This window comes from Rhineura floridana, chromosome 12, assembly GCF_030035675.1.
Source record: "Rhineura floridana isolate rRhiFlo1 chromosome 12, rRhiFlo1.hap2, whole genome shotgun sequence".
In the NCBI taxonomy this organism is placed as follows: Eukaryota; Metazoa; Chordata; class Lepidosauria; order Squamata; family Rhineuridae; genus Rhineura; species Rhineura floridana.
The window spans coordinates 10,377,954-10,499,849 of NC_084491.1; the positions used below are offsets into that span (position 1 = coordinate 10,377,954).

At 43.2% G+C, this 121,896-nt stretch overlaps 1 protein-coding gene and 1 pseudogene across 4 annotated transcripts; one reads left to right on the forward strand and one right to left on the reverse strand.

Annotated features, from left to right (window-relative positions):
* Nucleotides 1-7,470: 7,470 nt before the first annotated feature.
* ADAM9 (ADAM metallopeptidase domain 9) lies at nucleotides 7,471-121,118 on the forward strand. 4 transcript variants are annotated; one of them, XM_061592350.1, is made up of 22 exons: nucleotides 7,471-7,711; nucleotides 32,634-32,731; nucleotides 33,983-34,047; nucleotides 36,564-36,642; nucleotides 47,608-47,684; nucleotides 49,454-49,643; nucleotides 50,499-50,564; nucleotides 51,238-51,309; nucleotides 52,976-53,121; nucleotides 72,627-72,708; nucleotides 74,125-74,258; nucleotides 81,178-81,349; nucleotides 83,621-83,713; nucleotides 87,089-87,284; nucleotides 88,480-88,585; nucleotides 90,627-90,810; nucleotides 91,025-91,105; nucleotides 101,115-101,220; nucleotides 104,684-104,822; nucleotides 108,015-108,111; nucleotides 112,819-112,958; nucleotides 118,216-121,118. In XM_061592350.1, exons 1-22 carry the CDS (start codon nucleotides 7,597-7,599, stop codon nucleotides 118,295-118,297), a joined length of 2,520 nt encoding a protein of 839 aa, XP_061448334.1. In that variant the 5' UTR covers nucleotides 7,471-7,596; the 3' UTR covers nucleotides 118,298-121,118. The 4 variants fall into 4 exon arrangements, with proteins under 4 accessions (XP_061448334.1, XP_061448333.1, XP_061448335.1 ...); XM_061592349.1 differs by having other exon boundaries at nucleotides 7,479-7,711; nucleotides 52,976-53,145; XM_061592351.1 differs by having other exon boundaries at nucleotides 7,481-7,669; nucleotides 52,976-53,145.
* On the reverse strand, nucleotides 62,820-64,421 carry LOC133368297 (DNA polymerase epsilon subunit 2-like; annotated as a pseudogene).
* Nucleotides 121,119-121,896: the final 778 nt, after the last annotated feature.

Here is a 121,896-nt window from a genome sequence, read left to right on the forward strand (position 1 = left end):
CTGGGGGAGACCCTGGCCTGAAACCCTGGAGAGCTAACGCCAGTCAGTGTTGACCATACTGACCAGTTGGACCAATGGCCTGACTCAATATAAGGCAACTTCCTGTGCCCTGGCTTTGGAAGTTCTTCTAAAATTGTCATGGTTCATAACTACAGATAATATCGTCTAAGAACGTGTCTTTCACAAAGCCATCTAAGGGAGTAGCTATTGCCAGATCTTGCAGCTGAGAATTCCATGCATTAATTACGTCTTGTGTGCCTTGTGCATGGTGGTTTCGGCACAGCATCACAAGTATGACTTATCTGCCTACCAGGCAGAAGTCATGGATGTGTTCTCATGCAATTAGCTCTTGGCTCTTAGGAACATATCAGTTCCCTTGAGGCAGCTTCCAGGTTTGAGGGGACTCAGCAATGTGCCAACTATTTGCCCCTGATATATGTGTGGTCCTCGTAAGGTTTTTGTTTTGGGGGGGCTTGTCATGTAGCAGGTCGGTGGTGGGTTTTTTTCTTTTTTAATGAATACAAAGAGAAGAAACCTCCCAGTTGCATTGTGGGGAGAACAAAATGGCAACTGCCCCACAAAACATTGGTGGCCCCCGTTTGTGGCTGCCACTTATTGACCCTGCAATGCCAGACTAATGCAACATCCAGGACATTGGGAGGAGGGCCGGAAAACGTAGCCACAAGCTGAATTACAGCTGCGGGAGTTCAATCCTCCTTCAGGCCGGGGCAGTCAGATGTCACCACAACAAGAGGGTCCCAATAGGTGCCCAAGCATCCTGCATGCTGGTGCCAGCCCTACTTGGAGTCTAAAAGTGGCTGACCTGAAGAAGCTGAGAGAATCAAAGAGGTTACGCAGGCAAGACCGTCAGGGACACAGTCACGAGAAGTCCAACTTCCGTGTTGAAAGCTCCTTTACTGGTATGGAGAGTGAAGGCCTTGGGGCAGAAGGCCATTGTACTGTGGAAGGAACCAGTGGTGGCTAGTGGCTCCATGTCAGTGGGGCAAGTAGTGGAATCTGCTCTGGGTTTTAGTCCAAGCTTTCAAGGAGCTGTCCAAGGTGTTGAACCTTGGACTAAAACCCAGAGCGGATTCCACTGACCCACTGACATGGAGCCACCAGCCGCCACTAGAAGGGAGCCATTTCTCTGGTGACAAGCTGGTGCCACCCCTTGGGGGGGGTCTGGTAATGGGGAATATCAGGCTAAGGGGCCAAATATGGCCGTCCAAGTATCTCTGTTAGACCTTTGAGACACTCCCAGGCCATGCTTTTGCCTGGCTGGCATGTGTCTTTGAACTGTGATCATGGCTGCGTACCCACCATACCCTTTAAAGCACATTCCCCTTGCCCCCAAAGCACCCTGGGAAGTGTAGTGTACCCCTTACAGAGCTCTAATTCCCAGCACCCTGAAAAAGCTCCAATTCTCAGGACTCTTTGGGGGAAGTCGTGTGCTTTAAATATATGGTGTGTATGCAGCCAATGCCTCTAGCTTGCCTGGGCTAAGGACAGAAATGTGGATGGGTGTAAAAACCTCCGACTTTTGGGTAGCTGGAAGGCAGCCTACCTTACATAGGTAAGAATCAGATTGGTTGCTCCTTTTGCCTCTGGACCCACCCACTGCTGACATGCAGCCCCAGGAAAGTGTCTCTCACATGGGAACGTGGCCCTCAGTCCCATGTGGTAGTGACAGAATAGCCTGGATCAGTAGGAACATAGAGAGATGGATTTCTGATGGATGTGTTGACCACAGAGGAACTTTTCTGCTTGATACTAAGGCTGTGTACACAGGCCTGGCACCAGTAGGGGGCCAGGATGGGCCCTAGCTGAGGGCCCTGTGGCCCTGAGGGGCCCCTCCTTAGGGTAGGAGGGTGGAGCTCCCACTCTGCAATCCATGGCAGAGTCAAATTACACAACCTGATGCTGCTGTGGATCTCACAGCCAGAGCTGCCAGGCACACCCCCCCCAATACAGGTGGTGTAGGCTTAAGTAAGCCTGCCTGCCCGACCTACCTGTTGCATCAGCATGCCAGTGCACATGCCTACCATCCTCCTCTTTTGCAAGTGCAAGCCACCACTGCCACCTGTGCACATCTCAGCCTAACCGGCACAGCAGTGGCTTCACAGGAGGCGGGCCATAGACTTTCCCACAGGCGGCCAAGCTTTGAAACTGACTTGGGGAAAGCCAATAGGGCTCATCCCTAAGACGGGATGGAAGGATCTACTGTTTCTCATTTTTCTATTCTTAAGTTATATTCTCCACATTTCCACAGCAATGGAAATTCTCCAGTATTTTAGGGTGAATTTATCCTAATAAGCATATTTTTGTAAGCCATTTTGACTCACATACACACTTTTCGCAAGCAAGTGTAGCGGCACCTACCCTGTGGAATTCCTTAGAATTCCTTATTAGACAGCCGCCTTCTCTGTTATCTTTTTGGCGCCTATTGAAGACCTTCCTCTTTCAACAAGCCTTTTAAGTTGAGACCTATCCCAGTCTGTGTCTGTGTTGGAAACTGCTTTTTAATATGTTCTCAAACCTTCTTTTTTAAAAATGTTTTTAATCTTAAGACGATGTTTTGAAAGCTTTTTTTAGGAAACATTTTTTAAAGCTGTCTTGTTTTACTGTGTTTTAAAGTTTGTTTTTATAATTTTTTAAAGTTTTTAGTACTTTTGTTTGCCACCCTGAGCTCCTGCTGGGAGGAAGGGCAGGATATAGATCAAATAAATAAATAAATTTCTCCTAATACAATTTTCACAAATCTATTCATTTTTCTCCATGTTTCCCCCTATTATATGCATTCTTGCAAAACATGGTTTGGTTGGAGAACTGCACCGCAAGCTTCAGAGAAGTGCGCATTGTGAAGGATGCCTGTGCTCTCATTCTCATATTGTTTCAGAACATGCACATTTGATAGATTCGACTTTAAATGCGAAGTGAACAGAATTTCTTCCCCATCCTTGAGTGAAGAGGATTTCGGGTTCTCAGAGTGGGGACAGGGAGGTAGGGCTTGGCACTGAGCACACCTAAATAAATGATAGCTGTCAGCAGGAACTGAAAGAGACACAGGAGGAATTATGCATGCAAAGGCACCTGGAGAAGGATGCAATGCATTGATCAGGAATGGGCAGCCTTTTCCCCCCCTGTTGAGGGCCACATTCCCTGAGGATTAATCAGTTGGGAACCAGTGGGTGAGGCTGGGGCTAAAGTTTGGTGGTGCCACCCCCTTCTTCCCTTCTCTCTCCCCCTTTTCTAAATCTTTTCCCACCCAAATGAAACTAAGCCAAGAGCTGCAGGTTGCCTTCAGATCAGTACAGTGGCAAATTCAGAAGAGCAGGGTCCATTCATGTTAGTTACAGCCACACACACCACTCCTTTTTGCAGCAGGGTTGAGAATGAGATTCTTGTTAATGCCTTCTCCCACAACAACAGAGGTCCCTAGGAGCCAATAAGCATTAAAGAGGAGAGTGTTAGAACAGGTTTTCTCAGTGGCTGACTCACCTCCTTTCACTCTGATTGGCTCCAATCAGCAGGAAAGGACAAGGAAGCATGGTAGAAGACTCTTCTGAATGGCTAGCACACTCCCCTTTCATGCTGATTGACTTGTAGGATGCTGGAGATATAGGGACCCTGCTCCCAAAAAAGTAAGGGGTCTAAGACCCCTTGAGATCCTGTACGACTATACCTCAGCTTCAGATATATATGTACTTACTTATCCCCCCACCTAGGATGCACACCTTAACGTGGTGAGGGGGTTTGAGAGTGTTGAAGATGCTGAAAGCAAGGCTGTGAGGAGTCTAGACCAAGAGGCTAGACTCCTCGCAGGGGCACCCAATGGAATGGTCAAGGCTGAGACACCAAACCAAAATGCATCCAAATTCAGAGGAAGAAAATGGTAAACCACCTCTGAATATATCTTACCATGAAAACCCTATGAACACAGTATCTGATGCGCACAGATGTGAAAAGAGAGTCTGGAGTTGTACGACACACACAATAGAAACATGGAATGTGAGAAGCATGAACCAGGAAAAGTTAGAAATTGTCAAGCAAGAAGTGGAATGCATCAACATTACAATACCTGGTGTGAGTGAATTAAAATGGACGGGAATGGGACATTTTCAGTCAGGCAACTACAAATATTTTATGCAGGAAATGAGAAATTAAGAAGAAATGGGGTTGCTTTAATAGTAAGAAGTGATGTAGCAAACGGAATTAGGAGCTATAATGCAAGGTCTGAGCAAGTGATATCAATGAGATTAAACGGGAAACCTATTAACCATCATCCAAGGCTATGCTCCAACAGCAAACGCAGAAGAGGAATTGGAGAGATTTTATGCAGAAGTACAGGCAGAAATTGATCACACACCTAAACAAGATGTGCTGATAAACATGGGGGACTGGAATGCAAAAGTAGAGAACAGAGAAGAACTAGGAATTGTGGGGAAATGGGGCTTAGGAGACAGGAGAAAGACTTATTGAATTCTGTGAAGCCAATAATTTATTTCTTGCAAACACATTTTTTGAGCAACCGAAAAGACGACTGTACACATGGACAATACCAAATGGTCAATATAGGAATCAAATTGATTATATAATTGGTAGCAGAAGATGGAGAAGTTCCATACTTTCTGCGAAAACAAGACCAGGAGCAGACTGCGGTACAGATCATGAACTGGTCATATCAAAAATCAGAGTAAAGCTAAAGAACAGCAAAGTAATCATAATGCCAAACTACAATTTAAATAACATCCCAGAAGAATATAAAGATCGAATAAGGAACAGGTTTGAGGCTTTCAACTTAGTTGACAGAGAACCAGAAGAACTATGGAATGAAGTCAGAGACATTATCAGGAAAGAATGCAAAAAGACAATACCTCTAGTTAAAAAGAGAGAAAGACCTCAATGGATGATTGAAGAAACTCTTAAAATGGTTAAAGAGAGAAGGAAAGCAAAAGAAAAAGGAGATAGAAACAAAGTCAGAACCCTAAATGCAACAATACAGCGACTAGTATGTAGGGACAAAGAGAACTATTACAATAGTAATTGTATAGAAATAGGACAACAAAAAGGGAAGAACAAGAGCCCTATTCCAAAATATTAGAGAAATTAAAGGGAAATTTAAACCAAGAGTAGCGATGTTGAATAATCAACAGGAGAACACACTGACTGACTGAGATGAAATAAAGGGAAGATGGAAGCAACACACTGAAGAATTCTATAAAAGAGATGCAAGGATGACAGATTCATTCATGGAGGAACCGTATGATGAAGAACCAGAAATGTTAAAATGTGAGGTGAAAGCTGCTCTTAAAATACTTAGAAGAAACAAATCACCAGGAACAGATGGCATACCAACAGAGTTGCTACAAGCTACTGAGACTGAATCTGTCCAAATTTTGACAAAAATGTGTCAAGAAATATGGAAAACTAAACAATGGCCCACAGACTGGAAGCTTTCCATATACATCCCAATTCCAAAGAAAGGGGATCCCAGGGAATGCAGTAACTATTGAACTGTTGCCTTAATATCCCATGCAAGTAGAGTAATGCTCAAGATTCTACAACAAAGGCTCTTACCATATATGGAGCGAGAAATGCCAGACGTCCAAGCTGGATTTAGAAAGGGAAGAGGCACCAGAGATCATATCGCAAACATGCGTTGGATAATGGAACGGACCAAGGAATTTCAGAAGAAAATCACCCTGTGCTTTATAGATTACAGCAAAGCCTTTGACTGTGTAGATCATGAAAAACTATGGAATGCTTTAAAAGAAATGGGGGTTGCCACAGCATCTGATTGTCCTGATGCTCAACCTATACTCTGGACAAGAGGCTACTGTAAGGACAGAATATGGAGAAACCTATTGGTTCCCAATCGGAAAGGGTGTCGGAAAGACCAAGATGAAGCAGGTGTGAAAACTGGAAGGAGACATATCAGTAATTTAAGATATGCAGACGATACCATACTACTAGCAGAAACCAGTAATGATTTGAAACAAATGTTCATGAAAGTTAAAGAGGAAAGTACAAAAACAGGACTACAGCTGAACGTCAAACAGATTTATGTAACTTTAAAGTTGACAATGAGGACATTGAACTTGTCAAGGATTATCAATGCCTTGGCACAGTCATTAACCAAAATGGAGACAATAGTCAAGAAATCAGAAGAAGGCTAGGACTGGGGAGGGCAGCTGTGGGAGAACTAGAAAAGGTCCTCAAATGCAAAGATGTATCACTGAACACTAAAGTCAGGATCATTCAAACCATGGTATTCCCAATCTCTATGTATGGATGTGAAAGTTGGACAGTGAAGAAAGCTGATGAGAGAAAAATCAACTCATTTGAAATGTGGTGTTGGAGGAGAGCTTTGCGGATACCATGGACTGCGAAAAAGACAAATACAGTAATTGGGTGTTAGAACAAATTAAAAGATCCTCCGTGGAGCAGAGTGGTAAGCTGCAGTAACGCAGCCGAAACTCTGCTCATGGCCGGAGTTCGATTCCAACAGAAGGAGGAAGTCGAATCTCCAGTAAAAGGGGTCGAGGTCCACTCAGCCTTCCATCCATCTGTGGTCGGTAAAATGAGTACCTGGCATATGCTGGGGGGTAAAGAAAGACCGGGGAAGGAACTAGCAATCCCACCCCATATATACGGTCTGCCTTGTAAACATCGCAAGACGTCACCCTAAGAGTCGGAAACGACACGCACTATAAGTGCAGGGACACCTTTACCTTTTTTAGAACAAATTAAACCAGAACTATCACTAGAAGCTAAAATGATGAAACTGAGGTTATCATACTTTGAACACATCATGAGAAGACATGATTCACTGGAAAAGATAATAATGCTGAGAAAAACAGAAGGGAGTAGAAAAAGAGGAAGGCCAAACAAGCAATGGATTGATTCCATAAAGGAAGCCACAGATCTGCACTTACAAGGTCTGAACAAGGTGGTTCATGTCAGATGCTCTTGGAGGTCGCTGATTCATAGGGTCGCCATTAGTCGCGGTTGACTTGAAGGCACATAACAACAAACTTATTTTAAAAAAAATGGACGGAAGCCATCGCAAAGGAATTCTTTTTCTCTGAGGGTCCAGGCATATTCCAAACCCCCAAATGATTCAGGAAATGGTCTTAGACGACCCAGCAAAGCCTCTTCAAACAATACGGCACCTAAATGAACGGAGAGTTTCCCCCATTCAAAGCGTACGCGTGTTTGGAGCGTCTGAGAACACCTGGAGAGCGAGGCAAAGGCGCGTCTTCTCCAGGGCCTTCCAAATCGACCCCTGGACCCCGTTGCCGATCCAGCCAGAGGACCACGAGGACCCTCCTCCCTCCCGGCGCAGATCCTCGCCGTTTCTCGGGCTCCCCCTTCCTTCCTTCCTTCCCGGCTCGTACGAGGGCCAGAGGGAAGGCGCTTGGCCTCTCTTTCTGCCCAGCCCCACAAGCCCAGTCCCTGACGCCGGCGAGCGGGGAGGAGCAGGCCCTCCCCCGGGGTGGTCCCTGGACTGGGAGGCTGCGCCGTGCAGGCTCCATAACCGGAGCAGGCTCCATAAGCGGAGCGACCGCTTCCCTAACCCCCCTTCCGGGCGCGGGGATGGCTCGGGTCGCGCGGAGCGGCTTCTTCCTCCTCTTCTTCGGGGCGCTGAGTTGGCAGGCCGACCGGCCGGGTGAGTCCGGGCTGAAGCGGGGAGCAAGCTGTTGTTTGCACGGTGGGGACCCCCTCTTTCCTACGCTCCTAAGCTTTGGATCGCCACCTCCCCCCTTTGGACCCCCTTGATCCCCACTGTTTGCAAGCGACCCCCCTCTTTCGAGCCCACCAGCCGGGGACTTCTTAGGAGCGTCATTGGAGGAGTCATATTCGTTCCCTCTCCCCTCCCCACCCCCCGAGCAGGGACTCCTCGCTCCTTCCCAGCAGACCCCTCGGACCGGGGCTTGGAAGGTGGAGACCTCTTGGAAGCGCCACTCCTTTCCGCTCAGGGAGGCTCGAAAGGAAGGAGGGATCCCGCTCCCGCCTCCTCCTGTCTGTCAAAGCGACCCTGCCGGACTCTCGCGGCAACTTTAGGGGCAGCTTGGAGAATCGGACGGAGAAGCCATCGGTTTTATGACAGAGAATCTGCACGCCTGCGGGGGGGATGGGGTGGAGAGACTCCTCTTCCCACGCTTCCTTGGTTTAGGATCTGGCAATTGGGGGACGACGACTCAGCATTCTGATGGTTAACCCCCGACACACACATAGAGCCCAGCACCCTGTAAGCATCCACGGTACTTGAACGTAAGCAAGCCTGGGACTGGTCCCTGCGTGAGAACTGTATCCACGCTGCTTTGACTTCTGTGGAAGAGGGGCGGGGGGGAGGGAGAAGTTGTAGTAAATAAATACAAAAAAGCAAACTCAGGCCAAGCCTCCTGTTGCTCCCCAAATCCTTGATGATTTATTTCTTTTCATCTAGGAATCCCTTCTCCCATCGCATCCCCGAGTGATTTACAATATAATCATGTAACAGTTATATAGATAAAAAGTCCAGGGCTGTGGAGTCGGAGTCGTAGAGTTGGGAGCAATTTTGGGTGGAGTCGGAGTCGGTAGAAATGTACCGACTCCGACTTTGACTCCTTCATAAATGTCAAATGTATATTAACTAGTAATAACAAATTTACTGTAGTAAAATGGTAGCACAAGGCATTTCATCACCACCACGTGAATCCAGAGCTTGGAAAAGTTACTTTCTTGAACTTCAACTCCCACGAGCCCAATCCCTGGGGCTGATGGGAGTTGTAGTTTTAAAAAGTAACTTTTCCACAGCCCTGATAAAAACTGGTTAAAATGCAATTGCATATTGCTTTTTTTTAAAAAAAAAATCACAGATATTAAAAATAGTTAACAATAACAGTGTGTACACAAAATTAATTCGAATCCAATATAGATACCAACTGGGAATCGTTGTCTCCATTTAGAGGGCTTGTTAAAAGAGGAACGTCTTTAGCAAGTGCCGAAAAGACAACAGAGCAGGCGCCTGTCTGATATGCAATGGGAGGGAGTTCCAAAGGGTAGGCGATGCCGCACTAAAGACCCACTTCCAACATCTGATAGGATGGGATCTGCAGGATGCCCTCTACTGCAGAAGACAGTGATTGGCTGGATATGTAGGGGATGGGACTTTTTGGTTTCCTAGTCCCAAGCTGTGTATTAGGATGTACTGAAATTGCGGCTATAAGATGAGCCCTGCTGGATCAGACCAAAGGACCATTTAGCTGAGCACCCTGTTTTCCACAGTGGCCAATCAGATGCTTAGAGGAAGCCCAGAAGCAGGGCACGAATGGAACAGCCCTCTTTGGTTGTTGCTTCAAAGCAACTAGTACTCATAGAGATTGCTGCGGTTTCTGGTCATGGTGGGGCTTACCCTGCAGTGATGAGTCCCTTTGACGTCTCATAGGAAGCTGCCTTCTACTGATTAAGACCACTGGCCCATTTAGGTCAGTACTGCCTACCCTGACTGGCAGCAGCTCTGCAGGGTTTCAAGCAGGGGTCTCTCCCAGCCCTCCCTGGAGATGCTGGGGATTAAAACTGGGGTCTTCTGCATGCAAAGCAGATGTTCTGCCACTGAGCTGTACAATTGCTGGGGGCTGCTTCCCACATTACATTGCTTAGGTGCCCATCTACCAAAGATTTCTGGACCTAAAAAGTTAAAGGATGGATGCAATAAACATAAGCATCGTGCAGGTATGCTTGTCAAGATCGGGGTTTGATTGCTGCTCCTTATTGAGACTGGGTCTACATTTGGTGACAAACCTGAGTTTACAGCTAAGCCAACCTCTACGGTGAAGAATGTAGGAAGAGACCTGCTGGACCAGGCCAATGGTCCATCTAGTCAAGCCTTTCCCAACTAGTGGGCCACCAGATGTTGTTGGACCACAACTCCCATCAGCCTCAGCCAGCATTGCCAATGGTCACGAAAGATGGGAGTTTTGGTCCAACAACATCTGGAGGCCCACTGGTTGGGAAAGGCTGCTGTAAGAGAATGTTTAAAGGCCAACTCTCTGGTTCATGGTTAGGGATGGATGAATCTGTCAATTGTGGTTTCTCTCATTTTCTCAATTTTCCAGTCTTAAGTTCAGTTCTCTACACTTTCCACATCAGTTTGTGGTGGGGTTTTTTTGCTTTTATTTGTTTTTTCACAACCAGAACCACAGTTTTTCATTAAATAAAATAGAATGTTAATCCTAGCAAGAGTAAGCAATGAAAATATAATTGCTTAATTAATCCAAAAACAAAAATTGTGATAACCCAACAGAAGGATATTTGAACATTCTTACCAATATTATTCCCACGTTAACACATAAGAAGCACAATTTTATTAATTTCACAAGCATTTTCAGACATAAGGAAGTATATCTATTTCTATTTACCATCATACATTATAAAAATTAATACAATGTAAACATTTAAGTCCTGTTTTAAACCATATCTTTTAATATAATGAATGCATTTCTGCCAATTGACTAGTAATTCGGTATTTTGTTTTTTTTACAAGTCCTCATAAAAAATCATTGGCATTTTAATGGAAATTTCTCCTAATATTCAAATTTTTCTATGGTACACATATTTTTGCAAAGCAATTTCCCCTAATATAATGTGTTTTTTATTGTCATGAATATATGCATTTTTGTGCACATTACTTGGCTTGCAAAATTTGGAGAGGTGCCAGTTTTGACGGATGGCTGTGTTTTAGTTTGCGTATCACAGTATTACCTCAGTTAACCAATCCTCCAGCAACAAAGCTCCTTTTAACTAAGGCTTTTTAAAGGTGAAACTGACGAGATATGCTGTGGTATGGATAAATTTTCAAGCCTGTGCCTTTGCTGTAAGGTGAAACTGACCAGCCTGTGTCTTTCCTTTGCTATCAATAAATGCATAAGCCTGTGCCTTTGCTTTGTAGTGAAACTGACAAACCTGCCTGTTTGCTTTGTATGAAAGAGATCTTTTGCTTTCTCCCAGGGCTGGGGAGGGAAGGATTCAATAAAATTCAGAGGGGTAGTGAGTGGGTGTGTGCCAGGTAGGCACCCTTTAAAAGCCCCTACTGAAGATGCCCCCACCATCTATAAGTGGGTGTGGGAACCTATCCCTGTTCTTTCCATGTTATTCCTACCTCTGTTTCTGTTAAAGAAGTAATGTCCAGGAATGCATCTACTTTGTTAACGGAGGTATTACCGTATGCCGGAAAGTGCAGATTGGGTACGTTCACCTTTAAATATGGATTGATTTCCTCTCCCATCCCCATTCACAGTACAGAACAGGAAGCAGGAAAAGCTCCCACGCTAACACCTCCTAGATAGATTTCCAATTGCTTAGATATTTTTACAAATTAAGAACAGAAGAACTACACATCAAAACAAAGAGGGTGCCAGGAACCAAAACAGGCTTAATTAATCTGTTAAGTGAGTTCAAACTCACGGTGTAGACACTTCCTCGGTGGGTATCCTGATCTTAGAACACACAATGTGCAATTAGAGCTCTTTTGGAATGATCAGGATGTAATTTGAGAGCTATTAAGAGCTAGGGGTGTTCAGGGTACATTTTTGGAGAAATCATAAAACAGGGTTACTCATAATAATTATCCAAAAAGCAGCAGGGACTAGTCAAAAAATGTCCTGATTGCGTCAAAAACAATTCTCCCCTATTCTACTTAAGAAGCCAACCAGACTGGCAATTGAATCTTAGGCCATATCCACACCATATATTTAATGCACTATGATATCACTATGGCCACATTAACACCATACATTTATTCTGCTGTTATTCCACTTTAAACTCCCCTCCTGGCTTCCCCCAAAGAATCCTGGGAAGTGTATTTTGTGAAGTGTGCTGAGCTACAAAGGAGGATTGCTTGTTAAACCACTCTGGCAACTGTAGCTCTGTGAGGAGAAAAGGAGCCTCCTAACAACTCTTAGCACCCTTAACAAACCACACCTCCCTCTCTGAAACCTTGGAGAGCTGCTGCCAGTCAGTGTCAACAATATGGAGATGGATGGACCCTTGGTCTGACTCAGTATAAAGGCAACTGCCTATGTTCATATGCTAGTTTGCGACTTTCATTTAGTTTCATAAAGGTCACACACTACCGTTTCTGTTTTAGGTTTTGTTTTCGAATGGATCAGTGTGGCTAAATGTGGGATTTTTTTGGTTTAAGTTTTTTTAAAAGAAATTAAGTTTCTGTCCATGAAATGACAACGGTAAATGGGCTATGTAGAAATATACAATATAGAGACACCAGGTCAGACTATTCATTATTATCTGTTATATTTATTAGTTGCATTTTTGCACTTGGGTGCCTCAAAGTGGCTTAACACAGCAAAATAAAAATAACAAAGACAGTAAAATCAAATAAAGGAGCAATTAAAAAACAGTAAAATACTCATCCAATAAAATATTTCAAAGGAACAAGTCCTACCCATCCCATTCAGCACATATAGGATGCACAGATTATTAGAGACAGTATTGTTATTTTAATATTTTTATTCCATTTTTATTCCTAAGAGCTTGCAACCTGTCCTTTAGTAGTTTTGAAGATAGCAGCAACTTTAAAAAAGACTAATATTGCCTTCTGGGGCTCTGCAGGATTTTCTTTCCTATCACTGCCTCATCTTTTTAACTGGAGATGTGAGGGATTGAACTTGGGATCTTCAGCATGAAAAGTTTGCACTCTGCCACTAAGCTGTAGGCAACAGATGGTGTTGTTTAGATTAATTATTAATTAGAATTGTATCCCATCTTTCTGCCAAGGAGCTCCAGGTGGCATAGACAGTTCCTCCCTCCCCATTTTATCTTAACAACAACCCTGTGAGGTAGGCTAGGCTGAGAGACAGTGATCGATCCAAGGTCACCTGGTGAGCTTCATAGCTGAGGGGGGATTTGAATGCTGCCCCCCCCAACGCAGGGAACTGTAGTTTGTTGAGGGTGCTGAGAGTTGTTAGGAGACCATGATTCCCCTCACAGAGCTACAATTTCCAGAGTTCCCTGAGAAGAGGGATTGATTGTTAAACTATTTTGGGAATTGCAGCTCTGAGGGGGGGATAGGGTCTCCTAACAACTCTTAGTGCCCTTCACAAACTACAGTTCCCAGGATTCTTTGAAGGAGGGCATGGCCGTTTAAAGTGGTATGATACTTCTTTAAATGTATAGTGCAGATGGGGCCTTAGCCAATTAGTTATCGTTTTTGAACATTATTAGCTGTGAGGATAGGTTTTTAAATGCCCTTAATGGTTTTAGATATTTTACATGCTTTTAGATGTTTTAAATGTGTGTTTTTATTTTATTTTTAATTGCCCTGGGCCAGGAGTGTCTGCAGAAATATTTCTGTTGGGCGGGGTAGGTGTAAGGTTATGAATTGTTACTGCAGGTCATTGGCAACCCCTCCATCCACCTTTACATTTAGAATTGGGGGGGGTAAGCACCCCTTGCACACACACCCAAAGACACCCTTGCCCTGGGCTCCTTTGGGAGGAAGAGTGAGACAGAATTTTCATAAATAAATCGGATGCCTTCAGATAGAGGGCAGTCCTGTGTAAAATAGGACACATAACCACCCATGCATCTTATAGCAGGGGGTCAGCAACTAGAGACCCCTGGGCCAAAGCTTGCCTTCCCGGGAGTGCATTCTTGCTAACTAAGAAGCAAAAAAGCTCTGTGGAGGTGGTGTCTTGCAGCAACAGGTTCTGGTATTAGGGCCATCTGAGGGAATGAGAATTTGGGCCTTGAGTCACTGACCCTCCTAATCTCTTCTCAGGATCCATCCAGGAAAGCTAGTTTCTGACCAGGGTCTTGCAGTCCCAGCTGAATGCCACAGTTCCCAAATGTTAGTGCTGGGCTTTGTTGTCTGGATTTGGCCTTTGAACTCCCCAGAGCTTTGCTTGAAATATTTGTTCTCTCCCTGCACCACAGTTTGGCCACCCATGCCCTACAGCAGCCTTCATCAACCAGGTGCCCTCCAGATGTGTGGAATGACGTCTCCCTTCCCCCTGACTATTGGCCAGACTGGCTGAGGCCGATGGTAATTGTAGCCCAAAACATCTGAAGGGAAAGGCTGCCATATAGACTGGCATGGGATTCAAGCAAGACTAGTTTATAAGCAGTAACACAGAACGTAAAAAAAAATCCCACCAGAGTGTAATTCTCAGTGGTGGCCCTCAAATTATGGAATGATTGTTCTGATGAGGTGCTTCTGGCACCAACACTGTTATCTTTTCGGTGCCAGGTTAAGACTTTCCTCTTCTCCCAAGTATTTTAGCATGTGTTCTTAAATTGTTTTAAATTTTTAAATTGTGTTTTAAATTGTTTTTAAAAGATGTGTTTTAAATTTGTATATTTGTTTTTAATGTTTTTAGTTACTGTAAACCGCCCAGAGAGCTTCGGCTATGGGGCAGTATATAAATGCAATAAATAAATAAATAATTGCAAATAATTATTTAAGTTAGTTACAAAATTGGAATAATCATATATGACGGCTTGATGCACAGGGTTGTTTTTGAAAAACAAAATAAAAGGCTGTATTATGACATCACAAAATGTTCCTATGAAAATCCCTTTAATTTGATCCTGCTTAATTTGATGCTTTGCCAAGTAACAGAGCTGAAAAAAAATTCTAAATAATGGCGGAGAGGTTGCCAGTTGCTTGGCATGTTCCCACAAAACCTTCACCAGGAGCCAAATTTAAACAGAACCTCAGTTTAACAGTCTATATAAGTCATCCATACGTCAACTTAATGATTTTACAAAAATGTAATAACTTATGAGAGGACCAGGTAGGACCCATGCAGATTGCAGAGACATGAGAGGATGGGGAAAAAACCTCTTGATTCCCTTTGCATCTCCCTGCCTCTGAATTGCCTCTGGCAAGTTTCTCTTGTGAGCTGCTTCCGTGAGTGATATAGATGAGAACCAGTCAACACCATCTTGGGCATGGCGGAATTAGTGCTTCTCTCCAAATGCTGCCTATGTCACCGTGGCTGCCACTGCTGGGTCCTCCTAGGGCACAGTGCCCAGTGCCAGAGGGACCCCAATAAAACTGGGAAATTGCTTACTTCAGGTAGCTGCTCTTCCTTCAACCAACTAATCTACCTCCACCAACTTTGAATGCCAGTGTAGTGTAGCTGTTAGAGTATCAGACTAGGACCTGGGAGACCAGGGTTCAAATCCCCACTCAGCCATGAGAGGCCAGCTTTGCCTAGCAGCTCCTTCACATACCAATCAGTAACAGTCAGCCATGAAGCTCAATTGCCATGAGCCTTGGGGCGGCCACTGTTTCGCAGCCTAATCTACCTATGGGAAGGGCCGTAGCTCAGTGGTAAAGCAGGTGCCTTGGATGTAGAAGGGCCCAGGTTCAGTCCCCAGCATCTCCAGGTAGGGCTGGGAAGCATTTCCTGCCTGAAACCCTGGAGAGCCTCTGCCAGTCAGTGTGGACAATACAGAACTAGATGGACCAATGATCTGACTTGGTATAAGGCACCTTCCTATGTTCCTGCCTCACAGGGTTGTTGTGAGGATAAAATAGAGAGAGGGAGAACCATATATGTGACCTTGAGATCCTTGGACAAAAGGTGGGATATAAATGTAATGGTAGTAATAACAACTCATGTCTAAAGGCATCACACGCCAAAAATAGGTACTGTAAGTATCAACTCTCTTTCCTCACAAGCAACACTTCTTCCTCTTCATCATCATCATCATCATCATCATTAAATAATAATAATAATAATAATAAGTTGTCTCATACTGAGCGGTATCAGATTGACTTACAACCAAGTTCTCCCCTCCCTGCAAACATTTAAAAGCATCAATAACTGAACATCAAGATAGTATCATCATCTACAAATAATGCAAATTAGCACACAAAAACCTTGTTATGAGTCATTTTTGAGTTTTTATTTTTTTGGAGGGGGGAAGGAAATGGGATTGGTTTGTCTCCCCATTTGTTGTTGCTGCTGCAAGATTTGGGGCTCCTTAACCAGTGGAGCAATAACCGTTTTTGCCGCCCAGTATTCCATACACAGGATCTAAACAGAAATCACCAACAGATGCATCACAACAGAAGTCTAGACAGGATGCAATTAAAAGCACTAAAGCTGATTGCAAAAGGAGGTGAGGTGTGTTTTGGAAATACCTTTGGAAGTGGCTGGAGGTTTCTCCCTACCTCGTGGCCAGGATGCCTCCATGCTGAAATTGTCACAGCCTTGAGACATTTTGTCGCAGCCTTGAGACATTCTGCAAAGTATGAGGGTGGAATTTCAAAAGTCACTGGCAGGACGTTCCTGAGAATGTTTTACTAAGGAGTAAATCTGCCTTGATTAGATGGGACTTACTCCCCATAAGTGTGTACAAGGATACTGATTTTAAAGCTGTGAGATTTGCTCCCTCTGAAGGGCATTACTCTAAGCCCAAACAACAATAGATATTGGCTGAGACTAGGGCCACATTCACACCATACATTTATACCACTATTATTCCACTTTAACAGCCAGGAGAATCCTGGGAAGTGTAGTTAAAAGTTAAGGATACTGAGAGTCGTTAGGACTGAGACTCCTATTCCCCTCACAAACCTGCAATTCCCAGAGTTCACTGAGAAGAGAGATTGATTTTTAAGCCACTCTGGGAATTGTAGCTCTGTGAGGGGCACAGGGGTCTCCTAACGCTCTCAGCACCCTTGACAAATCACAGTTCCCAGGATTCCTTGGAGGCAGCCATGATTGTTAAAGTGGCATGATAGTGGAATGCATGCATATATATAGACTGTGGCCTAGTTACAAATTCCATATTGCACCATCAGACTGAGTTTTTACTATGCAAATTTAGTCCATGCAAATTAGCCTAGTTGGCAAAGGATTCTCCCACCCCCCGAAAGTTTTCCAATATCTGGAGAACCTACATCACTGACTTCAGTTCATCTGTTGTTCTAGGTAGTGCAGATTAGAGCATTAAAATGCAAAGCAAACTGAATTTCTTCCCCAGGACTAGGTATCTCACAGACACAGTACTGACATGGGACATTTTGCTGCTTGAAGCAAAGCCCAAATTGTGCCCCTTCCCTGACAGGAGCCCTCTTGCACCCCTCTTGCATGTGCCATTGCCTTCTTAGGCCAGGCTGGTGGCCTCTTCCCTATTACTACTCAGGGCCAGGATATCTCACGGACACAGTGCCAGCACGGGATATTTTGCTGCTTGAAGCAGAGCCCAAATTATCTGGGGTGGTGCGCTGCATGTGGGTGCCCTGCCCCCAAAGATTATAGCCGACTTATTTGTGTTTGGCAGGCAATTGGAGAAACAACAGCATTCCTCTTTATAAAAGGTTTTGATTGCTGTCGCTATTTAAAGTATTGATTGATGGTGTTGCTCTTTGTGTTGGTTTGTTTTGCTGCTGTTTTAAGAGGGGTGTTTTTTATGTTTTAATGATTGGATCATTGTTGCATTTATGTTTGCTTTTTTCCCCCCTTTGCAGACTGCTCTGAGCAGCTCCTTTTGCAGAGAGGAAAAGTGGGACATAGCTCTTTCAAATAATAAATAAATAGGGCCTTTAACAAAGTCTTGCTGCACCATTTCAAACACAAGTGCCTTTAATTATGGGAACACAAGAAACTACCTCATTCTGAGTGAGGCTATTAGGGAGCTGCTTTATACTGCATTAGTATAAACCTGAGTCCATCTAGCTCAGTATTGTCTACAACGACCCTCAGCGGCTCTCTAGGGATTCAGAGTGGGATCTCTCCCAGCCCTACCTGGAGATGCTGGGGATTAAACCTGGGACCTTCTGCTTGCAAGGCAGATGTTTTATCACTGAGCTATAGCTCTCCAAACCCAGTGTTCACACTGACTGGCAGTGGCCTTCCAGGGTTTCAGAAATGAATCTGTCCCAGCACAACCTGGAGGTGCTGCAAGTTGAACCTGGGACCCTTCTGCACACAAAGCCAGTGCTCTGCTACTGAGCTACAGCCATTCCTCATCTATCCACCCCCTCATGGTGCCACCAGGAGAAGGCTGCTTCACCCTGCTGCATAGGAGGAGAACCTGTGCTCACTTGAACCAGTCCAGTCATTAAGATGTATTGAGGACATTCTGTGGATACCACCAAGGTCAGGCAGGTGGCCACTAAAGAGAGGGGCTTTTCTGTGGTGGCTCGCTGGCTGTGGAACACCTTTCCCAAGTGACACCTCTTTTTGCTAAATTGCATTTCTTGTTCTTACTCTTTATGTAAAATATTAAAATAAATCAGTGATCCCCAGGGTAATTTGCAATTTATTAAAACCTTTATAAATCACTACCCAGCAGCCTTTGTTTCTCTGGCTGCTTTTTAAAAAGCATGCTTTATATGGCTGTGCTTGTAATATGAACACCGAGGTGAGTGTTTTGCTGCTGCTGTTTCATCTGCTGTTTTTATTGATTGGATGAGATTGTAAAGATGTTTTAAAATACTTTTATTGTTCTTATTGTATGCCTCTGACTGGAAGCTGCCTTGGACATTCTTTGAATTGAAGGTGGAGTTCAAAAACTACTCAAAATAAACACACACATGCAGTGGCTCCTGGTGGCTCCATGTCAGTGGGGCAGTGGAATCCACTCCGGGTTTTGGTCTGAAGTTTCAAGGAGCTATCCAAGGTGGTCCAAGAGGAAAGTGGTCCAAGAGACTTGAGTCACAACCACACCATACATTTAAGGCACTCTTACACCAGTGGAACATTCAAGCCCCCCCCACAAATCCTGGGAACTGTAGTTTGTTAAGTGTGCTGCCCTCACAGAGCTACAAGTCCCAGCACCAAAACAAACTACAGTTCCCAGAATTCTCCATGACTGTTAAAGTGGCATAATAGGTCTTTAAATATTATACAGCCTCAACTGTGGCTGTATACTATAGCCAGCATGGATTTTTTACATTCCACAATGTTAAATTGAAAATACCCCCCATGCCATTCTGATGCTTCCCATAAGCTCATTTCAAAACAGAACCTTACAAAACCTATAGTCCTGAACTCAGAAACGCTTGCTTAACAACCCTCTAAATTTTCATGGCAATACACAAAACAGAGAGAATAAAGATTTCAAAGTGTAAAAAGAGAGAGAGAGAAAACAGACCACTGCTGGACTTTTTTCTGTCAGTGTTCTCATAATTAGTTGAAATTAATTTAAAATCAGCCATGTTCACAGAGTTCCTGTAATCCTATTACTGACCTTGCCCCATACTCTGACCTTCATCTTCTGCAGTTTAAAAGTTAAAAAAATGTCTGGCCAATTTTTAATTAATATAAGAAATTTAGCATTGGAGTCAATGATAAACTTGAGCATGCTCAGTAAGAACCAGCTGTCAGAGTTCTAAAAGCGACTCACAGTTGCTTGGCTTGCCTAATCAGGGGGCCACACCCACACCAGACTTTGATTTCACGAGACAGTCCTGGCTTCCCCCAAAGAATCCTGGGAAGTGTAGTTTGTGAAGGGTGCTGAGAGGAAACTCCTATTCCTGTGAAAGAGCTCCAGTGGCCAGAGTAGTTTATTGAAGCTCTGTGAGGGGAACAGAGCTTCTCCTAGCAACTCTCAGCACCCTTCACTAACTACACTTCCCAGGATTCTTTGGGAGAAGCCATGACTGTCTAACATGGAATAAAGGTCTGGTGTGGATGTGGCCTGGGACAGCTTTGGCTTAAATTTGGGTGGGAGGCTACATGTGTCTGCTGTAGAATAAAAAGTTGGGGGAAACCCTGAAAAACAATGATACTGTTCACAGTGTTTTCCTTTTGGAAAGGAAAGGGGCTTCCCCTCTGCCCAGTGCCCACCCACCCAATCTCCTCCTCTCCTCCTTCCTCCCTCCTCCCCTCTCTTTTCCTCCCTGCCCCTCCCACCAGGTTAGTTTCACCTATCCTAAGCATGATTGCACAGAAGTAAATCCCATTGAACTTAAAAAGCATGCAAATGGTCAAACTGGCCCTCCCCTCATCCTCCCTCCTATCCCCTCCCTCTTGACCCTTCCCTTCCTTTCCTTTGCCCCTTCCCTCCCCCTCCCCTTCCAATCCCCTCCTTCCCTCTCCTCCTCCTTCCCCTCCCTCTCCCTCCTCCCCCTCCCCTCTCCCTCCTCCTCTCTGCCATTCCTCTCCTCCCTCATTATCCCCTATCCCTGCCCTCCCCCCTCCTCCCCTCCCCATCCTCTGTGGTCAGTTTCACCTATCCTAAGCATGATTGCAGGGGAGTAAATCTCACTGCACTCAGTAAGCATGGAAATGATCAATCCATTCTCAGCAAACTTGCACAGGATCCCATTTCTTACCTCCCAGATTAAAAAGCAGAGAAATTCACTAATAGGCAAATTGACCTTGTTGTTTAAGAACATACCTATAGCCAACAGATATTTCTATCAACCTTTAAAAAGCAGGGAAATTGGGCAGCTATAGCAAATGCACCAGGGGACCTGACCTCTTCTCTGAGATATTGTACTGCCCTACAAATTGGTCAAAATGCAAACACAATTTGGCTTGGTCTTTCATAGTCCAATCCACTTCCTGTGTAGCTTAGAAGAATTTGGTAATGTGCCTCTGAGCATATGGTGAGTGGTGGCAACACCTGCAACCAGCCCAAATAACAGAAACAAGACACGTGCTGTGCTGATCTTGTTTTAGCAGGGAGGAAGCAACAGTATTAAGGCAGTTGATATAGTTCAGATAGTCACTTTAAATATGTTTTATTTACTTTGCAATTTTAGTGACGTTTCCTATAGTAAATCATTTTCTTTTGCTTCTGTTTCTGTGAATATGTGAAGTGTTAGCTGAAGCTCTCTGGGCGGTTTACAACAATTAAAAACATTAAAAACAAATACACAAATTTAAAAACACATTTTTTAAAAAAAGTGGATATATACCCGGATGGTGGATATATACCCTGTCCTGGATGGGGTTACACTCCCCCTAAAGGAACAGGTGCGTAGTCTGGGAGTCATCTTAGACTCTTCCCTCACACTTGAGGCTCATGTAGCCTCGGTGGCCCGGAATGCGTTCTACCAACTTCGGTTGGTAGCCCAGCTACGTCCCTATCTGAGTAAGGAGGACCTCACATCAGTGGTACATGCTATGGTAACCTCGTGTCTGGACTACTGCAATGCGCTTTACGTAGGGCTACCTTTGAAGATGATTCGGAAGCTACAGCTAGTGCAAAATGCGGCGGCCAGACTGCTAACAAGAACTAAGCGGTCTGAGCATATAACACCTGTGCTAGCCCGTTTGCACTGGCTTCCAATATGCTTCCGGGCCAGATTCAAAGTGTTGGTACTTACCTATAAAGCCTTATACGGCACGGGACCACGATATCTGTCGGAACGCCTCTCCCGATATGAACCGGCCCGTACACTACGGTCTACTACGAAGACCCTCCTCCGGGTTCCGACTCATAGGGAAGCCCGGAGAGTGGTGACAAGATCTAGGGCCTTCTCAGTGGTGGCCCCCGAACTATGGAATGGTCTCTCCGAGGAGGTGCGCCTGGCGCCGACACTATCATCTTTTCGGTGCCAGGTTAAAACCTTTCTCTTCTCTGAGGCATTTTAATTCCTGTTAATTCTAAATTATTATATTTTGATTTTAGACTGTACAGTTTTTTGTACAGTTTTGTATTGTGATATACTGTATTGTGTTATTTTTATTGTATTTTTAATGTTCACTGCCCAGAGAGCTGTTGCTAGTCGGGCGGTATATAAGCTTAATAAAATAAATAAATAAATAAATAAAAGTACAGCAACACTTTGCAACACTAAAAAAACTCCAAAAACAATTGTGGAATAATGGCACTGACTATTCTGCAAAATAGATATGAAGAGTGTCTCAGTTTGCACAAGATAAAACAGTGGGGGGGGGTGAAATATATTCTAGCAAAATTCTAGGTGTGCTCTATGTTTTTAATTGACCATGCCCAACTTTCCTTAAGTGGAATAGTTTAAGCATTGCAGGTTGAAAACAGGCATCTTGGGCAGGCCAAGTTTGTTTTTTTCCAACAGCTAGAGTCATTGCTTAAGTAGAAACATATTGTAATCAGATTCAACTGTTAATGCACCCAAAATAGAAACAGAACACAACCTCCAGTTTGAAACACAAAAGGTTGTCTTCACCATCATATCACATTGACCAATAAAAAGACTTTGAAATTAAAAATAAATTTGACACAGATTTCTACAATGAATAATGAGAAAAATATAATTTTCTAGGTTAGATTCTAGGTTAGAAACAGTATTAACACAGGAAAGAAGCAAAGTAAGAAGACCACCAACAAACATACAAACATGTAATTCTCCATCTTTGGAGATGGCAGGTGTTGCCACCAGGCACATGTTACCAAATTCTTCCAAGCTACACAAAAAGTAGATTGGACTGTGAAAGACCAATACAAATGGTGTTTGGATTTTTACAAATTTTCAGGGCAGTACAAACTCTCAGAGAGGAGGTCAGGTCTCCTGGTCCGCAGGTTCATTCACTATAGCTGCCCAATTTCCCTGCTTTTTAAAGTTTGATAGAAATATCTGTTGGCTTTAGGAACATTCTTAAACCACAAGTTTTTTTTTAATTTACTTTTAGGGTGTGGAAAATGTTTACCAGTTTGAAATTTGGCAGTTTATTACATGTCCAGTAGGAATGGAAAGATGTGTCAGTGTTGGTTCTCTCAGTTTCTCAATTTTGCTATCTTAAATTCGGGTTTCCACATTTCTGCAGCAATTTGCAATTTTTTTTCTAAAAAAATTTCCTCATGAAATTTCTCTAGCATTATTGTGCATTTTCTCCTAAAACTCATTTTTGTAGGCAGTTTTGACTAATGTACTCATTTTAGCAAGCAATTTCTTGTCATATAGAATCGTAGAATCACAGAATCATAGAGTTGGAAGGGGCCTTGTAGGCCATCGAGTCCAACCCCCTGCTCACAGCAGGAAATCCACAGCTAGAGCATCTCCCGCAGATAGCTGTCCAGCCTCTGATTGAAGACATCCAGCGAAGGGGATCCCACCACCTCCCTAGGCAGTCGGTTCCATTGCCGAACTGCCCTTACTGTCAAGAAGTTCCTTCTAATGTCCAATCTGAATCTACGCTCCTGCAACTTAAAATCATTAGACCTAGTCCTACCCTCTGGGGCAGCAGAGAACAAATCTGTACCCTCCTCTATGTGACAGCCCTTCAGGTACTTAAAGAGTGTAATCATGTCACCCCTCAGCCTTCTCTTCACCAGACTGAACATGCCAAGTTCCTTCAACCTTTCCTCATAAGACTTGTTCTCCATACCGGCTATCATCCTTGTCGCCCTCTTCTGAACCCGCTCTAACTTGTCTATATCTTTCTTAAAATGAGGCGCCCAGAACTGAACGCAGTATTCCAGATGAGGCCTGACTAATGCAGAATATAGTGGGACTATTACTTCCCTCGACCTGGAAACTATAGCTCTGTTTATGCAGCCCAAAACCGCGTTTGCCTTTTTTACCACAGCATCACACTGCTGGGTCATGTTCAACTTGTGATCCACTACAATTCCAAAGTCTGTCTCACACGCACTACTGCTAAGCCGGGTATTTCCCATCCTGTACCCATGCATTTTGTTTTTGTGGCCTAAATGCAGAATCCTGCATTTGTCTTTATTGAATGTCATTTTATTAATTTCAGCCCAATTTTCTAGTCTATCCAGGTCCCTTTGGATTTTATTCCTGTCTTCCATTGTGTTAGCTATCCCTCCCAGTTTCGTATCATCGGCAAACTTCATAAGGCTTCCCTCCACCCCATCATCTAAGTCATTGATAAAAATGTTGAAGAGTATCGGCCCCAGGACAGAACCCTGTGGCACTCCACTTGAAACCTCCTTCCAGTCCAAAGCAGAGCCACCAACGACCACTCTTTGAGTACGGTTTTCCAACCAGTTGTGAATCCACCTGACAGTATTTCCATCTAGTCCGCATTTGACGAGTTTGCTAATCAAAAGGTCGTGGGGGACTTTGTCAAACGCTTTGCTGAAATCTAGATAGATGACATCTACAGCATTTCCACCATCTACTAAGCTAGTGACCCGATCAAAAAAAGAGATGAGATTAGTTTGACAGGATTTTTTCTTGATAAACCTATGCTGGCTCCTACTAATCACAGCATTGTCATCTAGATAGTTGCCAATGGACTCTTTTATTATCCGTTCTAATATCTTTCCCGGTATTGAAGTCAGACTGGCCGGCCTGTAATTCCCCGGATCTTCTTTTTTACCCTTTTTAAAGAGCGGGACGACGTTTGCCAGTCTCCAATCCTCCGGCACCTCTCCCGTTCTCCAGGATTTCTCAAAGATGATGGCAAGAGGTTCCGAGAATACATCCGCAAGTTCCTTCAATACTCTGGGATGCAGTTCATCAGGCCCTGGAGATTTGAACTCATTTAGGTTAACTAGGTATTTCCTGACTATGTCCTTATCAATCTCGAACTGCAATCCCGACCCCTTCCTGAGATTGCTACCGATGCAAGGTTGCACACTGTTCCCTTTTTGGGAGAAAACGGAGGCAAAATATGCATTGAGCAGTTCTGCCTTTTCCTTGTTATCTGTCAATATTTTGCCATCCTCATTGAGCAGCAGTCCCACCGTTTCCTTGGTCTTTCTCTTGCTTTGAACATATCTGAAAAACCCCTTTTTGTTGTTCCTCGCTTCCCTCGCCAGCCTCAGCTCATTCTGGGTTTTAGCTTTCCTTACGCTATTCCTGCAAGCCCAAGCTGCTTGTCGGTACTCCTCCTTGGTGATGCGTCCTTCCTTCCATTCTTTATACATGCTCTTTTTTACTTTTACCTCCTCCACCAGTCTTCCGTGTATCTTGTCATTATTGTAGCTATTTTTATTTATATATTCATTTTTATGCACATTTTACCCCAACATATGTATTTTTGTAAACACTGGTTGGCAAACTGCATTGCAAAATTCAAATAAGTGTGAATTTGGAAGGATGGCTGTGTTTTGGTTCTCATATTGTTTCGCAAAGAGCAAATTTGATAGATTCTGCTTGAAATGCGAACTGAATTGAATTTCCCGCCCATCCCTAATGTCCAGCCAGAGGGCCATAAACAGTGTTGGCTGTGAGCAACTCATATAGAAAAGTATGAGTGGATGGCCTACTAAAAATGCTTATGGGCTACTAACCTTTTTGAATATTTCTGCAAGGCTGGCCATTTTGTGCTGCTGTGGTTGCGTGGACTCGTGGAATTCAGTACAGAGCACAGAATTCTGAAAATCTTGCCTTTTAAAAATGTAATTATTAACACCTGTCAAGTGCCTATGGATTTCTATGTGCTGTGTCAGGTGTGTTTTTTTTGGTATAAAAAAATGAGGTGCTGGTCCTCATACCTTGATAAAAGTGCCATGGGTGCCCACACAAAAGGGTCGCTATGGACAGCAAAAAAAGAGGCGTCAGTATTCCATGCCGGCGAGTACTGTCACACCCACCAACCCACAGAAAAAGCCCTGGACGTGTATACCCATTAAAAGAGTAGATAGCCCATTCCTGCAGGATCACCATCTAATAGAATTCAGCAGCTAGATCAGTGGTTCTTAACCTTTTTTGGGTCATGGACCCCTTTGAGAATCTGATGAAAGCTATGGACCCCCAATAAATACATAAATACAATTTATTGTATTATATTGGAAGTAGCTTTTTTTTTTTTGCACCCAGTTCAACCAACCCCCTGAAGCCCATCTGTGGACTCCCTAGGGGTCCATGGGCCACAGGTTCAGAACCTCTGGGCTAGGAAGTAGGAGGTTTGAACATATAACACTGATCCTAGCCTGACTGCATTGGCTGCCAATAACTAGCAATTAATTAATAGGGATAAATAATAAATAATTAATGGGGAAGGGCCATTGCTCAGTGGTAGAGCATCCACTTTGCATGCAGAAGGCCCCAAGTACAATCCCCGGCATCACCAGGTAGGGCCTGGAAAGACTTCTGTCTGAAACTCTGGAGAGCCATTGCTACCAGTCAGTGCAGACAATACTGAGCTAGATGGACCAATGGTCTGACTCAGGATAAGGCAGCTTCCTATGTTCCTAATTAATAGTTTCTGGGTCAATTCAAAGTGCTGGTTTTGACTTTATGGGGCTCAGGACTCCAATACCTTTGGGACCTCCTCTCCCTGCATGAACCTACCCAGACCGTCATTCGTCATCTGAGGGAGGTGTGGAAGACGGCAACTCAACAGTGGCCTTCTCAATGGTGGCTCCCTGACTGTGGAATACTATTTGCAGCAGAGAGGTGCACCTAGCACCATCACTATTAACCTTTAGGTGTCACTCAGGCATTTTGCTCTTAATTGGTGTTCATCCTTTAGTTGAGTGGGGTAGGATGTGTCCTTTTACGTTACTGCAGGATGACCACTCTTTGTTAATTTTGGGGTGGCATTCATCCCAATCCTACTTGGAGTACACCCACTGAAGTTTAATAGACATGACTAACAGGTTCATTAATTTCAAGGTTCATTAATCAAGTATTTGAGCAGCTGCACCTTCACCAGCTGATGGACAGAGCCAGGTTGGTCTACCTCAGTAGTATAGTGTCAAATTCAGAAGTGCAGGGTCCCTACATGTTAGTCATAGCCACACACATACTGCTGAACTGAGAATGAGATACTTGTTAATGCCTCTTCCTACAACAACAAATGTCCCTAGGAGCATGAAATAGGAGAGTGTTAGCTGCTGAGAAGAGACTTCTCAATGGCTGACTCACCTCCTTTCACTCTGATTGGCTCCAATCAGCAGGAAAGGACAAGGAAGCATGTTAGATGACCTTTCCCAGTGGCTAAACTCCCCTTTCATGCTGATTGTCTCATAGGATGCTGAAGACATAGGGACCCTGCTCCCAAAAATGTAAAGGGTCTAAGACCCCCTGAGACCCTGGACAACTACATCCCTGGATGTTCTTCCGGGGAGGCAGGAAATGCAGCCTCCCAGCTGCCCTATGTCTCCTGGCCTGCTGCAGAGGCCCAATTGTGCCTCCCTCTCTCCCAAATAACTGGCAGTTGAAGCAGAGTGCTCTTTCTGCTCCAGGCCAAGGGGAGGAGGGGGCAAAGGAGAGACTCTGGCAGATTTCGAAGGGTGGCTGTGTTTCAGTTCATGTATTGTTTTGGAAAGTGTCAATCAGGTAGGTTTACCTTTAAAAGTGAACTGAAACCAATTTCTCCTCGATACCTACTCTAGAGGAAGTATCCCAGCTATAGCAAATGGCTAGTCTGAAAACATATGCAGGATCCATTCAAAGGCTGCAAGCATGAAGCCAGTTCTGATAGTGTAAGAGACATTGGATTTAAAAGGGCAAACTTCTGAATAAAAGTGCATGAAATTGTGCTGTTAGTATAAGCCTTAGGTAGCTAATGTACCATCCAGGTGTTGTAGAGTACAACTCCTACCTGTGCCAGCCAGCATTGCCAATGGTCAGTGATGATGGGAGTTGTAGTTCCAAACATCTGGAAAGCACCATGTTTGAGCCCAAATAATATAAATGTGGAAAAAGTTAAGTGAGGGCTTAACTGTTTCCCACCTAAAATCAGTGGGACTTAAACATGCCTGAGTTTGGCTGAATCATGTTCTGCATCTGAAACCTTTGGGAAGGGAAGTGCATTGAAACACATTATTAGAATTGGGGGGGGGGAAGAGTTTGCTTCCATGTTGATGAATTAATTGTGAATAAATACCTTGTTGGGTCACAGCTCCTTGGTGAGAGCTTTGCAAGAAATACTTTGTTTTGTTTTGTTACGAAGAGGTTGCGTGGGATTGGCTAGTCTCAACTTGTTTCCAGACTGAATCTTTTAAGAAGAAAGATAGAATTCTTAAGAGTCAGTGTGGGGAGGGTGAGAAACAGGAAAAGTCTATTTCAAGACTCTTAAAAGTTCATGGGAAAACCCATGTTATGCTTTCCTGAAAAGTGTATTACATTTGTTTACACAAAACTATGCGTTGTTTTAGATCAGGAACGAGGAACTTGCAATCCTTTGGACTGCCATTCCCATCTAGGGTTGCCAGGTTCCTGGCCTAAGACTGATCCTGTATCTTTAGAAGAGAATGTCAGCCAAGTGCAGGTGTTCTTGCAACAATGTAATGGGAAAAACCACAAGATGGAATTCTCCCTTCTCCCTGCACAACTTTTAAAGATACAGAAGACCTCTTGGTTGCCAGGCCCAGCCTCCAAGAGGTGTTCTGTATCTTTAAAAGTTGTGCAGGGGGAAGGGAGAATTCCACCTTGTGGTTTTTCCCATTACAGTGTTGCAAGAATACCTGCACTTGGCTGACTTTCTCTTCTCCTAAAGATACAGGATCAGTCTCAGGCCAGGAACCTGGCAACCCTATTCCCATCAGCCCCAGCAAGGCCAGATCTACCATTAGGCAGAGTGAGGCAATTGTCACAAGTGGCAAATACTCAGGGACAGAGGCAGCAGCTCTTCTGTTGGAGGATATTGCTGTATGTTCCACGTGGCCTGTTCTGCATTCTCTAAACTAACCCTCCAGGGTGCTGATAGGATGCTATGCTGTTACTAAGGTTGGGCAGATCTGTCTATTTCTGTTCCTTTCAGTTTTCCAGTCAAAAGTTCAGTTCTCTACAGTTCCACATCAGTGTTTTAATTACACCTCATGACAATTCTCAGCAAATTTCTCCAAATATGCATATGTCGGTGTGCAATTTTGCCTATTTATTTTTGCAAAGCAATTTTCCCTAATGTAATGCATTTTTGTGTGCATTATTTTCACTAACATATGCATTTTAATGCCCACCTTATCCTAGTATATACATCTCATTATTTGGCTGGACAACTGCTTTGAAAAATTTGGAGAAGTGCAAATTTTGACAGATGGCTGCACTTCAGTTTGCTTACTGTTTTGGAAAGTGCAAATTTGGTCGCACAGATTAAAGGTGCTGAGGGGACACAATGCCCAGGACCGTTTTAATGTTATTTGGTTTGATTTCATTTCTTATACAATTGAAGCAGCACGTGGACACTTTTTCCCCCAGTCTATGCTGATGTCTAGAGAGTATAAGGTTTCTCTTCTACTTCATCCTTTATTACCAGAAAAAAATGGAGCAGGTTATCATGTACTTGGTATTATTTGGCTAATCTGGGTTCAGGTTATTGAAATACTGTTTGATTTACTATATTTACTGCTGCTCTGCCTTGTGGTTAATTTGATGATATCAAATTTTGCCAGATTATCCCTGGATGCCTTTGATTTCTGTGCCTCTGTTTTAACTTAACGTCTGCTGGTTTATTCATTATTGAAAACCTAATAAAATTATTATTTTTAAAAAGAAAGTGGAGATTTGGTAGGTTTGCCTTTAAAGGCAAACTGAATCAAATTTCTCTCCCATTGCTACCTATTGCCAATACTGAAGTAAGGTTCAGCTGCCCTGCCAGTCTTCTGCATGTTGAAATGGGGGGCGGGAGGGGACAGATTTCATATACCTGATGTATATACATAGGCCCTCTTCCCCTGCCCCTGTGGTAAGGAAGAGCATAGCCTTGTGACTTAAGAGTCTGAGCTATAAATCTGGAAGTCCCCATTCCAAATCTCATCTTGGCCATCCACTCAGTAGATGGCCTTTCTGCAAGACACTCTTTTTCAGCCTCAGTCCTCCATCTGCAATATGGGAATAATAATAATACTTTACCCTGCACAGTGCCACAGATTTCTTAGGAAAGGTTACTTTAGACTGAGCATTAAAAAACACTGCTGCAAGTGAAACAAATCCTCTGCCTGAAGGACATGTTACATGCATGCTGTACAACTGGTTGCAAAACAGCACCTGCTATGCAGAGCACCAGACAGGCAAACCATAAATCCTCCAACTCCCTTTAATGCCCTTTCTTTCTTGACACTGCCTGTTCCTGGAACCTCCAGTGACGCCTCCATGGCTACAGATCTTTTTTTCCTTTTTCACATCCTTTCTCCACAAAGCATTTGGCTCAACACCCTCACTCTAACTCCATACTGAAACAAATACTAAGTTTTATGGCTGAATCTGCTCAGATTCGAGTCTTTTGAAGAAGGAGAAAGAGGATCTGTAGCCATGGCAGGTGTTATAGGAGTTTCCAGGAACAGATGGTGTCAATGGAGAAAGGGCATGTTGGAGGATTTATAACTGTAGAATTCAGTTTGCATTTAATGGCGAACCTACCAGATTCGCACTTTCTGTAACAATGCGAGAACCAAAACACAGCCATCCTTCAAAATTCACACTTCTTTGAATCTTGCAATGCAGTTCTCCAGCCAAGTAATGTGTACAAAAATGCATATACTAGGGTAAAGTGTGCATATAAGTGTATGTATTAGTGAAAATGACATACAAAAATCCATTACATTAGCGGAAATGGCTTGTCAAAAATGTGTGTGTTTGACAAAATTGCATACAAACATTATGTATTAGTAGAAATTTGCACTAAAACGCTGATGGATTTTCATGAGGACCTTTTTTTTATTTAAAGCAAGCTTATGTGGAACTGTTGAGAACTGAAGACTGAAAAAATGAGAAAACTGTGAAAAACTGAAAGATGTGCCCATCCTTAGTGGTGCTACGCTTTGCTTCTTTGACATCTTCTCAAAACAGATGTGCATTTGAGAAAGAGCAGCACTGTGGGGCAGGGTGGGGAGTGGGGTCTGGGAGAGAAAGCCTATACAGTCAGACATGGAGCACATGATTGCCTTATAAATCAAAAGAGTAAAAGAGTGGATTGGAGTGGGTGTGGCCCAGACTTAATTGGCAAGAGTTGGCCAAGTGAGATGAATCATGTACCAAATCATCTAAAGTGAGGCAATTTCTACTTGTAGTAAGAGAACCACTCCCAGTCTCTGTTGAGCCAAATCTGATAGTGCCAATAAGTAGTTGAATTACACCTCTGCATTTTGTTGGACTCTTCCTCGTTGCCGAGGTTTTCTGTCTGATAGGCGGAATGCCCAGAGAGACTGGAATGCTCCCTAAAGGTTTCCAAGGGCCAAACTAGATGTGACATTAAACTACTTGAATGCAATTAACGCGCAAACATTTTGCAGTGTAGACAATAGGTTCGGGGGCAAGGGGAACATTAGGATGGGGAGTGAGAGTTTGTTCTTCCCCTTGCCTTTGCCATGATCTTGGCAAAAAGTCCTTTACCCTCCCGGCACTGGTGTCAATGGAAGCTTCCCTCCCTCTATAAAGAGCAGTTGTCAGAAGGAGCCATTTTCATCAGGACCACAGCAAGGGTGATAAACAATTCCTCCCCCACCCCCCGTGGCTGCTATTGACATTACAAATGGTTTTTGCGTGTTAATTGCACTCAAGCAATTAATGTCCTGTCTAGTTTGGCTTGGAGTGTTGGTGGACATTCTTCAATTAAACCCTTGCACTAGCGGAATGACGTCAACCAGCGCAAGGGGAATTACCCCCCTCTCGTCCGTCTCACGTGCGCCCTGCACCATCCCCAAATGTGCTCTGAAGGGTTGGGGGAGCCCCCAGAACATATTTACAAGACATGCAAGGGGAGGAGAGGGGGTGAACTTTACGTTGTGCAAGGGAAAATGTGCAAGGATTTTTCTTTGTGCTGATGGAACATTCAACTTAATGCTATGTTGAATGCAACCCACTGTTTCAATATCTGATTTGTGTTTCTTCTCTTGTGTAGAGAAAAAAATAGGCATCCTTCTCTCTTGCTCTCCCCCCCCCCCGGCTCAATTTATGCCACTGCCCAAGTGTAATGTGAAGCCTGGCGCTTAGGAAATTGATTGGGACAGCTTTGGAGAATCTCCAGCCTTCCAACTGCAACCATACTATTTTGTTATTTCCTCATGCCTGTTGTGTACTTAATCTGTACCTAATAAGGAAAAGTATCCTCCAAGGCACCTCGTTAATACCTGCAGACGTCATTTTTTGATACCAATTTCCACCAGCTTTGCGTATGAAAATCCTGGATTTGAAATCCTGGCATGTTTTTGAGTCTTGGATACATGTGATCATAGAATAGAATCATAGAACAGTAGAGTTGGAAGGGGTCTATAAGGCCATTTTTGTGGATGTATGCCTTCGCTTTCCCTTTGAAGGCACATATTCACTATAAATGTTGTTTCAGTTTTATACCAGTTTAACTGTCAAGGCTTCCCTCAAAGCATCCTGGGAATTGTATTCTGGTGAAGATAGGAATATAGGAAGCTGCTTTATACTGAATCAGACCATTGGTCCATCTAGCTCAGTATTGTCTACACTGACTGGCAGTGGCTGTCCTGGGTTCCAGGCAGGGGTCTCTCTCAGCCCTACCTGGAGATGCAGGGGATTGAGCTGGGAACCTTTTGCAAGTAAGGTAGATGTTCTACCATTGTGCCCTTCGCCAAATGGATGCTGGGAATTATGTGTTAAGAGATCCCTATCCGCCTTGCAAAACCATTTCTGAAGGATCCCTGTGGCGAAAGAGTTACTAGTAAGCCAGTGTCAGTCAGTGGTGTCCATGTGTTGATCATAAAGATATCAAATGCATACTCGACTGCTACATTTAAATGTTGATTAGCCCTCTGTGTTGCCCAGTTGTCCTGTGGAGGTGGTGTCTGGTTTTACTGAAAGTATCAATTTGGCTGTGTTTTTAATCCTTTAATATTTCCCTTTGTCATTCTAGGTTTTCAGCCATTATCTCAGCTGTCTTCCTATGAAATTATTGTCCCCAAGAGGATAATGAGAAAACACCGAGAAGTGCCCATTTCCAGAGCGGCAAAGGTATTTCAGAGTGGGATTTCATCATTAATATGCTGATTTCTAAGAGCCAGTGTGATGTCATGGTTAGAGTGTTGGACGGTGACCTGGGAGGCCAGGGTTCGAATCCTCACACAGCCATGAAGCTCACTGGGTGACCTTGGGCCAGTCACGGCCTCTCAGCATCAGAGGAAGGCAATGGTAAACCCCCTCTGCATACCGCTTACCATGAAAACCTTGTTCATAGGGTCACCATGAGTCGGGATTGACTTGAAGGCAGTCCTATGCTGCTTTCTGCATTGGGTGCACATCATTTGGGAGCAACTGCAAAATTACTAATCATGGACATGCTTCCTGAATGGCACAGCTGTCAAGGATTCAGGACAACCTAGTGAGATGACAGACACAACATTTGTAAAGCAGTGGGAATGACCTGACTGTTCAGTGTAAATATGCCTTTCTCTCTACAACTCTCTGTCTCTGTCTGTCTGTCTCTCTTTCTGTATGTGTGTGTGTGTGTGTGTGAGAGAGAGAGAGAGAGAGAGAGTTCTGTAAATTTGTTGCAAAAGCTGGTTGTGTGCAGTGCCTATTGTCTAATGTCTGTGAAATCAACACACAGGGCTAGCCTACGACACTTTACTAATTGACATGGAACACCAAATAGTGTTCCCTCTCCCCACACCATAGCAGCTATGACTGATCAAATTATTTTGGCAAGTGAGGCAGAACATCACACATGTTCCTCTTCCCCTCCCTGTCTGTCAAAATACAACCATAACTAAAAAAAATTATCCCTCATTCATGAAACCTGAAACCAGCTGCCTGAGCTAGCTGCCAGTTTTGCAACCATTTCATTAAAAAACAGAAGTGGCAAAGACTGAACCAACAGAGTGATAAACATAGGTAGGATGAATCTGTGCTATGCAAGAGCAAACAGACTTTCATTGGTCAGACTAAGCTGATTGTAGTGGGAAAAGGGCATTTTCTCTGCTGTGCCTGGCCTTGTCAAATTTGCTGATATTATTTTAATTTGTTTGTTGTATAGCTGACGTTATATGTTTTTATATTGTGCTTTTAATTGATGTGAGCTGCTTTGTGTAATACAAGTGTATTAGAAAGGTGGGGTAAGTCAAGATATGGTGCATTTGCTAGGGTGGGGAAGGGAAAGCCATTTTGCTTGATTGGGAATCTGTGGACCACTGAGGACATGTGAATAATTCATTGATGGTACCTGCAGAAATTGCTGAATAATTCTCTCTTCCTTCTTCTTTTGAGGTCGATTTGACATATGCAATAAACGTGGAAGGAACTAGGTATATACTTCTTCTAGAAAAAAACAAGTACGTGACTCCTTTTCTGTTGTACTGGTCTGTTTTCCTTCTTCCTGGTAATTGTTGGAAGTGGGGCAAGATCAACTGCTGTTTTGTTCTTTTGTTTATGCTCCAGAAGGCAGATAGAGTTAGGGTCCTCCAGATTGATTACCTTTACCTGTGATGCTCTGACTGACTTCCTTCCGTCACTAGACTGATACATCTTAAGGAAAGCTTATCTGCCCCTCCTCCTTCCGCCCTTTCCTCTCTTCTCTTCTTCGACTGTCTGTGCTCGCTCTCTCCTGAGCCATGAGGGCAACTCCCAAGCCTGGGCATTGTGCCTTCAACTTAGTTAGAACTAGGCATGCCTTTCTATCTACTATGTATTGCTATAAATAAATAGCTTTTCTTATTTTACTAAGTCTTAAGTCTCAGTGATCTCAATGCAGGAAAAAGCCTGCTTTCTTAGGTAAATACACACACTGGAACACAGCTTTTCAGACTGTTGATGTTCTCTGCTAACATCTATACAAATTTACACAACAGTTGTTATGGGCTGCCTGAACTTGGCATGTTTGGTCCTTTTTCCTGATCCTGAAAGTGACCTGCAAAGGTGTACAGAACACATGAGAGCCCTCACAAAGAAACAATCAGTTTGATTGAATTTCTTCACCCATCCCCTCTGCTTCCCTCCTAAATGCCAGTGAAGCATTTTTGGCTTTGCTATTGTGATAACAAATATCAGGTCCTCTCTCATACACAGAGCTTGCAGTCAGCTATTTGTGTACAGGGTGGTGCTGTAGCTGAGTGTTGAGAATCTGCTTTGCATGCAGAAGGTCCCAGGCCTTAATCCTCAGTACCTCCAGGGAAGGCTGGAGACATTCCCTGTCTGAAACTTTGAAGAGCCGCTGCCAATCAATGTGGACCTCTGTTCTTCAACCTGGGGTTCCCAGATAATCTTGGACTACAACTCCCATCATCCCCAGACAGCTTAGCTTAGTCAAGGGATCATAGGAGTTGTAGTCCAACAACATCTGGGGACCCAAACTCAAAGAGCACTGACATAGACAGCACTAAGATAGATGGACCAGTACTCTGACTCAATATAAAAATAGCTTTCTATGCCCATATAGATGGGGGGCGGGATTACGGCTATACCGAATAGAATGGGTTGTATTCAACTAAATTCTACTCAGAGTAGATCTATTAAAATTAATGAACCATAGGTAATCATGTCTTTTAACCTCAATGAATCTACTGTGAGTAGAACTAGCATTGAATACCACCCAAAATGTGTATGTACATATGGGGGGGGGTATTCCATACTAGTTCTGCTCAAAGTAAACCCATTGAAGTTAATAGACATGACTAACAGTTTCATTAATTTCAGTGGGTCTGCTCCAAGTAGGCCTTAGCTGAATACAACCCTATGTATACTTGTGTGTGTATTGCTTTTGTTCTTGTAATGTTTTTTTAAAAAACCTAATTTAGAAAATACAGTAATTGCAAGGATATAATTACCAAAAAAAGTTACTGATTTTCCCACTTTTGCCCTCAAGTTTACAAATCTTTTCCAAAGTTCTTCTTTCAAGGCTATTTACATAGAAACATTTTTCTTTCCTTTTTTTAAGGGTTTAAAAATTTCAGTGGTTATTTTTACAATGTCTTGTTTGTTTCAAAAAGTATTCTTTACTAATAATCAAAAGAAAAGAAGGGGGTTTATAACTAATCCTGGATTTAATGTCCCCCATGACTGTTTGTTCTTGATTAACCATGAGGTCTAGGGCAGAGGTTCCCAAAACTGTGGCCCGTGGAGCACCAGTGGTCCGCAAGCATCATTCCAATGGTCCGTGGCATGTCTGCATTAAAGATTCATATTGATTTGGAATTGTGTTTGTATTACTTCCTTTATTTCTTCTATCGTACTTTATTGTATTCTAATTTGAATTCTATGGAATTCAAATTGTAATAAAGCGTTAAGAAAGAAAAGAAGCAATATAAATACAATTAAAGATATCTAAGCACCGCGCATTGTAATTGCTACAACAGGCAGAGAAATCATTAAGTGGTCTGCCAAGACCTTCAGCAATTATCAAGTGGTCCGTGGAGAAAAACATCTGGAAGCCACTGGTCTAGGGACATTTTTAACATTCAAGTTTTTAATTTGGCTTGTTTTTCACCATATTCATTAAATTGATATTGTAGGGTTTTGCTTCTTTTTGAAAGCTGCCTTAGGAGGATTTACCCTGAAAGCTGTGCGTGTGTGTGTGAGAGAGAAAGAATACATATCCAAGATGCAAATCTAAATATCTGTTTCTCTATGGGAGGAGAGTGAGATATGGTATGGGGGTCAGACAGTTTAGCAGTTTGTGGCTTTTTCAGCTTCTTTCCCCCCTCCCATTCTCACTTTGCAACTCAGCATTCTTGGTTCCCCTTTCTTTGGGCCAGATCAATTTTTACCTGATTTTGTTTTTTTTAAAAGCAATTATTTTCTAAAGTGTTTCTCTGTTATACCTCCCCCTCCTCCTGGTCTGAAATTCTTTCAGAGCCCTTGTGCCCAAAGACTTCACAGTTTATACTTACAGTGAAGATGGAACGCTGCATTCTGAAATTCTGAATCTCCAGGTACGTTTTTCTTTCTCCTATATTTTTTGTGAAAATGGGTGTCTTGGAAGACTGCCTCTCTCTCTCTCTCTCTCTCTCTCTCTCTCTCTCTTGCACGAATGGTGTCTTGGGTGCGTGGGGGGAGGGGGCAGTCAGACATCCAGCACAGAAACAAAGATTTCCCTGGGGCTGGTGAGAACCAAGGGGCAAATTATTTCTATTGCCTGAAATGCGGGAATGGGCCTGGGGTTGCTGTGACGCTGTAAGGGTGGTGCTGTATGGTAGAGTTGGAAGGGGCCTACCAGGCCATTGAGTCCAACCCACTGCTCAATGCAGGGATCCAACTTAAAGCATCCCGGACAGGTGGCTGTCCAGCTGCCTCTTGGATACCTCTAGTGTTGGACAGACCACCACCTCCCTAGGTAATCGTTATACTGTTCTGACAGTTAGGGTGTTTTTCCTGATGTTCATTCAAAATCTAGCTTCCTGTATAGGCTGGCGAACTGCATCACAAAATGCAAACCCAGGCAAATTTTGAAGGATAGCTGTGTTTCGGTTCTCATATTGTTTCAGAAAGTGTGAATTTGATAGATTTAGCTTAGAATGTGAAGTGAATTGTAATTCTTGCCCATTCCTATTTTGGACTACAGCTCCTGCACCTGGTGGGCGCCAGGTTGGGGAAGGCCGCCCTAGCATAGAGCTTTCTGTTGCTGCAGCAATTGTAGTGTGTTTGCTTCTACTTTATCCCCACACACCAGCTTTTGCTCCTTTCTTTCATCAGTGGTGCCTGCTTCCACACCATACATTCAAAGCGCATTCCCTCCCTTCTCCAAAGACTTCTGGGAACTGTAGTTTATCCCTCACAGAGCTACAGCTCCCAGGATTCTTTTGGGGCTTAGAGGAGCAAAGTGCTTTAAAGGTATGGTGTGTACGCAGCTGGTGTCTCTTAATGGAAAGAAAACAAGGCATTCTGATCTTATGACTCTCTGAGGAGAGCGTGGGCGGTGGGTTTTGGTTGCTGAGCCGTGGAGTATCCATTCAGTAAATGGCTATATAGGAGAAGGACTCTGGCCCTGGGGGATTATGAGCTTGCTTTAAGTGCTTTTAGGAGGAGGGAGCCAAGGAGTGATTGAGTTTAGTGGACTGAAAATAGAGATGAATTCCCAGAAGAACACCTTGTTTTAGTCAGAGCTTTGACAGCCACGTAGATGGAGGGGAGATTCCTTCCTCAAGCTCTCTAATCCACGGGGTCAGCTTCTGAGAATGGGTTCCCATCTGCGCTATACATTTAAAGCAGTTTTATACCACTTTAAACAGTCCTGGCTTACCCAAAATAATTCTAGGAACTTTAGTTTGTTGAGGGTGCTGAGAGTTCTTAGTAGAGACCCCTATTCCCCTCACAGAGCTACAATACGTAGAGAGTTACCTGGGGGTTGATTGTTAAACTACTTTGGGAATTGTAGCTCTATAAAGTGACCCCAGTGCATACCTCACAACTCTTAGCGACCTTAGCAAACTACAGTTCCCAGGATTCTTTGGGGTAGGCCATGACTATTTAAAGTGGTATAATATTGCTTTAAAAGTATAGTGCAGATAGGGCCTAGGCATGACAGCAGCCATTTTGTCAATATGTTTGCTAGTGGCACAGTCACACTGAGCATTAAAAGCATAAGAAAAGCCCTGCTGGATCAGGCCAAAGGCCTAGCTGGTCCAGCATCCTGTTCTCACATTGGCCAATCAAATGTTCATGGGAATCCGGCAAGTAGAACCTGAGTGTAACAGTACTCTTCCCCATGTTCAGCCAAAGGGCAGGAGGTTGCAGAGGTTCTTTAAAAAAGTTTCAGGTAGGCAATGAAATTTACACCAAATGTGCTTTTATTTATTTATTTATTTATACCCCACCTTTCAGCCAAAGGCCCTCAAGGCGGCTTACAAAGAAAAATAAACACAGGTGTAGAAATACAATAAAAATACAATAAAAACAATACAATTTACAAAAATTAAATTAGATAACAAATAACATTATCATTAACATTATCGGCACTGCCAAGAAAGAAGAGGTGGTGTTAGCGGGGGCGGCAGCTCCGGAGAGACAGAAGGGCGACAGGCATTTGTTGCAGCAAATAATGTATCATAGAATGAGGGCAAAAAGAAGCAAAAGAGCAGATAATACAAACTTCCAGTTTCAGGAGACCTCTCTAGTTGTTATGGCAACAGTTGAATTCCTGGTCATCAATCACGCCTTTCCTCCTATCCTTGCCTTAAGGTATGCACTGGGGTCTCTGAGAGCAAAGGGCTTCTATTACGCTTTATGTATGATTCTGCTACTCTACTATAGCTGAGTAGTTCATTTGTTTACATTCTATTTCTTTGGCCTTTAAGTCTATAGGCTAACTTTAGAGGAGCTTAATTAGCCAGTTAAGGTAACTGAACACTACTGTGCCAGCCTCATGTACTGTGGATGCTATATCTGATGCCCCAAACCCACAAATGCTCCTGCAACAGCTTCTGTCATCATTCATTTTCTTGTAGTTAACTTTAAAAGCTTGGCAAACAGCCACTAAAGATAGCTGGGTGTTCCCATGCTAATCACATCCGCTGCTAATGGCTTTGATCATGTTGGCAAGCAGCCAACATAGACTCCCTTTTAAACACACCCTCTTATGACATCATGTGACATAATGCATTCCCATATAGAATTAACTCCTGAAAGGACACAGCCTAAATGATTCTGCTATTGCAATGGCGCAGCTACATATAAAAGTATACAATTCAGGCCCCAACATAGGCTCCAGCTAGGGCATTAAAGGGGCAATTGCTGGACTCCACCTATCTTCTCGAAATACACCCTTCTTTGAATATTTTCCAATACTTCTCACGTGTTGTTTTACTTTATTTATTTTTACTAGTTTTTTAATTTATTGTAACACATATTACTCTGCATGTTACAGCAAAAAAAAGGCTCCCAAAGTGACTTAAAAATATAAGTAATAAGAAGGTCTCTGCCCTTAGGCTTATAGTCTAAAAGACAAGACACAAAAGGAAAGGAGATTGGAAGGAGGAAGAAAAAAGTCTCTAGTTCACGGATTCTTGACTACAGAGTTGTTGTTTTTTCAATGACCAGATGGACCTGTGTCTGAATACCAGTTGCTGGGAATCACAAGAGGGGAGAGTGATGCTGTTGAGCTCAGGTCCCTCTTTTGCAAACTTCCCAGAGGCATCTGTTTGGCCACTGTGAGAGGAAGATGCTGCACTAGGTGGGCCTTCAACCTGATCCAGCAAAGTTCTTCTTGTGTTCTTAGGAACGTAGAGCAACCATGATATTGCCCCCAAGTACAGCAATTTACAGTAGGGAAAAAAGTTCCCAATTGCACGAATTGCTTTTTAAAAATTAAACACCAGGTGCAGGGTGGAGAAATTTTCACCAGTGTCACGGCTGGGGAGGGAATGAATGCTTAAACCTCCCCTCGCTACTTCTTGCATTCCTGATGACAATTGCTTCCCCACAGCCCCTGATATTTAATTTTTTTAAAGCCCCTGACATGAATCCTAACAGCATAATTCACTTGCAGTTCCCACAGACTCCATGTGAGACAGTTCATAACATCCTGTTTGTATTTCCATACGGCTTGAAGAACATGCTTGCTTGCTCCTAGCTCCAAAAGTCTGTTAGGGTGGGGAACAGAGTACTCCAAATACTGTGCAGCTGTATGGGTGCTTTCCAGATGTCTGCATCTCTGAACTCTGGCTGACAGATGTTGTTATGGGGATGGAAGACAACTTCTATTCTTTTTTTATTAGCAGGCTCTCAGCTTTGCCAATTAATGAGCTCTTGTAAACAAACAACCATTTTGGGGAAGTTTTTTCCTTTCTGTGATTTGTGTGCAGCATAACTCATAAGAAGAGCCCTGCTGGATCAGACCAATGGTCCATCTTGTCCAACCCCCTGCTTCCCATAGTGGTCAACTGAATGCTTCCAGGAAGCTGGGCTTGAAGGCAATAGACTGTCTAGCAACTGGTGTTTAGTGGCATACTGACTCTGAACATGGAGGTTCTACTGAGCTATCATTGTCAAATAGACACAGATAGGCCTCTCTTTCTACATCAGAGATGGGGAACCTATGGCCCTCTGGATGCTTTTGGACTCCCAACTCCCATCAGTTCCATCATGGCTGATTACCATGCTTGATGGATAATTTTAGGCCAGCAACATCTGGTGTGCAACAGGCTCCCCTGCCCAATTCTGCATTAAGTTGTATACAGTAATCACCTTTTAAAAATTAAGCTGGTGGATATCACCACAACTTGTGGCACTGAATTCCACAAATGAATTAATATGCTGGAACACAATTGGTTGAAATTCACCATGTGTGTAGGTCAGCCTTCTCAACAAGGTACCCTCCAGGTGAGGCCTTAGTGGTGCTGCCACTGGGGGCTGTTTGTTTGGCATTGACACTTGACGGGGCCTTTTCAGTGGTGGTTCTCTATTTGTGGAATGCCTCCCTGATGAGGTGCAACTGTCCCCCTCTTTATTATCTTATCCCAGTCTGCACCTATGTTGGAACTGTTTTTAAAGATTTTATTTTAAAAGATGTTTTGTTTTAAAGATATTTTTAAGATGTTTTACAGATGTTTTAAGTGTTTTCCTTGGGCTCCTTCTGAATAATTTATATCCTGCCAGTCCTCCCAAAGGAGCCCAGGGTAGCAAACACAACAACAGTGAAAACATTTTAAAAAGCATTCTAAAAACATGTTTAAAAGCATTCTAAAAACAGTTAAAAACATTCTAAAAACAGTGATCTCATGGTTGCCGGGAACTGTATCTCTGAGCCATCCAATGCCTGGATAAACAGGAATGTTTTTAAATTCCTCCTGAAAGAAGCAGTAGTAGTAGTTGTTTATCATCATCATCATCATCATCGGAAGGCTGGTATAGGTATTTCAGAAGCTAATAGGAATCCAGTAGTTCTGCTACTTATGTTTCTTCCTGGCTTCCTTTGTACCTAATTCTTTTCCTAGAAATTGTTCCAAAAACATTCCTCTGGAGGCAACAACTGTGTGGCAGCTGGCCCACAGGGAGGAACTTCTTGCTGTGGCTCTTCCAACGGCAACAGTAATTAGCTTCCAGGTTAGCCAGAGGCAACAGTTCTGAAACCTTGCTTGGGCAGTGATGAAAATGCATCAGGTGCAATCCTATTACACACTTACCTGGGACTGAGTCATGTTGAACTCAATAGGATTTACTTCTGAGCAGGTGTGTATGGGATTGCACTGTCAAAAGAGGCTTTCAGTTAGCCCACTCATTCATGGAGAGTAGGAATCTTCTCTGGGTAACCAGGCAGGAAGGCATATATAAATGAGAAAAGAGGTAGTTCTTTGCTTTTTAGAAACAAATTTATTTCAGATTATTAATGGTGCCAGAGAGAGCCAGTGTGGCATACTGGTTGGAGTGTTGGACTACGACATGGGAGACCAGGGTTTGAATCCCCACACAGCCATGAAGCTCAGTGGGTGATCTTGGACCAGTCACTGCCTCTCAGCCTCAGAGGGGGGCAATGGTAAACCACCTCTGAATACCACTTACCATGAAAATCCTATTCATAGGGTCACCATAAGTCAGAATTGACTTGAAGACAGTCCATTTCCATTTCATTTCAATGTTGCCAGAAATGACCAACAGAAGCATTAGGCAGGCAGGCTGGCTGGCTGGCTAGTAATACTTTTTGCAGGCTAATACCTTCTGTGGCCTTGTGTACAAGTCTAGGTTATATGTCCTCTTCCCCACCCACCACCCCTCACCCTGAGTTCCCATAATGTTGGGCTGGTATGTAAAGGTTAGACTGTTTTCACCTGGGAAGCTTAAAGCTACTTTGCTTTTAAATCAACTTAGGGCACAAGTGAAAAACCTTCTTTGACTGAAGAGCATGTTCAAATCCTCTTCTGGATTCTCTTCCAGGTTAAGAGCACGTTCACAAAAAAGTGATGCAAAAAGCATGAGAAATGGATGGATGTATATTTTAAGGGAAATGACAATCCTGGGCACGCTTCTTGGGGAGGACCGTGAGCATGTGCTTTGCATGCATCAGGTTCTAGGCTCAATCCCCAGCATCTCCAGGTAGGAACCCAATCTGACACTCTGGAGAGCCACTGCCAGTCAGTGTAGACAAAACTGAGCTAGATGGTCCAACGCAGTATAAGGTAGTTCCCTGTGTTCCATGTCAGTCCCATTGAACATCTGAGCAAAGGTGCATAAAGTTGCACAATTGGTGAAAACTTTTCTTTCCCCCACAACTCTATTATCCTCTTCCCCTCCAACCCTAAATACACAGATACTCTCAGAGGAGACTGGTGGCTCCAATGTCAGCGGGGCAGTGAATCCGCTCCAGGGTTTAGTCCGAACTTTCAAGGAGCTGACAAAAATGGATGCAGTGGAAGAGTGCTGTGGTGTGCAGATTGAGATATCTGTCTATTCCATCCCATTTTGTCTCATCCCAACTGTCTTATCTTGAAATTCACACACTGTCTGTAGTATAAGAGAGCCTTCAGTACAGATTGCAGCACCAGCATCATCAAAAAAAATTTCAAAGTGCCAAAGGTGTGCTAAGCACTGTACTAAATGGTAAGAACATGTCCCTGCCTGCAAGCTTGCAATCTAAGAAAAACATGAAAGAAACAGAGAAGTTAGCTGGAAGAAAAGGACAAAACTTTGCACCAGCTGGGAGAGAGTAAAAGGAGGCCAGATAATTATCTATTGCATGTATAGCCTACCTTCCCTCTAAGAAGCTCAAGGTGGCATACATGGTTCTTCCCCTTTCCATTTTATCCTCACAACAACCCTGCAAGGCTAAGACACAGTGAGTGGCCCAAGGTCACTTTGTGAGTTTCGTGGCTGATGGGGGATTTGAACCCTGGTTGCCCAAGGCCAAGGCTTACACCCTAACCACCATGCTGAGCTGGCTCTTTACAGTGTAGTCATTAAGGGAAAAAACCATCATCCTCATTTTTAAAAAAGGTAACCATACGTAAGACTGCATAAGTAAAGCACTTTACTGTAAAACATAAATAAATCATCAATTGCTTTGTTAAACATTCAGAGCAGCATAACAAAACAATGACAACTGAGAGATTGGTGGCATATTCCAGAGATGTAGCTGTTTTGTTGTATAGCACAAGCAACAAAGAGCAGCCTTCAGCAACCTGGTGCCCTCCAGATGTTTGGGGTTTTAGCTTGTATCAACCGCAGCCAGCACTGCTGCATGATCCTGGGGCTGATGGGACCACAGTCGTGGTGTGTGGGGCTGAAGGGGGTTGTCATCCAAAACATCTGGAGGACACTAGGTTGGTGAAGGCTGATAGAGTGTTGTGACACCTTAAAGACTAACCAGTGCATTATGGCACAGTCTCTCACTGGCCATAGGCTACTTTATTAGGTCCAGGAGGTGTATTCTTGGTGAGGAAAGTCAAGATAATAAAACCAGTTTATCATAGAATCATAGAATAGTAGAGTTGGAAGGGGCCTACAAGGCCATCAAGTCCAACCCCCTGCGCAATGCAGGAATCCAAATCAAAGCATTCCCGACAGATGGCTGTCCAGCTGCCTCTTGAATGCCTCCAGTGTCGGAGAGCCCACTACCTCTCTAGGTAATTGGTCCATTGTCATATGGCTCTAACAGGAAGTTTTTCCTGATGTCCAGTTGAAATCTGGCTTCCTGCAACTTGAGCCCATTATTCAGTGTCCTGTACTCTGGGACGATTGAGAAGAGATCCCGGCCCCAGAGCTGCCCCTAGGCACCAGGAAGTGGAGCAGTTGCCCCGGGCCCTGTGCTTTGGGGGACCCCTGTGCTTGGCAATCTGAGAAGCTGGGCTGCAGCAGGGGTTTTCCTCTTTCTTCAGCCGTGCAGCGGCCATCTCGCCAGCTGTTTCCCGAGCTGATTTTAGGCGGGAAGTTTGAATCCCCTGCCTGCTCTTCCGCTGCGTGACTGAGTCAGTGGCTTCCCTGTGCTACCGCTGCTCATCAACTGTGAAAATCTAGATTTTGACAAGTTGATTAATGATTTTGCAGAAGTGAAAGCAAGGAAAAGAAATCTTTGAGAATAAATATATAGTTTCTTATATTTGTATTATTTTAATTTTAATCTGAAAGTAATTGCCCATCAATAAAGCAGCCAGGCCCAGACATTTACAGAAATGATTACATTCTGTTATCCTCGATATCTAAAACAATGGTTCTGCACAAAGTGTTTTCAATTGTTTAGTTAGGAAGATAAAGATGGGAAAATATGCCTAGAAACAGACTGCCATATCTAGCAGATATCAACAAAGGGAAGACAGATGTCAAAAGACCAGTGGACAAATGGATATGGAACAGGTTGACTAGAGGTCTGTTCCCTGAAGTGAAGGTAATCATATTTGTATTTAATAGGTTGTTAGCCTCATATGTAAATATAATAATTACATATATTCGTAAATAAAATCTCTCTCTCTAAATATATATATATATAGAGAGAGAGAGAATGTGGGGGGAGGGGACAACTATGCTTTTGCCCCAGGCCCCGCACATACTAAGGGTGGGCCTGCCCAGCCCTCCTCTATTTGACAATCTTTCATGTACTTGAAGAGTGCTATCATATCTCCCCTCCGTCTTCTCTTCTCCAGGCTAAACATGCCCAGTTCTTTCATTCTCTCCTCATATCTTCCATTAAGGCTGCAGTCCTAAGGACACATTCCTTGGAGTAAGCCCAACTGAACACAGTGGGACATTATTTCATTTATTTATTTATGTATTAAATGTCTATCCCACCCTTCCTCTCAAAGGAGCCCAGGTCAACATACACACAAATGATAAACAAATGAAAACTTCTTAAAAAACTCCAACACAGATGCAGACTAGGAAAGATCACTGCTTAAATAGCTTGTTGGAAGATGAAGGTCTTCAGGAGGTGCTCTGAAGATAACAGAGACTTAGAAGTTTACAGATCTTCTGTGTTGCCCTTCTTTCAAAGTAGACCCTAGGACGGCTTACACACATTGAATAAACAAACAATAAAACACAATTAAAAATGTAAAGCGCTCAACAAAACAATCAGCATTTCTAAAAACCCTCATCAACAATAAAACAGCAGCAGCACATAATCATCCTGGGTTCTTGGACAATCAAATGAAATTCCACCAAAAGCCTGAGTAAATAGATGTGTCTTAACCTGGTGCTGGAAGCTCAGAAATGTAGCCGTCATCCATGGAAAAGAATTCAATGGTTGGGGTGTCACTACAGAGAAGCCCCTATGACATGTCATCACACATGCCTCTGATGGCCAGTTGCTGGGAATCACTGGTGGGGAGAGGGGTGTTCCACTCAGGTCCTGCTTGTGGGCTTCCGTTTGTGGCATCTGGTTGGCCACTGTGAAAACAGGATGCTGGATATAGAGGGCCTTTGGCCTGATCCAGCAGACATACTTCTTTGTAGGTTTCCTTATGCACTGGATTGTGCAGCACATGTACAGTGTAGATGCAGCCTTAAGTGGTTTCCAAGTGATGTGTTTATTGAGCATTCATTCCAATTTGTTTGCATAAAGTTTGCAGGAAGGCTAGATGATGTCTTCTGTTTACTGAGCATGCATTCTGATTTGTTAGCAGGGAGGTTTTATATGGTGTCGTGGCAAACAATTATTATCCCATGCTTTTAAGTCTATTTTCCTGTCATTCTCCTTACTGCAAAAAGTCTTGGTTTTAATTTTTTTTTGGTTGAAGCACAAGAACGCCAAATTCACTTCGATTGCATAACCTAAATATATAGGTATGCGACTGAGTCCCACCTGCAAAGTACAGTAGCAACTGCCTAAATGCGGGTTTACAGTGTAATCTTAACTATAGGAAGTTGGCATAATTTACACCAGTGTAACTTAAATCAGGTAAGTTGCCCCTATTCCAAACTGTGTTCAGAAACCTCTGGGAAGAGCTACTGCAGGCCAAGGCAATAGATGAGTCTGGACCCGAGTTTTGAGGATTGGGCCCTAGGTCATATGACCAATCTGAATGGGGTTTGAAATAGGTGGAAGTCTCTCCTTGCCTGGACTGCCCTTGCCACACCTCTGGAACACCTGCTTTTTGGGAGTTATGGTGGTGTAAATTATTCTAGCTTATGACAATGAAGACATTGAAGTTGTCAAGGATTATCAATACCTTGGCATAGACATTAACCAAAATGGAGACAATAGTCAAGAAATCAGAAGAAGGCTAGGACTGGGGAGGGCAGCTATGAGAGAACTAGAAACGGTCCTCAAATGCAAAGATGTATCACTGAACTCTAAAGTCAGGATCATTCAGACCATGGTATTCCCGATCTCTATGTGCAGATGTGAAAGTTGGACAGTGAAAAAAGCGGACAAGAGAAAAATAAACTCCTTTGAAATGTGGTATTGGGGAAGAGCTTTGTACATACCATGGACTGCGAAAAAGACAAATAATTGGGTATTAGAAGAAATTAAATCAGAACTATCACTAGAAGCTAAAATGATGAAACAGGTTATCATACTTTGGACACATAATGAGAAGACATGGTTCATTAGAAAAGAAAATAATGCTGGGAAAAACAGAAGGGAGTAGGAAAAGAGGAAGGCCAAACAAGAGATGGATTGATTCCATAAAGGAAGCCACAGACTTGAATTTACAAGATCTGAACAGGGTGGTTTATAACAGATGCTATTGGAGATCACTGACTGATAGGGTCACCATAAGTCATAATCGACTTGAAGTCACATAACAACAACACGTTACAACAGCTGAGCCCTGGCCCAGCTGGGAAAGTCCAAAATTGCTCCATCTGAACCCTGTCATCCTGGCAGATTGTGGGTTTGGATTGCAATGTTAAGTTTCTTGATTCGTGAGACCTGTGTGGTACCAACACTCTGACCCTGAGCAACAGAAATCGCTATGTGCAACTTGGCAACCTTTCCTTCATTTGCTTTCTCCCGCTCTCCTACCCTTTAGGATCACTGCCACTATCTGGGATATGTAAGAGGTGTGACGAATTCCTTGGCTGCTATCAGCACATGCTCTGGACTGAGGTAATTGCAGTGTTCGTGTGCTTTGTTCCGGAGGAGGGGGGAAGTGGCGCAGAGAGAGGAGGCAGAAAAGCTGCCACTCCTGCCTCACCGGCACCTGTCCTGCTTTGCACTTAGCTACCTGTTATTCCTCAGCTGACCTGGGGATCCTCAGGCTGGCCCTCAGGGTGCTCCAGGTCATATCTACTCCTCAGGCCAGATGCCACATTGATGCTGCTCTGTACCCTCCTCAAGTGCTTTGGCCCGTCTCAGATGTGGACTGAGAGAAGCCCTCTTGCTTTCCTGGATGGAGAGATGGTAGGTGGGTGCATAGAAACCCCTGGAGCACATCAGACGAGCCTGGCTGCTGGGTCAGGCTAGTGGCCCATCTAGTCCAGCATCCTGTTCTCACAGTGGCCAGCCAGATGCTGGTGGGAATCCCACAAGCAGGACCTGAGCGCCAAGGGCTGCTCTCCCCTCCTGCAACTGGTATTCAGAGGTAAACTGCCTCAGACTGTGGAGACAAAGCACGTCTTTAGAATACAGCCTCTTTTATAAAGGTTAGAGGCACATTCATTACTCCTCCCCCACTTTTTTCCCCTCTGGACCCACCCGCTACTGGCACTCAGCTCCCAGAAGGCGGCCTGTGAAGGAATGAAGTCCTCGGGCTGTGGAGGATGGGTTGATGAGGGGTAGCAGAGCTGACTTCTCCTTTTCCCTCTTTGCTCCTCAGGATTCTAGACAATCCCTCTGTGCAATGGAGAGAGTGTCTCCATTGAGCCTGTAACTCTGTGTGGCCACAGAATCATAGAATCATAGAACAGTAGAGTTGGAAGGGGCCTACAAGGCCATCAAGTCCAATCCCCTGCTCAATACAGGAATCCAGCTTAAGCATTCCCAACAGGCGACTGTCCAGTTGCCTCTTGAAGGCCTCCAGCGTTGGAGAGCCCACCACCGCCCTAGGTCATTGGTTCCATTGTCGTACCTCTTTAACAGTTTTCCCTGATGTTCAGTTGAAATCTGGCTTCCTGTGAGCTCATTATTGCATGTGCTACACTCTGGAACAATCGAGAAGACATCCTGGCTCTCCTCTGTGTGATCCTTCTCAGTGAAGCCCAAGCCACTTTCATTGATTGATTAATTACGTTATCACCTGGCCTTTCTGCAAAGGAGCTCAAACAGGCATATGTGGGTCTCTTCTCTCTCCGCTATTTTATCTTTACTTCAGCCCTGCAGAGTTGGTTCGGCTGAGAGGTGGCTCAGAGTCATCAAGCCAGTTTCCTGGCTGCATAGGGATTTGAATCTGGGTCTTTTCCTGTCCTGGTCTGACATTCTAAACACTATACAAGACTCTTTCAGTACAAAGACTGTGTTTTATTGACAATTTTATTATGTACAGCACTTGGGGATTTTTTTTTTTCTGATTAAGCGGGCTATACTTTTTTCTAAATAAATGAAATAAATAAATAAAAATGTGCCTAATATCAGGAGAGCATAATAGAGAGCTAACAGCTCAGGGAGAAAACCTTTTCCTGGCATGCTGGATTTTTACATGTGGGGGGGTGTTGATTGGAGTGTGTGTTTTTTAACATGACCCAAATAGACAAACACTCTCCCTGCAGCTTGAAGTGGTACGGTCCAGGAAGGACTGATTAAATGCTGTATTGCACATTTGAATCAGAATCTTACGTTTTCTTTCAACAAAGGTTAGTGCCCTTGTGTAGGCTCTTTGACCCCACCAGCACACACAGTAGCATTAATGATATTGATGCATCAGTTAATGTCATTGTTAGGGGATTACTGCAAATTGGGAATATCACCTATGGAATTGACCCCATGGATCCACCCAGCCCCTCTGGCACCAGATATATCATCTACCGGTTGGAAAACGTGAGAACACCGGCTTTGGGGTGTGAGCTTCCTGAAGGAAGATGGCAGGAGGCGGATCATCAACATCCCCCCAGTGTGACTCAACTGCTGAGAGTGAGTGCCCTTGGACAAGATTCATTGTTCAAAATTTTTGGAAGGTTTGGGCAAATCCTAAGAGGTGGCTTGGATAGCAGTGAGAGAAAGGGTTGCAAGGCACCTTAGGAATGAGAGGGAAGTTTGTAGAGGCAGTAAAGTGCTACCTGTGAGCTCTCTCCATCTCTTTCTAGTCGCTGCCCATGAGACCTAGAAACTTGCTTTTATTTATTTAAAACATGGATAGGGAACCTGTGGCCCTCCATATGTTGTTGGACCCTGGCTGCCATCAGCCACAGCCAGCATGGATCGTGAAGGAGGGAGGCTGTAGTCCAGCAACACCTGGAGGGCATCAAGCCCTCCCCCGATTTAAAATGAAATCCAAAAATGACTTGGATACTGCTTTCCTAAGGCTCCCTTTGAAATGTTGTCTATAAATTTAAAAGTGGGATATAAAATATCTTAAGGAATAAAATTAAATGAGCCTTAAGTGTTTCTTGTCTTCTTGTTTTGTTTGGTTAGATTTGAGTGTTTCATGGCCAAATTTTGATCTAGCAAAAAGAAAAATTGTGTTTTAAATTGTTTTTAAAATATGTGTTTTAAATTGTATATTTGTTTTAATGTTTTTGATTGCTGTAAACCGCCCAGAGAGCTTCGGCTATGGGGCAGTATACAAGTGCAATAAATAAATAAAAGAAAAATAATTTGTTGCCTTTTGTTCGGAATGTTTTGGCATTCTGCATTTTGGGTGTGTTTCCCAATAGCAGTGTGAAGAGAAAGTGGAAACAGAGATTAGAGTGAGATCACTCTGTTTTGATCTTGTGAGTCAGGGGAGAAGATTTCTTCTCTTATAATTTTACCTCTCCTTCCTTGCAGAGAAAAAGAGGTGTCCTTCTACAGACGAGATACGTGGAGCTCTTTATAGTTGTGGACAAAGAAAGGGTATGATTATGCTGCTTTGGGCCTATGTACAACCATCTAAAACATGGCACTCACCCCATTGGCAGAATGTGAACGACTCGTCAGTAAGGTTGGGTCTGAACTAGGGATGTAAAGAGGCATCAGATTTCCATCCTGTCTTGACTTTGTCACAATCAGCACTGTTTCCGTTCTGCTATAGTTCGGTTTCTGCTACAACGTATGTTATTCATTTCACTATCTGCGATGGGTGGAACTAATGTTAATTAATTATGTAATTAATTTCAGTGCATTTCTGTGGAAGAGAAACATCAATGGCAGAAAATAATATAATTATTTATGTAATATTTGTGGGCTAACAAAATGCAACGATAGTCATTCATTCTGGTTCATTTTTTAATCCAAAATTGTATCACAAAATTTGGAGAAATGCAAAATCCGAAGGATAATTATATCCCAATCTGTGTATTAGGTCAGTTTTCTTGAAAATGCAGACCAAAATAAATTCCCCTACTTCAAGCCCCCTTCCAACTTTCTGATTCCATTCTGGAGGTGAGCAGTATCCAAAATCTGTTAAGCACACTTTGGGTTTTAGACACCTTTTAAGCACAAAGCTCTGAAGTAGCTGGCAATGTTGTGCTGGTTTTCTTTATCATCCCATATTCCTTCCATGCATAAGCTTTTTCTTCTTTTGCAGTATCTATTGCTAGGCCACAATAAAACGGCTGTCACAGAAGAGATGGTGCATTTGGCCAACTATCTGGATAGTGTAAGTGAAAGCTTTATGGTATATGCAGAGATTATGAAATTTGCAAAAGTATGCATATGTTTCTACTCTTTTCCCTGCCCAGTTTTTTCAGGGCTGTGTGCATTTTGTACTTGAAACTTACAGCACAATCCAAACACAAGATACTCTTGGGTGAGCAAGTTTGGAATAGGCAGATCTTGGTCCGTCTCAACAAAGCTGGGGCTCTGCAGGGGCAGTGCTGGCATAAGTTCCTCAATCCAGCTTTGTTGGGGCTATGCTGGCTCAATATTTTTTCACTGATCTTTTAATTGACACCAAAGCAACTAATTTAACTGACATTTTTCCAGCAGTGTTAGAGGCATAGCACTATCAGCATCATAATGCTTTAATGTCATTTTTTTAAAAAAAGATTATTAAAAGAAATCCTTTCCATTCACAAAAAAGATTTAAAAACATTTAGCTATTAGAAAGGGTTTTTTTAAATAATTTTAAAAATAAGGTTATAGTATTATCATTTTAAAGTGCCACACTGCTCATTATAGATGTAGAGGGATGTGTGTGCATTAGGGTTGCCAGGCTCAGGGCCTGAGACTGATCCTGTATCTTTAGGAGAACAGGAAGTCAGCCAAGTGCAGGTGTTCTTGCAACACTGTAATGGGAAAAACCACAAGGTGGAATTCTCCCTTCCCCCTGCACAACTTTTAAAGATACAGAAGACCTCTTGGTTGCCAGGCCCAGCCTCCAAGAGGTCTTCTGTATCTTTAAAAGTTGTGCAGGGGGAAGGGAGAATTCCACCTTGTGGTTTTTCCCATTACAGTGTTGCAAGAATACCTGCACTTGGCTGACTTTCTCTTCTCCTAAAGACACAGGATCAGTCTCAGGCCATGTACCTGGCAACCATAGTGTGCGTATGTGTCACCAAATTATGTAATAGCCAAAAAAAGTTTTAGCATTAATTAAACAAGTGATTTTAAAAAAATAGACATCGCAAAGGTTATAACGAGCGTGTGCTGGGCTTTAGTTGGCTCTGGCCACAGCAGCTGAATCTGGGGACGGGCGAATCAGCTTGTCTCCATCCTGTGCCAGTTTTTCCTATATGCAATAATAGGTCTGTGCTGTCCCGTTTATGTCCTAAAAAATCTGCACTGTTCTCCTAAAATAAAAGTAATGCACTTATGAGGCCTTATTTCTTTCTAAACCTTTTGCTGCTGCTTGGAGCAGCTAGTAACATCACTGCATCTGCATGGTAAAAAAAAAGTATTTTAAAATGCTCCTAGAAGTGACTGCACATCATAACGTGCATTCCCTTTCTGCGGAACTGTAAAGATAAAAATAGAGCTGCCCCTTGGAACCTATGGGGGCAGCCATCTTTTCTTCCATACCGCATCCTTGATTATGTCTCTTGCTTGCCTGGGTGCAGGATGGAGAGAGGTGTGTGCATGGGCAGCTGTAGAAGCCTCTGACTTCTGTGAGGCTGGAATTTACCCTACTACTGAATGAAGATGAGTCATATCCGCAGCTGCTCTGTCCTCTTTTGCCTCTGCCCCACCCACTCTTGCCTGTGCACCTGCCCACCATCAGCAGGTAGCCCTCAAAAGTCTGCCCATGAGGGAATGTAGCCCTTGATTGGAAAAGGTTGCTCATTCCCACTTCTCTCCTGTTCGGTTCTTCTCTCTCTGCTTTCCAGATGTACATTGCACTGAACATCCGTGTTGTGTTAGTTGGCTTGGAGATCTGGACACGGGAAAATAAGATCAGCCTAGAAGGAGGCGCAGGGGATGTTCTGGCGAACTTTGTACAATGGCGAGAGCAGGAGCTTGTCCCACGCCAAAGGCATGACAGTGCGCAGTTTGTGTTGTAAGATTTGTGGTTTCTTATTTCTGCCCTTTTCCCTATCTTTTTGAAAGCCCATTCTTATGGTTATGCACCAGTCAGACTGGCTAACAACAATCGAAATCAACAATAAAATACAACAGTGTTCTAGATTAAAGTAATGCCCAGTATGTGGGGCTACCTTTGCATCGGAAGCTGCAACTAGTGCAAAATACAGCTGCTGGGATGCTCAGTAGGGCATCCAGCTTTGCATGCATTACGGCAGTGTTGAAAGAGCTACACTGGCTGCCTATTAGCTTCTGAGCCAAGTTCAAGGATTTGTTGTATTTAAAGCCCTAAAAAGCTTGGGATCAGGATACCTTGCAGACTGTCTCCCTTGGTGCAGATCCAGTCAAGTTCTTACAATGAGACCCTGCTGGTCATTCCATGACGAGCAGATTGTCACTTGGTGACAACATAAAACCAGGCCTTCTTAGTGATAGTACCCACCTTGTGGAATGGCCCTGTTCCTCCCACTTGGGATAGTTTGAGAGGCAGAGACATTAGCCAGCTTTCCTGGACTTTGATTCCTAATTCTTTTTTTTTCCTTTTTGCGTAGCACTCAGTTTTATCTATAATATATTGTTTTGTACTGTTTTTATTTAGCTTTTTTTTTTAAAAAAATTGATAGTTGTGGGTTGTGTCAAGGTCATTTAGAAATATACTTGTTCTGCAGGCAAAATGTTTTGCACCAGCAAAGCATTGTTGTGCAAAACAAGGCAAAAGCAGGAATTGTGCAATTTGTTGCACAATGAATTTCTGCTAGTGCAACTGTTGCACTGGATTTCTCTGTTGCACAACATTAAAATTCACTAATCTGTTACCACAAAATCCCTTGCATTGACAGTCAGGTTTTTTGGATATTACTACTACTACTACTACTACTACTACTACTACTAATAATAATAATAATATACTGAAATATTTCTTTTTAAATTAGGCAGAATATAATTTTTTTAAAGTAAAATATAAAAACAGATTGTAATACAGAAAAAAGAGAAGTGGTAAAAGGAAGGCATCAGACTATTAAAAAAGGACCTGTCTAGAAAAGCCTGCTTAAAGACTCCCCCCCCCCATGGTGAAACACCATTAGAGAGAGGACGAAGTGAGAGAGAGGCAATCCCTAAGGTATTCTGGGCATAGGCTAATGAGAGCTTTAAAGATCCTCACCAACATTTTGTTACCAAACAAATTGGTATTCGGTGCAGACCTTACAGGTCAGGTGTAATGTGACCCGTAAGCCAGCCTTCATCAACCTAGTGCCTCCTCTGGAGGTTTTGGGCCACAGCTCCCATCAGCCGCAGCATCATATTGCTGCGGCTGATAGGGATTATAGCCCCAAACATCTGGAGGATACCAGGCTGGCAAAAGCTATAATAAACTAGTGCCCACCAGCATTCTGACAGGTGTGTCCTGTACCAATTGCAGTTTCTGAAGACTCATTCAAAGGTAGCCCCATGTAGAGTGTGTTGCAGTAGTCCAGACCCGTGCAGCTAAGGCATGCGTCACAGTGGCCAGGTCTGACCTCATCAGAAATCAGCCTAATAAAAATGTGCCACTGTAAAAGCAGCAGAGGTACTTCTCTGCTATGTAAGCGGGTGTATTCTTCTCTTCAAGGGTAGCTCTTTAAAAGAAAAAAATCAAGGTTGCAAAAGATCATTTTTATTTTATTCCATTTTATATTATTGTGATATTTCATGTTAATAATTGTTAAAAGAGGACCAAGCTTTCCTTTTCAACGGGGCATGTTATGATCTGCCAGGGAAATTTGGCATTTTGTTTGTGTTGTAGTTTATTTGGGTCTGGGTTAACTTCTACTGATATCTTGTGCTACTTTCATACTGTTATGAATGGTCTGATGACTAGATACAAATAAATGAATCTGATTTTTTTAAAATCCGGGTCTAAGGGCTTTCAATGCAGTGGAGGTTGAATGTTGCCCTTATTGATCTGTATCACAAAAAACTCCAGCTCGCAATGGTCCAACATGAAATGATATTTATACTGAGCTGATTTCTGTTTTATTAATGGGTATTTGACTGCACCCTTCAGTACTATTGATTGAAACAGGATTGTTTTGAAGATTATGACCACATTTACACTATACATTTATTCTACCATTATTCCACTTTAAACAGTCCTAGCTTCTCCCAAAGAATCCTGGGCAGTGTAATTCATGTAGACCCTGTCAGACCCCCACCTGCGGTCTGGTCTCGTAATGGATCTCTCACATTGGCCCTAGCACAGGTCTCTCACAATCCCACTGTTGTAAAAACTTAGGGGTTCTCTCAGGTAGAGAAAAAAGGCCACCAAGTAGCAACGAGTTCAAAGCGTTTATTCAAAAACTACTGCAGTAGGGCAAAACACATACATTTCACAGCAAAGGATGAAGCATGGGTCGCGCCCCCCTCTTTCTTGCTTTGCCCTTTTATCACCAAAGCTTGCACAGAGAGGCACAGAAAAGCTTATCTAACCAGGCAAGAAGGAATGCATGTAATCAGCAGAACAAGACATACACAGTTGCGTATGTGGTTGTAGCTTTCTAACTCAAGCGTTTGCAAATCTCCTGTTGCCCTGGGATACAGCCTTGGTCTACATTTCTACATTTCTGTTTTTACTACATTCTGTTTTTACTACATTCTCCCCCCTTTTTAACATAATTTTATGTTAAATTTCTTGTTGAATCATCAGCTTCCTTCTTTTGTGAAAGCTCATTTGATTTTTCACGGGTTTTTTTTATCCAGTTTCCACATATGTGAATAAGATTAGGTAGACATTGTAAACAGCAGCAAAACATTATTAGCATTATTATACTACACATAGCATATATAGCAAGCTGTTTTAACCAATGGAGATTCGGCAGCCAGGACTTCAGCCAAGACCAAGGGTCGAGACCTGTCCAAATTTGATTACCAACGTGGGCCACATTTTTTATATCCGTCGCTAGGTCCAGGATTATTTTCCCTCTGGTGTCGATTTGAACACAACTGTCCGAGGAGTTTATTAACCCGCAGAGGCCTCCTCTGGCAGCTAATAAATAATCAGGTCCTAATCGTTGTTGCAAAAGGGCTTGTCTAATCTGCCCCATTTCTTGAGCCATAAGGGCTAGGGCTTCTGATGTATCATTTGCAAGTATTTCAACCACTGCCTGTAGTCTTATTATGGCATTTGTTGTTGATCTAAGTCCCCTTACTCCTAATCTGGACCAAGTGAGGGGCTCATAATATTCTACCAAGTCTCGGGGTGTCCAAATTGTTTGGCCCCACTTTTGCTGACTGTGGTAGTGAGTATTTGCCCTTTTTACTCTTGCATACAGGGGACGGTATATGGTAGAATTAAGAGGGTGGTACCTTATAAGGGGGTCTTAGGACTCCAACATAGCAAGTGCCCCACCAAGCAGCTGGGAGTACTTTCCATGCCCTGTTCCCACAGATGAAATAATGACCTGCCTTTGCTCTTTTTCTTTTTCCTCCAAACGGTCCTTGGTCAAAAGAGATATTTCCTGGTAGGTCTGTTATCGAAGGATTTCTTTAGGGATCATACCATCCACCATGAAAAGGACTAGGGAATATGCAGTGTGTGCAGGTGCTGGTATTATAGTCACATAACATTGCCTCAGTGGGATTATCTATGGTGCTGTTTAGACAAGCTGGGTTATTCTTTTCTTTTTTTTTCAATTAATTTTTATTCAAATTTTCAAAATCAAGACAATAGAAAAAGAAAAACACAAATTAAAACGAATACAATAAAAAAAACTAAAAAAAAACTATTGACTTCCGATTTGTCGTAGTTCAGCTATAGGTTTATAATATATAACAAGCCTGTCTCTTGATAAATTATAAAATCACCTTCCTCCAGCAGTTATCTTAGTTGGTATCAAATCTCATTAACATCATATCATTTTATTCTTCTACAAAAAGTCAAAGAGAAGTTTCCAATCCTTGAGATATATGTCCATCAATTTTTTCTAGATAGACATGTCAATTAATCCAACTCATCAAGTCTACTAAATCCAGTAATTTCAAATCGCTCTTCTTCCATTATCCGTATTGATTCCATCTTCCATCTTTGCGCACCCAATAATCTTGCTGTCATAGTCATATAATAAGAGTCTGATAGGAATTTCCTTCATCACAAATATTTTCTTGCCATCATTTCCGAACGTATCACTGAAGTATTGTTGCAAAACCGCATCTCTGTTCCTCCTTTTTACAGAATGCACTAGCACATCTCTTGAAGGGTTTTTCATTGTCACAAAACAGGAATTAATTCTGTAAACTTTCTCCATTTCAAATTCCATCAAATCCTTCCAGTCCAAGAATTTTTTCGAACCGATGATATCTTTATCTCCAATCTCTTCACCAATTCCTTCAGGGACAGCGCTGAATTCCAAACAGTAATATTTGTCTCCAGGATCCATCACAGCCAGGAAATCCAAATCTTTTTCCAAGACCATATTTAATCCAATCTCCAGGGCTTGAACCTTCCCTTTAATTTTTCTTTCATCCTTTTTTGATTTTCCAGATTTATCTTTGTTCTCCTTTCTCATAGAATCCTGAATTTCTTTCAGCTCCTGTCTCATTTCGCCAAATTCAATTTTCATCACATGTCTGTTATTTCTCAGTTCTTGTTTTGTTAGCTTAATTCCATTCATTATTTTCTGAAACATATCTAAAGAGAAAGTCCCTTCTTGTACATCCATGATCTCAACCACCTTCTTGATTGTCATTCTTAAAACCAAAAAAACAAAACCCCTTCAATTTCCAATGTCCCAAGCAAAGAACAGTTTATTTCTTTATCCAGTTACAAAGGAGTTAATCTTTCAAGCCAGCTGACGTCACCCTCTAGACAGCACGAACTGCCTTATCTCTTGTATGTCCGAAAGTGCAAAAACAACTTTAATTCACAGCCTCCAAATAATTAGTGGCAGGAAGAATGAGCAGATTCATCAAAAAAAAAAAGTAAACCGGAAAAATAGTCCCAGACATATATTACTCAAAAGTCTTATAAATCAATTTTTTTTCTCTTTGAATTAGAAACCCCTCATCCGTTTGTAATCTTTATAATGCTGAATTCCATGCCAGCTTTTTGCAATAAAAATAAAGATAAGCTATTTCTATTTTCTTCCCCTTAGTTCCGTGAATAAAAGCGAAAGTTATGACTCACCCAGGGTTTCTTAATTGCTGGATCTTTGACAAATCTCTTTAGCTATATTGATAACAAAATAATGAGAAAAGACAGGAGAATGCTTGCCTGTTAATCCGTTTTTCTTTGAAGAAAAAAAAAGTCTCACTTAATCAGTTGAGCTGGTTGGAAATCCTAGCTCCATCCGAGCTGCTGGAAGACCTTCTTTCACAGAAAATTCTAATGAATTCCAGCCTCCAACAAACACAACAAAGCTCTGTGGAAAATCTCTACGTTTCTTCCTTATCTGGAAGAAATTTTCCCCAGTCAAAAAGCCCTTCTGACTGGTTTTAAAACTGAAAAAGTTTCATCCAAGACGGGAGCCCGTCTTAGAGGCAGCACAGGCGGACCGATCCTCCTGGGAAGTGACAAGCTGGGTTATTCAATGAATACCATGACCCATTTTCCACCCAGCTTTGCGTGAACCCAGGTATGGCTGTATTATTTTGAAACTTCCATCTTAATTTTCTTCTACGATCCTTATATATATTGGAGGACATATTCGTAGCCACGATAAATGGTTGCTCGAAATCTGGTGCTATCAATACAGGCCCTTGGCACCAGGCTTGCTTTAGCAGGTCAAAAGCCTTTTGACATTCATCCGTCCACACCACACACTCAGCACACCTTTTCCTTGTTAGCTCATGCAAGGGGGTTGCTATTTCCCCAAAATCTTTTATAAATTTACAGTAGAAACCAGCCACACCTAAAAATGCTCTCCATTGTTTCCTGATTTCCTCAAGCACTCTTTCATTCTGACTCACTTGTTTGTGTAATGAGAAAGAAATAATTGGGCTTGGCTCCTTTAAACTACTGGGATGCTTGGGTAAGGTACATGTTATGTTTGCACCATGAGGATTTTTAACCCCATGATCTAGAGTCATTAGGATTTTTACTTCTGTAGACCGACTAGTGAAGAAATCCTTCAAGAACCCCAGGGTATCCTGATCAATATTGAGACGAAGTGGCACTAATGACACTCGTAAACAACACTCTTGTGATCTGCCCGACTCAGGACACACCTGCAATGCTTTGACTGTCAACATATTAGAATGTGCCTTTCTAAACATTTCTTTACCACAGTAAAGGTATAGAAATTTATTCATCTGAGATGTATCCAAACGATCTCCATTCTCAAGATCTTGAACCACAACACTTGACAAGAAACTGGTTGCTTTAACAAGTTGACCTCACATTCTGATTCGCCAGATGGATATACCTCAGGCTTGAATCTCACCCTGCTTAATTGTATTTCCATCAAGAAATCTGGGTTCCTTCCTCTTTCCCTACAGGATGTATTACTCCCATGCCTCGTAGAGAAGGAAAATTCTGAAGACTAATGTAGTTTTTAACCAAAGATGTAGATGGTGCATTTCCAAAGGCCTTCCCCCCATAAAGGTACCAAATGGGTGAGGTTTCTTTCACAACATAGTGCACCAATGGAATAGGAAATCTCAGTGGAGCTTTTGTTTTTACCCCACTTTGTTCCCCTTTATGACATCCCATACTTGATGAACAATATTGTTTGACATCTTCAGAAATGTTTGGCCAATAATAATGTGCAGCCAATCTTTTCTTGGTCTTCTTTATTCCAAGATGCCCTGAACATGGGACATCATGGGCTACCTCTAGCAATCTGGCTCTAAATTTGCTAGGTACCACCAGTTGTTTCACTGGTTTACATTCATTCTCTCTCTCAGCAGGCATCCACAGACTGTACAATATCCCATTCTCACAAACAATTTGATCCCTCAGATTGTCAGTAAAGGGAATCCTTTGTGTAAGGGCTTGATCCTTCATTTGCTTCAAACTTTCATCCTTATCCAGCTCTTCTCTGAAGTGCTCTGCCTGCAGTAGAGTCCATTCGCAACAGTGTGTCTCTCTTAGCAGGTCTGCTAGAGGTTGCTGTGGCGACCTCAATCTCAACCACAGATTCTACCCTGTTTTGTTCAGAGACGGCTAAAATGGCTTCTGCTCCTTTGTTCATTTGGTTTTGGGTCACAACATATATTTTTCCTTGTGCCCTCATAACATCTCTTCCCAGTATCACTGGTTCTTGCTGTTGGGCATTAATACCCACTTTACAGATCTCCTCCTTTCCTCTCCACTTTAATTTTATCAGGGCCATGGGTATGCTTTCTGGTTCACCCCTCACTCCTTGGATTGTCACCGTTTCCTGAGGTAATATTTCCTCAGATTTTATCAAATCTGGCCTCAGTAACGTCTGAGTGGCACCAGTATCCAGCAATGCCCAATAATTTGCCCCTTGCACACTCACTTCTTCCCTCAGACTCGAATCAAAGTCTTGTACATTTGTCCAGTTTATCTGGCAGAACTGAACTTTCTTTGTTTCTAACTCCCTTGGTTCTGTTTTCACTGCCCTTCCCTGAGCAGGATTACCAGTGGGGTTGGCAACCTCACACTGGAAACGTAGGTGCCCCGGTCTACCACATTTATAACATAATTTCTCCTCCCTTTTAGGGTACACAGATCCACTCTGGGGTGTTGTGTGCCCTTCAGATTTTATTGGAGGGCTCACTCGCTGTAGTACCACATCCTTTCTGCCACCATTATATGGTCTGGGTTTAAACTCTCGATGTTTTGCTCACCCAGCCAGTGCTATCTGAGGCAAAGTGATCTGCCAACTCTGCGGCCTCTTGAACAGATTTAGGGGAATGGTCTTTGACAAGGAGCCTTATTTCTGGTGGTAACTGATGGTATAATTGATCCAGTATCATGAGGCTTTTCACCTCTTCTACTGATTGAGCTTTGGCACTTCCCATCCACTTTCCAAATATGTCCACCAGTTTTGCTCCCAGTTCAACAAAAGACCTTCCTGCCTGGATCTGGCAGTTTCGAAATAACTTCCTGAAATAGTCAGGTCCCAGTCTGAATCTTTTGTACACTGCCTCTTTAAACTCGGCATATGTGATGGGCCTATCTGAGGGGAAATATTGGTATACCTCTGCCAATTCCCCTTTGATTAGATTTGATAAATATTGCATATATTTATCCTCCGGTAGCCCCCACATCTGAGCTGCCTTTTCGAAGGTGTTGAGGTAAATTTGTGGATCTGGTCCAGGTTCAAACACCACAAAATCTTTTGGTGTCACCTTTATTTTTGTTTCATTTCTGTCCTTTCTTGTTTCATCAGAATGAAACTTCTCTCTTTCAAATTTTAATTTTTCCACTTGTATCTCAGCATCCAATACTCGTTGCTTCTCCCTCTCCTCAAACTCCATTCTCATCCTCTCTATTTCCAACTCCCGCTGTTTTTCTTTCTCATCAGCCTCCATCCTCAATCTCTCAGTTTCCAACTCCTGCTGTTTTTCTTTCTCCCCCAACTCCATTCTCAATTTCTCAGTTTCCAACTTTAACTTCTCTCTCAAATACTCTATATAAGCGGGATTGCTTGAATACCCTTCTGGGTTCTCTTCTCTGACAGGTTGTTTGAGTTGGATTGATGTGAATGCTATCAATGCTACCCGCAGTTCATCTACCCCTTTACCCTCATGAGGTAAATTGAACATGATGCTCTTCTCCACCAGCTCCTCTCTTTTCATCTTTATATATTCAGCCATGTTTTTAGGAATTCACTCACTCTTTGCCACACACTCTTTGCCAGTCACTCTCACAAGTAATCTTTATTTGTTATTTCTTTTAGCCACACCACCTTTAGGGACTCTCTGTTGTTCGTATCCCACCACTACCACCACATGTGACGTCCTTCCCCAGCACCACCTGTGAAGCTCTCACTTGTGGCTACCAGCAGACAGGAATGTCAGGTTTTCTTCTTACCCTTTACAGCTGTAGCACAGATTTCAACAAATCCCCCTGCTAGGCCTTACTACCCCGCAGTCTGTATCTCTTATAACCTTTAGACTGTGTCTTAGTCCCTGCCAGGCTATCTCGATACCTTGTGTCTATGGGTATAGGTAATTCCCAAACCCCCCTGCAGCCTCTTGCACTGAAGCATACCACCCTGGGTTTCTCTGTGGGACTGGATACACTTTCCTCCGATCCGCCGCTGCCACCATTCGATACAACCTGTTCAGCCTTGGTTACTTTGCTATTCCCCCTGGTATGTGTTTCCCAGCTGAAGGAATCAGGCTCCTGTTTAACCAAGAAATATTTAATTAGTATTAGAACTAACAAGATTACTTAAGGAATGTTTCACAAGTGTATGGTTTCATCTATATTCTGTTATGTACTTTACTTCTCAGAACTCCGACTCACTCTCAACAACAATTTATTTAATTTAATTTAATTTATTGGATTTCTTAGTCGCTCATCTGGCTGGCCATCCAGCCACTCTGGGCGACGTACAAAATGAACAAAATGACACACCAATACAATAACATTAAAATCTAAACGCGATAATGATAAAATCTAACCCACACCAAAGGCTTGCCTGAATACACATATGCAACAACCTTATTCTATTAATTATTTGAAAGTTTATTTACAAGAAGTTCTGTATTAGTTCTAGCATACAATAAAAATCCATGATCCTAGAAGTAGTGCTTCCATAGTATTAAGCTCAGAATATTTGATTTGCTGTACTTGACTGAGAGTCAAAGACCCTGGAGTTTGCTGTCCTCTACTGTTTTGTTAGAGGGGTAGAATACTTTGAATGAAAAGCCACTTCTTGGGAAAGATCCAGGATTTATGCAGAGGCAATCGGTGTTGGTCACGGTGAACGGGTCATATTTGTCGGCAAAGACAATGAGATCTGGCAGAGGGTATGTTCTCAAGGTGTAGTCATAGGCCCAGTAGACAGGGCTAACATTAAGGGGCAATGGAGTCAGATGCCCTTGTGATAAAATTGTCTTTACAAAATGATTAGGAATATCCAAACTGCTACTAGGAAATCCGGCACATCTTGTTTACCATCTTGTTTACCAAGTCTTCTCTGAAGATTATTATTTCCTGAGTGCAGTACACTGCAAGGATTTGTAGTGAAGACTGAAAATGGCACCTGCTGTCGGAACTCCTCTGTAATGTTTTCAGTAAGCGGTGGCCTTGGCAAAATGGAGCCTGGGCCAGGATCTTCAGAGCCGGGAACAAATACAAATCGACTCTTATGGATACTGGGATATTCGCATATTATGTCTGCAAGGGCTTTCAATGAACCTTTCAGTGACTGAATTTGATTTTTTCCATATGGAGCAGAGGAAAAGTTCCCACAGAAGAAGAAGCAAGTTGGAGGCATGGAGGATTAACCTGAAAACATAATGCGAAGCTTCTCCAAAACTTCTGCTTGATCCAACCAAACATCTGAAAGGAACACAAACATGGCATCCTCATTTTCTTCCTCCAGCTGTTTCAGTTTCGCAGAAGATTTTACGGAGGTTGAAGAAGGCCCTCCAAAGAAGTTCGTGTTTCCATAATATGCCCTAGTTGTAATAGAAGGTTCTGTAGGGGGAAATCCAAAAGCATTGACATGAAATATCTCATCTTCATACCAGCCTTCTGTTAAAACAAAACATGACTCTGTATATAAGCCACTGTGGAACTGTGCTTTACTAAGGTCCAGCTGGACAACTCCTGTAGGATCTTCCAAGAAAAACTTTCCCTCTTTCAGCTGGGTTATCATCCCAAGAACAATAACCTCCCTAACTTTATCTGAGTTCCCCAAGAGAGTTTCTATTGTCTTGAGCTGGAATTTACTTCTGCTTTCATCTGGGTGTGAACCAATAGCTGATGGTGTGAACAATTCATGCCGGTGGGTTCTCTGCTGCAAGATGATATAACGCTCACGGAACAATTCTGCTTTATCCCTGGCACGGCCAAATAAATTTGGTGCTGGATGGCTGGTCATTGAGAGGGGTAGAAACTTTTTTCTTTCAAAATTGTAAACATATCGTGGGATATCAAAAGCTCCAATAATGTTGAAAATATGATCCATGGTTTCATCTAAGGACTGGCTGCACTCCAGGACTGCTGCTTCCACCATGGCCCTTTCAATCATGTTACATGACAAAGGCTGTTTTTCAACAGCATCAATTATATTTTCTATCATATCTTCAAGCTCCACTTCATTAACTGTTTGAAGAGCTTCCGTGAGATACTTGGTAGCTTCACAGTGTAGACAAGGTCTGGGTGTTGTGCTTTAATGTGCTGCTCACTGCAAGAAATCCTGGCCTTGCTTCCCAGGTTGCACAATGTTTTTCTGGTGGCTGCTGTGTGGAATGCAAAGGTGGCATGCCAGAATCCTCTGCAACATCACAAGGAATGGTAGTGCGGAGCAGCAAGCCGTGCATCTTGAAGGCAGCGCTCACTTTGCTCCTCAGCTTCTCCGCGGCCATCTTGAACGGTTCGCGCCAACAACAACACCAAACACCATCCACCTCCTCAATTCACCTTACAATTCACCTCCCCACAATTCACCACCTCACTTCACCACCTCCCAATTCACCACCACCTGCCACCTCATTCACCTCCAAACACCCCCCAGATTCAACTGTCATTCTTCCATTTATACTCCCAGCCATTCAAACGCCCAGCCAATCATCCAGCATTCTACTGCTCATGTACTCCCCCTCCTCTTTCACTCCACTTACCATATGTCTTCTATATAACCAGCACTTACCATATTTACAATATAAGCAGGAACATCACAGTCCACTATTACCAATAAGTGCTTGTATCCCCTGCAAGGGGGTAAGTCGGCAAAGTCAATCTGTAAACTTTCAAATGGGATGAAGACCCATGGTCTGCTACCAGGTGGGCCCTTTTGCCCCCCTTTTGGATTTGATTTTAAACATATCTGGCATTTGGATGCTTCTTCTTGTGCTTTAACATGGACAGTAGGGGCAAACCATTGTCGCTTAACGTAATCTGCCATTTTTGAAGCACCCCAGTGTGTCTTTTTATGAATTAATTTAAGGATCAATCCTAAGGCTGCAGGGGGCAACCCAGGGAGTCCTTCTGTAGTTCGAAATACTCCTTCATTATCTTTTTTAACCCTCTTCTCTCCCATAGTTCTTTTACTGCTGCAGGTAGTGAATTATGCCACTTCTGTAATTCTTCTAAACTATAATTCTGATTGGATTGGATTTCCATAGCCAAGACAGGATTTATCTGCAAAATTCTCATTGCTGCTTTTTGTGCAGCTTGATCTGCGAAGTTATTTCCCTTCGCTACATCAGTTATTTCCTGAGAATGTCCTTTGTAATGCATTATGGAAATAATAGATGGCAAATGAATACTCTCGAGAAGTTTTTCTACCAACTGTGCATTCGCAAGTTTTGTTCCTGCTGAAGTTAGAAATCCCTTCTGCTTCCACAGTTGGCCTGTTGCTTGGGTTATTCCGAAGGCATATTTACTGTCAGTGTAAATATTCACTGGTTTATCTTTGACTATTTCACAGGCATGCATCAAAGCATACAATTCTGCTCCTTGTGCACTATAAGTATTAGGGAGAGGTTCAGCCTCCATTATTTCAAAAGGAGAAACCACTGCATATCCAGTTCTCCTACTTCCATTTATGATGCGTGAACTTCCATCACAGAAAAGAATCAGCTCTGGGTTTTGTAATGGTAAATCTGAAAGGTCTCCTCGTGGTTTTTCTTGAATTTTAACTACTTCTAAACAAGAGTGTGGTGTTCCTTCCTCTGGGATTGGAATTAAGGTAGCTGGATTCAGAGTTGTGCATTGGCGTAAAACCACATTGGATTGTTATTGTGTTTTATCATGTTGCTGTAAGTCGCCTAGCGTGTCCGTTAATTCGGACAGATAGGCAACTAACAAATAAATTTATTTATTTATTTATTTATTATCTGGTGTCAGCAACTGGGCTTCATATTTATTCAATCTCTGATTGGTAAAATGTTGGGTTTTTTTTTTATTTAAAAGCAGATGGACTGCATGTGGCACATATACTGTTGTTTCATGTCCCAATGTAAATTCCTGCGCTCTTCCAAGTATTAGAGCAGCAGCAGCCACAGCCCTTAGACAACTAATGGCTCCTTTTGCTACTGGGTCCAACTGGGTGGAGAAATAGGCTACTGGTCTATTATATGTACCAAATGTTTGGGTCAGAACTCCTGAAGCCACCCCCCTTTGTTCATGTACATATAAGGAAAATGGCTTTCGGTAGTCTGGTAGCCCAAGAGCAGGAGCTGAGGAAAGGGCAGTCTTAATTTTTCTGAAATTTATCTCTAGTTCAGAAGTCCAACTAACTTCTTCTGGCTCAGTCTTTGTTGTGGTTTGAATCAGAGATTTTGTCAATTCTCCATATCCTGGGATCCAGGGTTGGCAAAATCCTGCCACTCCCAGGAATCCCCTCTTCTGTCTTTTGGTTTTGGGTTGAGGATAGTTGACAATGACCTGAATCCTTTCATCTGACAGCAGCCTTTCACCCCATTTTAGAATATGCCCCAGGTATTTAACCTCTTTCTGTGCATATTGAATTTTCGAGGGAGATACCTTATGTCCTTTATAGGCTAAGGAAAGGAGCAGCATGTAGGTGTCTCTTTCACACGCTTCTAAGGTTGGGGCACAGAGCAAGAAGTCATCCATGCAAATTAGAAACTGGGAGCCATTTTTTAACTTAATATCTAAAGTTAATATCTAAAGTTTAACTTAATACCTAAAGGTCAGCATGAAGACATTTACTAAATATTGCTGGGGCCTTGACGTAGCCCATTGGCAATCTGCCCCAGGTCAGCTGACCCTGAGGTTCCCAGGTAAAAGCGAACAAATATTGACTGTCTTCGTGCACTGGGATGGAAAAGAAAGCAGAGCACAGGTCTATGACTGTGTAAGTAGTGGTATCAGGTGGAATGGCTGTTAAGATAATATGAGGGTTTGGTAGTACAGGATGTCGAGGAATAACAAAGTCATTAACCCTTCAAAGGTCTTGCACCATCCTATAAACTACGTTTCCCTCCTCATCTAGCTTTGGTTTCTTTACTGGTAATATGGGAGTGTTGCATGGAGATGGCAATGGAACCGACTGCCTAGGGAGGTGGTGGGATCCCCTTCGCTGGATGTCTTCAATCAGAGGCTGGACAGCTATCTGCGGGAGATGCTCTAGCTGTGGATTTCCTGCTGTGAGCAGGGGGTTGGACTCGATGACCTACTCTATGATTCTATGAGATTCACAGGGTACTAGAATTCCTTGTTGTAAATATGAATCAACTAATTTTTGTAGACTTTTACGAGCCTCCCACGAAATGGGATATTGTTTTACACATGGATAAGGAAGATTTTGTTTTATCCATATCTGAACAGGTTTGGCTGATTTTTAATTTCCCTACTTCATCAGTTTTTCGTCCCCATAGCCAGGGAGGCAAGAATCCATTAGAGCCTGTAATTTAAAATCCATGGCTGACGTTGGAACCGAGGCGCTTTCTGCTAGCTCGTTCATGCACTGAAACACTCCTGGCAGATGTAAATATATTCCTTCTGGGGAACACTTAATAGTAGCTTGAAGCTTGCAGAGTAAATCTCGTCCTAACCAGTTCATAGGGCCATCAGCTAACAGAAAACTGTGTTCAACAGTCAAAGGTCCTATTTGTGCTTTTACTTGCGGGGAAACAGGACAGGCTAGGGGCTGTACAGTAACACCAATTATAGTTTTTTTCTCTTTACTGCTGGGGGCAGCTGAAGATGGCAGTGAGGAGAGGGTTGCTCCTGTATCTATTAGGCATTCATAGGTATGATTTCCAATTTTCAATTTGATGGTGGGGCTTTGTGGTGTTAATTCCCATGTGGCAGCTAAAAGGCAGGGGCAAGAGGGACAACAGTCCTCTCCATTTAACTGTCATTCTTCTGAATAGTTGTCAGAAGCGAAATCAACTAATGCAGGAGCCTGTGCAATTGGTCCTGAGTCTGAAAGGGGCTGTTGTTGGGGATTAAATCCTCCTCTCCCTCTACTTCTTCCCCTTCCTCTCACTCCCCCTCTGCCTTTTCCTCGTTCCTTTAAACAGTCCCTTCGAGAATGGCCTTCTTTCCCACATCCATAGCACACGTATTTACTTCTTTCGGGCCCTGGTCATCCCTGCCATGGGGCTCCTTTATCTTGTACTTGTCCTAGGGCTGTCGCAAACATGTGGATGGTCTTTTCCTCCTCCTTCTTTTCCTGCTTACTTTGCCTTTCTCTGTTATTAAAAGCCGTGGTTGCCCAAGTGAGGATCTGGGACATATCAACATGATCATAAGTATCTTTGCTATTTAACATTCTTTTGACATATGGGTCAGTCAGCCCTGCTTTGAACAATCCTCGGAGCAAAGCCGTGTTATTTGGGTCATCGGGGTTCATTCCCCCCCAGATGCGTATTGCTTCTTTAAGCCTTTGGCAATAATCTCCTGGATGTTCTTCTGGTTTCTGCTTCACTTCCCCTCCTTTTTGCAAACCCACTTGTTGTTTCCCTGCTTCTTCCATGCCTTGTAAAAAGGCCTGTTTGTAGTTTTCCAATGCCCAACGGTGATGTGCGTTATTAATGTCCCAGCTGGGATTTTGTGTAAACATAAGATGGGTCAATTCTGGGACTTGTGCAGTGGTTGGGTCACCCTGTCCTCTCACTTGTATTCGGGTTAAAATTGGCCCTGCTTTTCCATTTATTTCTGCTACCTCTGCATCTGTTAAAAGGGCTTTAATCAGAGCTTGAATGTCAGTCCATGAGGGCCTGTGTGTCATGAATATAGTCTCAAAGGTACACTTTACTCCATCAGGGTCATCTCGGAACCTAGGAGTCTGAAATTTCCAGTTTAACAAATCTGAAGTGGAGAAAGGGACATCTCAATCTGCTCTGCTCCATGAACTGGGATTTCCCACAGAGGGAACATTCCTGCTTCTTTAACACCATTAGGAGCTGTTGGGGAGATTGGGGCTCTGGCCACTTCTCTAGAAGCCGGTTGTGAGGGAGGGGTGAGTCCCCATGTTCCCTATCCTTCATACAGAGGATTGCCTGGGGTTGTTGGATGTTTTCGCAAGTTATAAGGAGATCTCTGTCTCTGTCGCTGTTTTTCCTCATATAACGTTACTGTGTTTCCTCCTACCGCACCCTCTAAAGGGGGCACACTCTCGGGTAATCTAGAATATAGTCCCGGAGGCTGGAGTGATGGATCATCTAGGATATCCATCTCACCAGCTTCCTTATAGGGAGGAGGAACGGCTGCAGCCAAGGCCAATTGAGTAGGGGTAGTTTTACATCCTTGGGGCCCATTGTAGAATAAAAACAAATATTGGACTTGTCCTGGAAATTCGTCCTCTAATTGGAGTCTCAATTTTTTCAATTTCTTTTTATCAAAGCTTCCTGCTTCTGGCCACTGATCCTCAGGGGCCCAGAGGCAGTATATATTGGCCATTGATTTTGGCACAACTTTATCAGTTTCTTTTTTGAAAGACCTGCTCCTCCTCCAGGCTTTTGCCAGTTTGCTAAAACACAGGCAAGGGGAGTTTCAGGTTTCAGCTTACTCTTGCTGCTTCCCATGGTTCGGGCTTCTGTTGTGTGTGGGTGTGCAAGCCTTTCTTGCCTTGCCTCACAATGACTTACGCAGGGAGCACTTTCCAGCTATGTGGAGCTTCAACAATCAATCACTCTTCTCACACACCTCCACGTCCCGCCGGTCTGGGAGTAGCTTGCCACGAGGGGCTATGCTACCCACATTGGCAGTCAGACAGGCTCAGACAGACCAGGCATGGTACACTGTGCAAGGGTCAAAAGGTGTTCGCCCTGGCCAGGGATGAGACTCATCTTCCGGCCACAAACACACCATTCACCTTGTCATTCTCACAGCTCCAGAGTTCCCAGACACAGCCCAACCATCTAGTACCCTCCCAGGTGCTTCATTTCTTAACTACAGTCCTGGGACATACTCACCATGTGTTGGAGTCGTGGCTACTCGGCCTTCAGCAGGCTCCTTTATCACCCAGAGGCAAGATCAGCCGCTTGGTCCAGGATCCCGCACAAACAGGGCGGTGAGCTCGTGATCACAGGGCAAGAGACGGAAGTCAGCCCCCAGAACGACCCAGGAGCCCACCCAGGGACGCCAGAACTGTTGTAAAAACTTAGGGGTTCTCTCGGGTAGAGAAAGAAGGCCACCAAGTAGCAATGAGTTCAAAGCATTTATTCAAAAACTACTGCAGTAGGGCAAAACACATACATTTCACAGCAAAGGATGAAGCATGGGTCGCACCCCCCTCTTTCCTGCTTTGCCCTTTTATCACTAAAGCTTACACAGAGAGGCGCAGAAAAGCTTATCTAACCAGGCAAGAAGGAATGCATGTAATCAGCAGAACAAGACATACACAGTTGCGTATGTGGTTGTAGCTTTCTAACTCAAGCGTTTGCAAATCTCCTGTTGCCCTGGGATACAGCCTTGGTCTACATTTCTACATTTATGTTTTTACTACATTCAGTTTTTACTACACCACTGCTAGGCGCCACCACCTGACACTCTGTAATGCAATATTGCCCTGAGACTGTGCCTTAGTCTCCTCCACAGGTTGTTTTGTAGTGTCTGGGTGCACTTCCAGGCCACAACCCACCTGTACCTTCCTGCCTTTAAAGTTGACAGCCCTGGGTTGCTTTGAATACCTGCTGCTGTTACACTATCCCTTCACCGCTGCCACCATTGATACTGTTCCCAGCTTTGGTATTTGCTCTGCCCACCCTTCTCCTCTGTAATATCCCAGCCAAGGATCAGGCATGTTGTTAAACCAAAACTATTTATTTATTAACACAAGGAATAAACATTACTTTATGTTCAGTCAACATGTGTGTGGTTACATATAATAGTTTTCTCTTTATATATCTTAGTCCTAAAACCTGCCTCACTACATGCCTAAATACAAATCCACCCCTCCAAAACCCAGAACCAACAACCAGCTAACCAACCATCATTCTCTCATTAATACCTTTAATCACCCAGATGCTCAGCCAATCACAACTCAGCATTCTTCAACATTCCAACCCATGTACTCCCCCTTCTCATTCACTCTACTTACCACATTTACGCTACAAAACTGACACTTACCACAATTACTGTACAACATTTACAGGGGCATCACAGACACACACACCCAAAATCACACTTTGCGGTATAATTGGGTATTTGAGGTATAATTGACTTTGGGGTATAATCAGACTCCAAACAGATTTTCAGTGGAAGGATGGAGTAACTTTGCCCCCGAAAGAATATTTTTATCTGTGTTGTCAGCACAAGTGTGCTCGACAATAACAAAGGACCTTGAGCCAAATACCACTTATTCAGAGGAGGCAGAATTTTTCTGGGCAGTATACTTTGATCCCTTCTCCGTGAATACTGAGTAAACAATTTCTGGGGTATTATTAGACCTTAGTGTTTCTTGTTTGGTTGGTTGGTTGGTTTTCTGAAGGAAAACAGTAAGTGGTAACTGGCTGAAATTTGGGGATGTTTTATGTTTGACAATCTCCTAGAAGGACAACCCAATAGGTCTACTCATGTGAAAATTACACAATAAAAGGCAGAAATGTGGCCCCAGGGCATTTGCTGAGGTATTTTTAGACCCCAGTGTTGTTGTTTTTTGTGTTTCCAGAAAGAAAATGGTTAAGTGGTAACTCGCTGAAATTTGGGGACAATGTATGGGTGTCAGTTTGTGACAATGTCCTAGAAGGACATCTCTGTAGGTCTATATATCTGTAAATTACACAATGAAGAGTTTACCTGGGGTCCAAAAGTACCCCATAAGTCTGTATGAATGCTATGGGTGCTGAGAATTGTTAGGAGATTCCTGTTCTCTTCACAGACCAGCAATTCTCAGAGTGGCTTGTGAGTCCCACCTCCTTGAGAACTCTTGGAATTGTAGCTCTGTAAGGGGAATAGGGCTGTCCTAACATCTCTCAGCACCCTTCACAAACTACCCTTCCCAGGATTCTTTGGGGGGAACCAGGACTGTTTAAAGTGGAATATATGTATGGTGTGAATGCGACCTTGGTCCTGCTCAAAAACTTGTCTTGCTGTGAATGTTTTAGGTGTGTGTGTTCATTTGTTTTTTGTACTACACACACACACACACACACACACATTTTTTACTGTTCCTAGTTCTGAATATTGTTTACTTGCCTCAACTTTCCATGCCTGCTGCCCCTTCCCCTCCCCAAATTTGGTATTTTTGTTTTAAGATGGGAAACCTGTTATGAAGAGTGTGATTCTCCTTTAAGTTAGTACCCTGATGCTGGAAGTGCCATAACAAACACTCTCGGCTTGCATTATTGCTTGTGATTTTAAATGGCCAATGATAGTTTGCTTCCAGCAGTGGCTACTCATGCTCTCCTGTTTGCGTATTTCAGGAGGAAAGGGTTTGGTGGAACTGCAGGCATGGCCTACGTGGGCACCATCTGCAGCAAGAGCCACGCCGGAGGGATTAATGTGGTAAGTTAGCGTTCAATGCTCCTCCATTAACCTCAGCTCACAGTGATATTTTCGGGGCAAAAGCAGTTGAGGGCAGGGCTGGCTGAGATCCGGGTGCTTCATTATCATTGGCTTTATTCTTTTCAGGCAGTTGATGATTGGCTTTGGGCACGAGCCAAACTCCCCCCTCTTGCTTTACAGTGTGGCGAGTCCACAGCTGCACCTGCCCATGGTGACTGTGGCGTAAGAGGGTGGTCAGGATGATTGAGCCCAGTGCTGTCACACAACAGCAGTGAGACTGATTTGGAATCCAGAGGGTCCGGAGCTGCTTAGCCCCCCTGCTCGGAATGCCCTGTTCCAGGTCCTTCTGCTGGCTCCCGACCGTGGGCAGCCCACCAATGGGACTCCTGTCCTCCTGTTCGGCAGCCAGAGGAAGGCCAGCTCAGCTTGGGTTACTGGGAGGAGGAATACAGAAGAGGATCAGGATCTTTTCTCTATCGTCCCAGGGTGCAGGTCACAGAATAATGGGCTCAAGTTGCAGGAAGTCAGATTTTGGCTGAACATCAGGAAAAAACTTCCTAACTGCCAGAGCAGTACAACAATGGAACCAATTGCCTAGGGAGGTGATGGGCTGTCCAACACTGGAGACCTTCAAGAAGCAGCTGGACAGCGACCTGTTGGGGATGCTTTAAGCTGGATTCCTTTATTGAGCAGGGGGTTGGACTAAATGGCCTCATAGACCCCTTCCAACTCTATGATTCTAGTGCAGACACTCCCCCACCCCAGTGCAGGATCAGGGGGAGTTGGTTTGCTCTACCCATTCCATCTGACCTGGTGTGCTGCTACCTGAATTGCCCAAGGTCTGTCAAAGAGAGTAAAGGCATGTGATGTTTTTTTCCCTAACCAATTGCTTATTTATTTTTTATTTGATTTCTTACCTATCATAAGGTTTCTGGGTGGGTTACACCAAATTAAAATTCAATATTAAGAACAGTTTAAAACAAATTGCAGTCACAGGAACAGAGTGGGTCCTGAAAACATGTATCTCAGGCGTGAAAGCTAACCTTTCGTGTCTTCAGAAATAGTTTCTCTAAGATAGGAACAAAGGAAGCTATTGGGGTCCTGAGCCCCATAAAGTCAAAAACAGCACTTTGAATTGAGCCCAGAAACGTTTAGTTGAGAACATGGGAAGCTGTCTTATACTGAGTCAGACCATCTAGCTCAGTACTGACTACACTGACTGGCAGTGGCTCTCCAGGGTTTCAGGCAGCGAGTCTCTCCCAGCCCTACCTGGAGATGCTGGGAATTGAACTTGGGACCTCTGCATTGCAAGGCAGACACTCTGAGCTAAGGCCCTTCCCCAAGCCAAGCCAGAAAGTGTGGACCTCTTTATATTATATAGGCACACATGTGTATTGTTTTCAAATTATTTTGTAGTTTGGATCAATTAGTGTGCAGCTGTTTGCATCCATCGTCGCGCATGAACTGGGCCATAACCTAGGGATGAACCATGATGATGAAAGGCAGTGTGACTGTGATTCAGAAAGCTGCATTATGAGCTCTGGAGCCTCGTAAGTAACTCCTTGCATTTGCTCTCAGAAGCCCTTTTTGGGTAGAGGAATATAACCACGGGCTACAGGAGAGGAAGAGGGAATGATGCCAACATCTGAACATGGGACCCTCGGAACTCCAACCTTAGAACACAGGAGCCTTTTTGCAGATAGTGCTTGCATACTTTCCAAATGTAGCTATGCGAGCTAGCATCTTACCTTTATAAACAAAAGAAAGCTGGATTCTTTTTTTTTTCCAGATGCAGATGATACCAGTGTGATGCGTCCTTCCCTGGCTCTCCCTGTCAGGTTCCTACCTGCTCGTGGTTACTGCCTGTCTCTAGGCACCACCAGGGACTCCACCAGTCCGGACCGCACTCTCTTATGGTTTACCTATCCGCTCTAGCACAGATCTCAACAGATCCCCCTGCTAGGCAACCACCAGTAACGTCCCAATACTAGTATTCCCAGAGACTCTGAATACTGGTATTGTTACTCTCTTCACCGCTGCCACCATTTGTTACAGTTCCCCTTCAGCCTTGGTCATTACCTTACCCTCCCTTCTGGTCTGTGAAACCCCAGCCAAGGATCAGGCCTTTGGTAAACCAAATTAAGTATTTATTACAGATAACAAAGCTAACAAGATTAACAAGATTTCTTCTTAAGGCACATAAGCATATGGTTTTACTCAATACTAATCCGAACTCCACCTCCCTCCTTCTTCAGTCTCTCCTGGCAAACAACTCTCTCAAACCCCACCAAGCAATCCACTCTTTCTCTTCTCCCCCCTGATTCCACTCTCACTCTTCCTTTTATACATTCAGCCATTTTAAACACTCAGCCAATCCTCTCGCATTCTACTGCCCATTCACTCCCCCTCTTTCACTCCACTTACCGTGTATCTTCTAAACAACAACACTTACCATATATACATTAATATAGGAACATCACATTTCCCCCCCTTAAACAACAGCAGAGTATTATTCCTGTTCCAGGATTTATACGTCGCGTTAACAAATAAAAGTCTCTATGGGGAAAATGTCTTTCTTTGTTCCTCTGTCTGGTCACGTCACTGCAGTCCCAGCCACTTGCCTGGAAAGTCCATCGGCCAGTACATTGTCCTTGCCTTTTATGAACTAGAAGTCCACTTGATAGTCCTGTAGGGCCCAGGACCACCTCTGCAGCATAGTGTTATGGTTTTTCATAGTCTGCAACCATAACAAGGCCCGATGATCCGTAGTCACTGTGAATCTTCGTCCCCACACGTATGGGCGCAACTTATTCAGTCCCCACACGACCGCTAGGCACTCCTTCTGGACCGACAAATAGTTTTTCTCCCTCGGCGTCAGCTTGCGACTCAGGTACGCCACTGGATGTCTGGTGCCTTCTCTCTCCTGTAGCAAGACGACTCCCAGCGCGAGGTCCGACGCATCTGTAGCCACGATGAATGGTTTCTCATAGTCTGGTGCTATTAATATGGGTCCTTGGCACAAGGCTTGCTTCAGTAGATCAAAAGTCTTCTGACATTCATCCGTCCATACCACACGCTCAGAACACTTCTTCTTTGTTAATTCATACAAGGGGGTTGCTATTTCCCCAAAATTTCTCACAAACTTCCTATAAAATCCAGCCACACCCAGAAATGCCCTTACTTGTTTTTTGGTTAAGGGGATCGGCCACGCTTGTATTGCCTCCACCTTGCTCCATAAGGGGGTGATTTTCCCACTCCCCACCTTATGTCCTAAATAGATTACTTCCTTTAGTCCAAACTGGCATTTCTTAGCTTTTATTGTGAGGCCTGCTTTTCTTAAGGCCTCCAATACTGTTGTCAGGTGTTGGACATGCTCAGGCACCGACTTGCTAAAAATGGCCACGTCATCGACATAGGCCACTGCAAAATCTGACATGCCTCGCAACACAGTATTGATTAGCCTCTGAAATGAACTTGGTGAGTTCCTTAGTCCCATGGGTAAGGTCACAAACTCATATAACCCATCTGGTGTACTGAAGGCAGTTTTGGCTCTGGATTGCTCGTCTAGTTCCATTTGCCAAAATCCTTTACAGAGATCTAGTCTAGAGATAATAGTTGCTGCCCCCAATAACTCTAACATAGCGTCTACCCTAGGCATAGGATACGCATCTGGGACAGTAATTTTATTGATTAGCCAATAATCAATGCAAAACCTTGTCGTTCCATCTTTTTTCGGAACCAGGACAATACTTGAGGCCCAGAGACTGATGGATTCCCTGATCACTCCTAATTCCAGCATATCTTCCACCTCCTTTTTGATCTCATTCAAAACTTTCCCATTCGCACGGTACGGAATAGATCTGATTGGGGCATGATCTCCAGTATCAATGGAATGTATAACTATACTGGTTCGGCCAGGTTTGTTGCTAAAGAGATTCCTATAGGTTTTCAAAACTCTCAGAATCTCTTCTTTTACTTCCTTCTTCACCTCCTCTGACCATTCCACTTGATCTACCCCTCCTTTGTCTTTGCTTTCCTGTACCAAATCTGGAAGTTCAGGCCCACTTCCCTCAGGGAATAAGGTAACTTGCAACACCTTTGCATCCCTGGTATGGTAAGGCTTTAACATATTTACATGAACCACTTTGCTTTTGTTTAATTGGTCTGTGGTGATTACATATGTCACTGTGTCAAGCCTTTCTCTGATGGTATATGGTCCTTCCCAGTTAGCCTGTAATTTGTCATGTTTCCTGGGTATGAACGCCATAACCATATCTCCCACATCATACACACGTTCTCTGGCTGTTCTGTCATACCAGTAACTTTGCTTCTGCTGAGCTTGACAGAGATTCTCTTTCACCACTTCCATCATTTGTTTCACTGGTTCACATTCATCCTTTCTCTCAGCGGGCATCCACAGTCTATATAAAATCCCATTCTCACACACAACTTGATTCCTCAGTTTGTCAGTGAAAGGAATCTGTTGGGTCAGCGCTTGTTCCTTTATCTGCTTCAGACTTATATCTTTATGCAGCTCTTCCCTGAATTGATCTGCTTCTTCCCCAGAAACCACTTGATACAGTTTGTCTTCTTCAGCAGGCCTGCTAGTGGTTGCTATGGTGGCCTGAGGCTGGTTAACAGATTCCACCCCGTTTGTTTCAGCCCCCCTTAATATGGCTTCTTTTTCTCTGCCAATTTGCTGTCTGGTCACTACATATATTTTCCCCTGTGCCCCCATAACATCTCTTCCCAGTATTACTGGTTCTTGTTGCTGGGCATTAATACCAACTTTATATTGGCCCTTTCGGCCTCTCCATTCCATTTTCACTAGGGCCACAGGCAAACTCTCTGGTTGACCCCTCACTCCTTGGATAGTCACTGTTTCCTGAGGTAATATTTCTTCAGATTTTATTAAATCTGGCCTCAGTAATGTCTGAGCGGCACCAGTGTCAAGCAATGCCCAATAAGTTGCCCCTTGTACACTCACTTCCTCTCTCAGACTTGAATCCAGGTCTGTTACTTCTGTCCAGTTTATCTGGCAAAACTGAACCTTTTTTGCTGCTTCTAAAGCCTTGGGCTCTGTTTTCACTGCCCTTGTCTGAGCAGGATTACTAATGGGGTTGGCAACCTCACATTGAAAACGTAGGTGTCCCGGTCTACCACATTTGTAGCATAATTTCTCCTCACTTTTAGGGTACACAGATCCACTCTGGGGTGTCCTGTGCCCTTCAGATTTTACTGGAGGACTCACTCGCTGTGGCACCACAGCCTTTCTGCTGCCACTATATGGTCTGGGTTTAAAATCTCTTGATGTTTTCCCCACCCAGCCAGTTCTATTGGAGGCAAAGTGATCCGCCATCTCTGCGGCCTCCTGCACCGATGTAGGGGAACGGTCTTTGACCAGGAGCCTTATTTCTGGTGGTAACTGATGGTATAATTGATCCAGTATCATGAGGCTTTTCACCTCTTCCACTGACTGAGCTTTGGCACTACTCATCCACTTTCCAAATATATCCATCAGCTTTGCTCCCAGTTCAACAAAAGACCTCCCTGCTTGGATCTGACAGTTTCGGAATAACTTTCTAAAATAGTCAGGTCCCAGTCTGAATCTTTTGTAGACTGCCTCTTTAAACTCAGCATAGGTGACGGGCCTGTCTGAGGGGAAATATTGGTATACCTCTGCCAATTCCCCTTTGATCAGGTTTGATAAATACTGCATGTATTTATCTTCAGGTAGCCCCCACAACTGAGCTGCCTTTTCAAAGGTTGTGAGATAAATTTGAGGATCTTGACCAGGCTCATAAACAGCAAAGTCCTTTGGAGTAATTTTTATTTTTGTTTCATTTCTGTCCTTTCTTGTTTCATCAGAATGAAACTTCTCTCTTTCAAATTTTAATTTTTCTACCTGTAATTCAGCATCCACTCTCATTCTCTCAAATTCCAACTCCCTCTGCTTTTCTTTCTCATCCGCCTCAATCCTCAATCTCTCAGTTTCCATCCTCAACTTCTCAGTTTCTAACTCTCGCTGCTTTTCTTTCTCATCCATTTCAAATCCTATAAGTGCTACCCTCAATTCATCTACCCCTTTACCCTCGTGAGGTAAATTGAATGTTATGCACTTCTCCAGCAGCTCCTCTCTTTTCATTTTTATGTATTCAGCCATGGTGTTTGAGTTCACTCACTCTTTGCCACACACTCTTTGCCAGTCACTCTCACAAGAAATCTTGTTTTGTTATTTCTGTTTGCCACACCACTGTTCTGGATTCTCTAGTATTTGTATCTGGATTCTCTGTTGTTTGTATCCCACCGCTACCACCACATGTGATGCGTCCTTCCCTGGCTCTCCCTGTCAGGTTCCTACCTGCTCGTGGTTACTGCCTGTCTCTAGGCACCACCAGGGACTCCACCAGTCCGGACCGCACTCTCTTATGGTTTACCTATCCGCTCTAGCACAGATCTCAACAGATCCCCCTGCTAGGCAACCACCAGTAATGTCCCAATACTAGTATTCCCAGAGACTCTGAATACTGGTATTGTTATTCTCTTCACCGCTGCCACCATTTGTTACAGTTCCCCTTCAGCCTTGGTCATTACCTTACCCTCCCTTCTGGTCTGTGAAACCCCAGCCAAGGATCAGGCCTTTGGTAAACCAAATTAAGTATTTATTACAGATAACAAAGCTAACAAGATTAACAAGATTTCTTCTTAAGGCACATAAGCATATGGTTTTACTCAATACTAATCCGAACTCCACCTCCCTCCTTCTTCAGTCTCTCCTGGCAAACAACTCTCTCAAACCCCACCAAGCAATCCACTCTTTCTCTTCTCCCCCCTGATTCCACTGATTCCACTCTCACTCTTCCTTTTATACATTCAGCCATTTTAAACACTCAGCCAATCCTCTCGCATTCTACTGCCCATTCACTCCCCCTCTTTCACTCCACTTACCGTGTATCTTCTAAACAACAACACTTACCATATATACATTAATATAGGAACATCACAACCAGCTCCTCTGCATAACTTAAGTACCTTCATAATGCTGAAGACAATCCATTATTTATTTACTTAAAACATTGTTTAACCCCCTCATTTGCCAAAAAAGCTTATGGAAAGAGCAGCTTGCCAAAGCTCAGTAGTAAGTCAGTCCCTGTCCTCAGGGTTACCATCTAAAAGACATGATGTACAATGAAAAGGGGATGGGGAGGGAAGAGGGAAATTAAAGCAAGCTCAGGCACCAGTTCTTAAAGTTACAGTTCTTAACACAACCAGCTTGGATGGAAACAGTGCAAGGAAGCCTGATGGAATGGCTGTCGCTAGGTGTCAAGGGAGGGAGTCCATGCTTCTCTGCCATCTTCATTTTCTGTAATTCTTTTTCTGTGATGCCTTTCTGCAGATTTTTTTCAAAATGTTGTCATGTTACAGCTTTCAAGTGGCTTAATAGCCATCTCCTCTCCCCAGGGAATTCTGGGAACTGCAGTTATGTGATGAGAATACAGAGACCTGTTTCAGAATTCTCAGCACCTTGATCAGACTACAGTTCCCAAGATTCTTTGGGGTATGGCGGGAGCTCTGCTCTAAACTGGATATCAGCTTGTCCTAGTGTAGTCCTTTCCAACCATTTTCTTTTTGGCTGAGAAATCCCCTGTGACAGGTATCCTGTGGAACCCCAACACCCTCCCTCCCTCTGCTTCCACAAAGTAAAAAAGGTACTAGTAAAAACTGGTGCAGGAAATTAGATTCATTTTGCATTTAAAGGCGGACATGCCTAATTGATACTTTCCATCCTTCCAAATTCACACTTCCCTGAATTTTGCAGTGCAATTCTCCAGCCATGTACAAAAAAGCATATAGTAGGTTAGTGTGTGCATATAAATGCATTTATTATTAATAAAAATAACATACAAAAATGCATTGTATTTAGGGGAAATGGCTTTGCAAATGAAAATGCTGATGAATTTTCATGAGGACTTTTAAAAACCAATTTGCAAACTGATGTGCAAATGTGGAAAACTTAAGACTGGAAAAATGGGAAACTAAGAAAAACTGAAACTGACATATTCTCCCATTCCTGAAAAAAAAGTAATAAAAATAATTTAACAGTTAAAACTTCAAAGGCTGCATTTTGTGCAAATGAATAGTTATTACCTGGAATATTATTCGAGATCACTTGGCACAAGAGGAGAAAGTGAAGTTCCTGAATTGGAAGGTTGTAAAAGTTTTGTGGAACTCTTTGGGAGACGTTCAGAGAAGCCAAAAGGTTCCGTGGAACCATCTTGGTTGAAAAACGGTACCCTTGGATCAGCCTCCAAGTGTTCAGGACTCCATCAGCCTAACCCAGCAAAACTATGCTGGCTGGGGATGATGGGAAAGAATTGTAGTCCAAAATACCTAGAGGGCACCAAAGCCTGTCTTAATTTGAAGGGGCCTCAATGTAAGGGCTATTTTTTCCATATTCCATGTTTGTAGAGGAGCCAGAGACTTCAGCAGCTGCAGTGCGGAAGACTTTGAAAAACTAACTTTGAACAAGGGTGGAAGCTGCCTCCTCAATATCCCCAGGCCTGATGAAACCTATAGTGTCCCATACTGTGGCAACAAGCTAGTGGACACTGGAGAGGAATGTGATTGTGGGTCCTCGGAGGTTAGTAACTGGTGTGGTGTAGGAGGATCTGTATTTCAGTAGTGGCCCCCGAATTGTGGAACAGTCTCCCCGATGAGGTGCACCTGGCGCCTACTCTTCTATCTTTTCGGCGCCAGGTTAAAACCTTTTTATTCTCCCAGGCATTTTAATTGCTTAATGTTAAGTTAATTTTATATCAAGTTGTTAAATGCTTTAGCTGTTTGTTTTAGGGATTTTATCTGATTTTTTTTACTGTATTGTATTTTATTCCTTGCTGTGAACCACCCAGAGAGCCATTGGCTAGGGGCGGTATAGAAATGGAATGAAATAAATAAATAAATAAATTATCAGTGCAGAATTATTTTGGCAGATTTGAAGTTTGGGTCAAAATGCAGCATAACAAGGGAAGACAAGCTGCCTTCAAAGGGCATGCTCTGCCAGGCAGATCTGGAATAAATGGGAACTGCATGTGGACACTGATGGGTCCTTACTTCACAGTGTGGCTTGCACAGGAGAACTTAGTAGTATGGTGGTGGTGGCTCAGATCTGGTACACCTGCCTTCGGGAGGGATGGGAAGCCACGTTGCTGTTGGGAGCTCACTGTTTGATGGAAATTTACCTGCTTTCTCTAGCTCCTGGTGGTTATGGTTATATTGTTTTGGAGCATTGATTTTGTAGTATTATTGATGATATATTATGGATTTATATTGTGGTCTTATTACTGACATTGATGTTTGTTGATATTTAAGTATCTTAACTGTGATTTGTAGATTGTTCTGTAATTATGTGACTTATTTATTTGTATGCAAACAGCTTTGAGGTCACTCTGGACAAAAGTGGTATATAAGCTCAAATAAATAAATAAAATAGTTATTGAAGTGTTAGAAATATCAACACATTTTTATTACTGCTGCTTTGCATGTATCTGGCAGTCCAGGGCTGAGCTGCATCCCAGGATCCCCATCCCTTCCTTCTAGCCACATGCAAAGAAATGCTTTTCTTGGCGAAGAGAGTCGGGGAACCATTGTGGCTAAAAGATTGAGAGAGCCCTGGTTCACTTGTCACGTTAAACCAGATGGGGAAACTAGATCCAGCTGGCAGGTCAGATCCTTGTTTTTCTACCACCCAGTGGGCCAAGTTTAACAGATGGGCAGGGTTGCCCATTTGTCAATCACCTGACATCCCAACGATGTCTGTAATTGTTAGAAAATGTGTTTTTAAATTTGTATATTTGTTTTTAATGTTTTTAATTGTTGTAAACCGCCCAGAGAGCTTCGGCTATGGGGCGGTATACAAATGAAATAAATAAATAAATAAATAAATAAATAAATAAATAGATGTCACCCCATTGGGGCTTGCAAAGTGTCACATATGGAGCTATTCAAGCCCTGACAATCAGCTGATCATCAGGGCTTGGGTGTTTTGTACAAGGAGCTGTGTCAGACCTGACAAGCAGCTAATTGTAGAGGCTTGCAGAGCTCAGTGTGTGGGGTTTTACAGGTTGGGCTGTGCCTGCAAATCCCCTTTGGCCTAGCCACACCTTTACCCGTAGGTCATGTGGGCATGGCTTAGCCAAAACGGCCTCTCTGGCCAAATGGGGAAGCCTGGCAGGCCTAATTAGGTGCATGGGCCGGAGGTTCCCCACCACTGCGTTAAATCATAGTTAGATGTGGTTTAATGCAAACAGGCAGTGTACTGGTGCACGCAGCTCAAAAACATCCTTTTTGCTCCTCTGAGCTCTAGCCTTTGCCGGGCTGAGGAGGAAACAGACCGGAGCCTGGCTTGTTGTGACATCTGAACTTGGATCAGGCACCCCAGCTATGCCAGCCTGGAGCTGGTGTAGTCAATAGAAGCCAATGGAAGACAAGTTTAAAAATAAAGAAGTGCCAACAGGGAGTGGAACTCCCCTAACCATGTTTTGCGCATTGCAGAAGCAACACTTAACCATAATCAACACAAAGCATAGTTGCAAATCCATTTCAAACTATGGCTTTCATGTACTGTTTTGGGGCCGGTCCTTTACCATGGTATGAACTAGATTTGATGTAGATATTGCTAGACTACAACTCCCATCAACCCCAACCATGGTTTAATGGACTTCCTGTTTCCATCAGCCCCAGCCAGGTTTCCCATCCATGGATGAGGTATCGTTTAAATCAAGGTTGAACATTATGTCCGAATTAGACCAACCTCAGTTTGAGTTTTTTATATTCAAGATGGAGTTGAAAGGTTCTGAGAGTGCCCTCCTTTCTCATCTGCTTTTATTTTTCTCTCTCTCTCCTAACTTTTCAGGAATGTAGATTGGATCCTTGCTGTGAAGCAGGAACTTGTAGACTCCGCTTCGGAGCTGATTGTGGTTATGGAGACTGCTGTCACAACTGCCATGTAAGACCCTCCAGCCCCAAGTTATTGCAAGAAACTGCAGGGCAGGAGGAAATTCCAGTGAGACTTGCATATCTAACAGCACAATTGTATGCATGTTTACTCAGAAGTAAGTCCCATTGAGTTCAGTGGAGCTTGCTCTTAAGTAAGTGAGCTTAGGATAGCATCCTAAGGTGTGATAAAGTGAAATTAGTCTGCAGCCCTAAAAATACTTCTCTTAGAGCATGTTGAGTTGAAATAAAGGGACATGGTGGTTGTTATTAAATATTTCGTTAGAACAAAAATTTGTCTACAAGATCTTAGGAACAAACTTGGCATTTGCTAAATGGCCTGGTTCACACATAATGCTAAGCCAAACCATGAATGTGTGAGAGTGCAAATTCCCACAGTAAAAATTGTGGCCACTTTGTTCCTCTCTGCTGGTGCAATGCCTGGAGGCATCCCAAGCCAAGAACTCCCTTCCATGCATCATTTTTATTGTGCATTCATGATTAATTGTCCTCATGATGGTATTGGGGTAGTTATATGCAGTCCTGCTTTCAGTACTGTTTGCACCTGCAAAAGTTTTGGGGCCAACATACTGCTTCATTTCCAGTTGGTGAATATCCTGTAGCTTCCTGCTGAAATCCTGCAACTTTTTTTACCACACTTGTTCAAGGATTATTATTGTTGTTTCCTGCCCTTACTCGGAAAGGAGCCCAGGGCAGCACTATAGTTCAAGCATTCAGTAGTGTACTGGCAAATTCCGATGTGAAGGGTTCCTTCCTGATGGTCACACCAGGTCCCCTCATCGCCAGGCCCCTTTCTACTTTGTCTTGTCTCCCTTACTCTCTGTGTTGACTCTGAGTCCACATTCCACTACAACAGATGTCCCTAGGTGCCAATCAGCAAGAAAGGGGAGGCTATATGTTAGCTACTGAGAAGAGTCTTCTCCATGGCTGATTTACCTCCTTTCATTCTGCTTGGTTCCAGTCAGCACAAAAGGACAAGGACTCTTCTCACTGGATAACACGTTCCCCTTTCATGCTGATAGGCTCATACATAGGGACCTGGCTGGGACCCTGCTCCCCAAAAAGTAAGGGGTCTATGACTCCCCACATAACCCCGGACGACTACACCCCTGGTGGTGCTATGGTGCAAGAGTGCCCCTCCAAACCTCAGTAACACAAATAACATTGGAGAAACATCACAGAACAACTAAGAAAGCAAAATGATGGATCAGTGGTCCAGTATAAATCCACCACTGGTGCACTACTATTGTGTCAATGACATGTTGCAGGATGCACACACACACACCACACACAAAACAGTCTGGAGGGGCCCCCTAGTCATATCCCTCCTTATTACCTCATCAAATTGTAAACATCCCTCCCCATCCTGAATCTCCTTCCTCTGATCTTCGGGGGGGGGGTTGCCCTCCCTATGGTCCATATGAATGCTGAACTGGGATGGATGTTTGGATCAACCCTAAAATGATAGGGATATAAACCTTATAGAGATTATGTAAGGATTATGGAGATGGAACACAGCATTTCATCTTTTTCCCTTTTTAAAGTTTTTATTGATATAGTCAAAAACAACTCAAACCATACATTATTTATTTATTTTATTTATTTATTTGTTTCATTTATAGACCGCCCATAGCGAATAGCTCTCTGGGCGGTGTACAAAAAGTTAAAATACAGAATATGACAATAAAATCAGGCTACACACAATAACATTATAAACATTTACACATTTAACAGTTAAAATATCTGAGAGTGAGAGGGATACATCATGTGTAAAACAGATTTTCCTGTACTTAAATAATCTATTATTATTATTTAATCAGCTTTATGAAATCCATCAATTCTGAAAAGCTTTGGGCACTTTGTTTTTATTATCTACTGCATTAGTATATGTAATAAAGCTCCACCATTCTGCAAAAAAGATATTTTTGCATTTTTGTCCTTTTGCAATCTTCAGCTTCTGCATCAATTTCTGTATTAATGCTGGTTGCCAAACTTTACTCTACCGCAACAAAATAGAGATACCTTTCCAAAATCATGCCATTAATGCCTGAGCTGCCACCAATAAAAAGCCAATGAATAGTTTACCTTTAAGAGCCTGTTTTTCATTCAAGAATAAACACCATCTCTTCGACGCACAACATGTGATGTATAAATGCTATATTGTTAGGGGGTGAAGTAATGGGGGGTTAAATCTACTTGGCTATACACTTTAGGCTTATTGCCCACAATGGGCATCAAAAAACTGATGATGTAATTAAGATCTCCCCCAGCAGTTGGAGGGTGGGGAAGAGGACTCACCATCATAGCCCTCCCCTGCATTTCCATTTTTGCTGCTGTTAGTCTTCTCCGGAGAAGAGATGAGGGAGCCAGCTGTGAGTCATCTAGCCTGGTGGGAAGACCTCTTCCCCCTCTGGACTCTATTTAAGCCAGGCTGCTGAGATTTCTTGGATGCAATAAGGCCAGCACCAGCAGCTGGAACTTTATAGTGTGTTAACTTTCTTGTTGCTTTGCACTTTATTTAAGTATAGGTTATTTCTTTTGCGATATTGAATTTATTCTGTTACATTATTTATTTTTGTCTTATTTGACTTTATTGCTTGGTTTTGTAAGCTACATTCCAGTCCCCTGATCATCCTCATTGCCCTCCTCTGTATTTTGTATTTTGATAATTAGTGGGTGTTGGTTGTAAGCCACCTTGGACACAGCTCCCTGTGGGAAGGCAGCATATAAATGAACTAAACCAATCCTTACGGTTCATTCTCCAGGACATTTTTTCCGGAATTGTTACTGGGTGTCCATTTTTTCATTTGTGTGCAAGCCCTGATAATTGGATTGAGGCAAGAGTGGAACAAACAAACAAAACCAGGGAGTGAATACAGTCTTGCAAATGCATTTACACAAGTTACTAGCCTAGCAAAATTCTTACTAGCCTGCCCATCTACCAGTAAACACCTGAATTAAAAAGCTAATTAAAATTAAAAACTGCTGCTTATGATCCATGCCATGCTATAGCAGAATAAAGATATAGAATAAAGATACAGAGAACCAGACATCACAGTGTTCAGGGAGAGAATTTGTTGAGAAGTTTTTCAGAAAGATGGGCAATAACCCTAAGAATTACTGTGTAATGTACCCTTATGTTCTACTCTTTCATTTCACTAACATTTCATACTTCTAATCAGTGTTTCAGTAGCTTCCAACCTGGATTTGTAATTTTGGTTCATTGATTAAATGTTATGTGTCTGTCCATTTATGTCCACTGTGTGTCCAGAAACTAAGACTGGGTGGCCATTTGGACACACAACTATTACTTAAAAAATGCCTTGCCATTCTCTCCCCGCTCCCCCACCCCTGGCTGTTTTTCTAGCACCTGTCCAAAGGCACTGAGTGCCGCGAGAGTGCCAGTGAGTGCGACCTCCCAGAGTACTGCAACGGGACTTCGCCATTCTGCCCGCAAGATGTCACCATTCAGAACGGGCATCCTTGCCACAAAGGCGAAGCTTATTGCTACAATGGGCTCTGCCAGTACTATGAGGCACAGTGCCAGGCCATCTTTGGGCCAAGTAAGAAGAACCATTATCTATATTGGGTTACAGTAGGGCCCCACTCATACGGCAGGTTACATTCCGGACCCCCGCTATAAAGGGAAAACCACTGTAAAGTGGAACTCATTAAATAGAATGGCACGTGATGCCCGAAAACCGCAGTAAAAGGGGAACAAGCGCTGTATGAGTGGGGCTTTAGTCTAATTGCGTCTAATTGAGACCGCTGTATTAGCAAATTGCTGTAAAGCAAAGCTCCGTAAAGTGGGGCCCTACTGTATATTACTTGGGCCAAAACAGCCCAAATGTTCAGGCTGTTATCATGTTATCAAGGGATTAGGAACTGCCTCTGGGCTGCACATTTCTGTTGCTTTTGTATGTGAAGGGTTGGTATGATTGGGTATCTGCTGAAGGCCACACCCCACTGGGGGGCAGGCTAACTAGAGGCATTTTGGCCTGAGACATTTTGGTGCCTGAAGCAGAAGATCTAAAGGACACTGTAATCTAGGGAGAGCTAACACCGTGTCCTCCAGATGTCATAAACTATAGCTCCCATCATCCTTGAGTCCATTGGGCATGCTAGTTTGGGCTGATGGGAGTTATAGTGCAAAACATCTGGAGGGTGCCATGTTGTGCCCTAATCCTTATACTAACTAACATGGGGCCCAATCCACTCAGTAGTTCAAGGGAGCTTATGCAGCTCTCCACTTCAGTGAGGTTTGTGTAACAAAGAATTTCATTTTTGTGGATGATGCGCTGTGGATTAGATGAGTCCATCTCCAACTCTGTTGCCTTTATTGGCATCCAGAACATGGCATCTCAAGAAATCACTTTATTTTAGGCCCTTCAGTTTGTCTTTAGGTGGCATTCAGCCACTGGCCAACCCTCTGGGAATCACATGCCAGCAGTGGGTGTGGCCATGAGTGGGTGTGGGCTGTCTGGGACTGGTGGGAGTTGTAGTCCAAAACAGCTGGAAGGCACCATTTGGGGGAAGGCTTATCTAAATGGAAAGGTAGAATATAAATGTTTTAAAATGAAGAGTGAAAATGTTGGTCTCTTTTCTGTACAGAAAAATGTTAGTTTGGGTCACAGGCTTTGGGTCTTCTGTTCCTTTATGCTGCTGGTCTTTACCACAAGATCATAAAGGAGTCTGATAAACATTTCAGCAAAATGGTGGGCTGTCGCTGAGCTTGTTTCCCAAATCTGTATTTTACAGAGGCAAAGTCTGCTCCTGAAATTTGCTTTTCCGAAGTGAATTCCAAAGGCGACAGGTTTGGAAATTGCGGCTACCATGGGCACGACTACAAGAAGTGCTCAAGCTGGTAAGTCGGTCTGATGAGGAAACTCTTGCCTCCAGACTGTCAGAAACTTGCAAGAGGATACTGCATGCCAAAAATAGGTTTGCACAATTAAAGTAGGTTAAAATGCTCTATTGCAACAAATCCCCTTTTTTAAAAACCACACCATTTTTGCAGCTAGGAAAGTGACAGGGAAATGCACTAATAAGGATTAACTATTAATTACTGGGAAGACATCTAACCACCACACAAGCAGATTCAGACGAAACCAGGATGAATGGTCATTATCGTATGTTTGAGCTGAAAAGCAGTATACAAAGAAACTGAAATAATAACAACAACCTCTTCTCCCAGGCATTTTAGCATGTGTTTTATATTGTTTTATATTGTTTTAAATTTCTAAATTGTTTTTTAAAAGATGTATTTTAAATTGTATTTGTTTTTAGTTACTGTAAACCGCCCAGAGAGCTTCGGCTATGGGGCGGTATACAAGTATAATAAATAAATAAATAAACAAACAAACAAACAAACCTGTCATGGGAGATGACTTTGGCTTTCTTTGTTATATTGGAATTTTCATTTGATAGATCATCATCATCATGATGGCTTATTTGTGTGCTGCCTTTCCAGAGCAATCAATGCTTAAGATGTGAAAAAAGTTACATCATTCACTAAATTACAAAACATAATTTAAATAGTCCACTAAATAAAAGAAAATATATCATTAAAAATATACAATAAAATGAAACAATTCCTTTATAACTCATAGTAAAGTATAACAATAACATACAAAAACATAATCCCAAATAACTGGCCTTTAAAGTTTTGGCCCCAACAGAAGCCCCTGAACACACCCCACAGTCAAGAGGGTCTCTGGCACATCCATACAGTTGCAGCTCTTGTAGTTGGACTCAGGAGTCAGGGCCTCACTCTCCCAGGACAGGTGGAAAATAGGCCAGCAAGGCATTCCCCGTCAAGATGGTCATGTCTCCCCCTCCATCTTCTCTTCTTCAGGCTAGGCATACCCATATTCTGTTCTGTGGCCTGGCCAGGGGCAGTGCTGCAGGAATACAGAGCTCTGAAGCAGATTATGGCAGGGGTAGCCTATGTGGCATCCTCCAGATGTTTTGCCTTTCAGTTCCCAGCATCCCTGACCATTGGCCATGCTAAGTGGGACTGATGGAAGCCACAGTACAAAACATCTGGAGGGCACCATGTTGCCTTCCCCTGAATTAGGGCTAGGGGTGTAGTCTTCCAAGGTCTTGTGCAGACTTAGACCCCTTACTTTTTTGGGAGCCAGGTCCCAGCAGGATCCCTATGTCTCCAGTCTCCTATGAACCAATCAGCATGAAAGGGGAGTGTGCCGGCCACTGAGAAGAATCTTCTAACTTGCTTCTTTGTGATTTCCTGCTGACTGGAGCCAATCAGAATGAAGCGAGTTCCTATGAGTTCCTATTTCAAAAAGCCAAGTTGCGGAGAGTGAGAATTCTGTAACTGCAGAAGAAAAGGCAATGAATCGTGATGATAGCATCCCATCTACGTCATTGAGCAGTTTGGTAGCAGCAGGAGATAAACCTGGAGACACTGACTCCAGTAATTCAAGCAATATCTCTGACAGCGAGAAAGGACTGTCAAGGGGTGACAATAATAGAGAAGCAGAAACCAGTATTCAAACCTAGCCAGATTATTCTATCATCTCAGAAGGTTGTATAATTTTAGGAGGGACGTGGCTGTGACTATCATGAAGGGACCCTGCATGTCTGAATTTGCCACTACACAACTGATTAGGGTCATGCATTTCTCTCTCCCCCCCCCCCTTTGTTTGAGGAGCATAACATTTTGCCAGTGGTGGAGATAAATCCGCTCTCTCTGTGATGTGCTTTACGCTGACCTTTGTCTTCTGTTTGATGCCTGAGCCTAGAACTACCACCTGGGAGTATCTATTTCCTTTAATCCCACTAAGGCTCAAAAAGAAGAAGAAGAAGAAGAAGCTATAGTAAGTGAATATTGATCTCTGGATACTTTCAGAAATTAAATGCCAGTGGTTTCAACTATCATACCACAGGAATGCCATGTGTGGAAAATTGCAATGTGAAAATGTGAAAACCCTTCCAGTCTTTGGGATTGAGCCTGCCATTATTCAGTCTCCCATCAAAGGCAACACCTGCTGGGGAGTGGATTTCCAGCTGGGATCAGATGTACCAGATCCAGGGATGGTGAATGAAGGCACCAAATGTGCCCCTGGAAAGGTAAATCAGGAACACGCTGCTCACACAGAACATTTGAGGGTCCTAGGGTTTTGCTTGTTAATTTGAACCATTAATTTGCAAAGGTGGGGATGATTTTAATCTGCGAGGAAATGAAACTTCAGGTTGGGCAGATGCAGCACTTACTCTGGTTGAAAGCTTGCAGGCCCAATCATAATTAATTTGTGTTTTTGTGTATGTGTCTGTTTTATTTCAGATATGTAAACACTACCAGTGTGTTGATGTGTCTGTTTTGGGTTATGACTGTGATATAAAGAATCAATGCAATGGCCAAGGGGTAAGTTACCAAACCATGCACAATTTCTAAGTGGTATTTTCAGTATTTTTTGCTGATTTGATGTTTTTTGGTGTGTCATTTTGTTCTGCAATTAATTGCTAGTTGAGAGAGGCAGCTGGATGGAATCATGTGTCGCTGGTTCTGAAAGTTCTGTACTGGCTGCCACTGAGTTACCAGGTCCAAATCAAGTTGTTAGTACATAAGAAGAGCCTGCTGGGCCAGGCCAACAGCCAATCTAGTCCAGCATCCTGTTCCCACAGTGGCCAACCAATTGGATGCCCATAGGGAGCCCACAAGCATACCACCTCCAACTATGGAGGCAGAGCATAGCCATCATGATTAGTAGCCATTGATAGCCTGATCCTCCATGAATTTGTCTAATACTCTTTCAAATCCATCCAAGTTGGTGGCCATCACTGCCTCTTGTGGGAGCAAATTCCATCATTTAACTATGTTCTGTATGAAGAAATATTTTCTTTTGTCTGTCCTGAATCTTCCAACATTCAGCTTTATTGGATGCCCACAAGTTCTAGTGTTATGAGAGCAGGGGGGAAAACCCTTTCCCTATGCACTTTCTCCATGCCCTGCATAATTTTATACATTTCTGTCATGCCACCTCTGACTCGCCTTTTCTCTAAACCAAAAAGCCCCAAACGCTGCAACCCTTCCTCATAGGGGAGTCGCTCCATCCCCTTGATCACTTTGGTTGCCCTTCTCTGAACTTTTTCCAACTCTGCACTAGCATATAAAGTCTTAAATGGCTTACATACTATGACAAATCATATGGCATCTAGCACCGCGCATTACAGTTGCTACAACAGGCAGAAAAATCATGAAGTGGTCCTCTAAGACCCTCAACAATTTTCAAGTGGTCTGTGCGAAAAAGAAAAGAAAAATGTTTGGGTGCCGTTCCATTACGGTGCATGGGACGCTGCCCCACCCATCTCAGTTTGCTCTCAGAAAGAAAGCTGCAAAGCCTCCAAATTGTTCTTTTTCACTTCCAGCATAATCTTGTTCTAGTAGCTCATTCAGATCTTGTTCTTCACTTAAAGGATCATTCCTTCCTTTTTCAACAAGCCTTTTAAGGGTGATGGCAAGAACAATACGAGGAGCATATTGCTTTGTACACTTGCTCCCTGATCACTCCTATCTGGAGATGTTGAGGATTTGAAGCTGGGACATCTTGTGTGATCATGATAACTCACAAGAGGAAAGCATCTGGATTGGGGGTGGGGAGCCTCAGGCCTCGGGCCAAATGTGGCCTTCCAAGCCTCTCTATCTGGCCCTTGGGACTGTCCCCAGGCTATACCCTGTTGTAGCAAAAATGCTACAAGTTCTCCCAGGTGGAGAATAATAACACACAACGCAGGTAAAATCGAGTTCAAGGCTCCTTATTTATTTACTGCAGTAAAGGCAAACCATACACTTCACACAAGGGGTGAGGCATGAGAGAGCCCCGAGCCCCCCAAAACAGGGATTTTTATGCCCTTTACAAAACAAGCTGGTTAATTTTACACCCATCGTTTATTATGCTCTGCTTAATCAATAGTATAGTTACTCTTTCCTAAGGTCAAACGGTTAATCCTTACTTTTGCAAGTGTATGTTAAACAGTGGGTCACAGTCCACTGACAATGCTTATTTCAAAATGTGAGGCTTAAGCTTTTAAGCAAACAGACAGATACAAGCAGTATTTAGGCAAATAGGCAATACTGTGACCTTTAGATTTTTCAAACTTCACAGTCCCCCCTTTTTAACATTTTTTACATAATGTTAAACCTTTTGATACTCCTTCCTAGGAGATCTCCATTAGGGTTCAGTGCCTCTGTTCTGCTTTTATAGACTCTTTTAAGTTAGCCAGTTCTATGAGAGTGGCAGGAGCATTCTGGGTTTTGCAAAAAGTTCGTAACAGATTTGGAATACATTGAATACAACACCCAATTACTATAATAATTATCACAAAGCCAATAATCCCAACAACCAGCGATCGAAGCCACCTCATGTCAGGCAGCCATGAAGTTAACCAGGACCATAAGGAGCCTTCTTGGAGGTCTTCCTTATTCCTTTCCCATTCCTCTATAGCCTTTTGGGCGGAGTAAATGTGCTGGTTGATATATTGGCTATTATCAGGAATAAAGGTGCAACATTCTTCCCTAATGACAGCACATGCTCCATTTTGGGATGCCAAAATATAGTCAAGTGCTGCTCTGTTTGCATTTGCCTTTGTTCAATACTTGTTGCATTTATGACTTTGAGTGTCTAGTTGGCAAACTTCTCAACAAAGGTGGATAATTTATTACACAGGGTGGCCAGTTTCCCTGTACCATAGTGGGGTAGGAGAATCATGCGAAATCTGTCACCTTCTGATATGACAGAAGGTACTGCTCTGCGGGGCCTTCCAGAAGGCAAAGACTTCATAATTCGGTAAGGGGGGAAAAGCAACGCATAATAACAGGAGCCATACCAGCCTCCAGGAAGCCATTTATATGCAGATCGGCCACATACCCACCAGGAGTCATCAGTCGCTAATGCACTTGCAAGACCTTGGGTCCATTTATTTACAAACTCCAAGGAAAGAGTGATCATCATGGGCTGTGTTGAGGTTGCCATAGTGCCATTTGGATAAATGAGTGGAACAGAAACATTCTGAATGGGTGTCAAGTAATATTCACAAATACTTTCCCCAGCAAACCATTTGGCCTTATTTGTAGAATTTAACGTGAAACAAAGCAGGCCTTTTACCCCACCCCTAAGAAGAATTGGCTTGGGCCTTTCAGAGGGAAAATAAGGATTCCAGGTGTTGTTTCTTAAAACAGAGTTTTCTATTTCTTTAGAGCAATTTTTTTCCCATTCTGTGATGGAGAATTCTTGTTTTTGTCTAAACATCCAGTAGTGGCACAAATCTGAACAATTCCACGTCACCGATCGCCAGGGTAATCCACCGGCATGGTGAGGGATTTGGGAACAGATCCAACAATTTGAAACATTTAGGATATCAGCCAATGAAGCTTTCATGGCTTCGTAGGAGTTAGTTAAGACTCCATGGTCTAATTCTGGGTCTTCCCATGTCCAACTAGATGGTGCTTCCAGCATGGACATAGGAAGTGTGGTCAATATGAGAAACATTCCAGTAATCTTAGACACCATTTTAATCATATGGCAAGGTACGTTCCCAGGGATTCAGCTTTTTCTGTAGAGGACACGGACAATTGAAACACAGAAACACAAGCACAGGAAAATAATTCACAAGAGAAATAACACACTTTTGCTTTTGGTCTAAATGCAAAGAATTTCATTTAAGTCGGATAAATCGTGTCTTTACGCCAAGACCCGGAACGGTCTCTGAGAGCCACTTTTCTTCAGGGGTCTTCTCCTTCCCTTCTCCAGTTGCTAAGGCCTCGGCTGCCTCGCTGTCAGCTGCTTCTCGTCCTGGTTTGCTGTCAGCTGCTTCTCGTCCTGGTCCGCTGTCAGCTTTTTCTGATAATTTATAAGAGACTTGATAATTGTGGAATCTGATATAACATAAGGTGGTACAAAGGGAGTTACAGCATTCCATTGCTGAGATGGCCTCCCAAATAGAAATTCAAACGGATACATTTTTAAAGTTCCCCTTGGCATAGTTCTAATATTGTGAAGTGCCAGGAGCAGTACATCAGGCCATCTCAATTTTGTTTCTAAAGTCAATTTCAAAAGGGCTGACTTCAGGTGAGAGAGAATTTATTCTCTCAACCTGTCCCGAGCTCTGTGGGTGCCAAGGTATGTGTAATTTCCATTCAATTCCCATTGTCTTTGCAACAATTTGAATTATTTCTGCAGTAAAATGAGTTCCTTGATCGGAATCTAAGGCTACTGGAGTGCCATATCTAGGGATAATTTCCTTCAACAAAATCCTAGCCACCTCTAAGGCGGTTGCATGACAGGTAGGAAAAGCCTCCACCCATCCAGTCAATTGGTCAACTATTACAAGGAGATATCTAAATCCCCTACATTTTGGTAATTCAACAAAGTCAATCTGAAGGCTCTCAAAAGGAGTGAAAGCCCAAGGTTTTCCCCCAGGGGGACCTTCCTTGAGTCCTCTTGGATTTGTCCTCTGACAAATGTTACAGCTTGAAACTATTTCTCGGGCTCTTTGATGCACAGTACGAGCAAACCATTGTCTTTGGACTGATTCTACTAATTTTGAGGTTCCCCAGTGCATTTGTTTATGCATTTGTTGCAATAACAAGCGAAGAGGTTCTGGAGGGATGCCTGGTATCCCTTCCTGAGTATGATATATACCCTGACTATCAGGCAACATTCCACTCTGCTCCCACAGAGACTTAACTGGTGGGGGAAGGGTCTCGTGCCACCTCTTTAATTCCAATACAGTGTTTTTTGGTTCTAACTTAACTTCCTCTAGGACTGCTTGAAAAGTCAGAGGTTCTTTTTTTTTATCATTAATTTTTATTCAAATTTTCAAAGACAAAAAACAAAACAAAACAAAAATAATTAAACAATAAAATAAAATGTTGACTTCTGATTTGTCACAGATCAGTTATAGGTCTACAATATATAACAATCCTGTCTCTAAAATTATATTACAAAATCACTTTCCTCCAGTAGCCATCCCAATTAATCATCAAATCTCATAAACATTACTTTATTATTTCCACAAAAAGTCAAAGAGAGGTTTCAATTCCTTGAGAGATATATCTTTCAATTTTTCTCCAAATAAACATGTCGTTTAATCTATCTGATTCAAATCTGTTAGGTCCAATAATTTCAATAGCCACTCTTCCATTATCTATATTAATTCCATCTTCCATCTTCACTAATCTTGTTAAGTCCAGTAATTTCAGTAGTCATTCTTCCATTATCAGTATCCCATAATAATCTTGTTGTCATAGCCATAGTCCAAATAAACATATCGATTAATCCATCTCGTCAAATCTATTAGGTCCAATAATTTCCATAACCATTCTTCCATTATCAATATTAATTCCATCTTCCATCTTCAATAGCCCTGTTAAATCCAGTAGTTTCAGTATCCATTCATCCATTATCAGTATCCCATGATGATCTTGCTGTCATAGCCATAGTCATATAATAACAGTCTGATGGGAATTTCTTTTATCACAAATATTTCCTTGCCATCAATTCTGAATATGTTGCTGAAATATTGTTGTAAAGTCATATCTCTGTTCTTTTTTACAAAATGCACCGGCTCATCTCTTAAGAGTTTTTCCATTGTCACATATCTGTAGTTAATTCCATAGATTTTTTCTATGTCAAGCTCCATCACATCATTCCAGTCAAGAAAATTATCCAAGACATTGATAACTTTATCACTAATATCTTCATTAATTTCTTCAGAGACAACGTTGAATTCCAAACAGTAAACTTTATTTCTAACATCCATAAACTCCAGATCTTTTTCCAATTCCACATTTGTTCCAGTCTCCAGGGCTTGTATCTTCCCTTTAATTTTTCTTTTCTCATCTCTAATCCCATCAAACTCCTCTCTCACAGAATCCCCTATTTCTTTAAACTCCTGCGTCATTTTGCTAAATTCAATTTTCATCTCCTGTCTACCCTGTCTCAGGGTTTGTTTCGTTATCTCAATCTCACTCATTATTTTCTGAAACATAATTTCTTCCATGGTCTCAGTCACTTTCCTGTTTGCCATTCTTAAAACCACAAAAACAAAAAATTATTTCAGCCACAATTGGGTTAATATTCCAGGCTTGCTGACATCAGTGTAGACAGTACAGCCTGCCTTATCTCTTATATGTTCAGGAAAACAAAACAAATTTAGTTCCCAGCTTGAAACAGTTAGTGGCGTCATGAACAAGCAGATTCATCAAAATGAAATAGACCAAAAAAAAAATAGTCCCAGACATATAATACTCCAAAGTTCATAAATCAAATTTATTTATTTTTTTTCCCTCCTCGAAATAGCAATCCCTCTTCCGTTAGTATCTTTAGAATGCACTTCCAGGCCAGCTTTTTGCAATAAAACAAAGATAAGCTTTTTCGATTTCTTTCCTCCTTAATTTCGTGAGTAAAAGAGAAGAGCTATAACTCACCCAGAAGATCTTTATAGCTGATTCATTGACAAATCTCTTTTTGCTGCAACAATTTAAACCAAGTGAAAAAAAAATAGAAAGAAGGATGCTTGCCTGTTAAAGTCCGTTTTTCTTTGAAGAAAAGATAAACGTGTCGCTTAATCAGTAAGAGCTTGATGGAAGTCCGTCCGCATTGCTGGCTGAACTTTCTCTCATAAATTAATGAAATCCAGTCCTCCCAACAAAAACAGGCTTTGTGGTTAATCTCTACGTTTCTCCCTGCCCGGGAGAAAATCTTTACCAGTCAAAAAGAATGTTCTGAAAAAGTCAGAGGTTCTTGTAATGATGCCTTTTGAGCAGCTCTATCTGCTCTATTATTTCCTTTTGCAACATCTGTGACATCCACAGAATGTCCCTTGCAGTGCATGATGGAAATAGCTAAGGGTAGATGTATACTGTCCAAAAGGTTGGAAACCAAATGGGCATTTGCTATTTTTGTTCCTGACGCAGTTAAGAACCCTCTTTGTTTCCATAGCTGACCTGTAGCTTGAGTAATTAGGCATATTTGGAATCTGTGTAAATGTTAACACTCTGACCCTTGGCTAACTGACAGGCTCTTGTTAAGGCATACAGTTCAGCTGCCTGAGCACTGAAGGTAGAAGGCAAAGCATGAGCCTCTTTAAGGATTGGATACTGCTTGACACAGGGATAAGGCAAATCCTTCCTTACCCTAATTTTGATGGGACATTGATTTTAAAAGTCCAACTTCATCATTTTTATGTCCCCACAACCAAGGGGGTAGAGAATCTATAAGCTCTTTAAGATCCTATGAAATTTGATCTTCCTTTTTTTCTGGCATGGTCAATTCGGAGGCATGCTGCAAAATTTTACTACTGGGTATGTCTAAATACAACCCATCTGGTGTGCATTTTATGGTGGCATTTAATTTACACAATAAGTCCTGACCGACGAGATTCATAGGCCCATCTGTCAACAAAAAGATGTGTTCCACAGTCAAAGGTCCAATTTGGGCCATCACTGGCTTTGACAGTGAACAATTTTGAGGTTTTCCAGTTACTCCTACAATAGTCTTTTTTACTTCACGTCTGGGAGCTGCTGTAGTGGGTATAGACGAGAGGGCTGCCCCTGTGTCTATGAGACATTTGTATTGATGATTTCCAGTTCATAAGTCTATTACTGGTTACTTTTGTGGCAGTAGCCAGGAGGCTGCTGAAAAACAGGGACCCTCTCCAAATAGTAGTCAATCTTCTAAAACATCATCGGATGCAAAATCAATCAAGGCTTGTTCTGCTGTATCTGAAACAAACTGAGCTCCTCCATGTCCTGGGGATTTTCCTTTTCCCCGTCCTCTTCCTCTCACTCTCCCTCTAAAACCTCCTCTGGCCTTCTTTGTGGGGCAATCTCTCCAAAAATGTCATTTTTTCCCTGCAGGAAAACATACATAATTCCTATCTGTCCTCTTCCTCTATTGGGCTTTTGGTTTATCTGGCTCAAAGCCACTGCAAACATGTGAATGGCCTCTTCCTTTTTCTTTTCTTGCTTACTCTGGCGCTCTTTATTATTATGGGCTATAGTGGCCCATGTAAGGATCTGAGACATCTCAGAATGGTCATAAGTATCCTTGCTATTTAACATTCTTCTAATGTGAGGGTCCGTGATGCCCACCTTAAAAATGCCCCTCATTAAGGCTAAATTTATAGGATCTTCAGGATCCATGCCACCCCAGACCCATACTGCCTCTTTTAGTCTCTGATAATAATCTCCTGGATGTTCATCGGGTTTTTGCTTTATTTCTCCTACTTTTTGCCAACTGATTTGTCTTTTGCCTGCTTCTTTCATTCCTTCTAAAAAGGCTTATCTGTACTTGTCAAGGGCCCATTTGTGATTCCTATCATTAGTTTCCCAATTAGGATTTCATACGAATGTCTGGGCATTCAGTTCTGGGACGTCTGCCAGGCTTGGGTCTCTTTGATTTCTGTCCTGAATTCGTGCTAGTATAGGTCCTGCTTTACTCACAATTTCTTCTGCTTCAGCATCAGTTAAAAGAGCTTTCACTAAAACTTGAATATCTTCCCATGAAGGTTTGTGGGTCATAAAGATAGTTTCAAAGGTCCTACATGCTCCTTCTGGATCATCTCTGAACCTAGGAGTCTGGCTTTTCCAGTTCATCAAGTCTGATGTAGAAAATGGGACATAAATCACTCGGGTTTCTATTTGATTTGGCCCTTTTACTGGAACAACTCAGAGTGGAAACATTCCATTGGGATCTTGCTCCAGTGGTGTTGGCGCTGAGGGGTTTACTGGTGGAACCAACTCTGCCACTGTCAGTTTTGGCAAGGGGCAGCTCAAGACTTCCCATTGGGATTTGTTGTTAGGTTCTGATGGTGTTATTCCAGCAGTACTTCTTAAATCATATCGCTTTGGAATCTCAGATGGAGACCAGTTAGGTGCAGGTTTACGTCTGATAGTCAGTTTAGGGATTTTCCATTCAACATGTTGAGACACTAAAACAGGAGGCAATTGGGGATACCATCCTACAGATTGGAGAGAGGGATCCTCCAAAATATCCATCTCCTCAACCTCGGAATATGGTGGGGGAATGGCTGCAGCCAATAGGGGAGTCCTTTTTTCCACAAACTCATAAAACAAGTACAAATACACCATTTGCCCAGGATGTTGATCCTCTAGAAAAAGCCTAAGAGCTTTTAATCTTTGGTCCTCAAAGGTACCATCTTTTGGCCATTGATCCTCTGGGGACCATAGGGTGGTATAATTTGGCCAGGCGTTCTGGCATAATTTTACAACTTTTGTTTTTGATAAGCCGGCGCCTCCTCCTGGCTTCAACCAATTTTCTAGAACTCGAGCCAGGGGAGTGTTTGGTTTTACTTTACTAAATGTACTTCCCATGTTCTACCTAGGTGGGATCTCATTGTGTGTGGGTGCGCAAGCCTATACCTGCCTTGCCCTGCAAGGACTTATCAGGGAGCGCTATCCTCTATGTGGAACCTTTACCAACAACCAACCACACTTCTCACGCTTCCATGTCCCGCAGGTCTGGGAGCAGTTTGCTGCTGAGGGGCTATGCTACCCACATTTGCAAAGGACAGGCTCAATCAAGTTCTCCCAGGTGGAGAATAATAACACACAACGCGGGTAAAATCAAGTTCAAGGCTCCTTATTTATTTACTGCAGTAAAGGCAAACCATACACTTCACACAAGGGGTGAGGCATGAGAGAGCCCCGAGCCCCCCAAAACAGGGATTTTTATACCCTTTACAAAACAAGCTGGTTAATTTTACACCCATCGTTTATTATGCTCTGCTTAATCAATAGTATAGTTACTCTTTCCTAAGGTCAAACAGTTAATCCTTACTTTTGCAAGTGTATGTTAAACAGTGGGTCACATTCCACTGCCAATGCTTATTTCAAAATGTGAGCCTTAAGCTTTTAAGCAAACAGACAGATACAAGCAGTGTTTAGGCAAATAGGCAATACTGTGACCTTTAGATTTTTCAAACTTCACAACCCCATCCTCAGCCACATTCTCCTTGAGCGTTTTTGCCTGGCTGGATTGTGTGTCCTGGAATTGTGATCCTGCCACTTGCTTGCCTGGGTAGAGCACAGAGACGATTGTGCAAGGGTGTGTAGAAACTAGCCTACTGTACAAAGGGAAAACCCACATTTGTTGAACTGCCTGCTCTTGCCTTTGACCTCGCTCGCCACTGTCATCCAGCCCCCAGAAGGTTGCCCAGAACCCAATATGGCCCATGGGCTGAAAAAGGTCCCTCACTTCTGATCTAGATAATCCTATTAAATATATATGCTCGTCCTCCCTCCCCTTTAGTTTTTTTTAATTAATTTGAGGAAGATCACAGTTGTGTCATCTCATAAGGCAGAAAAGGGGCTGTGACTCATCATGCTTTCCTTGCTCTTTTTCTTTGAACAGGTGTGCAACAGCAATAAGAACTGCCACTGTCACCCAGGGTGGGCCCCTCCATACTGTGACTCCAAAGGATACGGTGGCAGTGTGGACAGCGGCCCTCCATACAACGGCAAGTACCTCCATGCAATGGAGATGGTAGCAGGTGTGGTGGCCTTCCTATGCTGTGTAACGCATGGAATCCTCCATTTATGAATTTATTTATTTATTTTATTTAATTTATTAGTCGCCCATCCGGCTGGCTGTCCAGCCACTTTGGGTGATGTACAACATAGGCATACAATATGTAGGCATTAAAAAACTAAAAACAATGAAGATAAAATCTAACCCACCCCAAAAGCCTGCCTGAAGAGCCAGGTCTTCAAGGCCCGGCAGAAGCTCATCATAGAAGGGGCATGGTGGAGATCATTTGGGAGGGAGTTCCACAGGGTGGGGGGCACAATTGAAAAAGCCCTCTCTCTAGTCCTCACCAGATTGGCTGTTTTGACTCATGGGATGGAGAGAAGGTCTTTTGAGGCTGATCTTGTTGGGCGGCATAGCTGATGATGCTGGAGGAGCTCCTTTAGATAGACTGGGCCAAAACCTTATAGGGATTTAAAGGTCAAAACCAACACCTTGAATTGGGCCCGGTAAGCAACTGGTAACCAGTGCAACTCTTTTAGCACTGGAGTGATATGATCTCGCTGGCGGCTGCCTTTAATCAGGCGCTCCGCCGCGTTCTGTACCAGTTGCAGCTTCCTGACCATTTTCAAGGGTAACCCCATGTAGAGCGCATTACAGTAGTCTAGGCGAGAGAAGACCAGGGCATGTACTACTGATGAAATTGCAGGACCAAGCTGCTCCAAATAACTAGGCCCCGATTAGCGGTCATGGTGGTGGCTTCCTTTTGTCTGTCAGGTTTTGCTTTCAATGGGAGGAGGAGCTTGGGTTTTGGATCACCAGCCTTTGGAGACTTCCACCCTCTGGATTGGTGGGGAGAATTCTGCAACTTCCAGAACTTCTATTTGTCCTGGGAAGGGCTGGCGCCAGAGGTTAGCCAGGTCGGGACCTGGCCAAAAGGCCCTGGGGCTCAAGGGGCCTCTGAAGGGCCCCTCCTTAGGGTGGGTGGGCAGTGTTCCCTTCCCCAATTTGCGGCAGCATCAGCACCTGTCCCTGCTGCAGATTGCAGAGAAGGCGTTCCCAGGCACCCCCCCACTACCCCGCAGGCCCGCAGTGCCCATCTGCATGCCCCACCTACCTCTCCCTTAAAGTAAATGCTGGCTGCACTGCAGGCACAAGCCTGCCATCAACCAAGATGGTGGCCGAGGTTTCCCTAAGGGGCTCATGCCCCTGCTTCCATCTTGGTTGATGGCAGGTATGCGTGTGCGTAGCACGCATGCGTGCCATCAACCAAGATGGTGGTGGAAGCATCAGCCCCTTAGGGAAGCCTCGGCAGCCATCTTGGTTGATGGCAGGCATGCGCGCAGAGCTCAGGCAGCATTCACTTTGAGGTAGGTAGGTGGGGCATGTGTGCATGCGGGTGCCAGGGCCTGGGGCAGGTTGGTGCCCAAGGGTCCTGGCATGCCTGGCACTGGCTGGTGCTGGGCCAAATTTCTGCAAAAACAGACATACCATGGACTGCCTTCAAGTCGATCCCAAATTATGGCTACCCTATGAATTAGGTTTTCACGGTAAGCGGTATTCAGAGGGGGTTTCCCATTGTCTCCCTCTGAGGCTAGTCCTCCCCAGCTGGCTAGGTCTGCTCAGCTTGCCACAGCTTTCACAAGCCAGCCCCTTCCTTGTCCGCAACTGCCAGCTGGGGGGCAACTGGGCTCCTTGGGACTATGCAGCTCGCCCACAGCTGCACAGGTGGCAGGGCACGTAACCCCTGAGCCACTTGCTGTGGGGGTGATTTTTAGCTGGCCCTTGACACCCAGGAGACACGAGCGGGGATTTGAACAAGCAGACTCTGGACTCCCAGCCAGGCTCTCGGAAGCTTCCTTATACCAAATCAGACAGTTGGTCCATCTAACTGTGTATTGACAACCCTGATGGGCAGCGGCTCTCCAGAATTTCAGACAGAGGTCTCACCCAGCCCTACCTGGAGATGCCACGAATTGAGGCTGGGACCTTCTGCAGGCAAAGCAGGTGCTCTGTCACTGAGCTGCTGCCCTTCCAAATTTGTACACTAGCTTTTTTTTTAATGATTTATTAAGCTTTCGATTCATGCCTGCTTTTTCAGATGCATGAAATGAAATCTTAGTTTGCAGGTGTATGTAGGAGAAAATGGTATGGTGGGAGATGAATGGGAATGGTAAGCAAAAATTATAGTTGGTGCTAAAAAATGTGCACACTACATTTTAGCTGTTTGACTTGCTTATGCCAGCTTCAAAAAATAAAAAATAGAAAGCATAAAAAATGCAATTAAACAGCTACAATAACACCCTTAATCCCAGCCTCTAAAATTGGCCTTGCAAATGAAGTCCACAAAATTATTAGCCAAAAATATCTTTTTTTTACTAGCCCACTTGCTAACGCACAATTAAGGTGTCTGGAACTGTGGGCTTCTAGCCCTGCTGGAATTTTTTATGAGCCTTTTACACATTCAGACATTCAGACACGCTATTCTTACACATGACATAGAGACAACCAAACATAAGCAAAGCCCAAACAGGTTGGGGGGGGAAGAGAGAGAAGCGTGGGGAGAAAAACACCAGATGATAATTAATAAAGCCTTTTAAGATTGCATAAATTTCCACAATATTTCCTGTATTTCTTTATGTCTCTTTTATATTGACATTTATATGCTACTACTTACTTGGCTGCTTCTCTTTTATGTGACAGCACCTGGTTTTTTTAAATGTGGCATTAACATTGCCACTCATCATTTATTATTTGAGCACAGACCTTGCACTGCATGTTGCATTAAATTCAGACAAAAAGGCAACCCCTCCCCAAAAATCTTAAGCTATAGAAGTTGGTCCCAGACACAGTATAAACATCTGTGTGCACCTAGAAACCCAAATTCACACAAAGGTTGCGTATTAAAACAAAACATCTGTCCTGATGTCTTAAAACACAAATGCAGTTGAAAATATAATTAAGAATGAAGCAGAAAGAGGTGCCATGTGATTCATTGGTAGGACCAACGTTCTCTGTCCACTAGCGCAAGGAATCCAATACAACAGTTGTACTAGCAGAAGCTCATGGTTCAATAGATTGCACAGTCTATGGTCTAGTATAGTTACCAACAACCGGCTTTTACTAGTGGAACTATCATGTCACCTCTGACTCACCTTTCCTCTAAATGAAAAAGCCCCAAATGCTGCAACCTTCCCTCAAAGAGGAGTCGCTCCATCCCTTGATCAATGTTTTTAGCTGCTCTAAATGACTGATATTTGTCTTATGTTGTGTCTTATGTACATTTGTGAGCCACTTTGGATTTTGAAGAAAATTGGATCAAGACTGATGGAGTGATCACTTCTTTCCCTCCTAAATGGAGCTGAGGAAGTTTGTTATTCCAAATCCATGGAAGGGAGTGCTGCAGAGATACAACCAATGTTGCCGCTGGAACTAATTTTCTTTCTTTCTTCCAGACACGGATAACACAATGAAAAACTGGCTGCTGGCGTTCTTCTTCCTGATTCTTCCTTTGCTGTTGACTTTGATCTTCTGTTACTATAAAAGGAATCGGCAGCTGTCATGCTTCAGGCTACTGACAGAGACTTGTTGTGGGTAAGTATTTCCTGTCCATCCCCCACGTTGCAGCTCTTGTGCAGAAAATAGACCGAGGATGGTTTTAGCAGAATGACAAGGCCTTTAAAGAAATCACAAGCTCTCTGCGAAGTGATGCTTGCATTCAGCATCTCTGTGGCCATTTTGCACTATGCAGGACTTGGTTTTCCTAAAGTCGACAGAACACCAGCCAAGTTCCTCCCAGTTTGACAGCCCATGCTTTGTACTCTGCACGCTGTTGGAGTACAGTTGGAGAAGCTACAGTCAGACCATTGGTCCAGTTAGCTCAGTAGCTTTCTAGGGTTTTAGGCAGGAGTGTCCCCTGCTTTCCCTGGAGATTCCAGGGATTGGACCTGGCACCTTTTGCATTGAAAGCATGGACTTTGCTATCATTTCTTTATTCATATATTGAATGTATATCCTGCTTTTTCTCAAAGGAACCCAGGGCTGCAAACATCAACAAAACAATTCAACAACAAAAAGAAAAGCATTCTAAACACAGTTATAAAACCTTCTAAAACACAAATACAATTAAAAATCTTCTAATTATAGTTAAAAACATTCTTTCAACCAGTGATCTCTAGGTTGCCAGGAGCAATCCACTTCAGCCATCAAATGCCTGGTTAAACAGGAATGTTTTCAGAGTCCTCCGGAAAGACAATAGTGATGGAGACAGATACACCTCACTGGGGATGGCATTCCACCAATGGTGAACCACCACTGAAAAGGCGCTGCCATGGGTAAACACCAACCAGGGCAGCCCCTAGTGGCAGCACCATCAACAAAGCCTTGCCTGCCAATTGTAGGTTTCCAAGATGGTTGATACTGGGGAAGACGTTCTTTTAGATATGTGAGTCCTAAGCCAGTTAGGGCTTTATATACTAGTATTAGCACCTTATTGGATCTGGTAGCTCTCTGGCAGCCGGGGCAACGTTTTCAGGACAGGTGACATATGGTCCCATTGGGCTGCCCCACTTACCACATTCTGTACTAGCTGCAGCCTCTGGACTGTCTTCAAGGGCAACCCACATACAGCACATTACCGTAGTCACCAGTGCATGGACAACTGAGGCCAGGCAATCCCAGTCCAGGTTACTGAGTGATGGCTCTTCCCTAAACGAGTTCTGGGGTGCAGCTGAATCCCAGAATCATTTTACAAATCTGTGTGTGGAAGCTGGGCCTCCAAGTAAAGTCACTTCTGATTTGTTCTGTTTGCTCAAAAAGCAATTGGAATGTTTCGACATGCCTGAGCCAGCAAAGTGTTCTCTGTAATGCAAGCCTGAGTCATTAGGCCTTTTAGGGCCAAGGGGCACATTTGGAATTTTGAGAAAGTGCTGTGAGTGCCAGTAACAAAATGGCTGCCCTGGGTTTTGTGGCATGACACAAAATGACTGCCGTGAGGATGTGACATAGCACAAAATGACTGCCACATCTAAAAGAGCAGAGAAAGAGATTGGGCCAAAAAACAGGCACCTACATCAGCCACAACTGCGCTTGCTCACAGAAAGAAGCTCTTTGCCCCACTCCTCTTTTCAGGATGGAAGGGACGGTGGCTGTCCAGTCTTCACATTCTATGAAATTTGGGTATGTTTAAGGATGTGGGTTGCATGTAGCACAGGCTAAGCCAGTGCAAACAGGAACTGGGCAGGAGGAGCATACAGTCCCTCATGCATTGTGGATTTTTGACGGGGTATTTACTGAGACCTTTCACAGGCACCAAAGGAGGTAATGGCAAGTACACTGATGCCTGCAGTTGCCTGAGAATTATTCTGTCAGGGTTAGTGCAGGTAAAAGATTAAAAGTCAACTTCTTCAAAGTGATTAGGTATTCCTTGACCATTTGTCTATCAATCTCAAGGTGCAATCCTACCCCTTCATCTTCACATTTCCAAGGAGGGTCATAGATCCTCTTTGGGGAGAAGACTGAGCCAAAATAGGAATTAAGCACTTCCATCTTTTCTTTGTCATCTGTTACCATTTTGCCATCCTCACTGAGTAGCTGTGCCACCATTTCTTTTCTCTGTCTTTTACTATGGACATACCTGAAGAAAGCTTTTTTGTTGGTTTTAGCATCTCTCGCTAACCTCAGCTCATTCTCAGCATTAGCTTTCCTGATGCCATCCCTGCAATTCTGTGCTACCTGCCTGTACTCTTCCTTTGTGGCCTGGCCTTCCTTCCACTTCCTGTATGTGTCCTTTTTTGTTTTCAGGTCATCTCTAAGCTTTCTGTGAAGCCACATTGGTTTCTTCTGCTGTCTTCCCACTTTTTTCCTTGACAAAATTGTTTGCCATTGTGCCTTTAGAATTTCCTCTTTTAGAAACTCCCACCCATCTTGGACTCCTTTTCTCAGTAGAGTTGCTTGCCACAGAACCTTACTTACCGTTGTTCTGAATTTATTAAAATCAGCTTTCCTGGGTAAGCTTATGGCTCAGCTTTTGCTTCCTTTTAAATCAAGAACTCTAATATAGTGTGGTCACTTTACCCCAGAGTTCCTGTAACTGCCACTTGCAAAAGTTTCATCCTCATGTTCTCCTTGATTGGGTGGTTCATAGTAGACTCCAGTTACCATGTTACCTTGCCCCATTTACTTTAATCCAGATACTTTCTGTGGAGCCATCAAGCTCATCCTCCAGTATCTCTGTGCAGGGATATATATTTTTAACATATAGCGTGACTCCACCTCCCTTTCTATTCCTTCTATTCGTTTTGAACAAGTTATATCCTTCAATTGCTGTATTCCAGTTATGGGAGTCATCCCACCAAGTTTCTGTTACACCTATCAAGTCATGCTTAGTCTCTGTATTAAGAGTTCAAGTTCGTCCTGTTTGTTTCCCATACTGTGGGCATTAGTATACAGACATCAAAGACCATGTGATTTACAGCCTGGCTTCCTTCCTACATTTTTATGAAGACTATTACTGGGCCCCATTAGAGCCATTCCCTCAGTTCCTCTTACTGTGCACGAGCCTTTGTTAATCATTACCGCCAAGTTTACGTCTCCCTCCAAACTTGGAATGGAAATTACCAAATGGAAGTTACCAAACTGGGAATGGAAATTCTGCCACAGACAAAACTGCAAATGAGAAACAGCTTAGGCTGTAAGCCTCATCCTTCATTCGAGCAGCTCTGAACATTACAAGGGGTTTACAGGCATGCTCAGCATTTATCCATCTGCCTTGTTTCATTTATTTAGGTATTCTAGAAGATCAGATAACAGGATGCAGGAGCCTGTACACACATCCTTCCCACCGAGCATTCCCTACTCTCCAAAGGATATGTCAACTCAAATGGTAAGAGCTTTCCTGTTATTCCCTGATCTTGATCGTGGGGTGGGGAGAACACGGTGGTGGGCAGGTAGAACCCCACTTGGAATAAACGAGAGCTGTAACTACACATACACACCAGCAACTGGTATGGCTCAGTCTGCCCCTAACCAGCCCCCGCCTGTCAGCTTTCACATCCAGTCCAGAGGATGGCACTGCCTGTCATCTTCCACCTCCTTCATCTCAGTGTTACCCCCTGTAGAACTCAGCGGAGAGGGAAAATGCAGCAATATCTCAGTTAACAAATCCTCCAAGGAAAGAAGCTCCTTTTAACAAAGTCTTTTTTGGGTGCAGGGGGCATGGGGAGGCACATACTCTGGGATAGTCAGAATGTGCCTCCTTGTTTAGTGGATTTCGGCTGCTGCAGGCAGCTCTCTCACACATGGATGGAATGGCGCTCCTCGCCAGAGGCTACAGTTACCTCCACAGTAAACAGTGTGTTGGGTACCCTAGAAGCACTGTTTACTACAGATGCATCTGCTCAAGTGTAGGGGAGGATGGCAGAGAGAAAGAGAGGCCAAGCACAGGGTGGTGGTAGTGGCTGTCTCTTGCCTGCCCACCCAAGTGTATAGAGAGGAGAACTGTGCTCAAAGCTTTAGATTGCTAAAGCAAGTGCTACATGATAAAAGAAAAAAAGGCAAGGCAGGCATCCCTGGATGTATTTTGGAAGAAGCCTTCAAGTGGTCTGTATGCAAGGCTTACCTGACCTGGTTGTTTAATTTCAGACGCGCATATTGTTAGTTTTGAATAAAAAGTTTGCTGCCATATGTTGAACTGCTCTTCTTTTTTGTGGTGTAGGAACCTATGTTATTCCATGTTATTCATACTTTCGGTACCAAAGTTTCTGTTAAAAAATGCATGTACTTCGTTAACTGAGGTATTACTGCATGCAGTAGCATTATGGCAAATTCAGAAGTGCAGAGTCCCTTCATGTTAGTCATAGCCATGCCCCTCCCCCTTTTTTGCTGCAGGGTTGAGAATGAGATCCTTGTTACTGCCTTCTCCCACAACAGACATCCCTAGGAGCCAATCAGCATGAAAGGGGGGGTGTTAGCTACTGAAAAGAGTCTTCTCAGTGGCTGACTTGCCTTCTTTCACTCAGATTGGCTGCAATCAGCAGAAAAGAAGCATGTTAGCAGACTCTTTTCAGTGGCCAACACATTCCCCTTTCATGCTGATTGGCTCATAGGATGCCGGAGACATAGGGACTCTGCTGGGACCTTGCTCCCCAAAAAATAAAGCTTCTAAGACACACACCCCAGATCCTGGACAACTACACCCCTCACTATATGTGGATAAAACTAGAGTGACTTGGCTCTGCCTGCCTTTGGCTCTAGCTCCACTGAAAGTGTGGGGCTCAGGGCCTATGCCAGACATGCCGGGGCCTTTGGGCACCAGCTTGCCCTCGGGTGCGCACGCACACACACATGCGCATGTGTGCCTATCTGTCTCTCGCAGGGAGGGAGCTTCTTCTGCCTGCCTGTTCGCTGGCCTCTTAAGGAAAACATCTTGGTTAATGGCAGTCCTGCACGCGCAGCCATAACCATATTATAGGTGGAGCCAGTGAACTGGTGGGTGGAAGAAGCTCTCTATTGCAGATCATGGAAAAGGAGCGCTACTCCTCCCCCACCCTATTGAGAGGCCCGTCAGGGGCCTCTGTGACTCCAGGGGCCCTTGGCCAGGGCCTGACCTGGCCACCCTTTGGGACCCGCCTGGTGGGGCTCCCTGCTTTCCGCTCTGCCTGTCCCAATGGGCACCAGTTGCCACTGGTGGGGCTCTCTGCCCCCCGGTCCCAAACCTTGGAAACTGTTGTATAGTAAGGGTCTGAAAAAGTTTGCATTGAAAAATCTCTACCTCCCCACTCCCATCCCCAGTTGCAACTCTAGGCTCCTCTGGAAGTATAGGCAGGATACAAATTGAATACATATATACATACACACATACACAAATACATACATTTCCCTTGATTTCCTCGGAAAGGGAATTACCATTAAAACAGTTTTAAGGTCACATCCACACTATGCATTTAGAGCGCATGGCTTACCCCCAAAGATCCTGGGAACTGTTGTTTACTCACAGAGAGAGAGAGAGAGAATTCCCAGCACCCTTTACACACTATAGGATTGTTTGGGGGAAGCCATGTGCTTTAAATATCAATTTAATTAATTAATTAAATGTATATCCCACCCTTCCTCCCAGGTGTGGATGTATCTGTGATGTACAAGACTTGCCTATAGCAGGGATTGGAAACCTGTGGACAGGGACAGTGCCAGGCATGCTGGGGCCCTTCGGCTCCAGCCTGCCCTTGCCCCGGCACCCATCCGCACACCCCATCTACCTTTCTTTTGAAGTAAATGCTGGCTGCATTGCAGGCTCTTGCCTGCCATCAACCAAGATGGCGGCCGAGGCTTCCCTAAGGAGCTGATGCCTCTGCTGCCATCTTGGTTGATGGCACATATGTACAATGTGTACTCAGGCCTGCCATCAACCAAGATGGCGGCAGGGGCATCAGTCCCTTCGGGAAGCCTCGGCCACCATCTTGGTTGATGGCAGGTATGAGCTGGCAGCACAGACAGCATTTTCTTCAAAGGTAGGTGGGGCGTGCAGGCAGGCGTCGTGGGCCTGCACGGTGGAAGGGGGGTGCCTGGGAGCTCCGTCTCTGTGATCCATGGCAGGGTCAGGAGCCAATGCTGCTGCAGATCATGGAAAGAAGTACTACCTGCCCAGCCTAAGGTGGGGCCCTTCAGGCGCCCTCAGCCAGGGCTCGAACTGGCCGTCCTCTGGCACCAGCCCTTCCTGTGGAGATGATGATGTTGTTAGTTATTATTTTTATAACATTTTTACTTATTCCATTGTTTTTCTTTAAATTGAGAGTTGCTCTGTCCTTCTGTTGAAGTGAATGGGCCCTCCTTTGTGGGCAGAGAACTCTGGAACCTACAAGAAAGTGCTGTTGGGATGAAGCTCTGGGGCAGAGATGGGAGCCTTTGGCCCTCCAGATGCCATCCCATGAACCCCGACTGCTGGCCGTGTTGGCTCAGAGCTGATGAGAGTTGTAGTCCAACAATATCTGGAGGGCCACAGATTCCCCAGCCCTGCTCTAAGGACAGTTTCATATGCGACATTCTTTCTACATGGGTTTAAAAAGCATGTTGGAAAAAACCTCATCAAGCTACACGTATCTATGAAAACCACATAAAGTATCTAATATTGTTGCGTATATTTACTTGGGAGTGGAATCGTGCAATGACTTCCAGACAGGTCTGCGTGTGGACAAAACAGACATTCCTGTGATTTGCGAGCATGAGACTGTGCCCATCTTCGCCATTGCTTATAATTGTTTTATATTTATTTAAAATATTTATGTACCACACTTTACTAAAATTGGTTCCTCAGCAGTTGACAAAATCTTAAGTACTGAGAAACAATCAAACCATGTAAAAATGACAACCTGCAATAGATGAAAAGAGACCAGTTAGCAGGCATTTTAAAAAATGCCTAAAATATTTTAAAAGCTGGGAGAATAAAAAGGGTCTCACCTGTTGTCAGGGTAGCCTCCCTGTGGAGGATGCCCTATAGACAAGGAGTTATGCTCAAAATGGCCCCTTCTGTGGTTTTCACTCCCTTTAACTCTAATAAGGAGGGAACAGAGAGAAGGGTCTTGGCTGATGATCTGAGAGTATGGACAGGATGACATGGGAAGAGACCCTCCCTATGGGCCAACCCTTGATAATCTAGTGTGTTTGAGATGCTGTGGACTACAACACCCAACAGCCCCAACCACCACAGCCATGCTGGCTGGGGCTGATGGCCATTGTCGTCCAAAACATCTGGAGGGTGTCTAGTTGGAGAATGGTGGCCTATAGGCAAAATGGCATATGTGAAGCAGCTTTGACTCATCAGCATACTTTGGGGCTGGAGAGTAATTTTACTCCAAACTCAGGGGCTAGAAGCTGGTCTTCCTCTCCCAGTTTTGTCTGCATTGACAAAACAGGGTCCAGACAGGTGTGTTTTCCTGCACATGTTTTCTACCACTGAGCTACTGCTCTTGCTGCTTTTCATTGATGGGCTCTGAAAACAATCTGGGTGACTGCAAGAGGGGAAGTGAGGCTCTTCCTGGGTGCCACCAACTCATGACACTTAATAATAATAATAATAATAATAAATCTTTATTTTTACCCCGCCCTTTTTCCAAAACTGGAACTCAGGGCGGCTTACAAATAAAAACTACACATAGGTAAAAAAAACATACAAAAATATACAATTAAAATAGAATTAAACTATTCGTGACATTAAAACCATGAAACATACACTTAAGATACTAAGACAATTTAAAACATTAAGAATAGGACCATAGAACAATACAACAGAACTTATGAGGCCCTATCTTAAACATCTTCTAGTCCAAAAGCCTGTCGGAATAAAAAAGTCTTTGCCTGCTGACGGAAGGATAGCAAGGAAGGGGCCAGTGGCAGCTATTGACTCCATGTCAGTGGGGCAGTGGAATCCACTCCAGGTTTTAGTCTGAACCTTTGCAGCTCCTTGGAAGTTCAGACTAAAACCCGGAGCAGATTCCACTGCCCCACTGATATGCAGGCCAACTGCCACCGTTTGATGCAATCATCTTTTGTGAATGTCTGTTTCAATAATAACCGTTCCTTACTGGTTTTCTCACAGAGCATGCAAACAAAAAGATACCATGTGCCATCATACACAGCTAATCAGCAATCTCATTCTGAACCTTATCGCTACACTTCTCCCCCTTCTTATGCAACATCCATGGGGCTGTCCGTGGAACAGCACTGCATCCCAACAAGGTTAGTGGCAATGCAGAGAAAGTCACAGGTTGTGGTTCTGACATGAAAACTCTGTTGTTGTACTTTTCTTTTGAATGAGAGCTGATAGCAGTTCAAGTGCTAGGCTTAGGCCAGAGTTTAAATCTCGATTCAGCTTCAAGGCTAATTGTGCTACCCTGGGACAGTCAATTAACCCTCAGCCTAGTCAACCTCACAAGGTTGTGAGGATCAAATGGAACAACCTTGAAAACAATGCAGTGATTACTAGGAGCCAACATGGATTTATGAAGAACAAATTCTGCCAAACTAATCTTATCTCATTGTTTTGATCGGGTAACCTCCCTTGTAGACTGTGGGAATGCTGTGGACATAATATATCTTGACTTCAGCAAAGCTTTTGACAAAGTGCCGCATGATATTCTGATTAGCAAGCTAGCTAAATGTGGGCCGGATGGAACAACTATCAGGTGGATCCACAGTAGGCTCCAGAATTGTACTCAAAGAGTGTTTATCAATGGTTCCTTCTCAAACTGGGTGGAAGTAACGAGTGGGGTACCACAGGGCTCGGTCCTGGGCCTGATGCTCTTCAATATTTTTATTAACTTGGATGAGGAGGTACAGAGCATGCTTATCATATTTGCAGATGATACAAAATTGGGGGGCACAGCTAATACTGTGGAAGACAGAAACAAAATTCAAAGGGACCTTGATAGACTGGAGCATTGGGCTGAAAACAACAGAATGAAATACAACAGGGATAAATGCAAAGTCTTGGAATTGTCATTTATCACAAACTGAATATGAGCCAACAGTGCAATGTGGCTGCAAAAAAGGCAAATGCTGTTTTAGGCTGCATTAACAGAAGTATAGTTTCCAAATTGCATGAAATATTAGTTCCCCTCTATTCAGCACTTTTTAGGCCTCATCTTGAGTACTGCATCCAGTTCTGACCTCCACACTTCAAAAAGGATGCAGAGAAACTGGAACAGGTTCAGAGGAGGGCAACAAGGATGATCACAGGACTGGAAACAAAGCCCTATGCAGAGAAACTGAAAGAAATGGGCATGTTGAGCCTTGAGAAGAAAAGACTGAGGGGGATATGATAGCACTCTTCAAGTACATGAGAGGTTGCCACACAGAGAAGGGCTGGGATCTCTTCTCAATCATCCCAGAGTGCAGGACATGGAATAATGGGCTCAAGTTTCAGGAAGCCAGATTTCGACTGAACATCAAGAAAAGCTTCCTAACTGTTAGAGCCATATGACAATGGAACCAATTACCTAGAGAGGTAGTGGGCTCTCCGACACTGGAGGCATTAAAGAATGCTTTGATTTGGATTCCTGCATTGAGCAAGGGGTTGGACTTGATGGCCTTATAGGCCCCTTCCAGCTCTACTGTTCTGTGATTCTATGAACTCCATATATGCTGCCCAGAGCTCCTTGGAGGAAGAATGCAATACAAATATGATCAATAATAATAAATAGTTTGTTCACATATTGACATTAGGCTGGTTCAAAGGTAATAATCTTGTCCCATGAAATCGCTTGTCTCATGTGTGAAACCACAGTTTCCCCTTATATTCAAATCAGGGAACTGTTGTGTAATTTCAGACCACAACCCAGGATCTGAGAGAAAGGAAAGAGGGAGTACATGGACACAGTGCTCATTCTTATTTTATTTATACAGTATTCAACAAGATTTATATACCACTTGATTGTAATAGAACCTCTACGTGGTTGACAAAAAATATAAAACATTTAACATTATCAGTAAAAGACTGTTCAAAACAGATATTTTAAAAACTTTCAAAAGTTAATTAAAACCAACAGTAAACTAAAAAGACATGGATTTTAATCTATGTGTCTGGATAGGCTTGCCTAAAGAAAAATGTTTTAAGCAGGTGCCAAAAAGAGTAAAGCGAAGGTGCCTGCCTGCTGTCAGAAGGCAGGGAATTCAGCCTTGGTCGCTCTGGTAGATGATATGAGGAGGGCATTAGATAGGGGAGAATTTACCTTCCTTGTCCTCCTCGATCTCTCAGCGGCTTTTGATACTGTCGACCACAGTATCCTTTTATATCGCCTAGAGGGATTGGGAATAGGAGGCACTGTATTACGGTGGTTCCGCTCCTTTCTCTCTGATAGGTACCAACAGGTGGCATTGGGGGAGGAGGTTTCAGACCCTTGGCCTCTCAATTGTGGTGTGCCACAGGGTTCTATCCTCTCTCCCATGCTATTTAACATCTATATGAAGCCGCTGGGGGCAATCATCAGGAGATTTGGGCTGCAGTGTCACCAATATGCGGATGACACTCAGCTCTATCTCTCATTTAAATCTTCACCAGAGTTGGCTGTGGAGACCGTGTCCAAGTGCCTGGAGTCCGTGAGTGGATGGATGGGAAGGAATAGGCTGAAACTGAACCCCGACAAGACCGAGGTACTGCTCGTGGGGGACAAGAGAAGGTTGGGAACCGTTGACCTGAAGTTCAATGGGGTGAATTTACCCCTAAAGGACCAGGTCCGCAGCCTCGGGGTTGTACTTGATTCCAAGCTGTCCATGGAGGCTCAGATTTTGGCTGTGAGCCGGGCAGCTTGGTACCAGCTACACCTTATACATAGGCTGCAACCCTACCTTCCTGTTCATCAGCTCCCACTGGTAGTACATGCCCTGGTCACCTCTTGATTAGATTACTGTAATGCGCTCTACGTGGGGTTACCCTTGAAAACGGTCCGGAAACTACAACTTATTCAAAATGCGGCGGCTCGATTACTCACAAACAGTCGTCGCCGGGACCACATCACGCCAGTGTTGTTCGATCTACACTGGCTTCCAGTTGTTTTCCGGGCCCAATTCAAGGTGTTGGTTTTAACCTTTAAATCCCTACACGGTCTCGGCCCAGTTTATCTAAAGGAGCGCCTACAACGCCACCAATCATGCCGCCTGACAAGATCGGCCACACAAGGCCTTCTCTCAGTCCCACCAACCAAAGCAGCTAGGTTGGCGGGTACTAGAGAGAAGGCCTTTTCAGTGGCGGCCCCCACCCTCTGGAACTCCCTCCCACAAGATCTTCGGCACATCTCTTCCCTGAATATGTTCCGCAAGGCCTTAAAGACCTGGCTTTTTCAGCAGGCTTTCGGGACTTCTGGGGAGGCTTAATATTCTTCTGTTTTAAATGCCTCCTATTATGTATTGTTTGCTCTTATAATTTATATATTTCACTGTATTTTTATATTGTATTCTGCCATATTTATTGTATGTACGTCGCCTAGAGTGGCCACTGGCCAGATAGGTGACACATAAATTAAACTTATTATTATTATTATTATAATTCCAAACTGTAGGGGCTGCCACACTAAAAAATCAATTTATTACAAGTGCAGGACCATTATTATGTGGCACCTGTAACAGTGCCAGTTCTGTAGACTGAAGCAATCTAGTGAGCATCTTAATAATTATTATTGGTTTAATAGTTCATGGCTTATTAAACTAAGAACATTACACCTGAACTGGGCTATTATATATGCAAACATAGTAAACCAGATCTGCACAACTTGCGTCCTACCAAATTGAAAAGAGCCCACCAGCCATGAATGGTTCCATGCTGGATGCTTGAGAATCACGTTTGTTTTACAGCTCCAGGCAGGCAGCAAAAACTGAAAGTGTATTGAGCCTGTGATAGGCTAATGTGTAGACTTGTAGTAATTCTTTTTTCTCAGCATTTAGGAATATAGGAAGCTGCCTTATACTGACTCAAACCATTAATCCATCTAGCTCAGTACTGTCAACACTAACTGGCAGTGGCTCCACGGGATTTCAGACAGGGGTGCTTCCCAGCCCTAGCTGGAGATGCCAAGGATTGAACCTAGGACATTTTGCTTTACCACTGCGCTTACAGCCCTTACCCAATTCAGGATTCCTACATAATCTTTGAACTTGTGTTTACATAGTTGCTCTGACTCTGTAGATCTGGGATGCCAAATTGATGGACCAGTGGCTAGATTCAGCATATGATGCAATTTCATAGGGTTCCTGGTGTTGTTTATCAAATGTTAGGCAAGATCTGCTAAAAGGTTTTTTTGCTGGTTGGGTTTTGTATACAATACCCTGGACTCTCATTATTATTGTTGTTGTTCATCTTCATTTTCATTTGTATCCCACCTTTCCTCCAAGGAGCTCAAAGTGGTGTACATGGTTCCCCCCTCTCCATTTTATCTTCACAACAACCCTGTGAGGTAGGTTAGGCTGAGAGATAGTCACACCCGGTGAACTTCATGGCTGAATGCGGATTTGAACCCTGGTCTCCCAGATCATAACCATTACACCAAACTTTCAATATTAATGAGAGTATTATTTTTAAAAATAAAATAAAAATTATTAAATGTTTATAGGCTGCCTTTCAGGACAGTGTCCTCTCAAGACAGCAAACAGTAGGGATGGTAGCTTTTATTTATTAAAATGAAAGTTATCTTACACTTCCTTGACTATTTAACGTAGGGATGGGGACCCAATAGCGGCCCTCCAATTCTCATGAGCCCCAGCTGGCATGGCCCCAGTGGTCTGGGAAGATAAGAGTTTAGTCTAGCAATATTTGGAGGACCAGAAGTTCCACACCCCAGTCAAGATTTATGGACTAGTAAATAGATAGTACCCTATTGCTCAAGCATATGTATTTAAATACATGTGCATTGGGCAAGATCCATTTGCAGCCCATTCAAAGATTTAACTCCTAGAAACTTGGAGGATGGATTGATTCACAAGAATCATAACTCTAGTGCTCATATATGTACACTGAGGAGGGTTTTTTTTCGAGGCATCACTACCATCTCCCCCAAAAGCAACATAGGAACAGTGATTTACCAGGGTCAAGAAATCTGAACTGTTATTGTTCTTTATTCATAGTTTTACTGTTATAAGTATTTTATGTGTATTTTATTATGATGCATTTATTGCAACTAAATTGTACGTCGCCTAGAGTGGCCATCGGCCAGATAGGCGACATATAAATTAAATTATTATTATTATTATTATTATGGACTATAACAGTGCTGGGGAACCTGTGGCCCTCCAGATGTTGCTGGACTCCAACTCCCATCATTCCTGGTCATTGGCCATGCTACCTAAGGCTGATGGGGGTTGGAGTCCAACAGCATTTCAAGATCCTATCCTTCCTTTCCAGTTTATAGCAGCCATCCTCAACCTGGTGATTTAAACGTAACTGGTGAAAAGGCAGGTGATAAGTCAACAAATCAATTGATGCTTGACTCTCCATCTCTTGTTGCAGGCCTCCGCCCCCAGTGCTGAAAGCCACGAAAACTCAGGAACAGATTTTCCCTTCTCGACCTGCACCGTTGCCTCCCGTATAAACTGCCCGTTTCTTTTTCATGAGCCGCCGTGTTCGCGGGACAGAGCCGCACCTGTCTTGCATCAAGTGGCCCTTGAAACTTTTTGTTTTCCCTCAGCACTGCATCAGGAACAGAACAAAGGCAAAATGCAAAACCAAGGAATGTAAACTTAACGAGCAAATACCTCTACCAAAACTCTGGGAGCTGAAACCACCGAGCCTGTGAAAACTGTCTCTGCAAGTTGTGGTTGGGCTACACTGCTGGAAAAGTGGATCACTCTGAAATATAACAATTTTTTGGTCTGGCCTTTTGTGGTTAGATTTAATCATAAAAGTACTTGGTTATGTGGGTCCTCCCCACTCACCCAGACTATTTTTATAGAGAATAAAACATTGAGTGAAGACAGACATAACATTTTTGGAGATCACTGGGTCAAATCAGAAGGCTTTACTGTTTAATCCAAGTCTTATCTTTTTTAAAAAAACACTCTACAAATCTGCAACAGAAGCCATCTTATGGAGACCACTGATTGGCTGGTGCCCATTATGTCACCCAGACACCCCCTCCAAATTTCCAGAACAATTTTGCATTTTTAATTTTCTCTCTTTTTTAAAGTGAATAAGGTTAATAGTGGGCATAATATATAAGTACAGATGTTGCACTATAAAAAAACAGAAAAGGACAGCCTGAAGCATGGCAAGATGGCAGCTGAGCTGGCATTTGATTCTCTGGTGTGTATAGCAGTCATTCAAACTGCAAAGCTGGGAGCAAGCCAGGCTCACATTTTGACTGAGTTTTTTAAAAATGTTACATCTGTCTTCACCTGTAGTTATATAGAGGCAGGTGTTGAAGAACTGCAATTCAAATTGGACCAATTGTTTATAAGAACAAAAAAGCTTCAGGTTGGAGGTACTTTGCTTCTGAATCTCAGTTGCTGGAAACCGTAAGAGGGGAAAATGATCTTGTGCTCAGGTCCTGCTTGTGGGTTTCCCATAGACATCTGGTTGGCCACTGTGAGAACAGGATGCTGGACTAGATGGGCCTTTGGCTTGATCCAGCAGGCTCTTCTTATGTTCCTATGTGTGGGAGTCCACACAAAACAATTCAAAACTTTTGTTGGACTTTGGAGTTTCTTGCTTGTGTGCATAGAACTGCAAGGCACAAGGTGAAAACACAAAGAAAAATGCCATTGCAATCCTATATGTCTTCTTAGAAGGAAGCCCAGTTGGATTCACTTGATCATACTTCCAGGTAAATGAGTATAGAATTGCAGCCATACAGTGCAAACCTATCCAAGTCTACTCAGAAGTAAGGCCAAATGAGTTCTGACGGACTTATTTCCAGGTGAGCAAATATAGGATTGCAGCTTTAAATCTACTTCTCAAGAGAAGATGAAATGTATCATTAGCATGTTCATAGGTTTTAATGGTTTGTAAGATATTGTGTGTCTGCATGTATATTATTAACACATTTTAAAACATGGACAATTTGAACTTTGTGCAGGCTGACACTAAACTGTAGATAATTTAAAAAGATGTTGGGTAAGTTTAACTTAACCATTTTTAATGAATAGCAGTACAGCAAATTCTTCTAATTTACCACTAACTCTTTTTTTTTCAAAACAAAGTTGAGAAAGTCACCTTTTTTAATCTAGGCTGGTGAGTGGGCTGCTTAAGGCTCACAAGGCACTTATATTCAGCTCTCGTGAATTTTCTAGAACCCTAAGTATTCTAGCTTTAAACTGAAAACAACCACACTAATAGAAGTGCAGAGAGATGCTTGAGGATGTGATGACAACAATCAGTGCTCAAAGACTGGGAGTGAGGAGGGAAATAAAAGGCATAAATTCGCTATGTGTTCATTCCCATATCCTTGGTGTCGGTCTACAAAAATGTGTCTGCAGGCTGAATGAGATTTTCATATTTGAGAATAGGAATCTGGATGGGAATATTGCAGAGATGCTACCTGTCCTTCTTCCACCACCACCAGCCTGCCGCAACTACAGTTTGGGGTTTGTCAGGCTCAAAGATGCTATGCAAATACTGCTACTGACATGCAAATTAGTGGCAGGACTTCCAACTAATGATGTTGTTAAAACATGGCCTTCAGACACCCATGCCAAGCTGATCAGAGCTGCTGCTGTTTCATACGTCTCTATATAGGTAAATGTACAATGTTGGGAATGTGAACTCAAAAACTGCTGACTGTATTAAGTCAGTATGCACACTCTCCAGCTACTTTGCACACCTTCCGACTGCACACTTGTCGCAACATCTGTAGTGTGAGAGCACCAGCCTTGGTGCAAAATCTTGTTTTTATTTAAGCCCATTGAAAATGTTATGAGCACTTTAAATGCTAGCAGCCTACTGAAAAATCCAGTACACATATTTTTCATAACTTTTTTTTAAAAAATGTTGCTTTTTGTGTCAGTCAGGATGTTTACATTGGCTAAATCTTATTGGATTGAATTGCATCAATCTTTGCACCGTTGATTAAGCCAAATTTTTAAAAAGTTGTACCTGTGCTAAAAAGATTCTTGTAGACCGGGAGTTGTAGACTGATTATTAGCTGAGGTGGTGGGATATCCCGGTGTGCGTAGATAGTATATTGTTCATAATGGGTAAGGACTGTTACAAAGACACGTCTGCTACAAAGGCTTCAGAGAGCAAAACATTTCTTGTTAAATTATGTTAAGAATTATTCCCACATGGCAGTAGCTATTCAACATACGCTTGTTTGGTAAATTTCTCCATAATTTTTGCCAAAAATTTTTTAACAGTGTTTGTTTATATTCATATACAATGATATGTCTGCATCTGCAGTAATAAAATACTTGAACTATTGTGGTCTCCCAGATATTTGCAAAAGAGTAGTGTGGATACCATATACTGAAAAAACTACCTACAGCCAAAGATTTGAATGGCCATTTCAAGTCAATATGTCAACACCCATCTTAGTCACCTCTGCAGTTCCTGGCCACTAGCATCACTTGTCATGTCCCTGTGTCATTTTTTCCCTGGTTTTCCTTCTCCCCTCAAACGCCTCCTCCTGGCCACGTTCACATTTATTTTTCTAGAACACATGCTTTCCTGACTGTCCTGCGTTAGGCTTCTGCCTGCTCTGTCTCTTTCAAAGGCCAAAACATTCTTGTCAATGGCCAACTGGGGTCAGAACAGTTCAACTAGGGATGTTTTTCTAATCTTAAATCCAGTTCTCCACATTTCTGCAGCCATTTGCCATTTAAAAAAAAAATCCTCATAATTCTTCTGAATTTTACCACTAATTTTTTCTAATAAACATTTGTGTATGCAATTTTTACTAATACATTTTGCAAACAATTTCTCCTTATATAAAACATTGTTGTATTTTTTTTACTAATATGTTCATTTTTCTGCATACTTTCTCCTAATATATTCATTTTTGTAAACACTGCTTGGCTGGGGGAACTCCATTGCAAAATTCAGATAAATGTGAATTTCGAAGGATGGCTGTGTTCTCATATATTTTATTTATTTGTTTACATCTATATCCTGCCCTTTCTCCTAGAAGGAGCCCAGGGTAGCAAACGAAAACATTCTGAAACATCTTAAAATCAAAGGACTTGAAACATATTAAAACAA

Coding starts and splice junctions, on each gene's coding strand:
- ADAM9 (XM_061592349.1), top strand. CDS start 7,597: ATGGCTCGGGTCGCGCGGAGCGGCTTCTTCCTCCTCTTCTTCGGGGCG. Junction 36,643..47,607: donor CTGAAATTCTGAATCTCCAG/GTACGTTTTTCT, acceptor CCTACCCTTTAG/GATCACTGCCACTATCTGGG. Junction 90,811..91,024: donor CCAAATGTGCCCCTGGAAAG/GTAAATCAGGAA, acceptor GTTTTATTTCAG/ATATGTAAACACTACCAGTG.